The 144,179-nt window shown below is 43.1% G+C and overlaps 3 protein-coding genes and 2 pseudogenes across 3 annotated transcripts; 2 read left to right on the top strand and 3 right to left on the bottom strand.

The window, feature by feature from the left end:
- Positions 1-46,034: 46,034 nt before the first annotated feature.
- Positions 46,035-49,114, top strand: LOC147465269 (cytochrome P450 703A2-like). The gene is made up of 2 exons (XM_086519200.1): positions 46,035-46,996; positions 48,139-49,114. The coding sequence occupies exons 1-2, from the start codon at positions 46,049-46,051 to the stop codon at positions 48,781-48,783; spliced, it is 1,593 nt and encodes a 530-aa protein (XP_086375326.1). The 5' UTR covers positions 46,035-46,048; the 3' UTR covers positions 48,784-49,114.
- A 1,867-nt stretch (positions 49,115-50,981) lies between these two features.
- On the bottom strand, positions 50,982-51,854 carry U11/U12-31K (RNA recognition motif and CCHC-type zinc finger domains containing protein). Its single transcript, XM_086519204.1, has one exon. The coding sequence runs from the start codon at positions 51,728-51,730 to the stop codon at positions 51,002-51,004; it is 729 nt and encodes a 242-aa protein (XP_086375330.1). The 5' UTR covers positions 51,731-51,854; the 3' UTR covers positions 50,982-51,001.
- A 3,040-nt stretch (positions 51,855-54,894) lies between these two features.
- Positions 54,895-55,688, bottom strand: LOC147465267 (uncharacterized; annotated as a pseudogene).
- A 449-nt stretch (positions 55,689-56,137) lies between these two features.
- On the top strand, positions 56,138-57,278 carry LOC147465266 (uncharacterized; annotated as a pseudogene).
- Positions 57,279-71,969: 14,691 nt separating this feature from the next.
- Positions 71,970-126,875, bottom strand: LOC147465265 (oligomeric golgi complex subunit). Its single transcript, XM_086519194.1, has 11 exons — positions 126,559-126,875; positions 101,627-101,679; positions 99,953-100,100; positions 99,733-99,840; positions 75,091-75,158; positions 74,193-74,316; positions 73,926-74,072; positions 73,582-73,842; positions 73,164-73,448; positions 72,911-73,081; positions 71,970-72,833 (listed from the first exon to the last, which is right to left on the bottom strand). Exons 1-11 carry the CDS (start codon positions 126,772-126,774, stop codon positions 72,288-72,290), a joined length of 2,127 nt encoding a protein of 708 aa, XP_086375320.1. The 5' UTR covers positions 126,775-126,875; the 3' UTR covers positions 71,970-72,287.
- Positions 126,876-144,179: the final 17,304 nt, after the last annotated feature.

The following is a 144,179-nucleotide window of genomic DNA, read 5'->3' as shown; positions in this document are numbered from 1 at the left end:
GAACTTCTTTCCACAATTTTTTGGGTGGTAACAATGTGACTATATGGTTGGCTTGTGACTATGTTTGGAATATGTCTATGTTTGTTTGGGAGTTATACGAGACCACCCTATGAGTCTATATGCCATACTTTCCGGTTTGTCTTTAGAAAGCATAGTAGAAGTGTTTGTTTAAGTAGTAGTTAATGAATATTTAAAGGGATTTTTGTTAGTCTTTTTATTTCTTAGAATGTCCATAATCTCTTGTAGAGGTCTTTATGAGAAAGGTGAAGATGTATTTTTTAAATTTTTTATTGCTAAATGAAAGAAACTCTGGCAATTTTTTTTGGGATATAGTTTGTGTGCATGTAGGGTCTTGGACAAGTAATAGTCACAACAATGTGACTATATGGTCGGCTCGTGACTATATGTGGCATGTGTCTATGTTGGCATGGGAGTTTATAAGACTACCTTGTGTGTCTAGATGCCATACTTTCAATTCTTCTTTAAAAAGTATAGCGGAAGGCTTTTTTAGTATTCTTTTACTTTAGATAGTAGTTAACAAAGATTATTGAAAGGGATTTTTGTTAGTCTTTTTATTTCGTAGAACGTCCTTAATCTCTTGTAGAGGCCTTTGCAATAAAGGTGGAGACATATTTTTTGAAAATTTTAACTTAAAATGAAGGAAACTTTGGCAAAAAAAAAAAAAAGGTTTTTTTATACTTGAAATTTTGGTTTTGGATTCATATTTTTTACTTCTAGCCTAAAGTTTGTGCATATGTTTTGTTTTGAACAGGCTAAATTATGCCATGTTGCATTAGAAAAGAACAAAAAAATAGTACTACTTGCAAAAGCACAAAAAAAGAAGCTAGGAGAATAAAAATCCCCATCAAATTTTTATGTAGAACTTCATTTTACAAGTTGATTACAAGGGCTAAATCTATGTTTTTCAAGGTGACTCACTTTGCATGCACCATATAGGAAATTCCATCTTGGAACATTGCACCAAAATATCCTTGGAGGCATCCTGTAGGTCCAATAAGGCATGTAGGTCCAATAAGGCATCATATTGTAAAAAGTTACAGAATCACTATATTCATTTGTAGGGCCAATAATGTAGCACACTATATCATGGTTACATAATCACTATATCTATTCATAATCTCTCTCACCACCCAAGAGAAGACCACTTTTGGTACAATCGGCTCGGTGCTCTTTTGATACTTTCTGATCTCCCGTAGAGCCACCGTTCCTAGCCTCCATCTCCATTTCTTTTTTTTTTTTGTTGGTGATAGTGGAGGAGCTGACTATCAAGTCCATTGAGGAGGGTGATTTTTATACTTTGTTCTCCGCTCCTCTTGGGCCTGTTGTTCTTCAGGTATAAGCTTGGGCTCTTCTTATTGGCACATTTTTTTGGTTCTTCGACAAATCTTGGAAGGCTTAGAGCTCTCAACGGTATCTTTTTGGGTGGCTTGAGACTTTTCATCTGCCGCCTTCTTCTCTACCTTTTCCCGAGCTTGTAAATTTTCCAGGTGGTCTCTCTTGGCCACCGCTCTTTTCCACTCCTCCTACTGCCTTTTCCTTCTCTCTGCTTCCTACTTCCTAATTGCTTCTCTCTTAGACTCCTCTTTCTTTTGCCTCTCCTCGGCTCCTTTTAATCTCTTGGCTTCTCGAGCTTCGGATATGGGCTCACGTGGTATTACCTTTATCACCTTTTGTTTGAACCGTTGGACAAATTTTCATGGTGTAGTAGTTGTGGTTGCTTGAGCTGAGGTGTTGTGACGATAGGCAAGATCTCCTGCTGATTTAGTAGCAAACCCTGGTATTCTTCTTGAGTTTTTTGTGTTTCTTGGGTGACTCTTTGTAGAGATGAGAACGGTGGGGGCTTTGATAGAGGCATGCAATTGGCATGATTTAACGATGGAAGATCACCAAAATCTCTCACATGGTGGTTTGATCCTCTAGATTTGAAGGTTGGGGTGGTTGTGGGGTGTCTGGAGCGGGTTGTGGTGGTGGGTTATCCACATGCGGTTGAGGTTATTTATTGAAGTGGTGGATTTAGCATAAACTAATGGTTGCAAATTTCTAGTGGTATGAGTGGTGGTGTGCATAGTGGTTTGGTTTTGTGTGTCATCCGTGTGGTGCAATATATGAGTGCATGCTCATTTGTACTCGAGAGGCTCTCCTACAACATGCGAATGAAAAATGGACTTCAAGTTGTGAATTTTGAATAATATAGTACTTAAATTTTTTATAAATTTAAAAAAGCTTAATAAAACTAATAAAAATCCAAAAGAGACGAAACTTTGTGCCTTCAAAAAATCACTTGGCATTATTTTGCATGTTTACAATAAACGTGTTACAATGTCAAACATTTATCATTTTTCTACCCAACACTATCATTTCATTGCCTTGTCTCTAACCACTACCAGAAATGATCTTTTGCACTCAAAGCATGATACAATTGGGATCGCCTCACATTAACCACTTTTTCTATCTTGCATTTCAAATTACTTTTCACTCTAATGCTCCTCCTCTCTCCCCCCACTAAAACTCTATAGAACCAGTCAAACATCTCATGTAGGACATTGCTCCTTTTTCTTCCACCTCCATGATGTGTTTTTTTAAGTATACTATTTTTGCTACATAGTGTGAGTGCTCCATTCCTTGGCTACTCCAAATCCCCAATGAACCCCATGTGTCAAAAAAAAATACACCATGTGAAAAAAGTATGCGTTGCAAAAAAATTCCTTTTAACTCAAACACAGAAGCAATTTGACTCTAGAGACTAGGTGTTTAGCCCACCACATAATGTGTTGTATGTGTTTCTCCCCAGGCAGAAACCATTTGGGCTGTGAAATTATTGATTCTAAACTTCAAGGTGGAGATCTCATGAGAGTTTAGCTTTGCTTTTTCAAGCGAATAAAAAATATCATCAACAAATTGCCACACATAAGAGCGCTTAATTCCAAGAATTGTTTCATTACCTCTGTAGGTGGGGTGTCACACACCTTTCTTTGCAACTAAAACTCAGTGGGATATGGGAGTCAGAATGAAAATGCCTCATTTTACTACCACTCACATATATTCTATTAGAGCAACTTGTGTAGTTCTAGACTCCTTCTTGTTCTTTGATGGATCAATTGCACCACCATGGAGTCCAATGCTTCATAGAATAACCTCAAGTTATTTTAAACACTCTTCCCTTCTTTTTACAGGCTCCATACTCCAAGCAAAATTAGTATGGATCATTAGTAACTTGTGAAGATTTTGTAGACAAGAATGAAGGATGCACACATGCACATTTATCAGTGGAATTTGTAGAAAAGGATCCCAATTTGAATTGTCCATGTTTCAATTAGGGGGTACACACAAGTAAGGATACCTTGAAACCATTGTTGTAGTGCTTTACTCACTGCTTGTACAGTGGGTACATCTTTCACAAAGTTGGTTGCAACATTGTCACCCTTTCCCTTCCTACCCTTTGACTTGCTGGCCTTTGTACCCTTGCATTCAGTTCCCATTGAGACTTTACTGTGGTAGAAATAAATGCATGGAAAGAGGGTCATTGCACCTTGGTTTCACTCTAACATACATTTTTTTCAAGTCTCCTGTCAAATGCAATTCAACTTGGAATATACCCAAACCTTAAACCTACAATCATTGTCCTTCTTGTTGTTGCCAAATGATGTCAACAATTGGCGTGTGATTGAAATAGCATTTGAGGGACTCATGTGTCTCATGCAAGAGATGAAAAGTTGCAAGCCACTAAATATTCTTCTTTGATTGAATCCCAAAACACGTGTTTTCCTTCTTATTGGCATTTAGCTCAACATCGACACCCACCAATGCCCCATGTTCATTAATATACACTTACCCTTTTGAAACATTGACCTTTGACAACCTGGTACTCATCAAGATATATAAGAAGATAACCTTACCATCACACTCTTATTGTGTTACCCCATAAAACCTTATCATTGACTTTAGAGCTTCAACAAATCAGCATACACATTGTTGAACTCGTTGTAGTGGAAGGATTTGTTGCCTTTCAGGGTCATGACATCCTCCACATAATGAAATCCACCTACCAAGCTTGCAACATAATTATTGGCACATTTATTTGCTACACTTACTGTAAGGTGTTGCCAGCAATCCAAATAGCCCCTTTCCCCTCTACCCTAGCGTGATAGTTATATACAAGGATTTGTAAGCCTTGAGACTTATTTGTGCACTATCACACATACCTCCATCATCTCTTGAGGCAGCACAACTTTCATCAATTCACTAAAATACTTGTGGTGCAAAACTATAGCAATGCTAGCATTGGATAGATCATCCAATGGCTCCACCAACTCCTTTGGCTTGATGAAGTACTACAATAGAGTACATTTTGTTTCTTGAGCATCGAAATCGATTCACATCATCATTCAAGCCAACTTCTTGTAGATTGAAATAAAGTTAGAGAAGCTTACAAAAGATGTTGCAAATCAAAAGCATGCATTCTTGCCCTTACCTAGTTTGACGGTTATGTTTTTGGAGCTCCAGCACCCAAAAATAGCATAGACATTGCTTGTCTCTTACGTTTTTCAACGTGTAGGTAAGGGGAATGTGTGTGAGATGATCAATTTGATACACATAATATGTGCAGTGTGCTGTACTTGAACGTAATTATTAAATTGTTGCTCTTGCTCCTTTTTTTGTTGCTCTAATTTTTTTTTTAGCTTTACCATGTCATTGTTGAGCTACTTGGACTTCTCATCGGCTTCCTCTCTAACTTGTTGAATGTTCTTCACATACTTCTCTTGCAGCAAATAATATGCAGCAAAGAGTTTCTTTCTTACTTCCATTTCATTAAATAAAGCTAAATATAATCTCCTGCAATAGCCAAATATGCCATCTCTTCCATCACCTACAAAATGTAATAGCTTAGTGGCATTCCAAAATGGTGGTAATGCATTGGTTAGAGGAATAATTATCAACCCATAAAATGATTTCTTTGCACCCAATGAGATGTAGTTGATCTTCAACATTGTGATTGGATGTGCGAAGTCACATAGTAGTGAAACCGGGTTAGCCGCACCGTCCTCTAGCCCACCCAAAGAAACTAAAGATGGATGGCCTTTGGAGCCAAGGCCGGGGGAATGACCCCATTCGGGGAACGTAAGGTTTTTTTTTTTTTTTTAAGTTTTTTTAATTGCTGCCGCCAAACCACCTTCTCTCCCTTGCTCGCACGTGTGCAATGGGCCGCCAAGCCTCCCCTTGGCACCAGTTCCTCCCTCTCCTTGATTATCCCCTGTCTCCCCTCCATTATCGTCACCCAACCCCTCACCCATTCCCTCAACCACCCTCTTTCTCTCTCCCTCTCATCTATTATTTGGCTCCCTCCATCTCCCACTCCCACTCCCTCTCTATCTCTCACTCTCTATCTCCCTCTCTCCTTCTCTGTATAGCCCAGCCCATAGGGCACATGAAAACAAAACAAAAAAATTATCTTTCTCTCGCTCCCTCGTTTGTCACCAAGCATGAAGAGGTGCCACCATGCATGAGAAGCATCTCTCTCTCTCTCTCTCTCTCTCTCTCTCTCTCTCTCTCTCTCTCTCTCTCTCTCTCTCTCTCTCTCTCTCCTTCCACCTCAGCCTCTCCCTTACCCACTCACCTCCTCTCTCTTTCCCTCCCGTTGACCTTCTCACGCTCTCTCTCTCTAGCTCGGTGTTGGCACCAATCCGCAGGGTGCAGGGCAAAACAACTCGCTCTCTCAGCCACCACACACACACATCCTCTCTCTCTCTCTCTCTCTCTCTCTCTCTCTCTCTCTCTCTCTCTCTCTCTCACACACACACACACACACACACACACACACACACACTTCCCCTCCTTCTATCCCCTTACCCACTTACTCATACACTCTCTCCCTCTCTCGTTCTCTCCGTAGTCAGGGCACCGACAAAGATTTAAAAAAATCCCCCATTCAGAGTTGTTCTCACACACATATGGGCCAACACACACTCACCCATATACATACACACACACACACACACACACACAACCCCATACACATGCTCCCACATACACACTCCCTCGGCCTCTCACTCACCCATCTCTCGCTCCCTTTCCGAACACCCATATACTATAAACACACACCCACACACGCTTTGCGCACACACAACACCTACATGCATGCAGGCATAAGCACATATGCACAAACACGTAAGCGAAGTAAAAAGAATGCCACACCATCAACAAAAGGAGAAAAAACAACCAAAAGCATGCCAAAGCAATAACAAATCTAGGACTGTCACCGAAGGCATGCCGCGGCCGGCGGCCCCGAAGTGACGCGTAGCATCTTGACATCAGCAAAACACCAGGAATGGAAGCATTAACCTCACACCGGCCACCCGAACCATCGACAACACCCAATGTAAATGCTCCGATCACCATTCTTCTCTAATAACCTAGCCAACGGCTAGTGGATTGTTAAAAAACTCCCCAACACACTCTTACCTTCCTTCTCTCTATCTCTACCTTCTCTCCCTCTCTATCTCTCTCACTAGAGAGGCATCTAGACTCTCTACAATGACCACTGGATATTTGCAAGGACAATAGGTAAGGACCACCTCTCAGGCCTATATAAAGAGGCCTCCACTAAGCACAAAGGGAGGCGATAACACATTGGAGGCACCACGCAGGCTCCATGCACTCTACATTCCACTAAGCACATAATGCACCTCACAAGCTAGGGAACTCATGGTTTCATGCTTGTTGAAAGCATGGGCGTTCTAGCATTAGCAACATCACCACCACCACCAATCTCCACCCACACCATGGATGGTTTACTAATCGTGGCCACCCCATGCACATAAGGCACTCATTATCACCCTGCAAGGCAGCATGACCACACTAGGATTGAGTGCACCGATCCCACGCCACCCCGGGCCACTCTCTATGCTAGTGATCAATGTTGCTGGCGGATGCATCATCTTGGTGTTTCCCTCAACTAACCTCCCACTAACATGCTAACACCACTAACTCCAAAGTTTGCCATGCACCATGTGGTGCTCTCATTCCATCATGTATCCCCTATGTGAGGAGAAAGGTTGGTAACAGCCAAGACCACCGTTTGTAAGTATCATCGTCATCAATAAAAGTGCGCACCTCTATCATGATCTTTGAGTCCATTCTCTCTTCTCCTTAGCTTGTTCTCCCCATATCCGTGGGATGATTCTTCCCTTGCATATCACTCTGCTTGTGCTTCATCAAGTGCACCATCACTAGTCAATCATGCTCCATTCTGGCCCTTGCCATATACCTCTCTCGTGTACACACTCAGTGACTATTGACTAGGCATTTTCTATACTCGAGCGTTGCTATATCATCATTTTATGTTGATTACCTAGATGGAATCTCATTCCTGCCAACGTAGGTCATCTATGTCTGCATCCTAGCCGCACTTATGCTAGGTGGTGCCCCATACGATTATAGGATAACCCCCACCTTGAGATGATGCCTGGCGAGTTCAGGCTATGTGTGGTGTAGAGGCCACCCCATCTGGTATGTCATTTTTGAACATCATTTTCTTGGTGCCCCCACGGAGGATCCTTTCATGAAACCCTTCAGTTTACAAGACTAAAAACCCTAAACTTTTGTGGATGGATGAATGGTTAGCAGGGTTTGCTAACTGGACAACAGAAAAAGAAGAGCTCCGAGCACATCTGGACGAACTTCACATCTTCATCGATGCTCGAGTGCTAGGCATAACGGTAATAGATTTGTGATGGGAAAGACAACCAGCACGTCAAACTTAGTGGATATACATAGACCGTGTGCCAAGGAGAAGTAGGAGGATGTCAAGACCATGTCTGCAACCTATGATCAACGTGCAACAACAAGATGGAGGGAGCTTTGCACAATAGAGAGTCAACACTATTCTACTTTGAGAATCGGGTAACTCAAGTCATCGAGGTAATTATCACAATAAGTTTTCAAGTCTCACCTGATGTTGCAGCACTGATAATGGAAGCACATGCTCACGCTCTCACTAGAGAGACTAGGGATCTACAAAGTTTGTTTCAGGAAAGGACACCACTCTCTCCCACAAGTTCGGACAACGATTAAGTACCTCTAAGCTTCACATGAGTCAGTACAACCTACCTCAAGGCAAATTACACATTCCGATACGAGTATGTTCAATCAAGATAATACTGGATTGGAAGGCTCACTACTAGCACATCATCCACACCATGCTGGGCGGGGGGGGGTGGGGAGCGCTTTTTTGAGGTTATGGCATCAGATCAACCATTTGTCCTACCTTTGGTACAAGGCAATGTACCATTTGAGATTTTAATCTATTTTATAGTATAGAAAGGGTATACACGCCTTCTTGTAAAGAAATAAGAAATAAATAAAAATATTTTGATTGTAAGCTAAGCAAGGTATCTTTCTAGCTCTCTCTCACTCAGTAATCATGGCAAGTGTAGCATTTCCAACATTTTAAAAAAAGAAGGGGGAGGATTTGGTAACAGATTTCTTAGATGACTTTGAAGTAGCATGTGTAGTAAGCAACAAAGGCACAGATGAGTCCCGAGTTAGAATCCTTAAGCATCTCATGAAGCTAGACGCTAGGTCGTGGTACAACGCACTCCCACAAGCAACTAAGGATAACTCGAAGCTCCTAAAAACTTCTTTTAAGAGGTGCTTTGGGGGAGGTACCACTGCAAAGACTCTGTGGGACAAGTTGAGAGACTTGAAGCACCTGGAGGGTCTTTTAGAGTATGCTGCCTAGTCCAAGTTTGTGGATTTGTGGGAACGATGGGTTGAGTCAATGGCAAGAAAGGAAGCTGACCAGTTCACGCATGGCTTGTGGCCACTACTCAAGGAAAAGGTGAAGGGTAAATTCCCGGCTACATATGAGCTAGCCGTGGAGATTTCTTGCCTTAAGGACAAGAAGCTGCGGATGAAATCCAAAGAAACCGAGTCAACAGAAGCAGGAACATTGTGTCAACCGCCAACTATGACAACCACCACTCCACCACCGCTGGCTCCTGGGGTAAGAAATGACCAACAAGATATGTTGACCCACATTACTAATCAACTGCAGAATTTTCCTATCCACTTGATACAGCAAGGAAGGAATCACGAGAGATCAAGACCCGGGGAGAGCATGACAACAAAACAAGGAGCATCACTGCTACAACTACAGAGAAGATGGTCATGGTATGTATTACTGCCGCAAATCGTGACAACACTATAATACAGGAGGTAGGAGAAACCAACTGTCACTCCCTAGAGAGAGAACACCTGCACCTCGAGCACCAGCCCCACCAACACAAATTCTACATCCACCCAGGCACCACCACAAGCACCCATTCCATCTCTTCCATCGACAGCACCACATGATCGCACTATAAACATCATAATCTTAGAGGAGAAAGGAAAGGCTGTAGTAGCGGATCCACCCAGGATGAAGGAGAAAGGAAAGGGTAAGGAGAAGGTAACCTTTGTAGAACCATTTAAAAGGATGGCTGTAAAGAGAGCTAGGAGGGAGAAAATTTCACAAGCTGATGATGATGAGAGAAGCATGAAGGGAGAGACTAGAAAAAGACCATCAAGGCCACGATGGAAAATAGGCATCACCGACTTTCAATTAGGGGAGGGTTCTAGGCCCTATGATCTAACATTGGATGTGGTAGAGCAAGGACCAAAGATTACATGGCCAGAGCTGCTACATCTCGCACCAAAGGTAAGGTGTCAATGCTCTAAAATGGTAAGTACAAGGTGCTCCAAAGCAAAGGTAGCCGGAGAAATTTCGGGTTGCAACATGGATGATATCCTTCCAATCGTCGACTCAACATAAAGGGTAAGAGGGTTGGAAACACCTACATCAATGGTGGCACACAAATTTATGTGATGAGTGAAGCTATGATGCTTCGGCTAGGGCTCGAGGTTGACCGGCCTTCTCCATGCAAGGCAAAGATGGCAAACAACACAAAAGTAAAATGTGCGGGTGTGGTAAGTTCCGTGAAGGTAAAAGCCTTCAACACTGAGGTAGAAGTAGATATTTTTGTGATGCCAACTAAAGGGGAGGGCTAGTTATAAATCTTGGGAAGGCCATGGTTGATGGCCATGAAGGCAAAGCAGACTGGGGCACTGGTCTTCTACGCATGACTAGTAAGAAGGGGGAAACAATCTACTACAACATGAGAACTGGCAAGCAGAAACAGATGGACCTAGAGACATCAGCAAATGAAACCACTAGTGAGTCTTCCACTTTTGAGGAAGAGACCACTTCCATCGATGAGAGAGACAGTTCCATCGATGTCATGGGCATTATCATGAAGGATCTACAAAGGGCAAGCATGACTAGCAACCCGTCAACCACAATGTCAAAGCAACAGAGAGGAAAATAATCACTAGGCCTAGGAGAGGGTAGGTTGAAAAGTATGTTGTCTATGGAATTAACAATTGAATAGAAGGATAAATTTTTGCAAATGTTGATGGGATTCCCTGACCTTTTCATTGACAACTATGAAACAATCACAGGTATTACAGCGGTGGAGCATCACATTAAGTTGAAGGAAGGGGTAAAGCCAGTAGTGCAAAAACTACGACAGCTAGGGATCATACAAGAAAAGGCACTCCTTGCCGAGGTAAGGAAGCTACTGGAATCAGGGTTCATTTATCTTCTGGAAAACTCAGAGTGGGTATCACCGTAGTGGTGACGCCTAAGAAGAATGGCAAGTGGAGGGTCTACGTCGACTACAAAACACTAAATGCAACCACAAAGAGGGACCATTTCCCTCTCCCTTTCTTGGATGAAATTCTAAATGAAGTAGCTGGTTTTGAATGCTACACAGTGTGTGACGGGGATTCCGGCTATTTTCAAATACGCATAGCCTTTGAAGATCAACTAAAAACCACTTTCATGACACCATGGGGTTGTTTTTCTTATAGAGTTATACCATTTGGTCTCACAAATGCACGTGCCACATTCCAGAGATATGTCACATATGTCTTTCAACCGTTCTTTGTAACATCCATAAGAGTGTTCATTGATATATGTAGCCCTCGCATCTCACACTTAGAAAAGATAATTGAGGGTTTGGCAAGGCTGCAAAGCCTGGGAGGGCAGTTAAATGTAGACAAGTACCACATTGAGAGTCATTCTTTTAGGCCATGAAATTTCAGCTAAAGGTATCAATGTTGATCCAAGTAAGGGATCCGCACTCATTGCACTACCTTCAGCAATAATTGCACGTCAACTAGTCTCTTTTCTACATAAGGTGAGGTACTTGAGTAGATTCATACATCTACTATCACAACTTGTTCTACCACTGCAACAGCTGACACATCAATCGACTTTCACATGGGACGAGGCGAGCGAGCATCACTACAACAAGGTAAAAGAGGTCCTAGCCACCCTACCAACTATCTCACCGCCTAAGTGGGACAAAAATTTCTATGTCACCTCAAGCGTGGTTGATGACTCCTTGGGGGCTGTGCTACTCCAGAAGGATGCAACGACATCCTTCATGAGGCCAATCTACTTCTCCAGTCGCATGATGACAGCGATAGAGAAAGGTTTCACCCATGTGGAACACCTAGTCCTAGCTCTTAGATTTGCAACTACAAAGTTTCGGTCATATTTGTTGCCTAGGCAATTTGTAATCTTAACCATGGATGAAATGTTTCCCTATGTGGTACAACACATGGATATTTCTGCTAGGATTACTAAGTGGCTAGTTTGTCTGCAAGACTTTGACTACACAGTACAGGTGGAAATCACGACAAGGGAAAGCTCTTGGGAAGACTCATGACCTACCAGAACTTTGAGAAGAAGGTAAAGCAATCTAAAGGGGAGGCAATTCAACCACTTCCAGAGAGCCATTGTTGGTAGAAAGAGCACACTCTCTCTACTTTGATGGAGCCTACAAGCGAGCATCTGACAAAGGAGCTGCAGGCATAGTGATTTTTGATGACAAAGGTATCAAGGTATTCTCACTTGGCCATTTGTTAGAATCACATTCTAACAATGAAGCTGAGTATGCATCACTAACCAAGGGTTGCAATAGTGCATTTCACAAGGGGTAAAGCATCTTAATGTATTTGGGGATGCTCTACTTTTGGTAAGGCAAGTAAATGGACCATAGACATGTAAGAATCTTAGTTTGAGGAATCACTTAAGCTGTGTAAAAACTTTGTTGGGTAAGTTTGAAGCAGTTCAACTACACCACATCCCAAGGGCTCAAAACCATGAAGCCGACGCCTTAGCAAGCGAAAGACTACAGGAAATGGTGGTTGGGGCTATAAAGCTAAAGCTCCCTCTATTTCAAGGTAGTGACGCCTTACCCGACATAATACATTTCTTGGAAACATAGGAATGTCCCGAAAGGGAAGAAGCAATGGCTTACCAGGAAGGCCACAAAGTATCGACTTATCAATGACAATTTGTATTGTAAGGGTAAGGATCATGTACTCAAGAAGGCCCCTCTTTCTAATGAAATTATGGGGGTAATTACCAGTTGTCATGATAGTGTTTGTGGCGGTCACTTTGCCCTAGATATAACAAGTAGAAAAATCTTGCAGGCTGGTTTTGTATGGCCTAGCCTCAATCGTGATGTACACCACAGGTGTAAGACATGTAAGTTGTGTCAATGGGCCGGCACCAGGTCACTCATGCCTGAACCATAGACAACTATCCTTTATGGTCCATTTGAAAAATGGGGTATAGATGCCATAGGACCATTGCCTAGGGCCAACTCAGGGAAGTTCTATATCATCATGGGAGTCGACTATATGACTAGGTGGGTGGAAGCTACATCCACAACTAGGATCATAGTTGTGGAGGTAGCTAAGTTTATCTATGATCACATATGTTGCAGGTTTGGCACACCATTAGAAATCATCTCTGATAGAGGGCCAGGTTTCAGAGCAGACTTGGTAGGAGAGTTAATGCAAAAACTAGGCATTACAAGGAGGCACTCCTCACCATATTACCCTCAATGTAACGGCTTAGTTGAAAAAGTGAATGGAATGGTTTGTAAAATTATCATCAAGCAGGTTAAAAATCATCGTGGAGATTGGGATAAGTATCTACTCACAGCTTTGTGGGCCTACTGAACCTCATTGGGGTTCACTCCATATCATTTGGTATTTGGTAAGGAGGCAATCTTACCTATTGAGGTGCAACTAGCAAGTCTCAGAGTAATGGCAAGCCAGTTTCAACGACCCAACATGCGTTTGAAAGATCACGTCCTCAACTTGGAACAACTACAACTGGACATAGAAGAAGTAATCAACCATTATGCGACACGGGCAAAACACAGACGGCTCAGTTTCAATCAACAACTTCGGTGTGAAAATTTAAAGAAGGGCATGTTTGGTGCTCCGCTATAACAATCGCTTCGACACATGCAAGGATAAGAAGTTCCTACTCTGATGGGAAGGCCCTTTCATCATCAGGAAGAAATATGTCAATGGGAGTTCCCAGCTAATGGAAGTTGATGGTAAGCTTCATAAGACCAGAGTCAATGGCTAGCGGTTTAAACCTTATTTTCTACGATTTGATCAAACTCCACCTATTAACATTCTTGATGAGGATACACCATCAACCTCCACCTCCGATGACAATGACTAAACAAATGAGTTAGAGACATAAATGCCCTAACCTTAGGGGGACACCGGATTAGCCGCACCACTCTCTAGCCCACCTAGAGAAACTGAAAATGGACGGCCTTCGGAGCCAAGGCCACGGGAATCGACCCCATTTGGGGAACATAAAGTTAGAAAAACAACAAAAAAGTGTTTTCTTATTGCTACCACGAAACCACCTTCCCTCCCTTACTTGTGCGCGTGCAATGGCCGCCGCGCCTCCCCTTGGCACCACTTCCTCCCTCTTGTTCATTATCCCTCTCTCCCCTCATGATTGTCACCCAACCTCTCACCCACTCCCTCAGCCACCCTCTTTCTCTCTCCCTCTCATCTATTATTTGGCTCCCTCCATCTCCCACTCACACTCGCTCTCTATTTCTCACTCTCTCTCTCCCTCTCTCGTTCTCTGTATAGCTCAGCCCATAGGGTGCATGAAAACAAAACAAAAAAAATATCTTTCTCTTGCTCCCTCGTTCGTCACCCGGCATGAAGAGGGGCCGCCATGCATGAGGAGCATCTCTCTCTTTCTCCCTCTCTCCACTCACACCCACACACTCCCCCACCACCTCAGCCTCTCCCTTACCCACTATCCTCCTCTCTCTTTTTGTCCCATTGACCCACTCACGCTCTATGTCCAGCTCGGTGTCGGCACCAGTCCACATGGCGCAGGGAAAACAACTCGCTCTCTCTCTCTTAACGGCCACCACACACACACACACACTCACTCACTCACCCACTTCCCCTCCTTCTCTCCCCTTACCCGCTCAATCATATGCTCTCTCGTTCTCAGCGTAGTCAGGGCGTCGGCAAAAATTAAAGAAAAAAATCCCTCATTTACTCTCGTTCCCACACACACATGGGCCGACACACACTCACCCATATACATACACACAGACACACAACCCCATACACATGCTCCCACACACACACTCCCTCGGCCTCTCACTCACCCATGTCTCGCTCCCTTTCCGAACACCCATATACTATAAACACACACCCACACACGCTTTGCACAAACACAACACGTACATACATGCACGCATAAGCACATATGCACAAACACGTAAAGCGAAGGAAAAAGAATGCCACACCATTGACAAAAGGAGAAAATACAACCAAAAGCACACAAAAGCAATAACAAACCTAAGATTGTCACCGAAGGCATGCCCCAGCCGGCCCCGAAATGACGCGTAGCATTTTGACATCAACAAAACACCAGGAATGGCAGCATTAACCTCACATCGGCCACTCGAACCATCCACAACACCCATTGTAAATGCCCCAATAGCCATTCTTCTCTAATAACCTAACCATTGTCTAGTGGATTGTTAGAAAACTCCCCACCTTACTCTTACCTCCCTTCTCTCTATCTCTACCTTCTCTCCCTCTCTATCTCTCTCACTAGAGAGGCATCTAGACTCTCTACAATGACCACTGGATATTTGCGAGGACCATTAGGTAAGGAACACCTCGCATGCCTATATAAAGAGTCCTCCACTGAGCACAAAGGGAGGGGATAACACATTGGAGGCACCACTCAAGCTCCATGCACTCTACATTCCCTAAGCACATAATGCATCTCAAAAGCTAGGGAACTCAGCGTTTCATGCTTGTTAAAAGCATGGGCGTTCTAGCATTGGCAACATCACCACCACCATAAATCTCCACCCACACCATGGATGATTTACTAATCATGGCCGGCCCATGCACCTGAGGCACTCATTATCACCCCGCAAGGCAGCATGACCACACTAGGATTGAGTGCACTGTTACCAGGATACCCCGGGCCACTCTCTATGCTAGTGATCAATGTTGCTCGCGACTGCATCGTCTTGGTGTTTCCCTCAAGTAACCTCCCACTAACGTGCTAACACCGCTAACTCCAAAGTTTGCCATGCACCATGTGGCGTTCACATTCCATCATGTATCCCCAATGTGAGGAGAAAGGTTGGTAATAGCCAAGACCGCCATTTGTAAGTATCATCATCATCAATAAAAGTGTGCAGCTCTATCATGATCTTTGAGTCCATTCTCTCTTCTCCTTATCTTGTTCTCCCCATATCCGTGGGATGGTTCTTCCCTTGAATATCAGTCTACTTGTGCTTCATCAAGTACGCCATCACCAGTCAGTCATGCTCCATTATGGCCCTTGTCATATACCTCTCTTGTGTACACACTCCTGACTGTTGACTAGGCATTTTCTATACCCGGACGTTGCTATATTGTCATTTAATGTTGATTACCTAGATGGCACATTTTTGCCAACCTAGGACATCTGTGTCTGCATCCTAGCTGCACTTATGCTAGGTGGTTCCCTGTACAGTTATAGGATAACCCCCACCTTGAGATGATGCTTGGGGAGTTCACACTATGTGTGGTGTAGAGGCCACCCCATCTGGCATGTCATTATCGAACATCAATAGCATACTCTTGCTCCAAATTAGCATATAAACAATACCATTTTAGTATGTTAGTACTATCTTGAAAGAGAAGGGGATTGAATGAAATTTGGAGTTAGCTTGATCAAGAAAATTAGAGAGAGAAGGTGTAATGGTGATAGCTACAAATAGAGGATGTTGGTTATGGAGGGAAGAAAGAGAGAGTACTTAGAGATATGAGATTTTGATGATGTTGTGGAAATTACAAATAGAGGATGTTGGTTATGGAGGGAAGAAAGAGAGAGAGATATGAAATTTGGATGATGTTGTGATAGCTACAAATAGAGGATGTTGGTTATGGAGGGAAGAAAGAGAGAGTACTCAGAGATAAAGATTTGGATGATGTTGTGGAGGGAAGAAAGGGAGGGAATGTTGGTTAGTCTCCTTTGAATTCAAATGATTTCTCATGGGTGTTTTAGAGAGAGAAATGTTGTTGCACACAAAGAGAATGGAGTATCCCATTTCTTTAAGTTGGAGTTATAGATGGAGTAGCATGAGGAAGGGGAGAGAGAGAGAGAGAGAGAGAGAGAGAGAGAGAGAGAGAGAGAGAGTAATGATAGAGAAAGTGGGAAAGAGAGCAGATTTGCAACCTCAGAGGATCTCCACTTTTTGTCAAAAGTAGGCAACCCAAGAATGTCCCTTCGATGATTGGGAGAGAGGAAACTGACATGAGAGAAAAGGGGAGAGAGAGAGAGAGAGAGAGAGAGAGAGAGAGACAAAGTTAGCTCCTGTTTTAGAGAGAGAATGAAGTGAGAGAATGTGAAAATTTTACTTTTTTGGTAGAGAGGGAGGGCTGAAAAGTGCTTCCTTTAATGACCTCAAAGTGAGAGAGAGTGGTTTCAATGTAAGAGAGAGAGAGAGAGAGAGGAAAGGGGTGGTAAAAGACATTTTAAAATTTAGTTCTATCTACTAACATAATATGGCGGAAGGGAGAGCCCTTTACACGTGTCGCAATCTGCGACCTGAAGGCTAAAGTCCAAAATAAAAACAAGCCCCTTTGCACGCGATAAAGAGGGAGAGAGGGGGAGAGAGAGAGGCCACCGAAGGCGGCCAACCGTGCTAGTATATTATAAAATTCAATTATTCACTTCTCTTTTTGGTAAAAATTGTCTATTTTCAAAAATAAAATATAGAAATAGTATTTTTTTAAAGCCCAATATAGGACTTTTTGCCCACTCTTTTAGGCTTGGTCAAACGGTTTAAGCCTTAAGCCTTAAACGTTTCCTTAAACTACCAAATAAGAGGCCCTCCTATACCCCATTTACTTCCTAATGTAATGCCTTTTTGTTGTGCATAAGCTTTTATAACATGTGTAGCCTTGTAGCAATCAATCTCACCATCTAACTTATGTTTCAACTTGTAAACTTACTTGTACCAATGGATTTCTTATAGGGAGGCAAATCACATAGGATCTATGTTTCATTCTCTATAAAGTGCATCAAATTCTCATTGCATTGCATCCATCCAATTTTTGAATTCTATGCTTCATCAAAAGAAAGAGGTTCCTCTGTATCACACAAACTTGAAGCACCCAAAGCATAAAAATCTGATGCATATAATGCATAGCGAGAACCTAAGTGAGTAGGATTAAACATAGGTGCATCCAATTTACTATCATACAAAGTATGCACAAACCATTTTGGCATACCCCTAGCCTCTTCAATCTCAACCCTTTCCACATCAAGTACATTTGTATCAATAATAGGTTGATCTACAACATTCATGGAAACCCCGATTGGCTGTATATTTGCCTCATTAGAACTTACATTTAAGTTTCCACCGCTAAAAAGAGGCAACAAGATTTAAAAAATGTCTAATGAGCTTATATTCCTGTCTCTAGTACATAATAGCAAAGGTTGAACAAAATATTTTGCAAATACAACATCTTGTGAAACCAAAGATTTGATATGTTTTGTTTGTGGATGGTATGATATGTAACCTTTGCTTTCAAGATTGTAACTGAAGAAAAATGCATTTGACAGCCTTTATCATCCAATTTTTTGCAATGCGTTTGTGTCACCAAAGCATACTCTAGCCAAAAACGCACATGTGATCAATAGATGGCTTCTTATCATGCTATGATTCATAAGGAGTCATAGATTGCACCTCTTTGGTAGGACACATGCTAAGTACATAAGTAGCCCACATGACAACCTCAAGCCAACACAAATGTGATAAAGCTTGACTCTTGACCATACATCATGCCATTTTTGTAAGAGAACTGATTTTTCTTTGGACAATACCATTTTACTTAGGTGTATATAGCACTGTACATTGGCATTTTATCCCACGGCTAGCTAGAAATGCATTAAATTCATGAGACATATACTCCCCCTCTTGATCTGAACGAAGGGTGCCCATAGTATATTTCGAGAAATTTTCAACTATAACTAGAAATTTATTGAAACACATGAATATTTTGTACTTAGCTTTAAGCAGATACACCCACGTATACCTAAAGTACTCATCAATGAAAATCATGAAGGACGGGTTTTTACACAAGGATGGGATTTGCATATGCCAAAAAAACATCACTATGCTTAAGTTGCAACATGCATGTAGTCCCTACTCAACCATCCTTTGGAAACTTTGAACACTGCATCTTACCCAAAATACAACCTTCACAAACATGCTTAGAAGGTCCTTCAAGAGGTGGCAAACTTAACAGCAATATCATATTTTTGCAAATACGGCAAAGTCGCAAAATGCAAGGGCTACACGGCGTCAAACTTGCAAAATTTAGATGCCGAGAACGTGCATGCCCAAGTTTGGCATATGTAACAGCTTTTGAATCAACAATTGCATTTGCAAAATTATGCCCACACTTGTTATGTAAAGTGAGCTTATACAGCCCACGATACAAATTTCTAGATGCAACATTTTTCATCATCAAAACTGAGATCGTGAATCGTAAATCTATCATCCTTAAGTTTGATAGCAAGACCAAGTCTTGTAAGTGGAGATACACACAAAAGGTTCTCTTTAATCCTTGGTACATAAAGTGCGTCAACAAGTGTGAAAGAACTGCCATTTGCAACAGCTAGCACAATCTTTCTAACTCCCTTGAGTGGATAAGAGGCATTGTTGGCACAAGTGATCGTATTCTTTTGAGGAAAATCTTGAAGATAGGCAAACAAGTCATGATGCAAAATAATGTGCTTTGTAGCACCACTATCAAAGTACTAAACATGTGACTCTACAACAATTGACATACATGCAGCATGGACATAAGGATCATAAGTACACTCTATAGAAAAAAATTCCCACTCTGCATCTCCATTTCCAAAATATTCTACACACAAAATTCCAAATGCCCTGTGAGACAATAATGTGTGCCATCATGTAAGCCCACATTGGGTAGTTATTCCCATCCAATTTGTCATCAGCAACAAACATCTTGCAAACATCTATGTTGTTGTCAGCCATGGTGAGTGACTACACTTGATGTGAAAACTACTTTGAAAGAGGAAAACTAAGTAGGAGTAACACGTGCTATGTAGAAAAACTTGAAGAAGACTATAAGGGACCTATTCTGCACAAACGGACAAAATTGCTTGCATATTACTACTTGTAGTGGAAACGGTGGTCAAAATGAGCCAAAATTAATATTCTAGGCACACCAAGCTCTATGAACTTACAAGAAGTATTAACTAGCCTGCTAACACTCACCAAATGTCACCCATTTTCAAGAAAGTGAGAAAGGGGTATTGAGGATGCTAGCGACTATGCCCATGAGGATGCAACCTGCTCTTATACTTGTTGAAGTTAGGGTTGCAGGGATGCCATTAGGGAATTTCGGAGGTCATTTGGAGGGCCTTCTAAGAAAATGTATTTTTTGCACTCTCTCTCTAGAAAAAATGGCAAATAAAAGAGCTGGGTCTTTCATAGTAAAAGTTCAAAAAGTGTACTTTAAGTAGATTCCTTACTCTTCTGAACATTCGTTCGTAGTGATTGAGGGATAATCCTCTTTTCAGTTGCATTGAATGAACCTCGTCAATATGGAGGGAATGAGGCTAACATGGAGGGACGAAGGCACAGCCGCTATTCACTTTCCATTAAACCTGCACATTTGGCTAATGGCTTACTCCTCAAATGGCACAAATGTTACCCAGAAACGAGCCAAATATCACCTTCACATTGATTTGGACAATGAGTACCAACCATTGATTAAGCGCAGTAAAACAAACACACATATACCTCCCGCTTCCATAGACACGCTCAGAGCTCAGGGAGCTAAACACATAGATATCTGGACGAGAGGCTCTCTCTACCCTAAGAATCCAATGACTAATGCGTCTCCACCGTTTGTCAATCCTACAAGCTTATTGACCTTTGCTGGTGATGGAGAAAAGGGCCTTCTGGGTTATTGTAAATCTCTTACAAGAGAAGCTGAAACTTACAAGAGCATTCTCCAAGCTCAACAATGTGAGATTGTTCGCCTTTCACATTTACATTCTACAGATCAGGTTACCATTTTGCAACATAAAACAAAGGTACAAGAACTGAAAGGAAAGGTGCGAAGTTGTCAAATGAAGGACACCATCTTGGGTGGTCGTATCCGAAAGAAGAAATTGCGCAATCTTGAAACATTGCAGGTTGCATCAGGAGGTCTCAAGAAAAGAATCCGAGCATTAAGGTGATGCTTCTTGGTTGGCTACATTGTCTTAGTTAAGTAATCTTTTTGTTTTTTCTTGTTATGCATTGTTTTCATGTGCCTAAATAGTGTTAGTGAAGCAAATTTTCTGTTATTTACTTATGCATTGTCTTCATGTAGAGATTCAATCTATCCTGACAAGGAAAACATTGACCCCAAAGCCAATATAGGAAAGAGATTGAAGCCACTTATAAGTAGAAGCCTGGCAGCAGATATAGTACATGACAAGAAGTTTAAGGTCCTACAACGAAATGTAGTGGACCGCTTTATTTCAGAGAACTCAGTGCCTGCAAAAGAGATACAAGGCACACTTGATTCACTTGGTGTAAGCAAAAGAGGATATTCGGCTATCCAAAAGTCTGTCTCATCCATCTTTGTTAAGAAGGGTATAAAATCCAAACTTCTACCATCAGCCTCAAGTGTTTGGAAAGAGAGGCTTCAGCTTAACGAGGCACAGGGAGACTATCTTGGACAGCCCTTTCATATTAAAGCAACTTACAGTGGCCATGGAGCAAACATGGCATATGATGAGTTCAATAATATTTTTATGGACCTGCGGATATTACAGAAGAGAATGGTGGAGTTTTACAACATCACATTTGAAGAGTCACGAGGGGTATTACATTTTGTGTTAAAACTGGATGAGTGTGAGCTTGTTAAAGAGAAAAAGCTAGAGCGTGTTACTATTACTTTAATGAATAGAGCCCTCTCAAAGTGTCCCAGTGATGATCCTTTATATTTTAGTGTTCAATCAGAATCTAACATATGGTGGCTTGGTGCGTTTGAGGTAAGCGAGATTCTCAGGTAAGCTCAAATGTTCACATCTACTTAAGTCTCATTTATTTTGTGTTGCAGGTAAAGAAAGAAGATCATGAGATTCTATATTGGGTGTTCCATCGAACTAATATTCCGGAGGTGATTGATCGACAGACTAACCAGGGAGAGGTACTATGTCTAGATGGAAGGGGAGACTTTCAAGTTCAGTGGCATCTTGCAGGTGACCTCAAAACATTAAAGTGCATGTATAATTGTGGAATGGGTGCAATGGCAAAGTCGCCGTGTTTGTTGTGCATGGAGCCTGCAAAGGTCATGGACCCAAAGTGGTGGAGAAAAGCTCCAACACGTCACATTGAGGATCCTGCTTTTCGACCGGTTTTGAAAATACCATTTGTGAATGTCCACATTTGTACAATGCATGCCCTTTGTAGAATTGTGGAAAAATTAGTCTACTTATACATCGGGTTTGCTTGGAAGATTAAGAACTCGGCAGAACGACAAGTAGCCCTGCAGTGCTTAGAAATGGTACTGTCAGATATGGGGCTTCATGGTGGCAATGTGAAAATCCAGCGGGATGAAAAGAGATCAACTGCTGAGAAGGATGTCCCATGCAAACCATCCATCGGTGGGGTGAAGGCACGGAGGTTTTTATCTAAGCCCCAAGGTACAAGAGATCCGAAGCTAACAAAACATGGAAAAATATATAACACATCTTATGTTAGCAAGGTAGAGTATCAGAGCTGGAAAAAGCTACATATTGCAGTCAAAGACCAAGAACCAACTACTCGTAACGCGAAGGCTGAGGTTTGGCGATCAATAGACATCCTATTTTTGATGTGCGACAAAGATGACTGGTCACAAGGTGATATGAACAAGTTCAAGGAAAATCTCAACCTTCTGAAAAAATCATTCAAGACAGCATGGACAGACACCCAGATTACTCACTACATGGTATTATCGTGTATTTCATTCTCTCTTATGTGCAAATATGTGACTGTAAAACATTCTAACTAATCTGTTTTCATATCCAGCACATCATCTTCAATCATTTACCATATTTTATACAAAAGTATGGGAACCCGGCAATATGGAATACCCAAGGGATGGAAAAGTCTCATTACATAGCGAGAAATGCTTATTTCAGGCACACACGACATGGTGGCTCTCGAATCAAGGCTAACAGTTTGAGAGAACTATTTGAATGGTTCTATCGTAGAATCATTCATCGAATGCAGGCAAAAGAAGTCTTGGCAAATTCAGCAACAACACAAGCCATCAGACATTTACAACAACAAAAAGTTAAAAGATCAATGGCATACAACAACTCCGGAGCTCGTGAAAGTCAACGAAGGTGGAGAGAGACAATGGTGTATGTGAATCACAAGTGGAGAAAGATACTCTGAGTGGATGACATTGTACAAAATTTATGTAATACATGATCTTATACAATTGCTACTTGAAGTGTATCAAGATTTTGAAGGTTCAATTTTGTTTTTTGGCACGTCACCCTTGTAACGAATCATGAGATGTTTGCCATACTCTAAAAGTTCATCTGGGTTTTGTCTAACAAGAGCTAGTGCCATTGCTGTGTAGGTGTAGTAATACGCTGCCCGACCACCTGTATAGCCCGGGCAGTAACCAAAACAATCTCTAGCAAACACTTTGTCCACAAGAATGACTTTATCTGCACTTTTGGGCAGCACCGGTCCACCCAAGAAGCGTGATAGTGTCTTGAATGTGTAAGTTGCTATTGAACCCTCTTGTGACATGGAATTGTGAAAAACTACTATCGGCGACTCGCAAAGCTTTGAAAGGTACTGCGCTAGGGCCGCATCCCTTCCTCAATACTCTCGAGTCCGCCTCCGAAGGAAGTCATCCTTGTCAGCAATCCAAGACTGCACATATCATGTCAGAAGTGACACAAAGAGAGAGAGAGAGAGAGAGAGAGAGAGAGAGAGAGAGAGAGAGAGTTACCATGAAGCTCTCATCCTGCAGAAAGAGGTTTTCTTGCCATAGGTCTACAGATGTAGTTGACCCCTGACCTGAATGGTTAAACCAATCCTCCACTTCTTTGTTACTTGTTGATGGTCTTAGGCTTTGTCTTATTGCTTGGAAGGTGGCTACATCAGGTAGTGTCTCCTTGTATTTTTCAGCTTTCTCAAAGCATCTTCGAAGGCATTCCATTGGATTGCTCGATGTTTCCATTGCCTCATCATCACTACTATCCTCTGAAACAAATCCACTCCTCTCCTCTTGGACTCTGGAAATAATAGCCAGGGAGAAATCCTCCCTTAAATAAAAGACACTTTGCACATCATGTAAGAAGATATAGGTCCTGTCTCCAATCCTGAAGTCAGGCACAGCAGGCAACATCATCTGAGCATGCTTCTCAGTGAAGTTACTGACATCCAATGGAAGTTTGATTTCTGTGGTTTTCACAGAGAGCATCTTACTTCTTTGTACTTCAATTGCCTCAACCTCAAGGTCGACTGTGTCTTCAACCTCCTCGACTTCTTGTATATGAGTTGTCTCCTCGCATTCTTCATCTGTTGCTGCATCTTGCTCCTCTAACACCTCATCAGGATTCTGCATGAGGAATCCAAACAGGCTGTTCAGGTAAATCATAAAGCCAAAGGCTTCCTGAATGAGTTTGCATTCTTTTTGATGCAAAGGGCAGGCTGAATGTTGGCAAGAAGGTGGTAATTCCCTATACTTCTTCAGTCTCTGTCCCTTTCCACCACAGTCATTTAAATGCACAAGAGTCATAGTAGGCAGAACAACCCTCCCTACCTGCACCATCACTTCAAACTTATCTCTGTAGGACTGCAAGAAATTACTGTGCTGAGCTAGCAGGTCTTCAATGTCAAACTTTGGATTAAACATAGAATGAACTAGATCAAACTTGTCCCCAGCACCACAAGATGCTGAAAAATCAAACAGCCTCTCATCAGTTGCAGCTGGGTCTTCCAGAGAAGACACATCCTCTTTGTCTTTACATTTAGTTGCACAGGGACTACTTTCTAGCACATCTACATCATCTGAGAAGTCTATATTCCTCTTTCTTGTATTTTTCTTCACAAGTACTGTACAGGGCACCACAGCCTTGTAAGGTGAGGGATCCTCTTGCCCTGGTGACCTCTCTGATTGATCTTCACCAATTGACTTTTCTTCAGATATGTCCTGACAAAAGTCAACAGTTCTTTTGGCAGAAACATTAAGCAATTGAGCCTGCAAAGGTTGAAATCCTGGCACAAGCTCTGGGTCTGGTTTCAGCCTCTTCTGCCTACTGGACCTTAATCCTATTCATCAGGAAACATGACAAGTCTCACTCACTCTCTCTCTCTCTCTCTCTCTCTCTCTCTCTCTCTCTCTCTCTCACACCAAAGCACAAACAAAAACACACATAGTCTCTCTCTCTCTCTCTCTCTCTCTCTCTCTCTCTCCAAAGAACACTAAAAAAATACACATAGACTCTCTCTCTCTCTCTCTCTCTCTCTCTCTCTCTCTCTCTCTCTCTCTCTCTCTCTCTCTCTCTCTTTGTATGTGTCTATTTGTACTAAAGGCGCGCAAGGACGAAAACGTGCTTTTTGCAACTCTCTACGCGCGCCTTAAGTATAATTGAGGGAAAGGCGCGTAAGGATGTAAACGTGCTTTTTGAGAGATTCATAACTATACTATAGGCGCGCGGAGAGAGCTGCAGCCAGTGTTTGGTTGGCTCTGCGCCCCGTTAGTAACGGGGCCAGAGAGGGGAGGGAGAGAGAGAATGTGTATATCTCTGTGTGTGTGTCTGTGTGTATGTGTGTGTGTGTCTCTGTCTATGGAAGTATGTGTTGAGGTGTGTGTGTGTGTGTGTGTGTGTGTGTGTGTGTGTGTGTGTGTGTGTGTTGAACAACAGTCTGGGTTTTTCTTTGTTTAAACACACACACACACACACACACACACACACACACACACACACACACACGCACACACACACAATTTGTACCAACTGTTGGAAATACAGAGAGAAAGAGTGAGAGATCACCTTTTGTTGGTGGGGTTTGCAGAAACTCCAAGGGAGGTGTCTCCTCCATTGCTTTTTGTGTGTCAAACTGACTCTGTCTCTCTCCCTCCCTCTCTCTCTCTCTGAGAGTAAGGAGTCCCTCTCTCTATCTCTCTCTCAATCTGTGTCTCTCCCTCTCTCTATCTCTCTCACAATCTATTCTCTCTTTCTCTCTCTCTGTCTCTCTATCACTCTCTCTCTCTCTCTTTATCACTCTCTCTCTTTCTATGGCTCTCTCTCTCTCTCTCTCTCTCTCTATATATATATATATATATATATATATATATATATATATATATATATATATATGTTCTCTCTCTTTCTCTCTCTCAAAATCACACTTATAATGGATACACACGGCGGCGCCCCACGTGTTACTATAAATTAGAGTATAATTGCATGTTGTCACACGTGCGGTCATTATTGAGACCATATACTTTTGTACGTCATATATAGAGGTCAAGAGAGAGAAAAACCACACCTCGTGAAAGAGAGTGAGTGAAAGAGAGAGAGAGAGAGAGAGAGAGAGAGAGAGTGCAAGAGCCGTCGTCTACGTCTCCGACAGCAAGCCGACCCATCGACATAAGGAAGGTCTGCCTCTCCCTCTGCCTTTGCCTCTATCTCTCTCTCTCTCTGTTTCTGTCACAGTACCAAGCTCAGTCTTAACAAACAACACACACAAACAGTCACAAACACAACACACACACACACACACACACTCACAAACACACACACACACACATATAAAACATACACACACACACACACAGAGACAAATATAACATACACACACATAGACACACACACACACACATAGAGAGACACACACACACAAATCACAAACACACACACACATAGCCTCTCTCTCTCTCTCTCTCTCTCTCTCTCTCTCTCTCTCTCTCTCTCTCTCTCTCTCTCTCTCTACCAAAGGCGCGCGTAGAGAGGCATAACTGGTGTGCATGTCTCTATGCGCGCCGTTAGTACTGTGCATTGACCAGTGTATGTCTGAGTGTTATAGAGAGAGGATGTAAGGCGGGAGAGAGAGAGAGAGAGAGAGAGAGAGAGAGAGAGAGAGAGAGAGTATTTCTTTTACCTTATACTAACGGCGCGCGGAGGTGTTTGTTGAGGTCAAAACGTGCTCCGCGCGCGCCTTTAGTAATGGGCTCTCTCTCTCTCTCTCTCTCTCTCTCTCTCTCTCTCTCTCTCTCTCTCTCTCTATTTAAATATGCTAAGCTATAGAAAGGAGAGACACAGAGAGAGAGAGAGAGAGAGAGAGAGAGAGAGAGAGAGAGAAAGAGAGAGAGACTCTTCTTTTTGTGTACAGTGAAATGGCTAGAACAAAATCCACTGCAAGGAAGGCAGGCAAGGGACCAGGATTAGCATCTAAAGCAAGTACCAGATCTGCAACCCCAAAGAAAAGACCTGGAAAACCCAATAAAATTCTAAAAGGGCCAAGGGTGAAGAAGTTACAAACCTGCATGGGACTTTTCAGAGAAATCAGAAATGTGTAGATTTATGCATACCAAAGCTGCCCTTTCAGAGGATGGTGAGGTCCATATGTGAAGAAGCTACCTGGGGCACCAAAAGGTGGAAGGTGGTGGCATTAATGGCTCTACAAGAAGCAGTAGAGGACTTCCTACTGGAGTACTTCAGTGACATGACCATTGTTGCAGCCCATGCCCACAGGGTTACTATAATGGACAAAGATAGTGAGACACTGAAAAGAATAAGGTGGAGGTATGACAAACTACTGGTCCCCAATGTCTGCAAGGATAAGAAAATGAGGAAAATTTTGTTATACCCCCCGGAGCTAGTGCCACAACTCACAGTTGTAGATGTCACACATGATGTGAATACAAGGGCAAGGGCAGAGACTATTGCTCGCCAAACAGAGGACATGAGGGAAGCAGAGCTTAAGGAGAAAGCAAAAGTAGCAGTGGAGTCCCAGAGGCAAACAGAATGCAATGTGACCCTGTCCATAGAGGCAAGCAATCAAGAAACTCTACTTTCAATGAAGGATGGTTTGCTTGCAAAGATACCATTTGTAGATGGAGCCAGAAAGCTAGCTCTAGAAAAAGTGGACATTAATTTATTGCAGAATCCAGATGCTCAGATTTCAGACACAATTATCTATGCTTGTCTTAAGTAAGTGTTACTATCTTGCTAGCTTTGAAAACTCAGATAATAGGTTTGCTAACTCAGGTAGAGTCTCTGCAGCCTGATCAAAAGTCAACTCCCACTGCACACCCACACAGAGGTGTTTCTTCTTGATCCACAAATGTCAGTGATTATTAGACAAAAGAACAGTCCATCTGGGACCTTTGAGAGTTGGTTTCTCCACTGTGCTATGCTGGAAGTTATTGTCATCATCTTTGCATATGAGAACAACCATCACTGGAGTCTCATATGCCTTGATGTTGACCAACCCGCAGTGTGGGTGTTCAATTCAATAAAAGGAACCCACCCTGAAATTAGGCTGTAAGTGTTTTGTATCAGAAAGTGTTTCTTATAGATATCCATGTAAATTTGAAGCCTCATGCTAACATCTTGACATTGCTTTGTGCAGTTGTATAAAGAGGTTGTTGCTTGCCTATGGCAAGCTATGTGGAAGGTATGAACTATACAAGGCCCCAATCAAAGATGTACCTGTCCCAAATCAAACCGATGGAAATTCTTGCGGCTGGAGATGTCTTCTCCATGCAGAATATGTCCTGCAAAGCTACTTTGCATTAAAACCTTTCATGACTAAGGTACCCATTTGGCAATGCATTCAGTTAGTTTTGGTTTAGTCTATAAAAGAATTCTCACCATGTGGTCTTTCAATTTTGCAGAGTGCTTTAAAAAACTACACATATGATTATTTGCAAAGATACCGGGTAAGTTTAATACAACACCTGCTTATTATGTCTAGCCCCAGAGAGCTTGAAGATAGCGGCTTGGATGACCACACTATTGATCTAACAAAACATGACGTGCCACCACGACAAACCCCTGCATCCGATACAATGGAATCACAACGGGCCGAGGGGGTCATATCAGCAGAAGATGAAAGAGCCGAGGATGAGGAAAGGTCAAATGAGCATATGGAAGGTGCTAGTGTACAACCAGAGGAGACAATGAAAGAGCCAAGTCAGCCAGTGGAGGAGCCAAAAGAGCCTATGGCTGAAACCCAAGATGAGGAAAGCAGGCCTATAGATGAGCAAAAGGATATGGATGAGGAAAGCAGGCCTAGGGATGAGCAAACTGATATGGATCAGGCAAGGATGTATGAGGCAAGCCGGTCAACCGAGGGAGAGGAAAAGACCTTGGAGGAAACCTTGAATGAGGCAGAAAGAGCCATGGGGGAGACCCCTGATGAAGATGTGAATGATGACTATGAAGATAAAGCAGAGGAGAGCAACAACGGCATGAACACTACAGAGACCCAGTATGGACCCTTGCTACATGTAGATACGGTTGTTCCTGTAATGTCTATTCAAGTATGGAAAAATATGTTCAGCTTCTAACTACTTATATGTACTTGTCAACTTTTACAGAGGTTGATTATCTTGGACGTCAATGGATTGCTGCTGATGTGGGTGCCTCTCGGTGACACAGAACCCTTTGAGGATTTGCAAACGTTTCGGATGGGAACTTGTCGAGTCGTGGTTCGTCCAGGAACCAAGGAATTTATTCAGTTTCTTCTTCCGCGCTTCAGAGTTGCCATATGGTCTTCAATGCAAAGGCAAAACTTGTCGCCACTAGTTACAATAGTTTGCAGTGTATGCCACGCTCACACGTCAGATTTTTCCTTTTTGTATGATCAAAGAAAATGCGTTACCGTTGAGGGCCACTACCACCCTAAAAAACCACACTTACCTCTATTGTACAAACCGTTTAGCCAAATCGGTGTACCCTTTGATGCAACTAATACACTACTGATTGATGATACTCCTGAAAAGGGAGAACTAAATCCGTCGGGAACAACTATCTCACCACCTTCTTTCGAGGGGCATTCCTTCGATTTTTGCCTTGAAGACATTCCGATTCCATACTTATAGAAATTGTATCTCAGTCCATTGTTCACGGACGAGTTTGTACTTTCTAATGAATTAAGATGACTCTTCTATCATGTCTTTGTCTTGTCTAACATTGAGAGAGAGAGAGAGAGAGAGAGAGAGAGAGAGAGAGAGAGAGAGAGAGATTTGACATGGTAAAGAAATGTATTTCAAGCACACTTTTTCACAGGGCACAATTGAAAAATGAGCTCAATAAACTTCATGTATTGAAAGTCATTTGTATACACTTGGGTTCACAAGAATATCTGTTACATTGACACTACTTCAACCCGACCATCCAACTCTTTGCACAAAATATCTTTTTCCCTTCGCCGCATCACCTTACGGCCAGCTAGGAAAAAGGAAAAATCTGATAGGTCCTTGTCCATTGACTCTTCAATTATGTCATGCCGCAAATGCTGAAGACTGCATAGCTCCCTTATTGTAACCACCAACAGTAGGCCATGCTCTTTATCAATCACTTCCACATCCACAGCAGGATTATCTTCCAAACCTGCAGAAACTTGGTCCATAGGAATGTACTTACCGTTGAGCATTTGTGATCGCATATACCAAAACGAGAGTAACAGTGATTGGCTTGCAATCATGTACTTGACAACTAGAGTATCAAGCGCGACCTCGCACCGTAAACCAATCTCTTCCTTTGCATACCATCCTCTGTCAAGAAGTTTGTCACAGGATGACTGCTGAAATGACTTGCACATGAACATAGTTTTCGCAACACGGATGTTGTAGCTATGAAACAGCTCTATGAAGAGTGCAACAGGACAAAAGTTTGCAATTCTAACCAGTTTGGTCGGAATAGAGCTACGTAGAGACCTTTGTATATCCTTGTAGAGCTTACTTCGCATTGCCTCCACCATTGTTTCCTCGGGAACTGGCCAGTCCACAGTGTTTCAATCGGTTGGTAGAGGCACTTTCACCAACATGCCATTCTTATTCCCTAAGCTGAGTTGGTAGAAGTGGTCATAAAAAAATATTCCCTCATCAGCCAGTCCTTTGCTGCTCCTCCCTGAATACTGTAGAGAACCAATGTGGGCATGAACAACATGGAAGAGGCCTATTATGCACTCCACAGGCTCCCATTGCTCATAAGAAGAGGGATAAACATCTGCAATATATATAAGAAGAGTTAAACTAAGAGTATCAATAAGTACAAATGACAAATATAATGTAATTGAGCTATGAAGAATGGAGACATTGCTCATAACAAGCGGGAGAAACATTGCAAAATATATAAGAAAAGTTATAATGAGAGTATCAGTAAGTTCACATGTCAAGAGTACTTAAAATTGCAACGTGGTTGATGTATATCTGATACATTTCCACCGTTTGCTATCACCTCTGGATGGGTAAACACATGCTGAACAAGAACTTCCTTTACAGATCTTTTGCCGATTTCAACTTTGAAATCCAACACTCTGGCCTTCCATGCTGAGTGGTAAACGTTGATACCACTAGACCTCTTGGGTCTTCTTGGTTGCATGAGGACCCATGAACCTTTGTTTATCCTTTGTCCAACCCATTGGTTCTCTGCACTTATTGAAGTTGATATTGTAATTGAGGTTATGCTACTACTTGGCCTTCTAGGCAAAGTGCAGTTGTTGGTTGTTGGTGTGAGAGACAGTAAACACCTGGAGCCTCTTGGGCGAGAAGACGTGGAAGCCATAGCTCTCAGAGAAAAGCTTTAGTGGAGGGAGATTCACTTTGAAAGCATTCTAATGGAGGGAAAGTGTTTTAGAATTCCAATATCTTGTGCGGGCTTAATGGTCACCCTCCAGTACGTTAATGACCATAAGAGAATATCAGAAGTGGGACCACATGCAAGCACCTAAAAGCTCGGTAAAAGGAAGGAAATTACGATGCTACAATCCTAGATTCGTGAAAGTTTTATGCTATTTTCCTATTTTTTGAGTCTTTCCACGTACTTTTCTACGTAACGTAGCCTTCGTGCTCATTGGACACGCTCTATTATTCTCTCTCTTCATATGGCCCTCCAAATGACCTCTGAAATTTCCTAATGACACACAACTTGGAGAAGATGAAGAAGCTAAAGGCACACCACAAAGGGTATATTGCTTAGTGGGCAAATAGAAAGATAAGTTAGCCCTACAGTGATGGACATATATACAATGCAGGGGGGAGAAAACCTCCTAGTGAGGAAAAAAGTGCCCCAATGGTCCTAAGTGTGTTCACACACATCACTAGCAAATATATGAAAACACATTCACTATTGGAGATGGGACTACGGAGATGGGACTATCCAAGGCTCTCGCTTATTCAAGTTAAAAAATACACTTGACATTGCAAAGCACGCATCCTCAACCGCTTGTGAACAATCTACTAGTTGACCAATGATATGGCACGGATGGTCCAGATCAAACTAGCCATTTCAATTTGGTCTCACATCACCTTTGTTGTATGATCCATACTTATTGTTATAGAGTTTCTTCTTCTTTTGACTGTTAGAGTGCTAACAAAGTGAGCTTGGTTGGAAGTCTCAAGCTTAAGCACTCTAGCCAGGAGTCGGATCTTTTTTATTTCTTTGGCTTGAAGATTACCAAGCAACACTTTGAATTCAAGACATTTCTTGAGAGGATTTCCACTTATTTCAATTTTTTGTTTTTGAGCTCTCGATCTTTCTTCACCCTAGTCCATGGTCTTTTTATTGCTCGCTAGATGTTACACACTAGGTGGGTCAAGGCACAAGGATCCAATGCTTCCGAATCCTTGTGAAGATCCATCTTAGTAAGGGATCTGAAGAGCAGTTTCTTGAAGATATTCTCTCTTGAGACAAGATTTTTCTTCTTCCCTTCCGGTCAAAATCTCAAGGCCTCGGATGTAAAAGTCTTGGGTTGAGTATTGGAAGCAGCTCGAATGAAGAGGAGGTTACTAGTATAACTTCCAAAAAAGCTACTAGGTTGGCCTCTGAAGAAGAACACAAAAGGTGGATAGAGGTTAAAGCCAACCTGGTCGAGCAATTAGTAGAGGGCGAGGTTGTTATCCAGGGAGATCTTCCATCAGCGAGAGGCCGCTAATCAAGCACATCTTTTAGGGCCCTGAAAATCAAGAAGAGTCGTGGCTCCACTCGCTCACATATGAGAATGGGAATGCTACACAAGACTAAGATGTAATGGCTAGGTTGATGCTTGACCACCTAAGCCAAATCATTGGCCAGCCAGAGACCCCCTCTCAAGAAGTGGATGAAGCCAGAGCGATCTTGCTCGAGAGTGTCAATTGGAAAATTTCCCAACCTAGAGCCGGTCGTCCTGAGATTGTCTTTTCTGAAGATGAATGCTTGCTTGCCTTGCATGCTCTAGGCAAGGATAAGTCTCCTTGTTGGGATGGTCTGACCACTAAATTCTTCAGGGACTTTTGGGAGGACCTCAAGATCCTAGTCACGTGATTGCTAAACAGGCTTTTATCAAGGGGTCATTGGATCTCAGTGTAAAAAGAGAGCTTATCAAGTCTATCCCAAAACACGTTTGCTGCTTGCAGCTTAAGCACTAGCATCCCGTAACTTTGATTTATGTTTCATAAAAAATCATTGCCAAGGCATTCACTCTTAGGATGGACCCCCTCCTGGACAGAGTTGTCTCCCTCATCAACACGGGTTCATCAAAGGAAGGTCAATATACGACAACATCTTAACAGCAATTGTTGGCATCAAATACGCAGCTTTCACGAAGCAGGAGTGCATTTTGCTACAGCTAGACATGGACAAGGCTTATGATAGGATTATTGTTCCTTTATTGAAGGTGTCATGAAATCAATAGGCTTTGGGCCTCACCTTTGTTGGGTTATTTAAACTCTAGGTGTAGGCAACCAATCTGATCTATTATTCAATGATAGAATTGTGGGCTCCTTTGATGCCAAGAAATCAGTCAAGCAAGGATGCCCCCTGGCCCCTCTTCTCTTTGCTATTGGGTCGCATCCTCTTTTAATGATGCTCAAAGTTGTTGCTGTCGGGGGGAAATACAAGGGTTAACTTTTCCCAATAATGGGCCAAGATGTTTGCGGGATGACTCCCTCCTCTTTTTGAAAGTCTTTCCTCAGGTGCTCAGAAGGCCCTTGAGATTGTGTAGACATTTGTTGTGGCTTCAAGGTTGAAGTTTAGTATTGCGAAGTCTAGACTAATCTCCCTTACGAAAAACGATTTCTTTGACCCATCGGTCTAGTCAGGGGAGATTGTGTCTAAAGGTAGGATTTTTCGGCATCTCGGGGGGCCTTAGGAGTGGATGTTACTCACAAGAAAAGGTTCCGTGGGTCCTAGAGAGGATCCAAAGGAAAATGAGAAGGTGGGAGTATGTGTTGCTTCCCTTCCAGAGTCGGGTCAGTGTGATTGTTACCATATACATGTGGTAGTGATGTGTGTTCCCTCACTACGAGGTTTTTCCCCCCGTGCATTGTATGTACACCTATCACTCTAGAGCTATTTATCTTTCCATTGCACACTAAGTAATACACTCTCTATTGTGTGCCTTGAGCTTCCTTTGTCTTCTCCAAGCTGTGTGTATTTTCCTGAAACCCTAATTCCAACAATTGGTATCATTGCAGGTTGCGTCCTCCTGAGCTTAGTCGCCAATAGCTCCAGCACATGCCTTCTCACTTTCTCCTTATTTTGTGAGTTTTGGTGAGCGTTCGCAAGTCGACAAAAATTTTGGACGCATTTTGGCCTCCATTTCCACTACAGGCAGTATATTGTAAGCTATTTCATCATTTTGTGCAAAATTTTTATCATTGTCGTTTTTTGCATAACATGTTCCTTACAGTATTCTATAGTTTGTGCTATATATAGCACGTGTTGTCCTCGCTTTGTTTCTCCTCTTTTCGGGAAATTTACACATCAAGTGCAGGCATTCGTCATGGTCGACAACAACACAGATGTGTTCAAGATGTTTGTTGCTGCTGAGGACAGATTGGATAGGGACAATTACCCTATGTGGGCTTACATGATGCAACATATTCTTGTGTCAAAGGGTGTCTGGAATAATGTGTAGGGCATATGTACATCCTCGTTCTGAGGATGTATGCGATGTTTAGGATGTTGCAAGCCTTTCTGCAAGGACTGTTGTTGTTAAAGTTGTTTTGCCTACGATAGAACAATCTTGTTGGGATGTAAAAGATGCGCAAGGTCATGCATTGATTGTGTTGTATGTGAAGCGCACCATTACTCCTCACATCGATTCAGTGAAATCTGCAAAACAAGCTTGGGATATTCTGGTTGGTCTTTATGCAAGTCGCGATGAGGCAAAAATTGCAATGCTGCATAAAGATCTGGAGTCAAAGATTATGCATGAGAAAGATGATATGGACACTTTCCTTACTGGTGTCAAGGATATCAATGAGCAACTTATTTCTGTAGGTGAAGTCATTTCAGACAATTTCCTTGTGCAGATTGTTCTTGATGCCTTGCCAGATTCTTACCAGACTTTTGCTAGTACTTGGAGACTTATGACCCGAGGAAATCGTGAAGTTGTCAACTTTGATGCATTATGCAATTGTTGTTGCAAGAGTTGCTTTCAAAAAAAATAGGACTAGACAGCCTACAGTTGAACAGGCTTTTATTGCTGCTCAAAGAAAGGTGGTAGTGGAAAATCACCTATTCCTAATGCTTTTGCTAGCAACAATTTATCTAGAAATTCTGGTGATAAGGGCAAAAAGAAGATGCGTTGCCATTCCATTATTTTAAAGCTAATGATCACTTGATCAAGCAGTGTCCTAAGTTGAAGGTCAAAGAGGCTAAGAAGAAAGAAATGTTGGTTCCACTACAAATGCAGCTATTGTTGAGTCTTTTGTGAAAGGTGTCATAAAATCTAATATCTAGCTAACCCAAATGATTTTCTCATATTAAACTGATCACTTAATGTGGGAGAATAAACAGGAATAAGAGGTAGAATAGAGACATGTGCTTCTAGACCTATCTCAATAGGGGACCAAAAGGAGAGATGGTTGCATCTCAATAGGGGTCCAAAAGGAGACGGTCTACTAAAGAGCAATGTGCAATAAGTGCTTCTAGACTTATCTCAATAGGGGACCAAGAGGAGAGATAGTTACATCTCAATACAGATCCAAAAGGAGGTAGTCTATCAAAGAGCAACGTGCATCTAATGGAGCTTAAAAGACCTTAGGGTTAGCTTCATTAAAGACCTCCAATATTTAGTGTTAAAAGTCCTTTGACCTTAGACAAGCTAGGGCTGAGCTTGAGGTGGGAACCCGACCTGAGCTTGAGGTGCTTGTCGTGCTTGATGACTAAGGTGCGTGCTTGATGACTAAGGTGCTTGAGGTGCTTGTCATACTTGATGACTAAGGCGCTTGAGATGCTTGTCATGCTTGATGACTAAGGTTCTCGAGGTGCTTGTCATACTTAATGAGGAAGGTGCTTGAGAAGCTCCCTATGCATGGGGGGTAAGGTGCTTGAGTCAATAAGAGACCCTACAAACTTAATGAGGAAGGTGCTTGAGAAGCTTCCCATGCATGGGGGGGTAAGGTGCTTGAGTCAAAAAGAGACCCTACAAAGTTAATGAGGAAGGTTCTTGAGAAGCTTCCTATGCATGAAAGTCCCAAAGTTAGGGTAATCTTTGACTTAACCTTCCAATCACCCAAGGGAACCCCTTTTCTCAAAGGGCACATGGGACACATGTCAGACTCTCCCTATGCTTCACCACATGGTGTGCTTGAATGCTATTGGTTGGGCTAGAGGGGTCCAATGAGCTTCTAGTTCCATCCAATAAATATCTAGATTTTTAAGCTCTCTCTCTCTCTCTAAGGGGTAAGAGTTGTCCAAAGACTACCCATGTACTTGAATGCATATTGCATGTGATTGGCTAGGGGGAGAGGGGTCCAATGAGCTTGAAACATGTGTAAATGCTACAACTCGCCCCAAGCAAGCAAGGGGGGTGCTGGGGGGATATACACCACACACACACACACACACACACTCATTTTGTGGAATCATTCTCACTTGGTGAAAGTTGAGGAACTCCACCTCCTTCTCCAAGCTTGTAAGACGTGAGAGCCTACACCAACACTCTTAGCTATGGAATGCAAATCCAACCAAGGGTCATGCTTCAACGCTTAAGCTTGCTATCTTCTCCATCTTCAGTACTATGCTATTTATGTATGCTAGCAAGAAGAATGATGATAAGTGAGGAACTATTTCTTTCTCCTATGGAATGTTTCTTCTTCCTCTTCCCTATCCTCATTCCCCGCTAGCTCTCTCCACCTTCAAAGGTGTTTGAGGCCTTGGGACTGAGGCTTGGGATAGTTAATGCTTTCTACAAAGTTTATGTTATGTTTGTGATGCATGAAGCTTTCCATCTTCATTGCATCACCTAGGTCACAAATATTGTATTGTATCAAGTCTCTCTTGATGGGAGAAACTATAATACAAATGCCTATTGGAGGGGGGACCAGCTCCGTATGAATCCGGTCCTGGTCGTCAACTATTATCATGTTCTCTAAACTCTCTCTCTTGCAAAAGTATTGTTCATGCCAAGCTATCTAAGTACCATGTTTATGTTGCTACCATCAATTAAGTTCACCCGCTATGCTCACAAAGTAAACTCACAAAAGTGCTTTATTTAATTTCCTAATTCCGCTACTCTCAAAGTTCATAGGCCATTTCCATTACAAAAGGAGACTGTAATGCTGATGTTGATGCAGAATGGGCTTTTAGTGCAAAGTATAACTATAATCCTATTGTCCATGATGCATGCAGTGGTGCTACAAAGCACATTACCTCACATCGTGATTTGTTCACCTCTGTTGAGTCTATCCCTCATGGGAATTCAATTACTTATCCGGTTCAAGGAGTTGGAAAGTTTGTGCTTACTGCTACAAATGGTAGTTCTTTCACACTTATTGATGCACATTATGTACTTGGGATCAAGAAGAATGTTTTTTCTATATCTAGACTTGCTAGACTTGGTCTTGTAGTCAAATTTGTGGATGACATATGTACGATACATAATCTCAGTTTTGGTGATGAAATTGTTTCATTTGGCATTTTATGTCGTGGGCTGTATAAGCTCACTTTGTATGACAAGTGTGGGTAGCATTTTGCAAATGCAGCTCTGGATTCAAAGGCTATTTTAGATGCAAAACTTTTGCATGCACGTTTTGGTCATCTGAATTTTGCCAGTTTGTTGCGCTTGCATAAATCTGATATGGTTGCTTCTTTGCCACCTCTTGAAGCACCTATCAAACATGTCTGTGAAGGTTGTATTTTGGATAAGATGCAACATTCAAAGCTTCCAAAGGATGGTTCAGTTAGGCCCACATGCTATTTGCAGCTGGTGCATAGTGATGTTTGTGGGCCAATGCAAACTCCATCCTTGGGGTATTACCTTTACTTCGTGACTTTTATTGATGATTACTCCAGGCATGCATGGGTTTATCTACTTAAAGCAAAGTTCGAAGTATTTATGTGCTTCAAACAATTTCAGGCTATGGCTGAAAATGTCTCAAAATGTACTATGGGCACCCTCCATTCCGATCAAGGGTGGGAGTATATGTCTCATAGATTTAATGCATTTCTTGTTGTTTGTGGGATAAAACACCAATATACAGTTCCTTATACGCCTTAGCAAAATGGTGTTGCTGAGAGGAAAACCAGGTCACTTATGGAAATGGCATGATGTATGGTCAAAAGTAAAGCTTTGCCACATTTGTTTTGGCTTGAGGCCATCATTTGTGCCACTTATGTACTTAATAGGTGTCTTACAAAAGCTTTGCATTCTATTACTCCATATGAAGCATGGCATGATAGAAAGCCTTCTATTGAGCACATGCGTGTTCTTTGTTGTTTGGCATATGCTTTGATACCACAAACACAACGTAGAAAATTGGATGATAAAGCTGTCAAATGTTATTTTGTTGGTTATAGTGCTGAAAGTTGAAAGCTAAAAGCAAAGGTTACAGGTTGTATCATCCGTAAACAAAGTGTATCTTGGTCTCACAGGATGTTGTGTTCTGGAGGATTCTGTTCAGCCCTTGTTGTCATGTACTAGAGACAGTAATGTAAGCTCACAGAACATTTATGACACTTTGTTGCCTCTTTTCAATAGTGGAAGTTCGAATGTAAATTCTAATGAGGCAAATGTATAGCCTATGGGGTTTCTGAAAATGTTACAAATCAGCTTATTACTGATGCAGATGTACATCATGTACTTGATGAGGAAAGGGTTGAAAATAGCAGGCTAGAGGTTTGCCAAAATGGTTGGTGCATACATTGCGTGACAATAAATTGGATGCACCTTTGTCTAGTTGCACTCGTTCAGGCTATCGCCATGCATCTTATGCATCAGATTGTTATGCTTTGGTTGTGTTTAGATTACATGATGTTGAGAAACCTGTGTCTTTTGATGAAGCACAGAGTTCAAAAAATTGGACGGCTGCCATGAAATTAGAATATGATGCACTTATAGAAAATGACACATGGACTTTATGTGATTTGCCTCCTAGAAAAAAGGCCATTGGTGCGAAGTGGGTTTACAAGTTGAAAAAGGCAAGGAAGATTGTACAAGAAAGCAAGGATATAATATGTGTGGTAGGTAAAAGGCATAACTCAGATGATTGGCTTAGGGCAACCCTCGCCATCCGATTGAGCCTTGCTTTGTAAAGGATTGGACTTTTTCTAATAGTACGATACTAGGTACTGTTAACTAAGCTCGGATGTAGCTGTCTGTTCCTTAAGGCTCGGCATGAGCTTGAAGCTGGTTTGTATATTTCTTGGTGATATTATAAGACAATCACTCACAATTATGAGTTTTGAAAGAAAAAAGAGTATTAGGTTTTTCGAACCCCAAATTTTGGGACGAACTTAATTAACCTATGTTGTTTACATTTTTGGATTAAGACAATATGGAGAGAGAGAGAGAGAGAGAGAGAGAGAGAGAGAGAGAGAGAAAGAATTTGTTGAAAATGCCAATGGGCTACTTTTAGCACAATCCTCACCAAAGCCTCCAAAAAATTTGCATGTATTAATAACATAGGGAATATGTGTTGGTGGCAAGCGAAGAAAGGTAGTGGCCCCTGAAGTAGGTTGCAAGAGCAAAAGCTCCAACAAAATTCTTGCAAGTGCAACATTTTAGATGAATATTGAACTTCTTTGCGTATATTTTGGAAGAATTCGGAGCCCTTCAAATCTTTTTTTTTTTTTTGGTCATACAATTGAGACTAGAAATGTTGTATTAACACAAAAAAGAATGTACATAAAGCCCCAAGCACATTCATCGCCTTGAGGAGTCAACACATACTGAGCCCTTCAAATCCTAATATTGAGCACATTGTGCATAGAGATTATATATGGTGTGTTAAGCACATCATGAGCCTATGTGGAGCACCCATTGATTGTGGAGCACCCATTGACGGGCCTTGTGAAATTTTCACTTATTTAAATATACAATACTTTATTGTGACAACAAACGTTTTAAAATGCTAGTGTCACTTTCGCATAGTCTCTCTCACAGAAAAGTCTTTTAAATTCCTCTGAATAGGCCATATTTCACCTAGGTCTGTTTGCAAAGAGTCAGTTTTTTTCTCTTCCGTTTTACAGAACTCATGATTTGTGAGTGAGAATTGTATTAGTGTTGGGGTATAAAGCCCAATGTGGTCGCCCAGGTAAGTCGGCGGGCCGCCAGGTATGTACACATATTCTTTTGTTAAAACCTAATAAGAACTCACTATGCTCTACACATTACAGTAGAGCGAGTTCACCATATCGTCGTGCTCTTCTTCTTGCACTCTCTCTGGCATCGCACTTCCGCTCGTACTCCTTCAACTGGTATCAGAGCTCAGATCGAGGCTCGGGGCAGCACTGCAGGAGGCTAGAGTCACTAGCTCAGATTGGAGTGAAATTCGACAGGCGAAGACACGGCCCCAAATCCTGTGGGCAAGCCCAAGGGGCTTGGTGTTCTCAAAATTTCATTCTGAGGTCATCTCGGCCACCATTCGGCTTCGACAAAGGTCTGCGCAGGCCATTTTCGACTACGTGGTCTCAGTGGGTGCAGATCCGACTCTGCAAATTTGGGGTTTTTCGGCCTACGACTACAGGTGCTGAGGATATCAACACTCCCAGAGTGTTGATTTGTGGTTGTCTACCACATCAAAGGACGGCTAACAGTTCTTGGAGACGTGTCACATACGACACGGGCGCATCTACACACAGACTGTAGGCGGCATCCACTAGCTCATCAGGTAGCTTGTGTTTGCTGCTTGGTATTCCAAATTTCATCCTGACATTGCAGGTACTTCCACATGATATGTATTGTCAAAGATGATGTATGTCTGTTAAGGGTTTGTTGGCTGTGAGTCACGCAGCAAACAACCGCCGCAGCGGTTACAGCATACAGTGGGAAATTTGTGGATGTATGACTTTGTGGGAAGTCTATGTACTGTCAGATTTACTGCAGCCTTTGTTGAGGGTCGAGTGAGGTTTTATTGAGCTGGGGGATTCTCGATGTTGAGATCCTTTCGGTGATACAGGTCTTGGAGAGATCCCTCAAGCACCCTTAGATAGGCAGCTAGGATGTATTGACTGTGAGTTAGACAGTTGGGATTGCATCTTTGCTTTACTGCCGTTGAGGCATTGTCGCAGTCTATGCTTACAGGACAATGACAGGATAGTCAGAGACAGTACAGGTGCAGGACAGGTTTACCCACAGCTTACAGTGTCAGAGAGACAGTGTTTTTTGAGCTATTTTTTGGTCTGTTTTTTTAGTACACCAGATCCATTTTACAAAGGAGACTCTGCCGAAATTTATGCACAATCTGAAGCTTTCTTGGTTCATTTGACAGGTTGATATTGGTTCAGAGGTCAGTTTACAGGGGAAACTCTACCGTATTTTTCCCAGGAAAGTAAACCACTGTGAAGCGTAGCTATGGCTGGATCACAGGACACTGCTCTTTACAATATCAAGAAGCTGGATGGAACCAATTTCCCATTGTGGAAGAAGAAGATTTGGCACGTGTTGGTACAAAAGAAGCAGATAAAACCTATAAAGCTCAAGGGGATAAAACCAGAAGATATGGACGAAGATGAATGGAGCGAAATGGATGAATTGGCACTTTCTACCATTATGCTGACTTTGGCAGAAAGCGTTTACTTCAATGTAGCAAACGAGATGTCGGCTTATCAAGCATGGTTAAAGCTAAGTGATCTTTATGAGAAGCAGAGTGCAGCTTCACAGGTATACTGGCTTAAGAAGCTTGTTGACTTGAAGATGAAAGAAGGGACACCTATGTCCAATCATCTGAATGAATTCAACACAATCTACAGTCAGTTGTCAGCTCAAGGTGTCAAGTTTGATGAACATGTTAGAGCTATGTTCCTATTGATCACATTGCCGGAAAGTTGGGACACTTTTCGCACAGCTTTGAGTAATTCTGCACCTCCAGATGGTTTGAACATAGCAGGTGTAGAAGGAAGTCTTCTTACTGAAGAAACCAATAGAAAGACAATGGATAAAGGCAAAGGAACAGCCTTAGTTGTCAGGGGAAGGACCAAAGAAAAGTACAAAGGTGGAAAGAGGAATCAGTCTCGTAGCAAGTCCCGCAGTGCTAAAAGCAAGAGTGACAGAATGCTACCATTGTGGCAAGAAGGGTCACATGAAAAGAGACTGCAGAGAATGGAAAGCAGAAAAAGGCAAAGAGAAAGCTGAAGACCATGGTGAGAAGAACAAGTCCTCAATGAAGATTCAAGAAATAAATGTGACAAACACTGTTGCAGAGGATGGCAGTCTAGTGTCAGGAGACATCTACTTCTTGAAGAATACAATGGACTGAGCTCTTCTTACAGCATCTGATGGAAATGCACTGAGTGACTGGATTATAGACTCAGGGGCATCACTTCATGTGTCTCCAAACAAGGAGTGGTTTACCTCTTATGTGACCCCTAAAGATCATGTTCGGCTAGGCAATGGGCAGACATGTGAGATCTTAGGTGTTGGAGATGTTCAATTGAAGTTTCAGAATAGCTCTTCTTTCGCGTTGAAGAATGTGAGACATGTTCCCGCAATTACAAAGAGCTTGATCAGCACAGGTTTACTTGATGATGCTGGCTACGTCACCACTTTTGGACAGAACATGTGGAAGATATCCAAGGGTTCTATGACAGTAGCACATGGAGTAAAGTCTGGAGGACTTTACATGATTTATGTATCAAATGTCTCTAAAAATGTAATCAATGTAACCGAGCAGCCGAACGTTTCTTTGTGGTATAGCCGGTTAGGACATATGTCCAAGAAGGAAATGGAAATCTTGTCTCGTTCTGGTTATTTGCCTGGCTTTTCATTTAATGATTTTGAATTCTGTGAACATTGTCTGTATGGTAAGCAAACACAGCATCCACATAAGCATAGAAGCAGTAGAAGAGATACACAGTTGGCACTTGTTCATAGTGATTTGTGTGGACCTATGCCTAACCTATCTCTAGGGGGAGCTTCTTACTTTATGACATTTATAGATGATTACTCGAGGAAAGTATGGGTTTACTTTCTCAAGCACAAGGATGAAGCGTTTAGTGTTTTCAAAACGTTTGTGACACTTGTGGAGAATCAGAGTGGCAATAAGCTTAAATGCTTATGCACTGACAATGGTGGAGAGTATGTTTCAAAGGCCTTTCAGGACTTTTGTGAGTCAAAATTTATAAAACGTGAACTTACTGCTCCTTACAATCCTCCTCAAAATGGTGTTGCTGAGAGGATGAATAGGACCATACAAGAGAAGGTCAGAAGTATGTTGTCTAATGCACAGCTGCCAAATGGGTTTTGGGCTGAAGCTGTATCAACAGTTGTTCATCTTGTAAATAGATCTCCTAGCAAGGTTTTGCAGAAGGATTCAGTGCCAGAGATGGTATGGTCAGGCAAAATGCCCTCATACAAGCATCTCAGAGTCTTTGGCTGTGAGGCATATACTCACGTTCCAAAGGAATTTAGGAACAAACTTGAGCCAAAGAGTAGAAAGTGCATCTTTCTAGGCTATGGTAATTCTGGTGAGATGGGGTACAGACTTTGGGATCCCGAATCTAGAAAGGTTGTCCGCAGCAATGATGTTCACTTTAATGAATCCAAATATCATTCTAAACCAGAGAGGGTTGAGGAGATTAGAAGAGTTGTCTTCCAAGAAGATGGACGTGCACGTGCAAGACAAAATGTCAGGGCTCAAGAGGAGCAAGGACAGGATAGAGTGGAACCACAGGTTGTGGCTGAGCCTGAGCCACCTATTGTGCGTAGATCTGGACGTATCACGCGACCTCCTGATAGGTTTGTTCCATCTATGAACTATGTCATGTTGACTGATTGCAATGAGCCTTCATGTTACAAGGAAGCAATGCAAATGAAGGACTCCGGGAATTGGCAATTGGCCATGCAGTCAGAGATGACAGCTCTGCATAAAAACAAGACATGGAAGCTAGTTAAATTACCACAAGGCAAAAAGGCTCTACCTTGTAAATGGGTTTACAGGTATACGATCACCACTCATGATAGTCAGCCAAAGTACAAAGCAAGGCTTGTTGCCAAGGGCTTTAAGCAAGAACAAGGCATTGACTTTGATGAAGTCTTCTCTCCGGTGGTCAAGATGACTACATTGAGATGCTTTCTTGCATTGGTTGCCATATTAGATTTGGTGTTGCACCAAATGGATGTCAAGACAGCGTTCTTGCATGGTGATTTAGATGTGGAAATTTACATGCAGCAGCGAGAAGGGTTTGTTGAGAAAGGCAAGGAAGATTGGGTATGCTAGTTGTTAAAGAGTCTTTATGGCTTAAAACAATCACCGAGGGCATGGTACCATAAATTCCACAAGTTTATGCTTTCTCAAGGCTACAAACGTAGTGAGTTCGATCACTGTCTATATACAAAGAAGGCTAAGGATGGTAGTTGGTTGATCCTTATTTTGTATGTGGATGACATGTTGATTGCTGGCAAGCACTTGGAAGAAATTTCAGCTTTGAAGTCAAAGATGGCAAAATCGTTTGACATGAAAGACATGGGTGAGGCAAGTCATATACTTGGTATGCGCATTGAGAGAGACAGATCAAAGAAGTTGATTTGGTTATCTCAAACAGAGTATATTGACAAGGTTTTGCAACGTTTCAATATGGAGAAGGGAAAGGCATTGAGTGTTCCATTGCCACCATATGTGAAACTTAGCAAACAAGATTGTCCTGTGTCTGAGGTAGAACAGGCTGAAATGGATAAGATTCCATATGCGTCTGCAGTGGGTAGTTTGATGTATGCAATGATTGCTACTCGCCCAGACATTGCATTTGCAGTGGGAGTAGTAAGTCGATACATGTCAAACCCAGGCAAGAAACATTGGGAGGCAGTGAAAGGAATATTGAGATACCTGAAAGCTACAAAGAGTATGCGTATATGCTATGGGAGTCAGGAGCTAAGTGTAAAGGGTTTTACAGACTCAAATTATGCAGGATACTTAGACAACCGAAGGTCTACGTCAGGGTATGTCTTTACATTGGCTGGTGGAGCAGTATCATGGCGTTCTAGATTACAAGATTGTGTTACTCAGTCTACTACAGAGGCTGAATATGTTGCAGCATCAGAGGCATTCAAAGAATCAATTTGGCTTAATCGACTAGTAACAGATTTGGGAATCAAAGAAGAGATGCCTGTGTTATATTGTGATAGTCAAAGTGCTATACAATTGGCTCGCAATCCAGTTTATCACTCAAAGACAAAGCATGTGGATGTGAAGTATCATTTCATTAGGGAAATGCTCGAGGATAAGCAACTTCAGCTTGTCAAAGTTCACACCACAGAAAATCTTGCTGATCTACTTACAAAAGGACTTCCCTCAGAGAGCTTTGCGCATTTTCGCAAGAAGTTAGGTGTAGGATAGTACATCACTTCTCTACATCTCTTTTATATTAGCTTGTATAGTAGCTTCTCTCACACTTAAAGTACCACATTGGACTTTAAGTGGGAGGTTGTTGGGGTATAAAGCCCAATGTGGTCGCCCAGGTAAGTGGGCAGGCCGCCAAGTATGTACACATATTCTTTTGTTAAAACCTAATAAGAACTCACTATGCTCTACACATTACAGTAGAGCGAGTTCACCATATCGTCGTGCTCTTCTTCTCGCACTCTCTCTCGCGTCGCACTTCCGCTCGTACTCCTTCAATTAGGAACCACAAAATTTACAAAGCATCCTCAAGCTCATTAGCGAGCCTTGAGGTATCTACCGACGATATTTCTTATGCTTGTTGGAAAACCTCTAGTAATCTCAGTTGTATTGGTGCCCTAGTATCGTATTAATTTCTCCATTAGAAAGGAATAGTGTATTAATGAATTGATAGAAGGAAGCCTTTCCACGTAAAGGGAGTGGGAGTTGGGTGAGGACCACTTCATGCAAGGTGCATGTGCGAAAATAAAGGAACACATCAACTATATAGGGAAATGAGAGAGGGTCATTAGAAAAAAAAATCGAGAACACGATGGTCCTCTTGGTGGATACTATCCAAACCTTGTGGTCTTATGATAATGTATGGCTCACTAAAGCATGCCTTGCATGCTTAGCCTCTTTACTTATATGGTATGCCTTGCGCCTCACCCACCCCCATCGCCCTAGGTTGCCCCCCGGCCCTCCTCGATGGCCCCTTTTGGGCAACCTCCCCCACATTGGCCACCTCCCTCATCGCGACATCCATCATATGTTTCAATGCTATGGCCCCATCATTTTCCTCAAGCTTGGCTACCATGTCAATGTCGTCGCCACCGACGATCCCGTCATCATGCGAGAGATCATGGGCAAACAAGATGATGTCTTCTCCTCTCGCCCTCGGAGCATCGCCACCGACTTCTTATGCTACTACGGTCACGACCTCGCCTTCGCCCCCATGGGCCCCCATTGGAAGACCCTCCGTCGCATTTGTATGGAGCATCTTCTTACTAGCAAGAGGCTTCTTTCTTATAGAAGGCAAAGACAAGAAGAGGTCATGTTGATGGTGCAGGAGATCTTTGCCCTCTCTATGCAAGGGAAGGTCATCCTTTTGAGAAAATTCTTGGGAGCATTTTCTATGAATTGCATCACTAGAATGCTTCTTGGTAAGCGGTTTTTTGGCCCTGCTCAATCGTGCCGGCCGGAAGAGGCCGCTCGCTTTGAGAAAATCATTCATGAAAGCATGGTGCTTCTTGGGTTGTTCAACATTGGAGACTACTTGCCTATTCTTAGGCCATTTGATCTTCAAGGCTATGAAAGGCGTGCAAGGAAAGCATTTGCATCTGTGGATGCACTTCAAAGTGAGCTTCTAAATGAGCACAAACTAAAGAAACAAAGAGGTGATGAGGACGGCGGGACAACGAATTTTATCGATGTATTGTTGTCGCTGAGAGAAGCCGGAGAAGAGAAGCTTACTGACCAAACTATCAAGGCTATTGTCCAAGTAAGTGAGCCACATGATCCTCATAAGCTCTTCACAAACAGACTTTGAAATCTCTTGACTTTAGTTTGGCTTACATCTTTTTTTTTTTTTCACTTCTAAGATACTAAAAATGCATATTTAGATGCTTACATTATTTTGTTTGCTTAAGATGCTTCTATTTATAAAAGGGAAACAAAAAAGGAGAAGGAAAATAATAATAAAAGGTTCAAAAAAGCGGCTAAAAATCCTACAAATTTGGAAAATTTTATTGGAACTTGTAGCTTGCATCTTTACGAGGACAAAATTCGCTTGAAAGCACGTTCATTCTAGCTTTTCGCTTCAAGCATCTGAAATCAGCTGACATGCATATGTCATAGCCCTTAGATAGGGTGCTAAAAAGATTAATTAGGTTTAGCGGAACCCCACCAATAAATTTAACATTTACCTCTAGATTTCAACCGAAGAAGTGAGTACCAAAATTAAAGAATTGGAGGATGGTAGTGTGAAAATCCTTTTTTTTTTTTCCCAAACTCAAAATAGTGAGTGTATTTATATTTATTAGGAAAACAAAAAAGTTAAATTAAGGCCACTTTACCTTAAAATTATTCTACCTGAAGGTTTTACAAGCTTTTGGAAAAAAAGTTTGTCCGATTGTCCGAGCACAGCTACCCTCGACCAGTACTCGAAAAAAAACCCTTTTTTCTTGACCTTGTTGTTTGTGGTCAAACTATTGAGATTTATTTCCAAATCTAAGGCATTTATCGGAATAAGTTAGATTCAAAGAGGAAAATTTTTCCAAATGACCGGCATTTTTTGCAATTTAACTCCTATTTTCTTAACTTTTTCAAGTTGACTTTCTCCTTTTCCCCCTCCCTTCAACCAACCAGCTGTTTTAATTTTTCAATCGGCTTAAGGCTAAACTGTGGCACTCTTTTCTCGAACATTGATGATGCCATAACACACGCATAGTTTACCCCATGTTTGGAAGAGGTGTGAAACCTTACATAAGCTCTCTACAAAAACAATATACCTTACCAGTGGGTTCATAACCTAGTCGTTAAGGTGGATGTGTGAGTGTGTTAAGGTCCAAGTTCGATTCTCAATTGTATCTTTCAAATTTCATTTGTAGCTCAAAAGAAAAACAACATTATCATTGATTTCAGGACGTCATTGCGGCCGGGACCGACACGTCATCGGCTACAAATGAATGGGCAATGGCCCAACTTTTGAGACACCCAAATGTGTGCAAGAAAGCACAAGAAGAGCTTGATAGAGTTGTGGGAAGGGAAAGGCTAGTAGAGGAAGAAGATTTGCCCCAACTACGCTACTTAAGGTGCATTGCAATGGAGACCATGCGTCTAACCCCATCGGGACCCTTTGTTATACCGCATTACTCAACAAAGGATACACAATTGGCAGGTTATGATGTACCAAAGGGCACACAAATACTCATCAGTATTTACTCACATGCACGCAATAAAAAGGTATGGGGCAAAGATGCCGAGGTTTTCTACCCCGAAAGGCATTGGACAGATGAAACAAAAATAGAGAACAGCAATGGACTAGACATGAAGCATGTCATGTTTGGAGGAGGCAGGCGCAGATGCCCGGGAGCCGCACTTGGACTAAATTTGGTTATGCTAGCACTTGGACATCTCTTGCAATGCTTTGATTGGAGTCTTCCCCCCAACGTTGTGGAAATTGATATGTCCGAAGTAGCGGGTCTTGCAGCGGCTCCAGCAACACCTCTTCAAGCGATCGCTACTCCACGCCTTGCTATACCTCTCTATAACTTGCCTAATCCATGATAGATCAATAGTTTGCCAGGTAAAACAAGTCTTAGAGGAGAAGTGCAACAAGTCTTATTTTAGTGGTTCTTTAGTGCCAAAATGGTCCCAACAACTATTGCCTCATCTTGAGTTTTCCAGTTTTCCTCAGGAGTTAAATGGCCTTTGCTTTGCTTTAGAAGTCCCTAGTAACCCTTTGCCCTCTTTTAATAAATGTTATTATCTCCTCCTCCTCCTCCTTTTATTGCAACAACATTCACTTAATTTCTCGTTCTACATTCTCACAAAAGATACATTTAATATTTTCACACTGTAATAACAATTGCTTGAAGATTCAATCGAGCATTCAATATGTGTGCGTATCAAATTCTATCCTCAGATCATAGCTTAATTTGTAAAATATTCGTACAGTGTCTTCAACGTTGAGGGTTCAAGCACTACTAGTCTTTCTCCATTGATGCCAGTCTATCAAGGGAGTGTGATATCCATGAGTGAATCTTTTTTTTAAAAAAAACTACTATGCCTTGATTTTTCTTTTTTTTTTTGCAATTCTCACCTTAAGTGAGATAATAATAGAAAGACAGACTCCAGCAGCACCATGCTCAATACGAGCCATGGCCCAAAAAAAACAACATCAAGCCCACTGCCTTTTACAGGGAGGCATAACTGACCATTCATACAACCAGTTCTCTGCCTTTTACATGGAGGCATAACCAATATACCTCTCATTCTCTCTCTAAAAGGAACCATCATTCGTCCTAAGTAGCGCACATTCAAGCGAAGAAAGAAGTAAAGATTTGTGGAAGTGTAAAGTCTAGATTTTGTCACCATTTCAAATTCGCTGCACTTGACATCACACAAGCTTGTCGCAACAAACCCTGCCATTGCTTCCAATACTGTGTGCCATTCCTCATGAAGACCTTGCAACCTTCCACTAAACTGCTGCAATTGCGATTTGATGAGACCTGACCTGCAGTCCAATCCTCTTGAACCAGCTGTTGCTCATGAACACCTTCTGCGGCGCTAACGTTGTTGTTATTAGCTGCTTGTGAGTAGCTTTTGGAACCATGGCTCGTGCATGCAGCCAGAATCTGCTCTTATAAGCCGCCCACGCTTCTGCTTCATCCTCATCCAGCCCTTGAGCATGCCTTCATTGCCAATATAGCCACTCCAAAATTCCTTGGTGCTGCCCTGCTCTACTGTCGTATGGCAGCCACAGCCCCTTGACACACCTTGAGGCTGCTGCATAATCCTTCAACACTTGCTGCTGCCGGCGGCACTACTGCTCTCTTCGCCTTTACCATCTCTACGTTGCAGATCTACGTCACCGGATCCACAACCACCTTGCCAAATAGACTAATGGCCACCACATGTACAACCTGCTGGTGCCCTACAGCCACTCCAACGCCCACAACCAGCTCTTCCCCCAACAAAAAGAGAAAGGAAGTCACTGTGGCACTTTAATGGACCCATTCACTAACTACAGAAATGCACAAAAAAAAAAATTGTGCCCCTTTCTCCCTTCTCATGTTTTCACTTGCCAAGAAGTCATCTCAAGTAATGTCAGGATCAGAATATAATTGCAAATCAGTAGAACATAGACAGGCAGAAAACACATCAAAAGAAAAGAAAATGCCAACCAAGTACATGTAGAGCCCTTCCTCACCTGAGGAATTCATTCAATTTCAAGACATGCAGCCATGCTCTAATTCGTTCGGCCGTAAGGTTCCTGCAAGCACATAAATATTACACATCATCACCATTGGGTTGAGACTTCCTGCGCAATTTTCTGGTAATTTTCTTGTCATTTGAATCCCAAATGTTTTATGCTTGCACAACCAACAACATAAAGCATAAGCAGCAACAGCAAACACTTTGCTCATGAATCAATCGCCTGTTTTTACATTTACTTCTCGAGTACATTTCCACTTAATGTCTTCTGTGTCAGGGAAAAAATCATGAAAAAGACTACATTTACAATGAAAGCCCACCAGCAAGGCTCCTCGTAAGATGCATGTGCTTGCAACCATTTGATGGTGTTGAACTTTGGACATCAACTGCGTTGTTCTGTGCCACTTCACAAAGCCACCTACAATCTCTGTGATATGGAAACCCCCATTGCAACTTCATAAAAACAAGAAACCACAACTAGCTGAGCAACATGTACACTCACGGGGGACCAAAACTGTCAAGAAATCTCTTTGATTTGATGCCAATCATAACAATAGACGAGACCCTTTCAATCTTCGTCACCACTTTCATCACTAAAATACCCTGCCTTCGCCTTTTTCTTTGAGGCCACCTTCTGCTCCTTTTTCCCATCACTCCTGCTGGCACCAACATGATGTTGGTTAGCATGCGCATTCTCCATAGCCACAACAGATGCCCAGCCATCATCCTCAAACTGAGCTTCATCGATAGAATGCTCGTCATTAAAATGCTCCCGCGATCCACCTCCGAATCCACGCCCTCGCTTCTTCTGAATCGGCCTCTCTCTGCTTCCCAGCACGTTTTTAGGGCACTCATAAGACAAGTGATCTGCTTCACCACATTCATAGCACCTGCTTTTATCCTTGTAGACTCTCTTCTTTATGAATTCACGTGCCCGCCCATTATCGACTGCAATGGATGCACGAATCGTGCGCTTGTTGAGGACTTTGCCATCCATGACCTGCACAGCTTTGTGGGCGTCTTCCTGTGATGTGAAAAGGACGAAGGCGACCCCCTTGCTGAGCCTGGTGAGCTTGTCTTTCATGACCGTGACTTTGCCTATTTTGCCAAACTTGCTGAAGATCTGGAAGAGGTCGCAATTTGTGAGAGAGAAATCTAGGTTACTCACATACACAGTTGATTTGGAAGGGATAAGGCCTCCACTTCCGCCTGCTTTGCGCTTTCCGCTGGCTTTGCTCACTTCCTTCGACACTGACTCCTCGGCGTCGTCTTCCTCATCGCTACTGCTGCAATACATGTCCAAAGCGCACGAAAGCGAACAGAAAATTTTGGAGTTCGGAAAAAATTCACATAAAAAAGGTGAGGCATTCCCGTCTCTCTCTCTCTCTCTCTCTCTCTCTCTCTCCTTTAAAATTCTCGTCTTCTTCTTCTTCTTCTTCTCTCTCTCTCTCTCAAGTCTCTAGGTCTCTGTGTGTGTGTCTCTATGTGTGTGGAGGAAGGAAGGAGCTATATCATGTGTACAAGAGGTATCTAGGGATGCTCAATGGGCCTATCTCCCAGAGGAAGGACAAATTGGAGTAGCGTCGTATGACTGCTAGCTATACATCGCGGTGACATATAGGGATGCTCAATGGGCCTATCTCCCAAAGGAAGTACAAACGGGAGTAGTGCAGTGTGAATCCTAGCTATACATCGTGGTGACATATAGGAAGAATGCAGTGTGAACCATCAAGAAGGTCCATAATGACATGTGATGTGTCCCTCATCCATACTAAAAAAAACATGGAAGGCCACGCCCATAGCCAAAGAAAAGAGTATATACTTCGTTGCACTGCCCTGGAGGCCTGCTAATGTAACCCAATCGTTGTGAAGAGTATACAACAACTCTGACCAAACAATTGTTAAAGTGGTAGGAATCTCTCTCTCTCTCTCTCTCTCTCTCTCTCTCTCATGTTGCCCCCTCTCAATGCTAGAAACGGATGTGTGTGGATGTGATCCCCTATGTTTGTGGAACAAATACACACATCTGATTCTAGCACACACACACACACACACACACACACACACACACACACACACACACACACACACACACACACACACACAGAGAGAGAGAGAGAGAGTCTGTGAGTCTCTCTTTTAGAGAGAGAGAGAGAGAGAGAGAGAGAGAGAGAGAGAGAGCACATTTATATAAGAGATAGTGTGGGATTTGCTATCTTCTAGGCACTAGATTGATTAGAGCTTAGCAAGTAGTAAAGTCATTGAGAAGAAGAGCATGGGCTCTTTGAAGCAAAGCTCACAAAATACACACAGACACATACACAATTTTAACCCTCACAAATTTCCCATCTCTCATTTTTTCATTAGCAAAAGCTTTCCTTAGAAACACTCATTCCATGCTCAGCTGCCATCACTACAAGCTTGAGGGATTCACACTTTTATCTATAAAGGGCACCCAAAGGGTGTCTGAAAAGGGCCACTCCCATATTAAGGGATATTAATGTGAATAAAAGTACACTTATGTACACCAATATGAGGATACAAATAGAAAGGCCAAAAATTACTTCTTGTTTATTCAGCTACTTACAAGATATAAGTAGCCTCTTTCACTTATCTACCAAGAGAGGTCTCTAGTGCTTATATAGGCTTGGGCAATGCACCACCAAGCTGTGGTTAAGTCCAACTTCAATTCTCATTATGTGGAATTTTCACAAAATGCTTCAAAATCTCCACCCACTCTCCATTTCAAAGGCTACAACAAAATCACTTTCAATTTCAATTTTCATTACTCACATTTGAACCCATCGTGTCCATCATGTTGAAGGAGTAAGAGTTAAGCTAAACCACTAGGTTACAAGCCTATGATGGTTTATGTGGTGGTCTTTAACATTTTTTTGGCCTACAGAGCAGCTTAGTGAGAGTTTGGAAAGGCAATCCATACATTTTGTCTTTTCTTCCCGCTTCTCACGCTACCTATTTTGTGTGAGTTGGTTTGCTAAACTTTCTCGCTATTTTTGAACTGACAGTGTCCAGTCTTCTTTCATTGACTATTCTTGGACATGTTGGTGCATGTATGAGTCTCCTTTGCACGGCAACGTCGACACTCTCTGCACCTAGACACCTCTATTTTGAGGAAACCGAAGAAATCTACCGATTCATTCGTGTGGCGCATTCAAAGCTATGCACATGTCAGGCTCCTCGAATACATCTGCAACACAGTCCACCAATGCGAGTAAGCTATCAGTTTTCTTTCAACTCTTACATTCCTCCATTGCTGCTATTACAGTGTTAATCAGACCCTCCCTCCTTCATTGTTTACTTGCAAAGCATCAGGCTCCTCGAATACATCTGCAACACAGTCCAGCAACGCAAGTAAGCTATCAGTTCTTTTTCAGCTCCTGAATTCCTCCATTGCTGTTGTTATTGTGTTAATTAGACCCACGTTCTTTCATTGTTTACTTGCAAAGCATAAATTTTGGCATTTCTTCATGCTTCTGATCTGAATTGAGGTAATTGAGGTTCAACTTCAATTGGCTTCATTGTCTTTTACTAGAAGAGTTAATATGTGTAGTGTGCATAATGCACATTGGATCTACCTCCTTTTGAATGTCATTGTGCAGATATTGTTGCTCTTTTATGTTATCCTTATACATTTTGTGGGTGCTAGACTATGCCTGCAGAGATGATATGTGTATTGCCCTCTACTTAATTTTGTTCGAGCTCTTCTTCCTGTTGCATCTGCGAAATCAAGCTATTCTTGTTGCATCTGCAAAACGTTGAACTTTCCAAGGGGATAACGGTAAGTGCTCCTTTACTTGTCTTTGTTTTGTTTTGCTTCTGCAAGAATAGAATTTCAAGTTAATTTGTGTCATTTGGAGTGTCCCACATCTTCAATGGGATTAGTACTTTGTTTTCCATCCAATTTAGTAGCTATAATAGTGTTTCATGGAAACCATAGTTTTGGTCATTTCATTAGGAGTGGTTGTAGGGTGCCAGCTGGGATGGTGTTAGAACCTTGCCCAATGTTGAGCTCTACTGTTAGTAAAATGCACTTGTCTAAGCACAAGCCCATATCTACCTCTGATATTAGTAAGAGATGGTCTTGAACTTAGTTGAGCCAGCACTTAGTGATTGAAGACTCAAGAGCAGCTTGGACCTGGTAAGAATACTTATGCAGGTGATCAAGAATTGCATGAGCGAGCACTGATGAATTCATAGGAAATTTTTTAGACTTTACACCTTTCGAGTAGCTAGATTTATTTCGTTGATGCCAGCAATGTCGATTGAGCACCTAAAATGAGAGTATACGTCCTCGTAGGAAATATAATAAGATTACTCTGAGTCACCTGATGAGTTATTTTAAAGTGGTTTTAGTAGCTATAAATCTACGTGGTGCTTCATAACAACCTTCATATTTAGTGTTCTTTGTAGGAGGGTTTTAGCCTCCCTGTTGAATTTCCATCAGGACCATGATGCATAATGGATTGTGGCTGTCTCCTCCTCTTGGATGATAGGTGTGATGATATCCATGTGCATACCCGTTGACCCGACAACCCTATGCATTATCCGCACATTTCCTTCATGAGGGCCTGGCTCACGCCCAAAGTGCATTGCAAAGATCTTGAATATGGCCTTCCCTTCTTCCTGATAACAAAAGGTCTTCTCTTTCTCGCTGTGGTTAGTGATGGGGACGATAGCTCATACGTGAAAACCACAACCATAGCATTTCCACGAGTACCTTCTCCGTTTCAAAACACCAGGCTTCTTTAGATTTCACTCCCCCATACGATGACAACAGTAGATCTTCACCTCAGCCAGAAAGGGTTTGAATCTTATGTACTTTTGCCATCTGCAAAGCACCACCTGATGCTTGGCAACAAGCTACTGGAGGCGCTGAGAGACCTCCTTGGCTTGAGTCCGTGTACTCAAATCGACGCCTTTTGGATTATTGCTTCTGATGTGTAGACATCTCAGATGCACAACAAAGGGCAGGAAGCAACACATACCTTAATGTATGCTTCGGGGATGCCATAAAGCTTGGCTCCAACAGTCCGAACCTATTTGATGCGATCTATGGTGTCCTTCGCTCCAAGGTGCTGCACTTCTGCATCTCCATAATATCCAAAGATTATGTCTTGCCACTGATCGTTATGTGGAATAAACTGATTAGGAGAGGCTTTGAAGAAGAGCATGTCATGCCCATTAGCGTCTACTTGTGATTGCAGCTTTTCCCGTACACGCGTCCAGCAGGTTACGTAAGCAGGCTATTCTGCATGTATTAGTCTCCTCCTCTTGGACGATAGCTGTGACAATATCCATGTGCATACCCGTTGACCCGACAAGCCTATGCATTAACCGTGCATTTCCTTCATGAGGGCCTGGCTCACACCCAGAGTGCACTGCAAAGAGCTTAAATATGGCCTTCCCTTCTTGCTGATAACAAAATCTCTTCTCTTTCTCGCTGTCACGCTTCTTTAGATTTTGCCCCCACACGATGACAATAGTGATCTTTCACCTCAGCCAAAAAGGGTTTGAATCTTACAGTGCATTCGAGAACAAAATCAGTGCTATGTGCTATTTTGATTTCTTTGATATGTGCTACTTTGATTGTCATTAATAATAATGATTATGATTAAGCCACAAACTACTAATTGATTGAAACCAACATCTAATTGTCTTTTCTTCATTGTTTACAGGCTTAAACATGGATGGTAGCAAGTTCGTCTCAGGGGATGATAGAACACATGAATGTAGTGAAGATTTTAGTGCAAATGACAGCATGGATGTGCAGTCCGGTACATTCTTCTGAGTCGTCAACTTACACTTTCGCATTCAACTTCATTCATTAAAATTCGCTTTCCTCTCCTTCACAAACTCAAAATCGAGAATCTACAATAGTCTTTCCACCTGAATACTTCTTTTACAGATTCATGTCAAAATACGAAATCTCCTTCGTCCTCTCATGAACGTCAACAAGCTCCTTGCAAAACTCTTGCTATCTTACCCACAGCATCTTTCGCCCCTTTAGGAGTACCACCAAAGGTTTTCAAGCGCATACAACCAAAAAACAAGGTGAAAAAGAACCTCCTTCCAAAATTCACACAAGAAGGTATGTTGTTTATAATTCTGAAAGCGAACAATATTTGTTAACTACCTTGTATACATTTTGCAAAGTCATGTCCTTTTTCAGGCTTCTCCAACCCTCAGGCTGACAAAGGCAAACTCTCTCTTGCTGGCACACATAGCGAATCGACCCAGCCTCTGACCTTGAAGACCACAACCTCAAATTAGTGTCTCATTCACCTAGCACTATTCCTTTGTTGCATATTAGTGAGATCTGAGAATCCAGCCCTAGGTTTGCCTTGGAAGGAAAAAAATTAAATAGATATGGTACTTATAAGGTACCACCCAAACAAGAAACATATGGGTGCTTCTTAAAAGTAGATCTGGTTGATGTCCAATGCATGCATACAATCACATTACTTGTTGGCCAAGAATGCATTGAGAAGTATTCCAATAAACTATCTATTGGCGAGTTCATCAGGGTTGAAAATTTGTCAGTGAAATCAAAAAACAAGAATGATGGTGGAACTGCACCATACTCTCTTTACTTGGATGCGACTGCATTTGTGATTAAGGTTGAACCTTTCCCAGTCAGCCTTAGCTTCTGTCCCGAAACCAGAATAAGAGCTTTCTTGGATGAAGCTCCTGCACTGCGTGGAAGAGGAACGCAGCAAACTGGCAAAATTCAGATGCCCAAAACGTGCATGCCAAAGTTTTTCATCTGAAACAACCTTTGAATCTACAACAATATTTCCAAAAGTTTGCCCACACTTGTCATACAAAGTGAGCTTATATAGCCCACGGCATAAAATACCAGATACAACAATTTCATCACCAAAACTAAGATCATGTATTGTACATCCGTCATCCAAAAATTTGACTACAAGAGCAAGTCTATCAAGTGCACATACAGACAATAGATTCTTCTTGATCCTTGGTACATACAATGCATCAACAAGTGTGAAAAGAACTGCCATTTGCAGTAGGAAGCACAAGCTTTCCAACTCCTTGAACCAAATAAGAGGCATTGTTGGCATAAGTGACTGAATTCCCATGAGGGACAGACTTAAGAGAGGTAAATAAATCACGATGTGAGACAATGTACTTTGTAGCATCAGTGTCAAAATACCACACATGTGAATCTGCACATCATGGACAATAAAATCATAAGTACACTTACACTAAAAGCCCACTCTGCATCTACATCAACATCACAATCTCCTTTCACAAAAAACAGCACAATAGCTGCACTTAAATTGGACCTTGTAGTTGATCTAGCCTCTTTCTTCTTAGCCTCTTTTGCCTTCAATTTTGGACACTACTTGATCAAGTGATTATTAGCCTTACAATAATGGCAACGCATTTTCTTTTTGCCCTTTTCACTAGAATTCCCATATGAATTTTTACCAGCAGAAGAATTAGGAACATGTAATTTACCAGGCGAGAAGTGGCTACATTGCTTTTACCAGCTTTTCTTTGAGCGCATTAAAGGCATGTGTGACTGCACACTATTTAGCCCTATTTTTTCTAGAAAGTGACTCTTGCAACAACAATGTGCATAATGCATCAAAGTTGACAACTTTTGGATTTCCTTGGGTCATAAGTTTCCAAGTACTAGCAAAAGTCTGTTGAAAATCTGGCAGAACATCAAGGACAGTTTGCACAAGGGAAGTGTTAGAAAATGACTTCGCTTGTAGAAATAAGTTTCTCATTGATATCCTTGACACCAGGAAGGAAAGTGTCCATCTCATCTTCCTCATGCATAATCTTCGACTCCAGCTCTTTACGCAGCAATGCAATTTTTGCCTCATTACGATTTGCATAAAGACCAGCCAGAATATCCCAAGCCTGTTTTGCAAATTTTGATGAACAAATGTGAGGAGTAATAGTGTGCTTCACTGAAAACACAATAAATGCATGAGCCTTTGCATCTCTTACATCCCAACGAGCTTGCTCAGCCCCTAGTAGCAACAACCCTGCCACCAAAACCTGCAACATCCTCAACATTGCCTACATCCTCAGAACCAGGACGTACGTCAATGCCTCGCACAACATTCTAGACACCCTTTGACACAAGGACATGTTGCATCATATACACCCACATAGGATAGTTATCCCCATCCGATCTATCCTCAGCCACAAACATCTTGAACACCTCTGTGTTGCTGTCAGCCATGGTAAATGTTGTACCTAATGTGAAAACGGCCCGAAAAGAGGAGGATTGAAGCGAGAACAACACGTGCTATATAGCACAAACCATAGAAGACTGTAAGGGACCTGTTATGCAAAAAACGGCATAGACAAAATTCTGCACAAAATGATGCAATAGCATGTGCAGTACTGTCTGTAGTCGGAATGAAGACCAAAACGAGCCCAAATGAAAGTTCCGAGCTCTCTCAAAATATTTATCGACCTGCAGACGCTCGCCAAAGCTCGCAAAAATTGGAGAAAGTGAGCAGGCGTGTGCTTGAGCTGCTAGCGACTAAGCCCGAGAGGACGCAACCTGCTCTGATACCAATTGTTGGAGCTAGGGTTACAAGGAAACACACACAGCTTGGAGAAGACGAAGGAATCTCAAGACACACAACAGAGAGGGTATTACTTAGTGTGCAATGGAAAGATAAGATATCCTTAGAGTGATGGACGTATATACAATGCACAGGGGAGAAAACCTCCTAGTGAGGGGAAAAATGCCCCAATGGTCCTAAGTGTGCTCACACATCACTACCACATGTATATGGTAACATAAGTGGCCTAAAACACCCAAAATGCAAAGTACTAACACTTAAGCAGCTAGCCCTAAGCGATTAACCCTAAGCGATTATTGAAAAGGCTAAAGTAATACGACACTAGGCCGCCAATTTAAAAGCCGCTAATTAACCCTAAACGGGTAGCCTTAAGCTACCTAAAACAATCAAATTATGAAGAACGTTAAATCCTAAGGAGCTAACATACCCTAAGGATCTTGAAAGAGCAAAATTGCGAAGTATTAGAACCTAAGCGGTTGGCTAGCCCTAAGCGGTTGGCTAGCCCTAATCGGATTGAACATAAGAGATCGGCTAACTCCAAGCGAGCTGAAACAGCCCAACTACCTTTATAAATCCAACTATGAGTGACCGACATAGCAACGTCGCTTTACCGTAAGTGATAAATTAACTTAACACTATAGCCTAAACCTAAACCTAAGCCGCTAATACACTGTTTTAAATGAAAGTAAAAACACTAATTATAAATTGCTTTAAATCAAAATACAAAAACTAATTATAAATTGATCTAAATCAAACTCTTTTTTTAGAAAAACCAAATTTCATTATGTTTTTTTGTAAATGCTAATATTTAAGCAAAATTTATAAATAACAAATTTTATTTATTTTTTAAATTTGAAAATGTGTGTGTGTATAGTGTGTTTAATTATGTTCAAATTTTTGTGTATTTTCATTTGTTTGCTCATTTAATTATTTGCATGTGTGTGTGTATGTATGCAAGAGAAGAAAAGGATAGGGCACTCACATGCGGCCTATTTGAGCACAAAAAACTAGAAAGTATACCGCCAAATCTGCAAAAGACACACACACAAACACTACATTACACACACACACAAAGAAACAAAGAAATCTAGCATAAATCTTGAAAAGAATCTTACCTTGTTGATGCAGGAGAGTGTGTGAATGGATTTCCCAAGCCCAACAAGCGCCACACCAGTAGATATGAAGCAAGAGAGGAGGAGGAGAGCAAGAGAGATTTAGAAAAAATGGGGCCAAAAACGCAAAGAGAAGCCACGGGTTTGGTTTTGCAGGTACGTTGGTATGACCCTCGGAATAGGCGTCGATATAGAAGTTTAAACATGCATCAGTACAACTGTCGGTATAAGCGTTGGAATTCAAAAAACTCAAAGTTTTAAATTCTTGGGTCTCCCTCCAGATTTAGCCATGCATATACCCACGCCCACCATAAACGTCAATAATTTGGCGTCGATATTGAGTTGATCTCTTGTAGTGAACTTTCAATTGATTAATATAATAGAAATTGCACTATTTAATCAATCTCACTATTGACAAAGCTATTCAAGACAAGCCTAAATTGACATTGACACACCGTAGAGGGTCAGAGTTCATGAGGCCGACCTCCCTCAAAAGGAATTTTCCATAACAAATGCATGCATAAGAAATACTAAACGGTCGATATCTTTTTAATTATTGTGCACTGTGATGATTTAGAACTTCACAAAACGGATAATAAGTAGCTTTGTTTTACCATTTTTGCACATGCAAGGTGCATGGTTATGCAAATTGGGTAGCCGTGCAAAGAGGGAGAGAGACTAGAATCCAAAGATAAGTAATTAATCATGCTTAAATGACATTATTGGGAAACACCCGTCATGATAGATTACCTTGTAATAAGAACAGACGAGAGAAGAAGAAGCGGCTTGAAGAGATCTTTTGGATGAGCCTAAGCACGCTCCATGACTCCCCAGAGACTCTACCTACACACACACACACACACACACACATTGATACTTATCTCTTTGTTTATGGTTTTTAAAAAAAACTATAATACCCCCTACTGCAGTCATCCTGGCTATGTATTTCCACTTAAAGTATGGCTTTATATCTTTCCTGGCTACACTAAGTCGGTATCCACCGTGGGAAGGAACCCCTACAGGGTTATGATGGTTGGAAGTCTTTTAGCTGGCAGCTATTAACGTGGTTAAAAATCTTTTACTCTATAACTGGGCCTCACCTACCCTACCATGTTAAAGGCGTTATGGCTACTTTGCTCTATTGTGTCGGACTACATCAGAGGCGGCTACGTTTTTTGGTTTCCCCAGGAGAAACAACACCTGGCCTACTCAATGCTTGGGGTGATAAGGATCATGGACGCTACACGCCATGAGTGATCGTGATCTACCTTCTTCTATTTAAAGAGGTGAGGGCGCGTTCTACCTCTCACTTACCCTTGTGTGTGTTCTACTTGCATTAAAAGTTTGAACTGTGTGTGTGTGTTCACTTTTTTCTGCACCAATCATGGAGCTTGCAACACAACCAACACAGGTTGGCTACTGTTTCTGAGCTCGGTATTTTGGTTTTTTCTCTCCTTGTTTACATATTTAGCTTTGGATGATATATGCACCCGGGCTTATGGGTTGATTTACCCTGTCGCTTAGCCTAGTAAGGCCCACTGTGTGGGTTGGCTTTGCTTGACCGTACGTGGCATTACTGGTTGTATGGTATAACACTTATATGATATTTGGATTCCGCTACTCGGTACTTAGTAACTTTGCAAAAACAGTTCAGTGGTTTTTTTAAGTTGAACCTTAGAATTTGAGGTATGTTATATTTGTTGATTGATTGGCGTGATAAAACACTACTATGTTGATGTATTAGATGATGGGATGACATGTTGCATATGCATAATGTTCATTAAAAAAAATTAGATGGGGGGTATGCCCCGGTTGCTTACTATCGCTAGACTGTTACTAGCTGTTGTCTCTAAACATGATACAGGTCGTGCAGTATTTAGCTAGCTCTCCTAGAAGGGTGTACCATTTCGGGATGGTTTGGTAGCAACTCTGGTGCTTGATGTTGCTTGTTAGAAATCTATAAGTTGTTTTCACATTACACTTTTTTGGCATTCACTAGTTCAGATACTATTGAAAAGAAAAAAAAAGCCCCACTTGGCAACTGCTCTTTTTTTATTCAAAATTTAAACCTTCGTTCTAGCTAAATACCACGTTTATATTAGGAGTTTGGCCACTTGGTGAACTAAACAACAAGGCACAAGATTTTGTTTTGAAACCAAGAGGAAGTGTAGTTAATGTATTCTTCGCATTTGGAATACAAGCGTAGGGTGGTTGGATTCCTTGAACCCTAATAAGCATATACTATTCAAAGTCTATCCTAATAAACAGAAACAAGTTTGATATTCTTAAAAATATTAATGGAATTTTATGTTACTTTATGGCTTTATATAGCAAATGGAAGCGGAGCTTGACTAATCTGGCAAAGAAAAAGACTCAAAAGACTGATAAGCTTTTAATAGGGACGAGACACTTGGATCAAAAGGGGTAGTGGCCTTCTGATCAAAATAATATGTATGCTATTATGATAAAAATTTGAGAAATATAAACTTGGGATAATAAAACATAAAATATGGAACACATGAGTACTTTGGAAAGCGCTTTTAAGTTAAAAAAGTTGTAAGATGGACATGGATAACAACTGGTATAGTCCATTGATACCTGTAAAACACATCCAAAGCTAACTTATCTGTTGTCTTGTTTGGATGGATGCAAATAAGGACAATATCTTATCTTGGAAGTTTTTTTGGCTTAAAGCAATTGTCTACACTTACACCTACTGTTGGGGAAGTACTTCTGGTATCTGTATATTGGAATGAGGCTTCGTTCTTATAAGCATTGTACAAAGATTATTCTAAGACTGAGTTATTTTTGTACTTATCATTTCCCTTTCTTTGGAGCCAGCTGTCTTTTGAATGTAAAAGTTCAATTATGTCTTATTATTTATGTAAAAACAGCTACACACACACACACACACACACACACACACACACACAAGGGGGAGATAGATGGCACTTTATAGAGGATTTTAGTAGATGCCTTGCATAGCAATCCATGTCCCCTTGCTTTTGGCCCCCATGCAACGTGATCAGTCTCTTCATCTACTTGGCTCATGGTAGTGTCTATGAATGCACTCTCGGTTGTACAAAGAGAGCATATGAATAGATAGTGCACATGTCAAGATGCTCACACACACACAAATCCTTCTCTGCTACAAAGCAAAGTACATAATAATGCCCTCAAGCTTTGTTGGTTGTCTCTTTTTCTTGCCACATATTGGTGATTGAATGAACAACAATGGCATATTGCCTTAACAACCAACACTTTTGTTGAACATGGATTGCCTAGTTATAAAGTGAGCGGTAGATCGAGTGAGTGTATCTTCACCTACTGCTAGAAATGAAAAATTTGTATTCTTCTATTCTATACAATACCAATGGATTGAGGATATCATTGAGTGCAGAAATCTTGTGTCTTCTCTCTCTCTCTCTCTCTCTCTCTCTCTCTCTCTCTCTCTCTCTCTCTCTCTCTCTCAGGTCAAATATGAACTTTTTCAAATAACATACATTTGAGAACAATAATGCAAAACTTGATCACATATAAACACATTGTAATTATCATCTGCTCGACATCATAAAGCTTTCATGATGCATGAGTAAACTATTTTGTATAGTCTTCACCCTAGTACATAACAACCATTCAATCAAGCCTCTTCATGCAAAATCCATTTTGAATGTCTATCACATGATTGGCTTGTACCACCAAATGAATCCATGAAAGTATGGATATGTGTGTGAGGACTTATGGAAGAGTGGGCCTAAGCTGCCCATTTCAACATGTCTTCCTTCAATGCTTTATGGACACGGCGATCATAGTTTTTGGAAGCTTCAAATGCTTTCCTGATAGTTGTTTCCCTGATGGAGTCTACATCTAAGCAAACCCGATGTATTATTCATGTAGTGAATGTAGTCTTCCCTACATATCGATGAGCAATTAGCATTGCTTCATGATAGAGCACCTTGGCGTGCATCAGCCATCAGTGTTTTCATCACCCTCAAGCATCAAATGTTAAGGGTAAGCCTCTAGCTTACACTCTATATATGTTACCAAACTCTAAAGCCAAGCATACTAGCATGCACCCCTATGTGCATGAATACAACCTCCTACATAGGAATCCCTAATTCATGCTTCTCATGCTATGTACACATTCTACACATTATAGCCTCATGTTACTTGCCCTTTACCATTGTGGTGCATATCCCTCTCACGTCTATTTCCACCTTCCATCTTGAGCTTACATAAGGTCACTATGCTAAACTTGTGTTCTCTCTCTCAAATTTTTACAATCAATCAAGCAACTTATCATTTCTGTAATGTGTATTGAACTCTTTCTTTGAAATCCACGTTATTATCTATTGCTATGGTATAAGCACAACTATCAATGCTACAATGGTGTATCCACCATAGCATTTACATCAAATACACCAATGTAGTGCATATCCCTCTCTTTTATTTCCACGTTCCATCTTGAGCTTACCTAAGGGCACTGTGGTAAACTTGTATTCTCTCTCTCGCCTTTTTACAATCAATTAACTAAGTTATCATTTGTATAATGTGTATTAAGCTCTTTCTTTGAAATCCACATCATTATCTAATGCTCTGGTGCAAACACAACCATGAATGCTACAATGGTGTATCCACCATAGCATTTTCATCAGATACACCAGTGTTTTGCTGATCTACAGCTCCCGCCTCAGATCAGTCTAGTGCCTCCATTTTCAGCCATCAAGCAATCAATCCCTTAATGTTTTGGTAGCAGATAAAAAGACAATAGATTTCAACCAATAGATCAACCAACATGTTCAGATTTCATCCATACCCATCAAGTTGCAAATCCAAGCCACTCACAGTAGCATTTTCAGATTTCAGCCCTTAGACTCTCCATGACGTCGAGTCCAAGCATTCATTACCAGATCTCATCAGCATCTCACCATCTAGGATCATTGTATCAACATTTGGGCAATCTAAAGAAAATACCACTCTAGCAATAAAGTGGGGGGCCCTTGGAGGGGGTTTTGGGAGCCCCCATTTGGTGTTAGTCTTGTTTCTCTCTCTCACTCACTCAAAGAACCTTCACTCACACTATCATTCTCTCTTCTCTTCTCTCTCTCTCTCTCTCTCTCTCTCTCTCTCTCTCTCTCTCTTATCATCAAGTAAAAGGAACCTTATGTGCATACTAAGCACTCATCCTAAGCTATCACCATATATCAATGCTTTGCACTCGTGCATGCTCTTCCGTACATATTGATGCATAATTAGCAATTGGCTAATAAATTGCAACAACCATATGGATAGGGAATCAAAGAATTTGATGAAGGAGTTTCTGAAAGACAATGACTGAAAGAGTATGTGTGTTTGAATTTGCACGAAGATCTTTAAATTTATACCAGTGTGGTCGCCCCGATTAGTGTGCCATGTGGGAGTTTTGGGCTTCAACCAGGTTCTGGAATATGGTGCACTTAATAGAGCAATAAGTGTTCGAGGGGCATCTTGTCTGGAATGTCATTTCTTGTGGTGCATTGATAGCTGGGTATGGTGGTGGACTTGTGCTTGTTGCTACAATGGAGGTGGTAGTAGAGAGATAGTGTGGGTGAGTATGATGGTTACAACAAAGGAGGGCTTGGAAAATGGGTTCTAGAGAAAGAAAATCGGGTCAAAAAGGAGGGAAATTTGGAGGTTCCAAGTGGTCCTCCACTACCCCCAACCCTCTCACTAGTTAATAGGCCATTTAGTAATGCAAGACGTTATTAGTTGAGAAATTAAACCAACCTCTAGACGCTCTCTTCAAGGCCTACGAATCAAGGCTTAAAATCAACCAACCACAAGAACAAAGATGGATGACATACCCCTATGCAAAGCTAGAAAAACAAATACTGGAAATGTGTCAAAAGATGATCCAAACAACCCAAGCCTTACTAAAGCCAACAACAAGAACAAGAAAACCAAAGGAGTGGGTAGAACTTCCAGTAACAATACCAAAATACTCTCCAAAACATGAATCTGAAAAGAAAGATGCTACTTCAAAAACTGAATTGAAACCAAAGTAATCGATTGAAAGACCTAGGATAGTGATGGGCACTATAGACTCGGCACTACCGTGGTCAAGATATATGCCTAATGTAGTGATATGGCAATGTCGGTTGGAAATAATTGAGCTCCGTACTGGTTTGATGTATATAATCAAATGTGGTGCCCTTAAAAAATCACATAAAGTTAGTGATGAGCTTTCAACTCAAAAGGTCATCTCTTTGAGAACATTGGTTGTGGGAAATGCCCAACACAGGTATGGCAAGGAATTGCGAGCAGCTTGAAGCGGATGTGAATTGAGGGCCTCTCTCAAAATGCTATCACTTGTGCGTGTTGCACTTTAAATCCATCCATGGCCGCCCAAGGGGGTGTGGCCACCCAAAGCCTAAAGAGTTGGCCGCCCATCAAGTAAAATAGTGCATAAGTGTGTGAATTAAAGAAACGGAAAAAGAAAAGCGAGGAGGCATGGGCATGAAGTAGCGAGCAGCACAGGGAAGGAGGAAAGATGCACTCACAGCGGCCGCTACAGTACATGGGCGACGACAAGCATGAAGGCAAAAATTTCAAGCAGGCTAGGGCGACCAGATTTGGTGCTGTTTTTGACAATTTTGATGGAGCTCGTCATACCTTCTGCCATGTCATTGCTTGGCCACATGCCTTGTCATGGAGGCATGACAACAAAAGTGATATAGCCCTAAAGTAGGAGGGTTTTGTTTAGAAGGCAAGAATGAGGAACAAAGGGAAGGAGAAAGGGTGGAAGCAAGGTAAATCAAAGACGAAGGCGGAGAGACCTTATATTCTTTTGCATGTACTTATGAGTTATGTGATCTTGATGGCAAAGATCTTAAGGTAATTATAGCAGATGCAGCTTGAAGACCGGTTGGCACAGACCGGAGACTGTTCAGGGGGGGTGGATGTTGTGCCGCTCCGCTTTTATGATGGGAAAAGAGTAGAAGGATGTATATTGAACCTAATTGAAGTCTACATGATTATTGAGCAGTGATCAGGTCTCAATAATAAGCAAGTTCTATGCTAAATGTATGCCAGATGTGGCTTCAAAGGGCCAGTAACTGTGTTTTTTGAAGCTAAAAGTGGGTATGTTTGAAGTAAACACAAATGGGAGTTTATGGACTAGAGCTGTAGTGCTCAAAGAGCTCCACGGATTTGTCTTTGCGGCTTGTCAGTTGGAGCTACGGTGAGGAAGTTATGACAATTTGAAGTTTGAATGGTTTGCAGATCCATACGGGATTGGACAACTGTAGAATGAAAGATCAGAGATGAAGTAAATGCATGGGTCTAAAGTGCTCATTTTGTAGAGCGTGTTGGTTTTTTTAGATCGAAAATCGGAGTTCTGGTTGCCAAGATATTGCCAGTTAAAGTTTCATTGGGGATCTTGGTTTTCATGGTAAAAATTATGGCATATTTAGTCATAAATCAAGGTAAATACCATAAGTTTGGACATAAGTTCTGGTTGTCTCATCAGTTTGTCCTTGATATACAAGGTGAAGAAAGTGGTCTACTTCAAGGAGTAAAAGAGAGAGATGGTAATAATGTTTCACACAAAGAAATTTGGTGAAGTAGGAGGAGAGGAAGGTGGCCGCATAGATGAAGATGATGGTTTTGACAATGAGATCTTTTTGCTGGGGGTAAAGGTGATGTGCCTCTTATCCCGATGGGGCAAGCCAAAGGCATCCGACCGCGAATTACTTGTACATACACAACTTATTCTTCACTAGATAGAAGAATAAGAGGCTCTCTCACGCATTGCGGTGAGCTACTCCACCCACATCCTATGTTCTCTCTCTCTCTCTCTCTCTCTCTCTCTCTCTCTCTCTCTCTCCCCCGGGCACACACATCACATTCGTGCACTCTTCAATTGGTATCAAAGCCAAGTTTGGCAATGGCGGGGAGCATGGCAGTGTCAACAGATTCGAGGCGGTAGCTTGCTCTCTCTAAGCAGTGGAGAGATCAACCAATATTGGAAGCTTTGTGAGAACGCATTGTGAGCTCAGTTGAAAGTGATGTATGCTCTTGTGGAATCTGAGAAGACAATGTGGAAGATATTGTGTAGGTGAAGGTGTTGCCCTAAAAATTGTATGTACTGCAATACTACTTTCAAATTCATTTTTCTCCTTGTGGAAAGGAGATATGAAATTTTTCTCCATCATTCCCCTCCATTTTGACGTGGTCTACAACTTTGAAAGTAATTTGTTTGCAAATTCCTCACTGATTTGCTGATATTCACGTTAAATTGACTTTGTACAAAACAATTCAGGTTTTCTGTTTTCACGTAGTGTGCGAGTTTGATGCACTTTTGGAAGCACGGCAAGTGCTCTACAATAGGTGCAATCCGAAAAAATGATTAATGCGAAAACAATGCTCTCAAGACTGTGGATTGGCATTATATGAACATTGTGGAGCCATTTTGGCATTACTCCTTTCGGAGACTATAGTGGTCCAAGTTCACTCCCACTTTGCCATATCTTTTGTTGATAGATTTTGGTCAATCTATTTTTTAGTGGTCCAGAGCTTCTCCCACTTTGGCATCTTAGATACAGTTTGTGGTTTTAAAGTTTGCATTGAAATTCACTCATCTTGCACAAAAGACTGTGATTTTTCCTAGATTTCTCGCCATAGTTTTGGCTTGATTGCCATACACTCTTTTGATGCATTTGCAGCTTTGGATTGAGACTGTGATGACGAGCATATTGACGAGCATATGGCTATTTTTGGACACGGATTGATGTTCTTGTCTCCACTCTTGCAAGAGTGAGATTTGTGTATGCTCATAGTGGCTACATATAGACTTATGGTATGCACTCTTTTTAATCGACGAATATCCCGATTGTGAGTCTACCGCATACAATTTACAGGTAGTCAATGGTTCCAGGTTCCATGTACTCTTGGCAGTTAAGACTTGCATTAGTGTGATAACTGTAGAGCACATTGGGGTTACACTAATATGGGAGATTTTATGCGGTGATACGCTTGAGCACTACGAGTGTTGGTGAGCTCTTTTGAGAGTTTTTTTTCCCGGTAGGGAGCTCGTTTCATTCCAGGATTGGTACACTTCTCTTCGACTGGTTTATGTATATTTCCCTTGTACAGGCAATAGAGCCATAGCTCTTGCTTATCCCATTTTGACATTCACTTATGGTAGTTGATATGTGTGACAATTTTGAATCCATGATGATGGCTCATGTGAGACGTCGATCTCTTTCGTGTCGCCACTTGAGATGTTGGCATTGTGATCACACAGGACACATTAGAGGATGTTTCTTTAGATGCATGAGACAGCGACGCAAAAGCATTGTGGTCACACAAGGCACATTAGACGATGGCTTTGACACATGTTAGAGAGGTAGTTGCAATGGCGGTATATGCCAGTGATGGTGATGTCACACTTATCTTAAGAGTATACCTCTTACAAATATATGTATGGATAGCACACTTTCTCCACAATAGTTACTAGGTGGTGATATTGCTTTCCACGTCACACCATGTCATGAGTGGTTTAGTAGATTTTCTAGTGGTAGACATGGTTGTGTGCGACTTGCTTATGGTTCAACGTGTGACATAGAGGGTGCAATTGAAACTAGCATGATGCATCATGGAGCAGTGCAGGTCATTACAGGATGCCTACAGGGTCTACATATTGATTCTAGCAAGGACATACACCTCCACACACTGCTAGAGCCTATACGACTACATATATCGACTTCCAGAGAACCACTGGGCATAGGTTGAGACGAGGATCCTCCTATACCTCTTGTACATACTACTAGGTCTTATAGTAGTTCCAGTTATCAATACATTCGCCTTTAAGTCGAAGATTTTTGGGGTAAAGGTGGTGTGCCTCTTACCCCCATCGCATGAGCCAAAGACATTCGACCGTCCATCACTTGTACACACCTTATTCTTTACTAGTTCCACCCACATCTTGATCAACATCTGAGGCTTGCATGGATACTTTATTTAGTGTCATGTTGGTGCATCATCACCTTTGAGCCTATGTAGTGAATACTAGCTTTCCTACCTTTTTCCAATACAATTTCTATTTTAGAGCTTAGTATCATCTCATAAGTTACCTCAGGTTGTGCCGAAGGGAGAAATGTTAGGCATATGGCAATCTCTTTTGTACTAGAATCCTAAGCCTAACCTAATCAATGGAGTCACTTGATGATGTCTTTTGCATTGCGTATTGGCTTATAAGCCCTCAATTTTCTATTCTCAGAGTTCTAATTATTGCAATTCTAGCCATTGAGTTTTGTTTCAAAGTTGTCTTCTCTCTCTCTCTCTCTCTCTCTCTCTCTCTCTCCACATCTCAAAGACCTGGTGATCATCAGCTCGAAAAAGGAGCGATTGAGGAGGGCTAAGAATTTAGAAACCTTGAAAAAAAGAATAGATTTCTATTCAATAAACTAAACATGTCAACTTTTTTTTATTAAAAAAAGCCTAAATGACAAGTAAATAGCTTCATATGAAGCCATTATAGATATAAACAAAAGAATATATGCCTTCCTCCTTTCTTCCCTTACATGAGAAGGCCTTGTTCCTTACCATAGGAAACCTAAACCTTTTGATGTACCAAACACTTCGTCAAATAATTGTACATAACCTTATGCGTCTTTTTCCAATACAAAAAAACTTTTAGATGTTTTTAAAGAAGCATTAATATCCCTATGACCATCCATGAGTGCTTCATCACTAAAATTGGTACCATGTGAGAAGGCAAGATACACAACCAATTCCGAAAGGAAGGCAAACCATCACAAATTACATTATTACATGCACCTTACACGTCTAGTGCTTGCAACGTATGCTTTTCAAGTTCTCATTCCATGTGGCTATCTTTTAGACCATCAAAGCCAATCACCTTGAATAGACAGAAAAGAATGACACTCAATAGAGAGAATTTGTCATTTGTGAGGGAACGAATAGAACATTTATTTTGTGTTGCAATACATGCCTTAATGTCCATGTGAGATGGATAAGCTCTTTGTACTTGCACCCAACTATTGGCAGGCTTGTAAAATCAATCACATATGGTCAACAAAGGTGTGTCACAGAGAGCAGCACAACCAAACAAACCATCACAACAAAACATCAATGTTGCAAACTATTGCTTACCAGCACTCTATAACATCACAAAATCCTTTAATCATAAAACCAAGGCATTCAAGAGGTATGTATAAGAGAGAGAGAAGAGTAGAAGGCCATCTCAAGACTTCATTTGCAGAAAATTGTTTCTCTACATCATTATATAGTGATTATCCCATAGCAAATTCGTGCATTGAGTAGAAGATTAGTGAACAAAGCACCTTATTTAACTACAACAAACCAAATCTTTCCCACACCATAAGACTCTAGAAGGCTCTCTAGTGCTAGCATGCTTTGCAATACTGAATTGCCCTTAAGAAGGGGCACAAGCAAAGGAGCTAGCTTGGTTGGTTGAACACTCCACCGCCCGTGACCTGGGTCATGGGTTCGAGTGTGGCCAAGCGACCCTAATAGCGCTCACGGACGTTTGTATCGCCTCGCACAGGATATGTGCAATTTGCTACAAAAAGAGGGGCACAAGCAATTACATAAACTGTCTTTTCATTTTGGTAAAAGTTTTCAAAGAAAATGGCCAAAAAAAACTTTTTTGCCCCTTTAGGCGGAGGAGAAGATCAGAGGATTGCTGGGACTTTCCTTTTATCTAAAGTCTAAGAAGCATCTCTAGAAGCAACATCGTTACCTTTTTTAGATGGTTTCCAGGGTTCTTCAGAAACAGGTGTGAAGATACGGCTAAAACTAGGCGTTGCTATAGCGATCAAGGCCATATCTCCAAGTTTTAATCACAGTAAATACACCCATTTCGAACTAAAATATATCCAGGTCCTAAAGAAACACCGGCAATGTGGACCATTATGGGAGGAATAACATCCATCTCCCATAAAATCCTCCAATAAAACACAAATTTTTTTGGCATTGCCAATAAGCAGTACGAGCAAATGACTCTGAATCACTCCTGCTTAATACAGAAACCAGATATCAGAGTGGACAACAATATCGGTAATAAAGAATGGTAAAGAGATACATACGAGTATATGGGCTTACGCAGTAACAGCAGGTCATGATTGCATTAGATACCTATTATGGTCTTTATCTGTTCCGGAGTACGGCGCAACATTGATTTAGGATCAGAATAGCCATTCACAGGATCCATTAGAGCTGTGTACACTTCCTCATATGCTTGTGCCAACGATTTTGCGACACCCGTGCTTGCCTCACTCCTTACCTGTGGATTTTGAAGCTGCTGGAATTCTGGGACAACACCCTCATTCCCAATGACTAGGCTTACAAACATCCTGATTGAGTCCGCAACAGCAGCTGGCCCCATATCCTCCAGTTGCGCAAGAGGTTTCTCTTCATCTACTTCATCCTCCTTGGCAACTATCTCGGACTTCTTGTACTTTTGAAGTCTTTCTTGGATGCAAGAGACTTTCTTTTGCAGCTTGCATCTTGCTAACACTGCCACAACCCCTTCCTCCACCAGACCAGAGAGATAGCCTTTAATCTTGGTGCTAAGGGATGTAATGTATGCGTTCTCGATCCCATTCTCAGCCAGCGGTTGTTGAATGGATACTAAGCTGTTGATAAGAAAAATTTTCTGAGAAGAGCTGACTGCCTGCATCACAACTGGCTTTAAACAAATAATCTTCAACAGCCTAGTTTTGCAAAAGCAGAAAATGTAAGCAGACAAACCTGAGTAGAGGCAACCACATTGCTGCTACCAAATGGATCTGCTGATGATGTCCGTTGAGGGAGGGTGCCTGCGTTGGAGGGCCGCCGACTAGAATCCATCCCTGTCGCAGTCCGTCTCAAGGGTGGCTTTGGAGACTTTGATGCATATGTGTCCGCTGCTCTCTCGCACATCTGCAGTCAAGCAATTGCACTTCTAATAAGCATTGTTATCCAGGCATATTATAATACATCTACAGGAAAAAAACCAGGAAACCTGGATAATAGGATCCAGCATCGCAGACATCACTGGCTGAAAATCTGGCTTCTTGCCCCCAGCAGGTACCATCATCCTATTGTAAGTATCTAGTAGCTCTAACAGCGCAGACATTCCTTCAGCCACAGCTGGAGGAGGGGACAAGTCGACAGCAACAGGGGGCGGGTACCTAATTAGCTTGTCCCCTCGAGTTTTCAACAGATCAAAGAATGTCTTCTCAGCAGCACCTGCCACATCTCTCAGAGTGACCGACAATGCTGCATCCTGACCCAGGAACTCAGAGATCTGCATCATTTGAGGGGGGGGAAATTAATTCACCTTACAACAAAGCCTAGAAGCCAAACACAAAGAGCAACGAAAAAACATATTTTATGGATGACCATAATTCTGGCAATCTAATCAACTGATGTATACTCACAGTATGTCTATAGAAGTCTACTAGGTGGCTGAGCTTATATGCAAGTAACAGCCCTGGCTGTGATTGCAGCACCTGTTCAACTCGCACTTTAAAAGGGCGGCACACACCCTCAAAAACTCGATCTAGTACAAACCCAAGGTCTGTCTCAGGTTTTCCACTGCTTGTTCTTTCTAGATCTGCAGAAAATCTCCTTGACGTAGAGCCAGCACTCGTGTCTGGGCTAAAAAGCGCCATAGCAAGCTCCCTTTCAGAGGCTAGAGCCTTGACGATCATAATCAAATAAGTACCATGTTTGTCCATCTCATCATTAGCCCATTCATAGTACTGCAGATTTCATCACAAACCTGATGCAACCAGCCTAGCATGTCCCCAACATATCGTAGTGGATCATGAGCATGAACTTCAATAGGCCTTGGCATTCCCCCAGGTCCTCCACGTGTCAGGGCACTAATAAATCGTCGAAATAATGCGTTATGCCTCGTGTTTGCAACCTACAGTGTATGCAATCGATTAGCACAATTCAGAAAGTTGCCAAGCGACAGATCAATCCCTCCAATCATTTCCTTGATACTTTACTGTACGCAAAAGTAAAAAGGCCGCACTAGACAAACCTCTTCAGCACAGTATTTGAAAAGTACGGGTCGCTCTTTCAAGCATCTAGCTGCTGTCTTTAAGAGTTCGCTGACCTCCGGGGTATCATTGTCACCAAGACTTCGACATTCAGCTTGCACCCACCTTAAAACAATAAGCCACAAGGTTCTCTTAGACCTAACGTGTGTTTAGGGCACGCGACGCAAATAAGTTTCCACACAGACAATTTCTTCTAGAAGATCATTCAACTAAACAAGTTCAATTACAGCAGTTCGAAAGAAGCCCCTTGATAGTCCATTTTTCATTTATATGTAGACATTAATATTTCAATCAAAGGAGCTATCCTTGATAAATTTATCATACTAACTTTCAAAGGCCTCCAAAATTGAAGCTATATGAGGAAAAACAAGTACTGACTTTTACTCCAAGTCCCAGTACCACCCATGCGCCCCATCTAGCCAACATACTGAAGTCTGATAGCTGTTCATGTCTAAAGGAACAACCGATACTCTCATACTGTTCCTGCCTGCTGGACCTCAGAAAGAGGTTTGACAGTTACCGCACATCAAACTCTGGCGAATGGCACACGCACTATATTTGCAACTAAACTCTCACATGCACTAAACTCTGTCCACAACTGAGAGTTTAGTGCAAAGGTACATAACTCAATAAAGCTTGGAAACTGCTATTACCGACCTAATGTCACATGCATACCGCAAAATTACGCACAAAAAACACGCACTTAATTCAATGTCCTTCATAAAAAGATAATCTTTTTCATAATTTTCCACTGATAATGCAACCTTCCAAACGACTTTTCAAGACAAAAAGCACATCTCACAAGTGATGGAAACTCCAAAGATAATGCATTCCTTGAATAAAACTTTCAGGCTAGACAAGCAAGCTCAAGCACTTTACCTACATAGGCGTTCATAAGCTCCTTCTTGATACACAGCCATCATATCCATTAACTCCAAACCTGCACGCTGCAAAGCACTTTAAGCTGAGCCCTATTAAACTAAAATGTATAATCACACAACTGAAAGAGACAGAGGTGGACCCAAATGCAATACCAATGTGATACCGAAAAGCCGTGATGGTCAGCGTGAGCCTAAAGAGGTGGTCAGCTCTGTGAGAGCTCTCACTAGCTTCTAAGGAAGGGCAGAAAATTCTTTATTGGGCCTCATATCAGAATTGTGGATATCTATCCTTTGGGGAGAGGTTTCTCCAGAGCTAGAGCAGATATCAGCCAGATGAGGCACTTGCACAGAGCCCTTTAAATTCCAGTAGAGCTTTCTGCTAATTCTACAGATGGAGACAAGGGTATGGACCTCTCGGGCTTGGCTTGGGGGAGGGTCTTGCTGTCAGGGTTATATTGTCATGTTTCCTCTCTTTTTTATCAGAATTGAGGATAGAGAGAGAGAGAAATGAAATGAAATGAAATGTTATATTACCGTCTTCAGAAGGCCAGAATGACCTATGAGACCAGAAAGTTACAATGTGGTGGATCTGATACAAAGTCAGAGTAACAAAAATGACAAAATAAAATGACAGAATAAAATGCTATGGAATCTGAAACAGCTAGGTGTGATCAAGCAGATAGGTGGGATAGCTAAATCACAGATCACAAAAGATCCAGAATCGGTCGCTGGCAGATCTCATCAATCTCCTCCATGGTCAATAGCCTGACCGGGCGTCGTGCATGCTGGGCCAAAGTGATCCGAATCCTCTGATGCAACCTCCGTCGATGCTGTGTAGTCCTCCGCAGTCGTGGGCGTCTGGATTTCCCTAGCTCGATCGCTCGGTCGATTAGTGTGCCTCCAGTGTGAGGCGGCGAGCTCTCCTGTGGTAGTAGCTCCTCCGGGTGTCCAGTGCCTGCTCTAGAGAAGTCTGTGATCCGTCTCTGAGACTGGCTGACCTCTCCTCTCATCAGGCTCTCTCTGTGTCTGCGCAGCTCGAGCAAAAACAGACCCAAGCATCTCTGATCCTCGTACCGCATGACTCTGGAGAGTGGTCCGAAGCCCTCTCTGAACAAGCAGTGGAAGCGGCCGCGTATCTCGTAGAAGACGGGGCAATGGCATGTGTAGTGCAACTCTGTCTCAGGCTCCCGGTCACATAGGAGACATGTCCTGGCCTCTGTTGGTACTCTGCTAGATCTCACAGTCTCGATCCGCAGCTGGTGTGAAGATGTGCGTATCTGGCCAATAGCACATCGTATCCCATGAGACAAGTGGGTGTCCATGTATCTAGGTCTCGTCACAAAACCGTCCTCCGTAAGCTGGAGAAGATGCTCTCTATAGAAAGCCATCTTCGTGCCCAGCTCCTGTGCTGGCTGTATCCATGTCCTCCTGATGTCTAGTTGAGTCAGGTCCTGGCGGATGAGCCTGGTAATCTCGGACTGTGTGAGAGTCAGAGAGGGTGCATCCAATGAGTACTGGAAGGGTGGCAGTCTGTCTATGCTAAACCCATGCACTTGAAACCATGATGTCATCTCCCCATACTAGCATGCTGTATCTCCCTGCATGGCTAACTATCGAGAGGACTCAAGTGCAAGGCGGGCATATCTTATTCTGGGAAGTTCCCACATGCGGTGTATTAAGGAGACGGATCTGGTGAGCGCCTCAACCACAGTGGAGGGGCAGCTAGCTCTGCTCGTATCATGGCACGTGGTACTGAAGCCTTGGCTCTAATGAGCCGTGAGATCATAGAGACTAGTGGCTTCTCCATGTCCCCCCATCCATTAGTGCGACCTGTCCTCCCATGATGGTCCCAATGAAGGTCCCCAAACTCAGCTCCATAGAGCAATGCAGAAGCCACCAGGGTGTCAAAGAGCCAGAGCTTCGTCCGACGCTCCTGAAACTGAACATGTGAACACATCCTCTCCAATCTACCCAGTGCTGCATGGGCTCTAGTCAATCTAGTCTCTGCTGCTCTTCTCAATGAAAATGCTGGTCCACTAAAAACCACTCCAAGGTAGGTGTAAGCATCTGTATACTCCACCGTCTCCTGGCCGTATGTAAATGCGGGCGTTGACCTCCTGATCCACTGTGGGGTCGTATTAAATACACGAAGCTAAATTTGGAGGACCTTAAATTTAGAGTCAAGTCTCTTATTTCAAAAGTTTTTGCGTACAACCTTGAGAAGGATAGGTACAAGGCATTGCTAGTAGAAAAATCAGCCTTGAACTTTGACTTCTTATGGCTGAAAAGTAAGAATGTAGATGTAGACAAAGCAAGAAAGAGATTTACCAGGATTGTAGATGGCATTGACATCATATCTTGGTTAGATTTTCTTTTGGACAATTTATATATAACCATCGGCGACTCTCTTTTCAAGCAAACAATTGGTATCCCTATGGGCACCAATTGTGCTGTTTTTCTTGCTAATTTCTATCTTTTTACTTATGAGTTTGATTTTATGGAGCGTCTTGTCCTCGCTAACACTTGCCCGATATTTTTGCACAAGTTATGCAATGTAAGACACTTTGTAGATGATCTTTTTGTCCCCGACGTTCCTTCTTTTCAAGATTTTATGTACTTGAATTCAAGTTCTGTAGGCAGAGGAATTTATCCCAAGGAGTTTTGTGAACTTAACTGTACCACAAATAGTGATTGTTGTGTCTTTTTAGACCTTAAGATTTTTCAGACTCCCTTGGGATTAGAAGTAGATATCTATGATAAGCGCCTTGAACCAGAATATGCCAACCTAAAAATCATCTGTATGCCTCACATTTCTTCGAACATTTCTCTTTTAGCTAAGTACGGTGTCATTTGCTCTCAACTATTTAGATTTTCTCGTCTTTGTTCTAGTAAATCTGCTTTTGTTGTTCAATCTTGCCATCTTATTTCAAAAGGATACTCATTCAAAAGAATCATGAAAAACGTTCGTTCATTTTTGCATCGTAGTAAGTTTATTTTTAATGTTTCTTCCTTTGGAATGTTCAAGATAATTAGTAGTAAATTCAATAGAAGTGGGGAGCTAAAAAGCCCACTTATTGTTTGACTTAATAACACCTTATGTTGTTGTTTTGATCTTTAGCGCTTCTAGTATTTTTACTATAGCTTGACAAATTGCTAGCCTTTATCATGGCTGAGTATGCCCATCACCTCCGGAGGGTGATAGAAACTCAGCTCGGTGGTTTTGTAGAGTACGTTCAAAGCATGAATGACCTCTATATAAACCTGCACCTACTCTTGGGCACTGACGACGTGAGTAGGGATGTCATAGCTGTTGTCCAAGCTATGCATGATAAAGGTGATAATCTTATTCTTCCTGTTTGGACAAGCAACGAAGTTGAGAATCACATATTGTCAAGTTTGGTTCTTTGCTCTTCGTAGGTTTGTAGTAGTATTCATTTTTCGATTTTGTATTTAGCTTACCTGAGGACTTAAGAATGTGTTCCTTTAGAAATTGTTGTGTGAAGTTTGATTTTTAGGATTAAGTTTTTAAGATGTCTCATCCTTTTTTGCTTAAAGTTGAGTACCTATTTTAAGCCAAGTAAGTTGCGTCAACTTATTTTACACATACCTTTTCTAAAAACATTTTTAAGTTAATAATCTTTTGTTTTATCTAGTTTTGTTTCGTAGCAAACAAAGTGATTTAGTTTGTTTTGTTTGTTTGTTTTTGTTTTTCTTTTCTTTTCTTGGTTCCTTGCTTTTATAGTTTTATGAGTGCTTTATTCCCTCTTATAATTCGTGAGTTCACACTATTCTGAACTTATGAAGGTATATATATATATATAAAAGGTTGACAGACAAATCACTTTCATGGGCAAAGCTATGCAAAGCATCCAAGTGACGTTGCATCCCCTCTGGAGAGTCCGAGATCAACACAATATCATCAGCATATAGCAATAGTGGGATCCATGTTCCTGCAGGTTGTGCACCTCTATCATCATCACTCTCAATGTAGTCAGAAACCTCATCCACATACATACCAAACAGAGTAGGAGAGAGCGGGCAACCCTGCTTCACCCAATAGTGGAGTGAACCGCTGTAGATAGGCCCTCTGAGGTGCGTACATGCCCCACTACTGACCTGTACAGTGCCATGACCCCCTGAATGAGCTATGTGGGTACTCCCATCTCTTGTAATCTGCGCATCAATCTAGCTCTGCGTACGGTGTCAAATGCTTTGCGGAAGTCCACAAAGTTGCAATAGATCCGTCTCCCATGTGATCTGCCCTCCTCAATGATGACTCTGAGTGTCAAGATACGGTCAAGAGTAGAAAAACCTCTCCTGAATCCTGCCTGCCCGGCTGCGCGTATCCCTTCCCTCTCTACCCATCTACTCCGCTGCTGCTCAAGAATGGATGCGTACAACCGTGCCAATGTGTGTCCGATCATGATAGTGCAATAATTCCCAGGCTCCATAGGGTCTCCTGACTTGAAGATAGGTACAATAGTAGATAGGCTCCAAGTATAAGGCAAGCCCTCACACATGGCACGGTTAAACATAACTACTAGGAGCTCTGCTAGTATATCTCTGGCATGCATGAAGTGCATGCCACTAAGGCAAGCCCTCACACATGGCACGGTTAAACATAACTTCTAAGAGCTCTGCTAGTATATCTCTGGCATGCATAAAGTGCTCAGCCACTAAACCATCATGATCATATGCTCTCCAGTCCTCATCCTGTCAATGGCCTTCCTCACCATCTCAGCGGTGAAAAAAGCACATGTGTGGGGGCATGGATCGGGAGGGTCGGGAAGGGGCGGCTGCCCAAGAACTGTGTACAGAGATGACGCGTACTGGCCCCAAGCCTCTGTGGAGGTAATGGTAGGGGGAGGGGAGTGCTCATGAAAGAGCCGCCATGCCTCACGTGAGTCCTGACTCAAGAATAGCTGTTATAGATCCTGCTCTAGGCGAGCCAAGAATGCCCTCTTCTTCCGCCACACTAGTCGTCGGAAGTCAATCTGTGACTGTATGTGAGTGATGTCCCCCAAAAGCACCTCCCTCTAAAGTCTAGCTCTGGTCTCTCGGCATTCCTCATCATACCAACAGTTCTGGGGCATGCTCCCAGAACGACGTCTCTGCTCAGGCTGTGTGTGTGGGTATGCCTCTGCTACTGCATCATGTAATCTGCGTCAGTATAGTAGTAAGCTCCTCCAAAGGTCGCCTTGGCTCTTCTATACACAAGCGTCTGTAGATCCCATCTATGTATACAGAGTCCGTCTCCCGCGTGAAGGTGTAGCGAGTAGAAGCTGCCACCTGTGGCCTGTGTGCTACACTAAACTCGAAAGTTATGGTCAGCAACACAAGAGCATGGTCCACTGCCACACCAATAGGTCTAGGTCCAACTGTGAGGTCCTGGATACTAGAGATGAGACTCGGCTGTGCCATGACATAATCCACTGTGCTAGCTCCATGTCTGTGTGGAAAGCATGTAAAACCCCTCGCAGCGGGAAATCTCTGTAGGCCATTCAAGATGACCAATCCATGTGCAGTCCCCATGTCTATCAAGTGTCGTCCATACTCAGTATGCTCCCCATCATGCGATAGTCTGGATAGGCATGTCTCTGCAACATCCAGCTCTCTCAGCATCTCTTCTGAAGTATCATAAGAAATTGTCTGATGATGAGCAGTCCTAGCATTGAAATCCCCTAGAATGATGATGTCACCATCTCTAGATAACTCCCAGATGTCATCATCCAAAATAGAAAAGAGAGAGAGAGAGAGAGAGAGAGAGATGAAATGAAATGAACTGTTATATTAACGTCTTCAAAAGGCCAAAATCTATTACAAAATGGTGAATCTAATACCAAGTCTGGGTACAAAAGAACTTGAACAAAGATACTTCTACTAGAATCCATCCTCATCTGCACTCCGGATGTCGATAGAGTATGGCTTGAATCCTCTATTGTAGTCTCCATCGATGCTATGTAGCCCCTCCTCCCCAATTGTGGCCGTCTGGATCTCCATAGCTCCAGTGCTCAATCGATGAGAGTGCCGGTAGTGGTCGAATGAGTGCAGGCCGAGCTCTGCAGTGATGGCTGCTCCTCTGGCTGTGCATATCTAGTGAAAAGAAACCTGTAATCTGTCTCTGGGATTGTCTCTCTCTATCTCTCCCCAGTAAAGTGTCTCTATATCTGTGTAACTCAAGTAGATATAGCCCAAGACATCTCTGATCCTCATAACTCATGACCCTAGAGAAAGGACCGAAACCCTCTCTGAACAAGCAGTGGAAACGACCCCATATCTCATAGTACACTGTGCAATGACATATGTAATGTAGCTCTGTCTCTGGCTCTAACTGGCATAAGCGGCATATCCTGTTGTTTGCTGGTGTCCCTCTGACTCTACCAGTCTCAATCTCCAGTTGATGTGAGGATGTGCGTATCTGACTAATGGCACACCGCAAACCATGAGACATACGTTTGTCCATGTAGCTAGGTCGAATCACAAACCTATCTCCTGTGAGGTGGAGAAGATGCTCTCTATAGAAAGCCATCTTCGTGCCAACTCCTGTGGCGGCTCTATCCATGTCCTCCTGTATCCAGCTGGATCAGGTCCTTACGAATGAGTCTAGTAATCTCCACCCATGTAAGAGACATCGAGGGTGCCTGAAGAGAGTACTAGCAGAGGGCAGCCTGTCCATGGTGAAGCCATGTGTCTGAAACCATGTTGTCATCTGTGCATACCAGCATGAAGTGTCCCCCTGCAGAGCTAATTGTCTGGAAGACTCAAGGGCCAGTCTGGCATATATATCTCTAGTAGTATCCCACAAGCTGCGCACAAAGGAGACTGATCTGGTAAGCGCCTCAATCTCCATAGGAGGGGCAGCTAGCTCTGCTCAAATGACAGCGTGGGGTATGGAGGCCTTGGCTCTGATTAGCCAAGAATGCATAGATACCAAGGGCCTCTCCATACGTCTAAAACCATCCTGGCCTACAGAAGGTTCCCTTATCTGCACCCCATACAACATCGCTGAGGCTACTAAAGCATCAAAGAGCCATAACTTTGTCCGAGGTTCCTGGAACTGAACCTGCGAACACATCCTCTCCAAGCCTCCCAAGGCCGCAAAAGCTCTAGTCACTCTAGTCTCTGCTGCTCTCCCCAAAGAAAACCTCGGCCCAGTGAAGACAACCCCAAGGTAAGTGTATGCATTTGTATACAATCTCTTGACCATATGTGAAAGTCGGTGCTGATCTCTTGACCCACTGTGGTGTGGTGTTAAACACCATAACCTTGGTTTTACCAAGGTTTACAGACAATCCAATATCCTCTGCAAAACTGTGTAATGCATTCAACTGTTGTGCATACCCTCTGGTGAGTCAGAGATCAATACAATACCATCAGCATATAACAACAATGGAATCCACGTCCCTGCCAACTGGGCACCTCTATCACCCTCTCTGTCAATGTAATCAGACACCTCATCAACATACATACCAAATAGAGTAGGAGACAATGGGCAACCATGTTTCACCCCAATGGTGGAGTGAACTAAATCAGATATCCCTTCCGGAGTGCGTACATGTCCCATCACTGATCTGTATAGAGCCATAATCCCTCAAATCAGCACTATAGGCACCCCCATCTCCTGCAGTCTGCGTATCAATCGAGCTCTCGGTACCATGGCAAATGCTTTGCGGAAATCCACAAAGCTACAATAAATCCGTCTCCCATGTGACCTGCCCTCCTTAATGGTGGCTCTGAGTGTCAGAATATGATCAAGAGTGGAGAAACCCCTCCTAAAACTGGCCCGTCCCTTTGCTCGTACACCCTCACCCTCTGCCCAATTACTCAAATGCTGCTCAAGAATGGTTGCATACAACCGTGCCAATGTGTGTCCAACCATAATAGTGCAGTAATTCCCAGGCTCTGTAGGATCACCTGCTTTGAAGATAGGCACAATAGTAGACAACCTCCAAGTCTCAGGTAACCCCTCACACATGGCACGATTGAACAACACTGCAAGAACCTCTACCAACATATCTCTAGCATGTGTAAAGTGCTATGCTACTAGACCATGTGACCTGCCCTCCTCAATGATGGCTCTGAGTGTCAGAATATGATCAAGAGTGGAGAAACCCCTCCTGAAACTGGCCTGGCCCTTTGCTCGTACACCCTCACCCTCTGCCCAATTACTCAAATGCTGCTCAAGAATGGTTGCATACAACCGTGCAAATGTGTGTCCAACCATAATAGTGCGGTAATTCCCAGGCTCTGTAGAATCACCTGCTTTGAAGATAGGCACAATAGTAGACAACCTCCAAGTCTCAGGTAACCCCTCCACACATGGCACGATTGAACAACACTGCAAGAACCTCTACCAACATATCTCTAGCATGTGTAAAGTGCTATGCTACTAGACCATCATGATCATATGTCCTGCTGGTGAATCTGATGGGGGGGGAGAGAGAGAGAGAGAGAGAGAGTCTTAAAGACCGATCACAAACTTCTTTGGAGCGGGCATTGGGCAACCGGAGGAGACACTACCGCAACAAAGCTCACGTTCTCTTTATACCAGAGGCACGCTAATTGATCGAGCAACCGAGCTAGGGAGATCCAGACTTCACAACTGCGGAGGAGTGCACAGCATCGCCGGAGGCTGCATCAGAGGATTCGGGTCATGTTGGCTAGACATGCACGCGGCCCGTCAGACTACTGACCATGGAAGAGATTGATGAGATCCACCAGTGACCGATGATGGATCTCTTGTGATTTAGCTCTTTTGAGGATTGTACACCCTGCTCATCTTGTACCACACACATACCCATAGTGTGTTATATTAGCCCTCATCCACTACTTTCACACACCCCCCCCCCCCTCACCACACCTCATATCCTATAATTCCATTTCAGTACCTTTTGTTTTTATTTTTGGTACTCAGACATTGTATCAGATTCACCGCGTGGTAACTTTTTGGTCTCATAGGTCATTTTGGCCTTTTGAAGACGTTAATATAACATTTCATTTCATTTCTCTCTATCCAGCTAGCTGCTTAGGTTCGCATCTAGCAGTTTAGGATTCTGTAGTACTCATTACCTTTTATTTTTGGTACTAATAATTGTATCAGATTCACTGCGTTGTAACTTTTTGGTCTCATAGGTCATTTTGGACTTTTGAAGACGTAAATATAACATTCCATTTCTCTCTCTCTCTCTCTCTCTCTCTCTCTCTCTCTCTCTCTCTCTCTCTCACACACACACATGGGTCTCTCACTGTTTTTAGGGTTTCGCCACTTCTTCTTTGCTGTTCTTTTAGGGTTTCGAAATTGTCTTCATTGATGATCACAATAGAAAGACATGGGTGTATGTACTTAAAGGTAAAAGTCATGTGCTTGACTCATTTAAGAAATTTCATGCATTTGTAACCACACAAAAAGGACTTAAGTTCAAAGCTATCGGGACGGATAATGGGGGAGAGTATGTATCACGTGAGTCTTTGGTTGCGATGCATTTGTGCATGTACCTGTTGATCAGAGGACCCAACTTGACATGAAATCTATCAAGTGCATCTTCATGGGATATGGAGATGAGGGAGAGAGGGGTTACCGAGTTTGGATACCTCAGTACAGGAAGTGAATGGACAGCAAATAGGTGCACAAAATGGGATTATATGACATGACCAGCTTGCTGAAAATGAATTACAGCAGCAAGGTAATGCTAAAAATCAGCCGCCAATCCATGGTGTGCACATTCAGGATAATGTAGACCCATTGCCCGTCAATGTAGATCATTGGGTGAGGAGGTCTACACGTGTTAGAAGGCAACCAGAGAGGTTTCAACCATCTATGGATTGCATTTTGTTGACTGATGAGGGGTTAAGAGGCCCAGTCTAGAAGACAAAAGAAAGTGGGAGCTTGCTACGAAATCTGAGATGCAGTCACTATATGCAAATAATAGATGGGAGCCTGTGCCTTTGCCCAAAGGTAGGAAAGCTATTCCTAACAAATGGGTTTATAGAGTAAAATGTGTTGATGACAAACCCAAGTACAAAACATGTTTGGTTGCTAAGGGTTATGCACAGAAGGAAGACATAGATTTTCAAGAGATATTTTCGCATGTGGTGAAGATGTCTACCCTCCATGTTTTGTTTGCTTTATGTGCTATCTTGAATTTAGAGTTGGATCAAATGGGTGTGATCACTGCTTTCCTACATGGTGACTTGGATGAGGAGCTGTACATGCAGCAACCTGAGGGCTTTGTCATTCCAGGGAAAGAGCATTTGGTATGCAAACTAAAACGCACCTTGTATGGGCTGAAACAAGCCCCTAGACAGTGGAACAAGAAGTTTGATACTTTTATGTGCCATGGATTCAAATGCAGTTATGCAGATCACTACCTTTACACTAAAAAGGCTCCTGATGGTAGTCTTATTGTGCTAGTCCTATATGTGGATGATATGCTGATTGCAGGCAAGCATAAGGAAACTTTGAATGCTTTGAAAAAGGAGCTGAGTTCAACTTTCTCAATGAAAGATTTGGGTGCAGCTGAACATATTTTGGGTATGCGCATTGCAAGGGATAGAAAGAAGCGTCTTTTATTCCTTTCCCAAGACAAGTATATCACGAAAGTGCTTGAGAGATTTAATATGGTTGATGCTAAGCCTCTTGGTGTGCCTTTACCACCACACACAAAGCTTAGCAAGCATGATTGCCCAAAGAATGATGCAGTTGCCCATGCCATGAAAAGCATTCCTTTTGCATCAACCTGTGGTTCTTTGATGTATGCCATGGTTGCTACACGACCGGACATTGCTTATGCAGTGGGAGTTGTTAGCAAGTTTATGTCTAATCCTGGCAAACCACATTGGGAGGCAGTGAAAAGCATTTTCAGGTACTTGAAAGGTACACAGGACACATGCATATGTTATGGAAAGGGTACATTGTCAGTGTGGGGATTCTGTGATTCAGACGTGGGAGGAGATCTTGACACTCAGAAATCTACCAGTGGTTATGCCTATACATTGGCTAGTGGAGCTATTTCTTGATGTTCAAGATTGCAAAAGATTGTTGCACTGAGCACTACACAAAAGCTGAATATATTTCTGTCACAGAAGCTTCGAAAGAAGCCATCTTACTTGGTCTTCTTTGTGAGGACTTTTGATCTTCCAGTACATGCTCCAATGCTTGGTTGAGATAGTCAGAGTGTTGTATGACTGGCTAAGAATGCCATGTTCCATGCTCGTACCAAACACAAAGATGCTCGGTACCATTTTATACAAGAGGTATTGGATGATGGCCTTGTCACACTGACAAAGGTCTGAACACAGGATAACCCTACAGATGTTCTCACTAAGTGTCTTGCTAAGACACAACATCAGCATTGCTTACACTTAGTGGGAGTTACTTAAAGGTACTACATCGGGCCTTTATGTGGGGTAATTGTTGGGTAGAAAGGCCCTTTGGCCACCTCTCCTAATATTTGTATACCAACTTATTCTTTGGGTGTAAACCACCCCTAGGGTCACTTAAGTGACCCTTATGATACGTACCCTACAATAATAAAACATAACATTGAAAAGTGTGCCAAACAGCACACGAAAAATACCTGTGTCGATTTCTCTCTCTCTCTCTCGCTTGTCTGCAACTTCGTACCCCCATCCCCTGCACTCAGAGACCTTTTCGCTCCTTCAGTAACTTTGTGAGTGTCTTTAATAGTTGGCTCGGCCAATTTGAGTCCCCATTAATCCCTAGACTTTTGATAAAGTCAGAGGAAGTTAATTCCTCAAAAGTAAAGTTCTCAGAAGATCATGGACGAAACAAAATCAATCATGTGATGCCCTAATTTTTATCTTGAGCTATACATACCTTTGGAGGAATCTCGAGCAGTAAAAGACATAATAGACATCGGGTACTAGTCCAATAGTTGTTTTTACTTTCTTAGCACATGGTTGCTCAATTGGAGATATTATGTCCGTTCTTGACATGGGATGAAAGTGTGACTTGTGTCGAAACATCCAAAGCATTTGCCTTCTTAATGAAGAGTTTTCCTTTGCTTTCGAGTGACATTAGGAGGTTGAAGTGTCTCACGCTGCTATTCTCGAGGAGTGAATTTATTTGACTCGTTTAGTTAGTGGTAAGTCCTTTCGGCTCTTAGGCTCAAAGATAAGGTTGCCTTTCATTGACTTATAGCAAACCAATGCATGGTCCATGAGTTCTTGCATAGTGGTTACTAGCTTGGAGAGGCAATACTCCAGTGGTGAAGGTAAAGACCATCCTTGAAAGTCTTCCATTGAGGAGGGACCACCTCTTGCACGTAATACGGATAGTATCTAACGAGCGCAAATGCAAGGTGCATTAACGCAGAATTAAACCGCCTTGTAGGGGTCATGTGGGCAGTCAAAGAGCAGATCTGGTACTGATTTTAAAAATGACAAGGGCAGCATGCAAAAACGCAGATAATAAACATTTATAGACACCAGAAATGGCACCAAAGAAGGTCGATATGGTAGACGAGGGACATGTGACGGCTGTTCGCAAATTTCAGCAATGGAGGGTGGATCTCGCATACAAGAGCCTCGAATGGGCTGAAAATGTGTATTAGTGAAGCTACGGATAAAAAAAGCACATTGGTCGCAATTTCTCGCAACAAAACTCCACCAATCCCATCTCATATGAGGAGGGCTGCAAATAGAGGTGAGATCCCACAAGAATGGGAGAAGCAAATTTCACCACAAAATGCCACGGCTGATGCAGCAAACTGAAACAAGTTACTATGAAATCTCTGATACAAACCTCTCAAAGCAGGGTGCATTAATGCAGAGATAAACCACCTTGTAGGGGTCGCGTGGGCAGTCAAAGAGCAAGGTGCATTAATGTAGAGATAAACCGCCTTGTAGGGGTCGTGTGGGCAGCCAAAGAGCAGATCTGGTGCTGATTTTTAAAATCACAAGAACGGCATGCAAAAACGCAGATGATAAACATTTATAGACACCAGAAATAACACCAAAGAGGGTCAATTTGGCAGGGGAGGTACATGTGATGGCTGTCCGATCCCGCAAGACCGGGAGCAAAAATTCCGCCACAAAATGCCTAGAAATTGAGGGCTGATGCAAAAATGCAGCGAGCTGAGACAAGTTTCTGCAATGAAATCTCTCATACAAGCCTCTCGAAGCGTGCCGGAGGTTTGCAAGCAGTCCCCACCCTTCTTGCTTTGATACATTCAAGGAAGAAAGAGAGGAGCACATGAGAAAGGACAACAGCTAATGGGAGGGAGAATGAAATGAAATGTGGTGGACCTGATACAAAGTCAGAGTAACAAAATGAAATGACAAAATGACAAAATATAAATACTATGAAATCATAAGCTGGTAGGTGTGAACTAAGCAGCTAGCCGGGATAGCTAAATCACAAGTCACGAGAGATCCAGCATCGGTCGCTGGCGGATCTCATCAATCTCCTCCATGGTCAGCAGTCTGACCGGGCATCGGCATGTCGGGCCAAAGTGATCCGAATCCTCTGATGTAGCCTCCGTCGATGCTGTGTAGTCCTCCGCAGTCGTGGGCGTCTGGATCTCCCCACCTCCATCGCTTGGTCCATCAGTGTGCCTCTAGTGTGAGGCGACAAGATCTGTTGTGGTAGTAGCTCCTCCGGGTGTCCAGTGTCTACTCTAAAGAAGCCTGTGATGTGTCTCTGAGACTGGCTGGCCTCTCCTCTCAACAGGCTCTCTCTGTGTCTGTAGAAAGCCATCTTCGTGCCCGGCGCCTGTGCTGGCTGTATCCATGTCCTCCTGGTGTCTAGTTGAGTCAGGTCTTGGCGGATGAGCCTGGTGATCTCAGATTGTGTAAGAGTCAGGGAGGGTGTACTGGAAGGGGGGCAATCTGTCTATACTAAACCCATGCGTCTGGAACCATAATGTCATCTCCCCATACCAACATGCCGTATCTCCCTGCATGGCTAACTGTCGAGAGGACTCAAGTGCAAGGCGGGCGTATCTGTCTCTGGGAAGTTCCCACATGCGGTGTATGAAGGAGACAGATCTGGTGAGCGCCTCAACCACTAGTGGCGGGGCAGCTAACTCTACGGATAATGGCACATGGTACTGAAGCCTTGGCTCTAATGAGCCGCGAGATCATAGAGACCAAGGGCTTCTCCATGTCCCCCCATCCATCAGTGCAACCTGTCCTCCCGTGATGATCCAATGAAGGCCCCCATATCTTAGCTCCATAGAGCAATGCAGAAGCCACCAGAGTGTCAAAGAGCCAGAGCTTTGTTCGAGGCTCCTGAAACTGAACCTGTGAATACATCCTCTCCAATCTACCCAATGCCGAATGGGCTCTGGTCAATCTAGTCTCTGCTGCTCTCCTCAATGAAAATGTTGGTCCACTAAAAACCACTCCAAGGTAAGTGTCTTTGGGGCCTACAAGGTGTCGGTCTCGTGTGCGCAGTGACATTCTAGTCGCTGGACGCAACTGTGTTCTCTTCCCTTCTCAGTGCTTTGTGTAAAGTTAACAGGTAATTGAAATAGTACCGCCCTCTACGTTGTATAGGCCGGTTATATGGTTCCATCGCCGGGATAGTCACTTTTTCTTCAAAAAGTGCAGCGTGGATTGTTGTGGGTGAAAGCAACACAGAGCTTGTCGATATGGCAGAGAAGAGAGACCAAGTACCTGAAGAGGGATCTTCCTCACATGGCACAAAGAAAATTCCTTCAACTCTTCAAGAAGAGGACAGGTTGTTTAGAACTCAACTGCGTTGTTGCATGGACATGTTTCAGCAGTTGGCTAACAACCCAAGGATGCAGGAATTCTTACAAGCTCCGACACAGGGTTTTCAGCCTCCTACACAGGGCATGACTGAGCCGTTGCAGGAAAAGGAGATTTCCAATGCGCAGAGGACTCATGATGCTCGAGGGAAAGCCCATGTGGTTGAGCAACTAGCGGTGTCCAATGATCCAAAGCAACTTGCTTTAGCTGGACAGGAACCGTTTGTGAATGGTCAAGGGAGCAATGAACAGGCTATGCGTCAGACCCTTCCATTACCTAATACTTATCCTGGTTATTTTGGAGGTGGTTCAGTGTTTCAAGCTATGGCTGGACCTTCCACAGGTTATATGCCAGGGAATGTGTTCGGGACAACGCAAACAGGCATGGGTAACCCTATGTACGCGAACATGGATGTCCAACCAGGTTTTCAGGGTGCCTATGGCCAGTTTCGAGTGCCTGGAACACAATTTGGTATGGCTGGTTTTTCACAACCATACGTACAAAATGCAGATATACAGGGAAAACAGTTGATGCGAGTGCTGGAATGAACACTCATGGAGCACCACTGTTACAGGCACCTGTTTATGATAATGTGGCTCCTTTGAGTCAACCTAAGGATTACAAGGAAGGTGGGCAGGGAGTGAAGTTTGAAACTTTCAGAGGAACTGAGGACCAATTAAAGGCTTTGACCTTCATACAGCAGTTCGATGCAGCTTATGCTGGAGGCAACTTCACGGAATCTTCAAAGATACGCAAGGCTGCCACTTTCTTGAAAGGGAATGCGCTTCAATGGTGGACCGCATTGTTGAACCAAGGTCAAGCCCCAACAACGTGGGTCCAATTGAAACAACTTTTTGCACCTGCATGGTTGACAAACACTTTTGAAGTGGATGTGATGACTGAATGGCACGAGTTGAATGCTAAACAGTGTGCGGATCTGGAAGAGTACAATAAACGGTTTTGGGCCGCACTGTTGCCAGTCACCTCTTACAGGTTTGTGCCATTGTCAGAACAGATTGAGAAGTACTTTTGCGGATTGCCCAAGAAAATCAGGGACTATTGCACAAAGACTACTGTCATGAATATGTTTCAGCTGATAGAGAATGCAAGAGTGGCCAGCAATCTGTCGAAGGGAGATTCCGATGGATTTAATAGCCACAAGAAAGGGGCCTAGGGCAAACAGTTTTCAGCCAAGGGCAATGTTGCAACAAAGCCTTCTGAGCCTCCCACAAAGAAGCCCTCTAATGAAGAAGGTGATACGTCCAAGAAGCAGTCTAAGTCTTCTTCGGGACGAGGACAAGGACAAAAAAGGCATTTTTCTGGCAAAACTTTTCAAGAAAGGAAAGCTCTTAGGGAGGCCAAGAAATGCTATATTTGTGAACAGGAAGGACACTTTGCAAATGAGTGCCCACAGAAGAAGTCACAGGATGAGGATGACAAGTCAGACCATAAAGGGAAGAAGCCAAAGCCGAGTGCACGACTTGTTCCAGATTTGGTTGGAGATCAGCCAAACACAGATGCCACGGAACTGTGCAGAGCTTGGGGCAAAGTTAGAGACCAGACAGTGTTGGTTTTCTTTGATCCAGGAGCCCGTGCAAATTTCATATCACCAGAATTGGCATCAAAGTTGGGCATTCGTGCAGAGGAGATGGGTATGATAGGCGAAGCAGGTTTAGCATGCCCAGGACATTCAGAGCCTGTTACTCCCATTCTGGGAAAGCTTCGTCTGCACATTCAGAGCTATGTGGATGCGGAAGAATTTCATATTATGCCGCTTGAGGGCTATGATGTGTTATTGGGTATCCCATGGTGTTACAGGTTGCATGCTATGGTGGATATTTACAACAAAAAGATTACCCTTGTACATAGAGGAAAGACTCATGTCCTTGATGTAAAGCTTAAAGGCGAGTCTGTTCCAGTTGTTTCTGCTTCTGCTATTTCATCTGTAATAAAGAATCATCTTTCTGCGTACTTGATCTTTGCAAAAGAAGTACCTCAAGTTGTATCTAATTTGTCTACCTTAGATAAAGACAGGTCAACTTTTTTGAGTGGTTTCAGTGATTGTTTTTCGGACTCTTTGCCAGGGGAGTTACCTCCTGAGAGACCTGAGGATCATACTATAGATCTTGTGCCAGGTTCTAGTCCACCGAATAGACCACCATACAGGGTTAGTGCAGCCCAGCAGAAAGAGATTATGGGTCAGGTCAACGAGCTTTTAGAGAAGGAGCTGATTCAGCCCAGTTCATCCCCTTTTCGTTCGCCTGTACTCTTAGTGCAGAAGAAGGATGGTTCATGGAGCATGTGCATTGACTATCGCGCTTTGAATAAGAATACCATCAAGAACAGGTTCCCCATACCGAGGATAGATGACATTCTTGATCGGCTTGAGGGAGCGTCATTGTTTACAAGAATAGACCTAAAGAGCGGGTGTCACCAGCGTGTGACTACTATCTATCCTTTTTGTTGATTTCTTTCTAATTATCTATTTACTTTCACCTTTTGGAAACACCCCTCGGGAAATCTAACTGCCCTGCATTGCATAGCTAGTGTGGAACTGTCCAGAGGGAGTCCAGGCCTGAGGGCAAGAGAGCACTAAGGTTGGACAAGGACTATGGTTAGCCAAGTGGGGTCATTGACTAGCCAAAGTGGAATCCTTTGCTACAGAGGCTACATTTCAGTTCTGGATGTGGCCACAGTGTACAAAGAGGGTCGGATGACCTAGAAAGATACAATGGCAACATCTCCTAAAATTTAGGGAACTGCTATTTTGGGACCTGAAAATGTGTTGGCGTCATTACCTCCGGAATGACAAGGGGAACATTTTCTTACTCTGCCGTGAAGTCAACTGGGCAACCGGTTGGGATATTTTTAGACGGCAACCCCGAAACGGGAAAATGCTTATAAATGTGCCAAGTGGCACCTTCTGGTGCACTTGCCTCATGCATCAAGAAGTGGCGCTGAATTTAGGAGGGGGAGAGCCTCATTTTCAGATTTGTCACAGGTTAAGAGCTATGGAGTGCTTGCTTTCCCTCTTATGCACAGTGCGGTGCCAGGAGTGATGCCCTGCACGCTACGCACTGCCCTCTCTCTCCCCTTTGGCAGTATGTTATGCCCCTCTAGTGGGCTCTTCATTTGACCAATGTACAGTTGTGTGGGTTCATGCACGAATTGCCAAGGCAAGAGCCTCTTGCACAGGTACTGGATTAGCTAGCGGCTAATCCCCCCGCAGGTACAGGTGAATTCGGAGAGGTTTCACGCCAGAAATCTCGTCCGATTCAAAGGGCAAGTAGCCCTACAGGTGCGGGAGCTCGAGGACTTGCTACGGATACGACCGGCACGCGAAACGGAGCCCGAAACAGCAAATTACAGCCTGCTGTGTATTTTTGCAGGTTTAGGGTTTTGGCCCTAAACGGACCCTAATACCCCCAGGAGGTTCGGGGACGCAAGGGGACCGCTGTACAGGTGATCTGACGCATTTTCAGGGCTGAAAACAGAGAATTCAGCGTGCTGCAGATTCTCGCCACGTTTTGCAAAGTGCCCGTATGCGTCGGGAAAGTCAGTCAATGCGTGGGAATACTGACTGTGAAGGGTTCTAGTACAGTTATGCTGCCGAAATCGGGCTGGAACAGTGGAAATTCAGCCGAGTTTGTGCGGGGCAGCTTGTAGGGAACCACAGCGTTTATTCCCTCTTTTGAACAATAAAGAAATACCGAAAGGGGCGCCTAAGTTAGGGGCCAATCTGGTGTCGGTCTACTCATACAGGTGCAATCTAGCAGCCTGTATCCCTCTCCCCTTTGTTGTGTCTTGAAAGTACTGGTAAAATAGACGACTAAGAATGGGTGAAAGCTAAATCAAGGTTTAAAGTAAAGTCTACCGCCCTTTTTGGATTGAACAGGCCGGTTTCAGCGGGTATCATCAGATACGCATTAGACCAGAAGATGTCCATAAGACTCCGTTCAGGACAACATTTGGTCTCTATGAGTTTCTTGTCATGCCATTTGGTCTCACAAATGCTCCTGCCACATTTAATAGAATGATGGACAGAATTTTTAGACCACATAGAAACTTCGTGGGTACCTTCTTTGATGACATGATTGTCTACTCAAAGTCTGAAGAGGAGCATAGGGATCACTTGACTGCAGTTTTCAATGAGTTACGTAAGAACAGGCTACTCATTAATGCGAAGAAAAGTGAATTCTTTTTGCAAGAGATTCACTTCCTTGGGCACATTGTTTCAAAGGATGGGGTACGCATGGATCCCGCTAAAGTGGAAGCAATTAGATCATGACCAGACTTGAAGTCCGTACATGACATTCGAATCTTTCTAGGCTTATGTTCCTACTATAGGAGGTTCATCCGAAATTTTGCTGAGATTGCTTCTCCACTCCATGCACTGCAAGGAAAAGGAGTTACTTTCAAGTGGACAGCCAAGGAAATTTTAGCGTTCAAACACTTGAAAGAGAAGCTGACTTCAGATCCGGTAATTATGTCTCAGAGCACAAGGCAACTTGGGAACACCATCTCCCATTGGTTGAATATGCTTACAATACACTGTGCATACGTCAACAGGTAAGGCACCATTTGAGATAGTGGAAGGAGGAAAGAAAGTCCCGCCCATTTTGCAGACTAAGGACAAGATATTTGAGGCAGACAAGTATGTGCAAGATATGGATGAAACATACAGGAAGATAAAGATTGCTCTTGAGAAGACTCAGGCTAAGCAAAAGAAAGCTGCTGATCGTCACCGTCGTGAACTTGTATTTTCACTTGGTGATTGGGTACTTTTGCGCTTTGAAAAGGCCAGGTTAAGGAAAAGGAAAGGCAAGGAACGCTTGTTTCCTAAGCTCAGTATGCGATATTATGGTCCTTTCCAGATTTCAGAAAAGATCAGCGATGTAGCTTACAGGTTAAAGCTACTAGAAGGCTGGAAAATACATAATGCTTTTCATGTCAGCCTTCTAAGGCCCTTTGTTGGTGATGTGCCAAAGAATATGCTTGATGAGGAACAACCCGAAGTGGAAGAATTGGATGAAATCCTTGTTCCTGAACAGATATTGGCACATAAAGAAAGAAAGGTTAGAGGAAAAGTTGCAAGACGCTATTTGGTGAAGTTCAAAAACTATCCATCGTTAGATGCCAAATGGATGGAAGACTCTGAATTGGTTGATTCACCTCAGCTATTGCAATTGTATCTTGAAGCCTTTCAGATGGAACCCACAGTGACTTGATGCAGCCTTTTTGGAGCAAGGCAAGAGCATGGTTCATGATGCTCAAGAGAGTAGTTAAGCAATTGTATCTACTCTTTCCATACAGAATTTAGCTAGAGAAGTTTGTGCTCATGAATACACTAGAAGACTTCTATGCTTGATATATGTGTCGTAGCCAGGTTGGTGGGATTGTTTAATCGTCCAACGCTACATTTCCGGAAGCATGTATATCTTGGATTCCCATCATAGAATATATGTGATATCAGGAGATATCCGCATGTATTATTGGCATGCAAGCGAGGTCGCTTGCAGTATTTCAAGGGTGGGGTGTGTCACCAGGAGCTGTATTTTTCCTGTTGCCTTCTGTAAATAAGTATTAGATATATTTATTTTATTTTTACTTGTTTGTCCCGGAACCCTTGAAAAGGTGCAAGTGGACATTGCATGGCCAATGTGAAACGGTTGCAGCCAAATGGGTTTCTCACATCGGGGATCTAGGTCGGTCAGACAGGGACTGCCCGGGCCAGTTAGCACTGGATTCTGATGAGTATGGAAGCTCGTGTGCGCCAAACTGGAATTTGGGCCACTCGTCAAGTCACTGCAACTTTATAAGTTGAAAGGGGCCAGTAAATTAACCCACATTGTAGATGTTGGTCAAATGGTAGTCTTCAATGATGGTCAAGAGACCGATAGGGACGCCATGGAAGCATCTCCTAAAATTTAGGGAACTGCTACTTTTGACCGGAAAATGTGTTCGCGTCATTAGCTCTGGAATGACAAGGGGAACATTTTATTGCTCTGCTGCCAAGTCAACTGACGCACCAGCGATTCTGCCACTTTGGGAGGCAAAAACAAGCTGCATATCAACAAAGGGGGCGCCATTTTCAGCCTCAGGTGGATTGTAGCAGGTACAGAAGCTATGGAATCCTTACCTTGCCCTCTATGCACAGTATGGTGACGGGAGTGATGCCCCGCACGCTACATACTGCTCTCTTTCTTCCCTACGTACAGTATGTTATGCCCCACTAGTGGGCTTCTCATTTGACCTATGTACAGCTGTGGGGAAATATGCTTTCATGCCGAGGCAAGAGCCTCTTTGCACAGGAACCGGTGTAGCTAGCTGCTGCACCAAAGCAGGTCCACGAGAGGGTGATAACCTCTCGATTACGCAGTAAATTCAGCACTGTTTGCTTGCTGTTTTTACTCTGTTTTGAGACTGTTTTGTGCCCGGGATGCTTCCAGAATCAAGGGGCACCAAGCCCAAGGTGCAGGGAACAGTGTAGGGACCGTCGTGTGCCCAAATCAGGTCAAAAACAGGACTGAACCAGAAATTACAGCGACCTGGAATTTACTGTTTTGTGCTCCCGACTGAGGGATAACGCCAGTGGGATAGAGTCTTGAGCTTGGAAACTGATTCGGATTAATTTCGGTACCGTTATGCTGCCGAAATTCTGCCGAATCTGGAGCGTACTAGCTGGACGCAGGTGTTATCTTCCAAGGACTCTCTTTTTGTAATTCCCGCTCTCTAAATTAAAGAAATACCGAGAGGGGCGCCAGTCTTTGGGGCCTACAGGGTGTCGGTCTCGTGTGCGCAGTGACATTCTAGTCGCTGGACGCAACTGTGTTCTCTTCCCTTCTCAGTGCTCCGTGTAAAGTTAACAGGTAATTGAAATAGTACCGCCCTCTACGTTGTATAGGCCGGTTATAGTCTCCCGGCCGAATGTGAATGCAGGCGCTAACCTCCTGATCCACTGTGGGGTGGTATTGAATACCATGACCTTGGTTTTACCAAGGTTGACAGACAAACCACTTTCATGAGCAAACCTATGCAAAGCGTCCAAGTGAGGTTGCATCCCCTCCGGAGAGTCGGAGATCAACACAATATTATCAGCATATAACAATAGCGGAATGCCAGCGGTGCACCTCTATCACCATCTCTCTCAATGTAGTCAAAAACCTCATCCACATACATACCAAAAAGAGTAGGAGAGAGCGGGCAGCCCTGCTTCACCCCAATAGTGGAGTAAACCGGTGTAGATAGACCCTCTGAGGTGCGTACATGCCCTACTATTGATCTGTACAATGCCATGATCCCCCAAATGAGCTCTGTGGGTACTCCCATCTCCTGTAATCTGCGCATCAATCTAGCTTTGGGGGGGGAGAGAGAGAGAGAGAGAAATGAAATGAAGTCAAATGTTATATAGACGTCTTCAAAAGGCCAAAGTGGTGGATCTGATATAAAGTCAGCGTAACAAAAATGTCAAAATAAAATACTATGGAATCCTAAACTGCTAGGCGTGAGCTAAGCAGCTAGGTGGGATAGCTAAATCACAAAAGATCCAGCATCGATCGGTCGCTGGCGGATCTCATCAATCTCCTCCTGGTCAATAGCCTGACCGGGCGTCGTGTATGTCGGGCCAAAGTGATCCGAATCCTCAGAGAGAGAGAGAGAGAGAGAGAGAGAGAGAGAGAGAGAGAGAGAGAGAGAGAGAGAGATGAAATGAAATGTTATATTAACGTCTTCAAAAGGCCAAAATGACCTATGAGACCAAAAAGTTACGATTGGTGAATCTGATACCATGTCTGAGTACAGAAATTACAAAGTTACAAAGAACTAACACTAAAACACTAAGGAAAAAGGAAATGGGGGAGGGGGGGGGAGGGGGGGTTTGTGGGTTCATATGAAAGCTTTGAGTGAGAGAGAGAGAGAGAGAGAGAGAGAGAGAGAGAGAGAGAGAGAGAGAGAGAGAAATGAAATGAAATGAAATGTTATATTAACGTCTTCAGAAGGCCAGAATGACCTATGAGACCAGAAAGTTACAATGTGGTGGATCTGATACAAAGTCAGAGTAACAAAAATGACAAAATAAAATGACAGAATAAAATGCTATGGAATCTGAAACAGCTAGGTGTGATCTAAGCAGATAGGTGGGATAGCTAAATCACAGATCACAAAAGATCTAGCATCGGTCGCTGGCGGATCTCATCAATCTCCTCCATGGTCAATAGCCTGACTGGGCGTCGTGCATGCTGGGCCAAAGTGATCCGAATCCTCTAATGCAACCTCCGTCGATGCTGTGTGGTCCTCCGCAGTCGTGGGCGTCTGGATCTCCCTAGCTCCGTCGATCAGTGTGCCTCCAGTGTGAGGCGGCGAGCTCTCCTGTGGTAGCAGCTCCTCCGGGTGTCTAGTGTCTGCTCTAAAGAAGTTTGTGATCCGTCTCTGAGACTGGCTGATCTCTCCTCTCATCAGGCTCTCTCTATGTCTGCGTAGCTCGAGCAAAAACAAACCCAAGCATCTCTGATCCTCGTACCGCATGACTCTGGAGAGTGGTCCGAAGCCCTCTCTGAACAAGCAGTGGAAGCGGCCGCGTATCTCGTAGTAGACCAGGCAATGGCATGTGTAGTGCAACTCTGTCTCAGGCTCCAGGTCACATAGGAGACATGTCCTGGCCTCTGCTGGTACTCTGTTGTATCTCCCAGTCTCGATCTGCAGCTGGTGTGAAGATGTGCGTATCTGGCCAATAGCACATCGTATCCCATGAGACAAGTGGGTGTCCATATATCTAGGTCTCGTCACAAAACCCGTAAGCTGGAGAAGATGCTCTCTGTAGAAAGCCATCTTCGTGCCCAGCTCCTGTGCTGGCTGTATCCATGTCCTCCTGATGTCTAGCTGAGAGAGAGAGAGAGAGAGAGAGAGACATACTCAAGAGAGTGCTCATACAACTAGATAATGAGAATCAGGGCCAGAGGGCCACTTACATAACGATCAAGTGACCTAGAAGACTACAAAAAGGGGGCGCCAAGTTTAGGGCTGACTCTGCCATTATGGCCATATAACCATGAGACGCAACCTAGGATTGCATCATCTGGTGATGACAGATCTCCAACATCTCTTTTTACAAAAAAGAAAGGGTATGTTCTCTTGATAAATCATCTTGAGGGCACATAACGAAGAAAAGTATATAAAGTAGCCGATAACAAGAGCAGTAATCACAAATTAGCCAAAATGTATCAACTCAAAACAAGAACTACCTTCCAACCTCTCGATATCCTAGCATGTACAACCTATCAAAAATAAGAGGTGAAAATTCTCCTCATATTGTCATCGACACAGCAAGAGGAGTTCATCTCTATCAATACCCTCTAGAGGAGTTCTAACAGAGGCTGCATCATCAGGATCTGTAGGAGACAAAGGAGGTATTGCAATGAAATCACGGATTGACAGTTGTGGAATCTTTGCACCTACAAATCTGAGGCACCTCTGTCTATCTCCGGCGTCTGCATCTTATTGTTCGCTGCTCTTATCCTAGTTTTCGCTGCATCCACGACACAGAAGACTCCTGAGCCTGCATGTTGTTTCTGCTTCTAGGGGACTGACCGTCAAGTGCACCCAGCAGCTAAATGTCGGGGTCCTAAGAGTCTGATGAAGAACCACCGCTGCCAAAAAATCGCTTCCATGTATAGTTGGTAGAGAGACAAACGGAGGAGGATCCTTCACGAGAGAGGCATGACCTTGAGAGAGTTGCCAAATCCAAGAAACAGTAACACTCGAAATAAAAATTAATCAAAACCAACCTCTACGTAGGAATTTACGCAGACTTATCTTTTACAAAAGCTTTTGTAAGTCTGACCAGAAAAAAACACAAATCAAAAAAAGAAAATCTTTTGCAAAATGACACGGTTGATGAGCAAATTCAAACCTGGTGATGAGTTCGCAGCAAAACTTTGCAATTAGCATGGATCTCTTGCACTCGAGCAAGGGCCTTAAAAAAGGCCTCATTTAACTCCTCATCTCTGAGAGCACTGATCTACACAAGTGAAATTTCAGCACATCAGCACACTTTTGAAGTTATCTGCTAAAAATGATTTAAAACAGGACTAGCTATTCAGAAAGATGAATGGGACAAAAAAGGTGTGGACCTCTTCTGGTGAAAGCTGATAGTCACGAAGAAAGCTAGAAACTATATCCTGTCGTTGATTTGTGCTCTCTAATTCTTGTTTCAACCTTTCTGTTGCAGCTACAATGTCCCCGGTAGTGGCACTACAAGAATTCAGGGACTTTGTGATCCTGCCAATCAAAGGTTGTGGTTACAATTCCATAACATGCAAATGGTATCAGCTTACCAGATATGTTTATGCTACAAGCACCCACTGCGATCTAAATATCAGCACGGCCCATCACATCCCAAGCAATTGGCACCTAGCGAAACATTACTAAAAATCTGAAGAAACACATTGAATTATATAGATAAAAGCCTTGCCTTCTAATACCCAATACAAGTGCCTTCTAATGTGTCTCAAACGAAATTTAGATAGACTAAAGTGCCTTGCCTTCTAGTACACAATAAAAAGCTTTTGTAAATTCCTTGTAAGTTGGTAACACCATGTACAGTGCAAATCAAACTACCTGCCAAATATTACTGTTGAGAGCTATTACTGCCACCATTTTTCGCTAAAGAACTTGTAAAAACTGAAATATTTAGCTAAACCAAACACGTTCACAAAAAAATTAAAACTTCTAAATAGCGCTCCCCTATAGCAAGCAAAAAACCTCATGCTACCCTCCCTGAATCCAGGAATAAAACACTCATGCTCTGCATAGTGTCAATAAGTAGACAGTTGCAGAGATATGTCAGGGTTGATGGTGGTGAATTACGTGTCTGAGAGCATTGTGTGCAAAAGCAGGGTCTGCACACACGTGTGCTCCATGCTTGAAGCTCATTCTCCACAGCTGGAGAAGTGTATATCGCGATGAATCGATTGCTTGGGTCTTAAATAATATGTTTAACTAAGGTATGTGGCAAATGGGCTAATCATTTTCACCTGGAAAAGTAGCCCTTTTAGGTGCTACATGAAAATGCTGAGCACTTCTTTCTAGTGCTTTTGAAATCATTCGTGCTTATACTGCTGGACGCTTGTTTCCTGTACATTTTTAGCCTTTAAGTTTGGACTGTAGTTCTTAACCCTGGGTCCCATTCTCCCCCTATGAAAAAATGGTGTGGTTCTATTGATGGATTCCCAATCCTTGAGCGTTACTAACCTTCTAAAGCAATGACTTCTTAGAGATATTGTTCACTGTTTTCCCATAATTAGATAGCCTTGAAATCATGCTAGGTCAACAACAGTGTTGCCGTGCTGCTCTTAGTGCGTATGCACGTATGGGTGGTGATGTGATGCTGATGGTTTCTTCTAGAGGATGCTCCATCCTTGGTCATCCGATTGATCTATCAGCTACATGTTCTTGCAAACGAACCAAAATCATCCTTCCGCATGCAATGGTCCGTGTGAAGTATGTGGACAAGGGGGAAGATGGTTTGGAGCCAGTTTATCACCAAAGGTTTAAAGGCTGGCACTCATTCAATAAGAAAGAAACACAGCCCAAGTTTGGCTACTTAAGACATTTTTACCAGGAGTATGTCGAGACATAAACTACCATAATGGCCTTATCTGATGCAACAAACCAGAAGAAAGAAAGACTCCATGTTTAATATACCGGCAAATCAAGGACAAAAGTCTAAAAAAAAAACTGGTAAAAGTAAGTGTTTGGTAAAATTTGATGCAGAAGGTAGCAGCAGTGTTAGAAGCACAAATTACCTATCACAGCACTCTGCCAATCCTGCGACCTCCCGTTCCACAGCATCTAAAGCCTACAAAGTTAAGGACGGAGCTTAAATTGCCATGTCCTCAGAATTTACACAAAAACAGACTTCAACAAATGCTAGCAACATTTTTTCCTTAAAGCAACAGCTTTCCTTGAAGGTATCCAGATTTAAAAAGAGAGTGAGCCAATTTTATGCTCTTCCACCACTTGGTGCTGAGAAAAAATCCTCATCAAACGTAAAAATGCGAAGTCAGTTCAGATTTCCTAATTGAAAACACAACACTTCCTCATCTCCTATAGCAACCTGAATCAAGCCAAATGCTCATATATAATTAACCTTTCATCTCTTGTGGAAGGGTTTAAGGAATTTAGCTCAGATCTAGTACTTCCCACAAGCACGAGCTTACTTTACTTGCGAGAGAAATACAATGAAAGAGAGGCAGAGAGAGAGGAGAGTTGATGACACCGCATGTTGGTTCCCAACCACCCTCAAGGGCCCCCCTTGCTCTGTTTTCACAGCAGGTACTTGCTTTAGACTACTTGCACAATGCTGATACAATGGCTAAATGCTGAATGCTTCGTGTTGATACTTCATGCAAAAATGCTAGGCTAAATCTGATGCTGACGCAGAGGATCTGCAAAATGCTAGGGCTGATCTGATCGATGAAAACGTTGATGCCAACTTGCTGATGCTAAGGATATTGGTGCAAAAACACGAAGGCTGATCTGGTGTAAAAATGCCAATCTGATCTACTATTGGGGATATTGATGATGGGGAAAACGCTAGGGCGCTACTCGGTATGGTACTAGGTACTGATCTTATGATATCCCAAATGGGGACCAAGGGGTTGCTTGTATAGGTTTTTTTGTCATTTTCCCTACCTACCTTTCATAAATGTCATGTCAAACTCACTTATTAAAATATGACTTAAGTGGCTGCTCATGTGTTGATATGCTAAGCGACCGTACCATGGAAGTGAGGGTATGCAACTATGACCTACCTGATCATGCACGTCCTTCTAGAGGCTCACAGAGTCCCAAGCTAGATCCTAAGCTAACTAAGACTGATGTTGACCTATCGCAATAGCTTGTCCACGTGGCTCAAGTGCAATGTGCACGTGACATACCCACTATTAAAGGTGAGACACAACTGGCGAACTTCCTGTGGATGCTTGTACTTCTAATGCTTGTGGATGCATAGCTTATTGATATTATCAACAATGATGCAACATTGTGTATTCCTTGAATGAAATCTTTATACCTTTCTTAAAGTGATTTTCATGCTTTTGTGCTCATCCGTGAGTGAATCATGTGCATCGTGCAATATGGATGTCCTATGAGAAGGTGGCACGCAAAGGTGACAAAATAACAAGAGACCGTCACGAATGAGAGACTCGAAAATTTAAACTGACTTTTCATGCGAACCAAGGATACTTCCTGAATGGGTATTGTAAGGTGCAGCGGAATGAATGTTGAACTTTGCTCAAGATGAGTGCTCCGAACTGTGCTCAAGGGTTCCTTTTTCTTATGGAAGGGAGAGCCTTCCGTTCCTTTAGTGAGAGAGTGCAATGGACACAAACAAAGTGAATGGACACTGCGAATGAAGGTGCATGAGACTGAGAGATAGAGAGAGAAGGGAATACGACACCAGAGATTGTCAAACCCTCCTCCAAAGGCACCACTCTCTATGGCGAGAGCGGTCTACTTATGATTGCACAAATCTCTACAATGCTTGGACTTGCCGACGATGTCGACGACGAGACGGGCTGAAATCTGAAAATGCTAATGGCTGAAATCTGCAATCTTGTATCTGCTGAATTCTAACTCTATCTCGATGACGACGGTACGACGTAACGCGCTGAAAATGCAGATGCTGAAATCTGTGTTTTCCGGGCTGAAACTGCAAAATACGCTGGATCTGACCGTGCAGCGAGGAAATGTTGCGGGAAGGTGAGATCTACGAGGTTTGGGACTTCTACTGCGGAGTCTGGCTGCTGAAAACTGAAAACGCTGCTGCTTGAGGAGATTCCGTCGCGAAGATCTCTGCAAAAACACTGAAGGGCCTTGCAGATGCAAAAACGCTAGGGCTGAAAATCCTCCTACTGCTGCCGGATGTCCTGCAAATGGAAAACGCTAGGCTTCTTGTTCTGTCTTGCTGCTGCAGGGGCTGATTTGCTGTGCACAAAACGCCAGGCTGCCTATTGATGAAAACGCTAGGTCCTTGCAGATGCAAAAATGTTAGCCTTGCTGATGTGGGGGGTCTTGCTGAGAAGTTGTCTGTTGAGCAAGGTGCTCCTGCTGCCTCTTTTGCCAGAAAGTGCTAACTCTGGTTTGCTTATATACAAACTTAGCAAAATTGCCCTACCTACTTCCCAACAAAAGTCACTTAAAAATAATAAGTGAAAAATGTCAAAAATAGGAAAAATAGGTTTAGAAAATTCCCCTAATGGATTCTGATGAATTATGATGGGAATGTTGATGCTCATGATGTGTGCAACCGGAGGATATGCATCTAATCTAAGTGTCTGGACATGCACGGTCTGCGAACAGACTCAAAAAAGTGCCAGATCACTTCCTATTCTAGACTGACTTGACTGAACTGAACCCTGGTCATGATGTAGCTTGTCCACGGACACATAGGGTTGGATGTGTCACGTGACAGGTACTATTGAGACTCGAATCCAAAGCCAAGATCTATCCTGCGTGACTCATCATGTCACAACTAGATTAGCTTTACTAGGAACATAATCAATCAAACCACCAAATTGCTCTAAAATTTGGGACCATCTAGCTTGAAGGTCGCTCCTAAATGCACTAGGCAAAGATTGAAACCACTTGAGGGCTTGATGATCAATACTGAAACTAAAATCTCTACCATAAACAAAATGTTGCTCATGCGAGCGAGAGAGAGAGAGACAGACACACACACACACACAGAGAGAGAGAGAGAGAGAGAGAGAGAGAGAGAGAGAGAGAGAGAGGTTCCTTTTCATGCAATGACTAATTCTTTTTTGAGAGATCGATGACAAAAAAGGAATACTCTGCTCACAGCAAATGACCATGGGAGAGGCACCTTCAATAGAGAGAGAGAGAGAGAGAGAGAGAGAGAGAGAGAGAGAGAGAGAGAGAGCGTGTTTTCAACTTGGGACTTAAGCTCATGAAACCACTTAATGCCAAAAATTGGATCACATCCAAAGAGAGGAGACACAAAGAAAACTAACGTTTTGGACTAAGACTTGTACTTCAAAACATTCATGCATAATGGAGAAATGCATGCCATCTAGAAATAGCTATGGGGTCCACTTGATAGCTTCTAAATGTGCGCTCTTCGCAAGAGAATCACTAATCACATCATGCATACTGTCAGGATCAAACAAGATAACAATGTGCTAACCATTCACATGACCATATCACTTCATGAGAGACTCATCTAGATGATCATTAGAAACTTGCGACAATACTTGGCTACTTAATAACATTAACACAAGATGTGGGTTTTGTGGGTAATGTGAATTCTTTCTTAAGACAATCTCTTTTCATGCGACCTTTAGTGTGACACTTAAAACATCTTCCTTCTTTTCTATATTCGGTTTGTTCTTCAAAACTTAACCAACCTCCTACCATTCCTTGAGTAGATTTCTCATCTAGTGTCAACTTAGGGGTTTCTTGAGTTTTGGCTTTTTCTTCATCATCATGTTAGGTGAAGAGTTCTATGCTCTAGGTGTAGAGAAGATTGAAAAGAAGAGGTACTGTGGATCTTACCATTGTTCTTACCATTCTGCTGATTCAGAGGCTTCTATGGGGTACTTGACTTCCTCTCCTTCACCTTACCTTTATTTCTTGCTCGAGAGCGATTCTGACGCCGCGCTTGTAGTAGGACGGAAGACCTTCACATCATATTTGATGTATTCGTCTAAACCAAAGAGGAAAGCCTCTTTACGCTTCTCATCCAACTCACGCAATTGGACACCAATTTGTGAAACACGGTTAATAAAAGACATAACCGGAGTCCCATTTTGCTTAAGATCTCGCCATTCCTCTTTCAACCAATCAAGGTACTGCGGTGGCATACAGCGATCCTTGCGCTTAGCCTAGAAGTCGGCCGGCAGTAAGACAATGGGACATCATCCTCAGCACGCACAAGGTGCTCGGCCAACTCTGCCTTTTGCCACCCTACATATACATAGCACCTGTCAAAACTTTATTGTTACTATTTTCCTTTTTAATAGCAAAGTAACCGTTAAATTGATCCAACCAAGAATAAATCACAAATGCATCCATCTTACCATTATACTTACTAAAAGTCAACTTTTTAGTGACTGGATTGTTGGAGTCGTCGTCTCTACCTACTCTATGTGATCACTCGCCTCTCTCCATATCGCTCTTTGAGGAGAGCACATGAAGGACCAAGCCTTGCAGGTGTTGATCCCACAGTGCCTCAGCTCTAGCTTCTTCAACCATTATGCAGTGAGCTTCAGAGCCCGCTGAGCCTCCTTTTCCCTTTCGACTTCGGCCCGTTGAGCCTCCTACTGTAGCATCATCTCCATCATGGACTTTACAAAAGCCTCCATAGACTTTGGTGCAATCCATGGCGTAGATGGGGATGGAGGAGAATTTAATGGTCCTCCTCATGTAGGGACATCTTCTCCAACTTCAGACTGATCACCTTCACGCAAAGTATTCATAATTTCATTGTGCTCGGGTGATGACCATGCACTGAGTATTGGGGTAGGGTTCTTGAAGCACTTGGGTACTTGGGTTCTTGGGGTACTTAGGGTTCTTGGTACTTCGTACTGCTTGCAATTTGCGTTCAAGAAGGCTTCTCTTACCCAAGCTCAACTCCTTCCTACGCGTGCAACTCTTAGCGGCCTTGCGTTCACACCAGGGTTGCTTTTTCTCACCTAGGTTGCTTTTTCTCACCTCATGTTGATCGGCCAACCCCAATGTGCAAGGTCCGCTCTCAATGAGTGGAAAAGAGGAACGAGGGGAGGCTAGACAAGCCCTTCTTTTCTGGGTTATCTATCACTCTTTAAAAACACAGATTAGAGAGATCGATACGCCAAGTGGCCTTGTTCCACAGTGGCCGTGCAATGTCCACTTGCACCTTTTCAAGGGTTTTGATGAAAACAAGCAAAAATAAAATAAATAAAAATATGTAATACATATTTAAAGAAGGCAAGAGAAAAAATACACCTCCCGATGACACCTCGACTGCTCCAAGGCTCAAGGCTCAAGGCTCAAACTTCAACCCTCAGCCCTCGACTAGGTCGCCTTCTCAGAGTGCCTGATGCCAATGCTCACCTTTTGAAGCCATGTTCATCGTTCGAGTGTGTTACAGTGATCTTTGAAGGTTGAAATTCAGAATTCCTGAGAATGGAAGAACCCGCGGGTTTGTAGTGGAGTTGCAGGTGTACATATTGTCCATAACGTTTAAAGAGAGACTCATCAATGTGTGTGTCAGAAACATGTGGAGACTCAAATTGCTTCACTAAAGTGCTTGTGGTAGCTGTCGGTGTTGGGTTAAAGGCCCAAATGACCCCTTTTATGTACATTTTTTAAGGTTACTAACCTTTGGCCAAGTTCACATTGAACTTGGCCACTAACTTAAAAATAGTCCTATACTTTTAATAAAGGGAATGAGAGAGCCCAATACACACTCACTTATTCCCCTCAAGAAATCGTGCGCTCTCTCTCTCTCTCTGCTACTTCGATCCCTAGAGCCCCGCTTCTGCATCTCAGTGCCTCATCTCCAAGGCACAAGTCCTACACATCTCCTCGTGCTCTATCACTTGCACACATTGCTGCGCACTCATCAACTGGTATCGGATTAGGGTTTGCTTCCAAACCTGCAAACGCTGATTTTCAGCCAAGGAGGTCAACTTTCACGCGAAGTTTTGCAATTTTATCGCCAAAGGACTCGTCCCCAAATACTAAAGGGCTCCCTGCTAGTCAAATTGACCTAAAACAGGCTGAAATTAGGTCAAAATCAGTAAATTACAGGTTATGACAGGAAAATACAGGTTTTGCAAATCATGTATTAAGGTGAGGGAACATCTTTACTAGGTCCCCGCTATCCGAAAACAAAGAAATTGTTGAAAAACAAGTCCCAAAACAGGTGTTTTCAGCAAATTTCAGATTTACGCAGGTTCTTGCAAGTGTATTTTTGATGCATCTACATTGAGGAAAGTGCAAATTGATGCAATTTATGCACATTTGACAAGTTTTGGCTATGTATGACCATTTGTGGCTCAATTTTCTGCAATTTGATGCTACAAATTGGGGCTTTTGCTCATACATGCTTCTAAAGGCTGTGCATTAGCCTTATGTATGTCCTGTGAGGCTAAAAACTACTAAAATTGTTGTTTTTGAGCACAAATTCACTCGCTGAAATTCCTTGCGTAGAAATTTCAGAAATTGTTTTTTATGCCTAAATTGACCCATTTTGCCCCAAATTGCACTTGTGACCATTTGGAGCTGTAGTGCACACTTCTGTGAGGTTATACTCCGGTTTTGGTGCATTTTGCCCAAAAAAAATCAGCCTATTAGCCCTCTTATTCGTGAATCTATGGCCTCATCTTCTTCGGATGTGAAGAATCTCTTCGAGATTAGGAGGTTCGATGGAACAGGTTTCGACCTTTGGAAAGAGAGGATCCAGGGAATCCTAGTTCTTAAGGATTGTGAAGGGGCACTTGAACAGGTAAAGCCAGAGAATATGTCGGATGAAGCATGGGTTAGTCTGAACAGGAAGGCAGTTAAATACATCAAAATGGCCATGACCGATGAAACACTCATTGATTTGAAAGGTCTCACAAACGCTTTTGATGTGTGGGAGAAGTTAAAGGCGATGTACGAGAATACAACGCCTGTCAACCAAGTGCATTTGATGCGAAAACTTGTTGTTATGCAGCTAGATGAGTCCAAGAGCGTTGCAGAGCACTTGTCGTTGTTTACAGGTACTTTGTCGCAGTTACAGGATTCACGTTTGCCTCCTTTTGATGATAAGCTGAAAGCTATCTTCTTGCTTATGGCCTTACCTGATTCATGGGAAACATTGGTGGTTTCATTGTCGAATAACCCCAATTTGATCTTTGATGGTATTAGGGGTTCTATCTTGAATGAGGAAAGCAGGTGGAGAGGGAGGCAGCTCTGCCAACATGGTTAGAGGCAGAACAGAGAAGAAGAATGTCTATGCATAAAGGAGTAAGAGTAAGAGTAAGGAAAGGGGAAATGCCAGCAAAGGCAAGGGTGATGTGACTTGCTATCAGTGTGGCAGAAAGGTCACAAGAAACCCGATTGCAGGTACTACAAAGCCGAGTTAGAACGGAAAAAGAATGGCGGAGACAAAAAGAAAGAGAAGAGGGAAGTCAAGACAGATGCACAAGACAACTCAAAGGACAAAGAGAAGGCCAATGATGGCTTCTAGTGTTGTGATTGAGGAGCTGTCATATGTAGAGGACATCTTGTGTGCCACTTTGTTGTCAGATGATGATGCTTATGACCTTGATGCCTCTCTCAATGTTAATTCACAAGACATGCAGATCACCAAGAGTGATCTTGGTGATCTTATTGATGCTTTGTTGACCGTCAATGATGCATTATCCCAGACTTGGATAGTTGATTCCGGTGCTTCATTTCATGTGACTCCTACCAAGGAGTGTTTCTCCATTTTTGATGCAGGCAAGCATGGCCATGTATACCTTGAAGCAATCATACATGTTCCATTGAGGGTATTGACCCTGTGCATCTCTCCATAGATGGCACAAATGAGCTTGTCTTGCATGATGTCAGATATGTGTCGGGAACCAAGAAGAGTCTGCTTTCTGTTGGTCAGATGGATATGCATGGTTACAGCATCTTGTTTAAGAGAGGATCATGGAAAATGACTAAAGGCTCAAAGTTGATTGTAAAGGGCACAAAGAAAGGGACACTTTACTACATGCATGGAAAGGCCATGTTGGGCAAGTTTATTGCGTTGGCTGAAATTAACTCTCACATGGAGTTATGGCACAAGAGGCTTGGCCATATAAGCCAAAAGGATCTTTCTAAGCTTTGTACTTTGAACAAGCTTGATGCTAAGGGCACAAAACTTGACTTTTGTAATGAATGTCAATATGGCAAGCAAGTAAAGCGTTCTTATTACTCCGGTGTCTCTCCTAAATCTTGTGTGCTTGATCTTGTACATTCTAATGTATGTAGCATGCCTACTAAGTCTATGGGAGGTGCATGCTATTTTGTCTCCTTTGTTGATGATCATTCTAGGAAAATTTGGGTTTATTCGCTTAAATCTAAGGATAAAGCTTTTGCTGCGTTTAAGAAATTTCACGCATTTGTGACCACCCAAACAAGTAGAAAGCTAAAATGCTTGCGTACGGACAACGGGGGGGAGTTCACAAGTGCTGAATTAAACAAATTTTGTGAAAATTTGGACATTAAGAGGGAGCTTATTGTGCCATACAGCCCCTCTTCTAATGGTGTGGCTGAAAGATTCAATAAGACACTTTGTGAGAGGGTGAGAAGCATGTTGTCCACAGCTAATCTCTCTCATGGATTTTGGGGAGAAGCTTTGAAAACTGCAGTGCATATATGCAATCAATCCCCTCACATGTCTTTGAAAGGTGACATCCCTGAAGAGGTTTGGTCTGGCAAGCTTGCTTCATATGATCACTTACGCATTTTTGGTTGTGAAGCTTTTGTGCATATTAGACCTGAGTTGAGAAGCAAACTAGATGCCAAGCCCATTAAAGGCCTTTTCATGGGATATGGTGAAGAAGGCGAAATGGGTTACAGGATTTGGTTACCTCAGCTCAAAAGGGCTGTACGCAGCCGGGATGTTGTTTTTTATGAGGCAAGGCTGCTTCAAAAAACAATTGTGTCTCAAAGCATGACCATAAAAGGGTCAAATTTCAGCATGACCAGCCACCTGTTAGGCCTATTCTTGACCCTCAGGATGCACCACATATGGCTGGAAATGTAGATGATCCAGTGGTGTTTGAGCAAGAAGATGTTGGGCGGCAAATTGAGGCTCCTGAAGGGCATTTGCAACCACGAAACAATGTTGTGTTGAAAATGATGTACAGCAGCCCATTGTTGATGATTTTATCATGCCACCTGATGTAAACCCATTAATGTGGATCATTAGGTGAGACGGTCTGCTCGTCCAAGACGGACTGTGAATAGATATGATCCCTCTTTGCATTACATTATGTTAACAGATGAGGGAGAGCCTCTTACGTATAAAAAGACAAAGACATGTGAGCACAGCGACAAGTGGGAGCTTGCTATACAGGAAGAGATTAAAGCTTTGCATGCTAATCATACTTGGGATTTGGTGGAATTGCCCAAAGGAAGGAAGGCTATTCATAACAAATGGGTGTATAAAATCAAGACAGTTGATGCAAAACCCAAGTATAAGGCAAGGCTGGTTGCAAAGGGATATGTTCAAACCAAGGGCATAGACTTTCAGGAAGTGTTCTCTCCTGTAGTGAAGATGACCACTTTGCGTGTATTGTTTGCCATAGTGGCTGTCCTTGATTTGGAAATGGACCAAATGGATGTACATACCGCTTTCTTGCATGGTGATGTGGAGGAAGAGCTTTACATGAAGCAACCCGAGGGTTTTGTTATTCCTGGCAAGGAACATTTGGTATGTATGCTCAATAGAAGCTTGTATGGACTGAAACAATCATGTAGACAATGGTACAAGAAGTTTGACCGCTTCATGCTCAAACATGGTTCCAAAAGAAGCCATGCAGACCATTGTTTGTATACCAAACGTGATGAGGATGGCAGCCCTATCATTCTTGTGCTTTATGTGGATGATATGTTGATAGCTGCAAAGAAAAGAAGCATTGTTGATGCTCTTAAAGGGCAATTGAAATCTGCATTTTCAATGAAGACCTTGGGGCAACTGAACATATCATAGCAGCTAAAAAACGCGTTTTTTAAATAGAGTACAGAACGGGACGTTTTAAAACGTTCAGTACGCTGCTTTGTTAAAAAACGTGGGCAGTTTAGAGACTTTGATAAAAGTTGACTTGCCTTAGAGTTTAGGGTCTATAGATGTCAACTTTCCATTTAATTATGTGCAACATTTGCCTTCAATAAATTATATACCTTTGTGTGGACCCATATAAATAATACTTGTAAAAATATATATATTTGAAAAAAACCAACGTATTTTATTTTGAACCTCGAAAAATACGTCTAGTATGCGTATTAAACGAGCCGTATTAAACGACCCGTCCCGTACCTTAGCTGCTATGGAACATATACTTGGAGTGAGGGTTAGAAGGCAAAGGGACCAACGCATATTGTATTTGTCACAAGAAAAGTACATTGAAAAGGTGCTGGACAAATTTAACATGGCTGAAGCAAAGCCTCTTGGCGTGCCATTACAGCCATATGTCAAAATCTCCAAAGATGATTACCCCAAGTCAAAGGAAGAAGCCAATGACATGCAAAGTGTGCCGTACGCTTTAGCTTGTGGTTCACTTATGTATGCTATGATTGCTACTAGGCTTGACATAGCTCATGCAGTGGGAGTTGTGAGCCGGTTTATGGCCAATCCAAGCAGGTTGCATTGGGATGCAGTGAAGTCCATTATGAGGTACTTGAAAGGGACTAAAAACAAATGCCTTTGCTATGGTAAAAGACCATTGGAGTTGAAGGGATTTTGTGACTCTGACATGGCTAGCGATGTGGATACACGGAAATCCACAAGTGGTTATGTGTTTACTCTTGTTGGAGGTGTTGTTTCATAGTGTTCTAGATTGCAAAAGATCGTTGCATTGTCTACTACAGAGGCTGAATATATTTCAGCCACTGAGGCTTCCAAAGAAGCCATTTGGTTAGCACGTCTATGCAGTGATTTTGGTTTGCCTGACAAGGCACCTATGCTTGGTTGTGATAGCCAGAGTGCCATATGTCTGGCAAAGAATGCCATGTTTCATGCACGCACAAAGCATATTGATGTGCGGTATCACTTCATTCGAGAAGTGCTTGAGGATGGCCTTATTACATTGGTTAAGGTCCATACATCACAAAATCCAGCAGATGTTCTCACTAAGTACTTACCCAAAGCACAACATCAGCTATGCATACAGATGGTGGGAGTCACGTAGCTTAAAGGTGCCATTTATGCCTTTAAGTGGGAAGTTGTTGGGTTAACGGCCCAAATGACTCCTTTTATGTACATTTTTAAAGGTTACTAACCTTTGGCCAAGTTCAATGTGAACTTGGCCACTAACTTAAAAATAATCCTATACTTTGAATAAAGGGAATGAGAGAGCCCAATACACACACTTATTCCCCTCAAGAAATCGTGCGCTCTCTCTCACTCTGCTACTTCGATCCCTAGCGCCCCACTTCTGCATCTCAATGCCTCCTCTCCAAGGCACAAGTTTTGCACATCTCCTTGTGCTTTATCACTTGCACACATTGCAATTTGCTGCACACTCATCATATCGGTGCTTTGGGTTCTTTAGGTGGTGCTGTCTTAGGACATGCTTTCTTTATATAAATGACTTGTTCTTTTAGCGTTACGTATCCTCCTATAATTCCTTGTGCAGCTATTTCATATGGGGTTAGCTTAGGTTTAGCAGGTGTTTTAGCTTTACCCTTAGATTTATTTTCAGAGTTCGGATTAGAGGAAGATGGGCTAGAAGAGTTACCATTCTTACCGTTCTATGGGTTCTGAGAAGTCTGAGAGGTACTGTGAGAAGACTTGTTCTCCTTAGGCTTCCCTTTGTTGTGCTTCATCTCCTGTGCGAGAGCAAGCGCTACTGCCTCATTGAGATCCACGGAGTCGAATACTTCGACATCAAAATTGATATACTCGTCCAACCCGAAAAGGAATGCCTCTTTGCGCTCAACATTTGATTTGCGTGATTGGGTGCCGAGCTGCAAAACACGGTTAGAGAAAGACATGACTGGCATACCATTTTGCTTGAGATTGTGCCAATCTTCTTTCAACCGCGTTGAGTACTAAGGTGGCATAAACCGCGCCTTGAGCTTGTCTTGGAAGCCGGTTCAATTGAAAGAAAGGGGCGCGCCTTCTTCAACTTCCTCTAAGTGCACGGCCATTTGTGCCTCTTACCATGCGTGATACCAATTAATGGCATCACCGGCAAGATACATGGCTGCCGTCAAAACTTTACTTTACTATTTCCTGTTTTCTTAGTTGTCGCAAAGTAAGCATTAAATTGATGCAACCAAGAATGAATAACATTAGCATCCATCTTACCGTCATACTTACTGAACGTCAACTTCTCAGTGACTGGATTATTGGAGTCCGCATCTCTGCTTGTGCTACCTAAGAAACTGTCCACATCTTTGACCAGCTCGGATTTCGAGGTAAGTAACTGTAGGACCAACTCTTGCATGCGTTGGTCTCTCTATGCCTCACGCTCTATTTCCAAAGCCTCGTCTTTCTTCAATCGCTATGCATTGAGCTTCGCGTGCTTGCTCACGCTCAAGCTCCATAACTGTCTTTCTTTCTTCGGCAAGCGCGCTTACTAACGCTCACGCTCCAAGGCTACCTTTCTTTCTTCGCAGTCGCGATCCATGGCGACGTTTGCGCCTTTTGTTGTAGCATCATGTCCATCGTCGACTCAACCAAAGCCTCCATAGGATTTGGTGCAACCCGTGGCGTAGATGGCTGCTGGCAATGGGGGAAGATCGAAAAAAAATCCTCCTGGTGGGAAAAACTCTTCGTCACCAACTCCACTCTCATCACCTTCACGCAAAGTATCCATTCCAATTCGGGTGATGACCATACACTGAGATCTTGGGTACTTAAGTTCTCGACGAACTTGGGTTCTTGAGGTTCTTGGATTCTTGAGGTTCTTGAGTTCTTGAGGTTTTTGAGCTTGCAATTGGTGTTTAAGAAGGCTTTTCTCTTACCCGAGCTCGACTCTTCCCTGCGGCGCACCCCTTGGCGGCCTTGCGCTCACACCAAAGTTGCTTTTTCCCACCTCACGTCGATTGGTCGGCCGCTAAGTGCACGGTCCGCTCTCAATGAGTGAAAAGAGGAACAAGGGGAGGCTGGACAAGCCCTTCTTTCTTAGGTTATTTGTCACTCTTCAAAAACATGATTAGGAATTGACACACCCAAGTGGACTTGGGTTACATGCGACCGCAACAAGCAAAAAATTTATTGTGGTTCTTTCCTTGAGTGATACAGAACACTGTCAAAGCTTTGATCCCAATGTAAGGTGCAACGAAAATGAATGTTGATATTGCTCAAGATGAGTGCTCTGAACTGTGCTCAAGGGTTCCTTTTACTTATGGAAGGGAGAGCCTTCCGTTCCTTTATAGAGAAAGTGCAATGATCACAAAGAGCTTCTTCAAATCAAATTCGAGTAGCTTTTGGAAGCACCGGTTTGCTCTGTCTGCTCTTTTGTAGGACCGGTATGCTTCTAGAAAAGCACACGCTTGATGCTTTGATACCGCTGTTACAAAACAAGCACCACGTGTCAATAGCAAAGGACAGATTGAACAGACTTTAAGCACTTTAATAACAACTGAAACTGAAATAGAGAGCACACGCGACACGCAGTGGCGGAATTCCACCCCAAAGAGTATTGGCCCCAAACCTTGGCGCCCCTTTCGGTATTTCTTTATATTACTTGAACTCGATACAATGCCGGTACTCGCGCTCTGCACCTTCTCGCTGAAGCGTGCCAGAGAATGAGCCCTCGGCACATATTTAAAGGCCCTTGGCCTCAAAAGCAGTTACATGAAAAGCAGTAAAGCATCTTGTCCAAAAGCTGCCAGCCCACAACACGCAAAAATCCGTACAGGTGCCACGTGGCATTGCCAACGTAAAACGCGGAATTCCATACTGCCTGCCACGTCAACATGTCATCGTAAATTGTGGGATTTCATACATCTGCTGCCAAGTCATCAGTTGTGTGTGCGTTGGTCCTTTATTTATGTCACTTGGGCCCTATTGGATGGGCTCCCATAAGTTGGTGTGAACTCTTCTTTAAAAATAGGCCACTCGGCCAATCTTCGCAGGTTGGTGAAACTTCTACTGTTGCTTCTGATTCTCTTAGGGTTTAAGCCCCTCGGCCGGGATATGCAAGTTGGCTTTGTTCTTCAATGGCTTGACACGTCAGCAATTTGCGACACCAGACATCGACTCTTTTTCAAAGAGGTGAATCATTTGCTTGAAATTTTGCATGTTTTGCAAGTGAAATCGAGGATGACATGGCAAGGAATTTGCATTTGAAAGCAATCAGGAGCAATGGCAGCTCAAGAATAAATCCGTCGATTCAAATAATAATGATGAATTTTGTTTGAAATTTGAATGGATAATGATGATGCATGATACTAGTACATCAAGTTTCCCATATGAATGAGATGACTGGATACTGTGGTGAGCGCATCAAGTGTCACGTGACACATCCAACCCTATGTGTCCGTGGACAAGCTACAGCACGACGAGGATTCAATCAGTCCAATCAGTCTAGATTAGAAGTGATCTCGCACTTTTGTGAGTCTATTCATAGACCGTGCATGCCCAGTCACTTAGTATAGATGCATATCCTCTGGTTGCACACAACATGACCATAAGCATTCCCGTAAGAATCCATCGGAATCCTTCAGGGGAATTTTCCAGTGCATTTAGCCTATTTTACCTATTTTTGACATTTTTCACTTATTATTTTTAAGTGACTTTTGTTGGAAAGTAGGTAGGGCAAATTGAGTAAGTTTGTATAAATAAAAACCTAGCGCTAGCACTTTCTGGCAAAAGAGGCAACACGAGCATTCGCTCAACAGGCAACTTCTCAGCAAAACCAAAGAAGCCTAGTGTTTTCTGCATCAGCAGGACAATCCCTAGCGTTTTTCATCTACAAGACCAACCTTGGCGATTTGTGCACAGCAGATCAGCCCGGCGTCAACACGACACAGCAGATCAGCCTAGCGTTTTGCATTTGCAAAACATCCGGCGACAGTAGAAGACAATTTCAGCCCTAGCGTTTTTGGTTTGCATCACAACCTCAGCATTTTTGTATCATCGCGACAGAACATCAAGAACCACCAACGTTTTCAGTTTTCAGTCCTTACACATCGCAGAAGGACCCCCGAACCTTGCAGTTCTCGCCTTCCCGCAGCAGCTCCTCGCCGCACGGTAGATCCCGCAAGGTTTACAGTTTCAGCCCGGAAAACGCAGATTTCAACATCTGCTTTTTCAGCGCGTCATCGTCGTACCGTCGTCATCGACATCGTCCCCGACATAGAGTCAGAATTCAGCAGATACAAGATTTGCAGATTTCAGCCATTAGCGTTTCCAGATTCCAGCCCGTCTCGTCGTCGTCCTCATCATCGTCGACATCGTCAGCAAGTCCAAGCATTGTAGAGATTTGTGCAATCATAAGTAGACCGCTCTCGCCATAGAGAGTGGGGCCTTCAGAGGAGGGTTTTACACAGAGTTACCCGGAACGCGGAACGGGAACGGCGACGGGCCTCCCTGCGGAACGGGGGAACGGGAATGGGCCCGGAACGGGAACGGCGCGGAACGGCAGGCTAAAAAAACACCCAAATATTATTTTTTTTAGCGTTATGTGTTTGAATACAAGTAGTATTAGAGTCCTTTGACTCTAATACCCACAAAAAACACGATTCGAAGACCATTTAACCTTATTATGACTTGATTGGGATGTGAGGCGCCCAGAGTACATAGCCATATGAACAACATAGCCAGATGAACAACAATGAGCAAACACAATGCCCATAGTACATACACAATGCTCTCAAATAATTGCAAGAGTAGTAGTCAGAGATAACACTTTGGAATTAATTATGGCTAACATAGTAACAAGCCTCAAGGGCCGCCAGCGGCCAAGGTGCTACAAAAAAACCAAAGGGGGGCAAAGTTCAAACCAGACTTCAGTGACCACAATACCAAAAGACTGAAGGTGACAAATACCATAAAGATGCTAGTAGCTACAAATGGCAAAGAGGGCAAGCCTCAAGCAGCCATACAAAAAGGTGGATAAATGGCAAAGACTCAAGACTCAAGAGCCACTAGCCTGAGAGGCCTCCCAATCCGTAGTAGCCGGCTGTAAATCATGCACATCCTCCCATTCCTCATCATCGAGGTCTAGGTCCGGCTCGATCTCAGCCACAGATGAAGTACCTGGTGTTGGTGGATGTGCATCTCCACCCGCCTGAGAAGCCTCTTGCTCCATCTCCCACTGTGTAAAAGGATCTGTCTGTTTGTCTGTACTCTTGCAAAGCATTTTCAAATTTGCGCTGACGAAGACAAGATCATTAGCCTTCTCCACTCCAAGCCGATTCCTCTTCTTGGAAGCAATGTGGCTAAAGGTACTCCACAATTGCTCCAAGCATGAGGTACTAACTGACTGGCTGAGAATACGGATCGCCAATCTCTGAAGCTCAGGGCCATCATAGCCATAGTCCTCCCACCAAAGCACTGAACCTATTTTCCTGCGATCAATCTGAGCATCTGGACTGCCAAATGACCCTCGCATCTCTCTGTACTGTCTTAGCTGATCTCTGACAATGCGTCGCCCATCTCTGTCTAGAACCATCTTGTTTAAGATCTCTGTAAATTGGTTCATGACTTCCCTATCTGTCTCTTGCCCTGCACCTTGGAACTCTGGATCCACCATGTACGTTGCCCCGTGTAAAGGAGAGGCATATGAATTCCACCTCGAGCTGCAAAGCGCATGGATCTCCTCATATCGCTCTGCGTTCGGCTCAAGCTGTGCAAGCTGCTCAATCATGCGGTCCATTGCCTCATAAATCTTGCCGATGCAAGGATCCATGCCATCCAGAACTCGAAGCAAATGAACCACCGGTTTTACCTGTGCATCTAGACTCTTGAGCTCCTTCCAGAACTCAAGATCCTCTGCCTTATCCTTGCACAAAATCCCTGCAACTGTCTTTGCATACGGGGAGGTGGTGAACTCATCACTGATGAAGACCTGTCGGACCGCATTTTGACATTCAGACAGCCTGCGTACAAGAAGAAAGTTGAATGCGAAGCGGGTATCTGAATACTTTAGAAGCACTTTGCCGCCCGACCTCTTGAGGTACTCACTCCGAACCAAGTTGTGATTGTTGATGAAAGTAACCATCTTCACTGCATCAGCAATGACTGGAGCAATCCAGTCTAGCTTGCCGATGTCTTTCAGAAGGTTGTTCAAGCAGTGTGCCATGCAAAAGCACACTGTCACATGTGGATAGTGGCCCTCTATGATAGCTGCTGCTGCCCTGTTTGATGCCTCCCCATCTGTGACAAAGGCCACCACGTGTTGCTCACCGATGGTTTCTATGGCCGCTGTCCACTCTGCAGAGAGGACATCGGCGGACTTGCCACTCTCAGTGGCATCATGAGAGTGCACAAAGTACATCTCTCCACTGGAGTATGCGACGAGACCATGGATAGATCTCTTCCTTGTATCGCTCCACCCGTCAGCAATGAGGGAAACGCCATGTTTTGCCCAAAGACGCTGAATGTTGAGGGTTGCTTGCTCCACGATAGCCTTCTCTCGATCGAGCAAGGTGGTTCGGAGAGCCTCTGAAGATGGCGGCACATAGCCGGTGCCATACTCTCCTATCTGTTGCACCATGACTTTCCAATACTCCGACCTATTTCGATCAAACATAGAAGAGGTTAGTATCAAAAAAGTGGAAACGACGATAACGGAAGAAATGAGAGAGAAGATTGATGAATCATAAAACAATGTACATACCTCGCTGCGACAAATGGGATATGGTCGTGATAGAAGAATCGGGCCACGGCCGCATCCACCTCTTCTTTCTTCTTTGGGTCCCAAGAGGTGGTAAGGGTCTTTTGGCGACGAATTGGACCTTTTGAAGATGCACCAACACCTACACCGGGTAGAGAGGAAGAAGGGAAAATGAGGGTCTTTGGATCAATACCTTTGCGTGCCGGCTTGGCTTTATGGTTGAATTGCCGATCCTTTTCCTCGAGCTCCTTCCTCTTCTCGATGGTTACGTTGGCACAAAATTTCACCTCATGTCCCGGCACTCGAAGAAAGTGTGCCCTCACTTTGTCATGCCCCCCTTTCCGCGTGTAAGAGCATAGCTTGCATCCCCATGCACGAGAACCTCCCGCCGCCGACAAGGTGCCCTCCGAGGTCACTTCATCCCACCACGACCATTCCTTCGCCTTTTGAGTGTTGCCCGCATGAACGGAGGGGGTTGAACGAGAAGAAGAGGCCATGGATGATGGATTATCCGTGAAAGAGAGAGCTTGATCTTGAACTTTGAGAGAGAGAGAGAGGGATTGAGAGAGAGAGGCTTGCCGCTTGATTCCGTGAGAGCTTGAGCCTTGAGCCTTGAAAGTTGAGGGTTAGAACTTAGAAGTTAGCCCAAGAGAGAGAGAGGTTGAGAGCTTGAGCCTTGAGGCATGCCGCGGCGCCACACTATGGCTTGAGAGTTGAGAGCAAGCTAGGGAGAATGAGCTTGGCTTGAGAGTTGAGAGCAAGGCTCAAGCAAGGGAGAATGGGCCTTGAGGCTTGATGAGTGTGTGAAGAATGGGGGAGGAGAGGGGCATTATATACTTTTTTGACTGCTGAAAATGGCCGTTGGCTGCCTAACAGTCATTTTTTTCAATTTCAAAAACTGCCGTTTATGGCCGTTGGGGCCGTTCCGGTCCGTTCCGTCCCGTTCCAGCCCGTTCCGGTCGTCCCGTTCCGGTGACAGTTTCCAGCCGGAACGCCGTTCCGTTCCGACGCGTTCCAGAAAATCCCAGCCGGCCGGAACGCCGTTCCGGCGTTCCAAGGCCCGAAATGTCCGTTCCCTGGTAACTATGGTTTTACAACGTCTCTGGTGTCGTATTTCTCTTCTCTCTCTATCTCTCAGTCTCATACACTTTCACGCACAGTGTCCATTCACTTTGTTTGTGTCCATTGCACTCTCTCATTAAGAACGGAAGGCTCTCCCTTCCATAAGAACAAAAAGGAACCTTGAGCACAGTTCGGAGCACTCATCTTGAGCAAAGTTCAAACATTCATTCTGCTGCACCTAACATTGGTATCAGAGCTTTGGCAGTGTTCTGTATCACTCAAGGAAAGAACCACAAGAACCACATAATTTTTTTTTGCTTGTTGCAGTCACACGTAACCCAAGTCCACTTGGGCGTGTCGATTCCTAATCGTGTTTTTGAAGAGTGATAGGAAACCTAGGAAAGAAGGGCTTGTCCAACCTCCCCTTGTGCCTCTTTTCACTCATTGAGAGCGGACCGTGCACTTAGCGGCCGGCCAATCGACGTGAGGTGGGAAAAAGCAACCTTGGTGTGAGCGCAAGGCCGCCAAGGGGTGCGCCCGCGGAAAAGAGTAGAACTCGGGTGAAGAGAAGATCCTTCTTAAACACAGATTGCAAGCAAAAGAAAACCTCAAGAACCTGAAGACCCGCAAGAACCTCAAGAACTCAATAACCCCAAGAACCAAGACCGCCAAGAACCCGAGTTCCTCGTGAACTTAAGAACCCAAGACCACAAGAACCCAAGAATTCAGAATGGTCATCAGTCGAAGCGGAATGGATACTTCGCTTAGAGGTGATGAGCATGAGAGAGACGTAGAAGAATTTTCCCCACCAGGAGGTTTTTCCGACCCTCCCCCTTCCCCATCTACGTCAAGGATTGCACTCACTCCTATGGAGGAGTTGGACCAGATGTTTATTGAAAGGAAGTTAGAACGCGAAGGGCAGAAAGAATGGCAGAAATGGAACGCAGACACGCAGAGAGAAGAGCAGAAAGAAAAGCAGAAATGGAGCGCAAACACCAAGAAAGAATGGCAGCCGCCGTCAAAGACAAGAGCGACCAACACATGAAAGAGTTCTTGCGACTCTTTTCTCAAGTTCAGGCACAAATGCAAGAGATTCAGGAAAAGGAGACTCTCTCAGTCTCTTCTTCTCCAAAGCATGACACACAGGATTTGCATGATGATGATAAGCATGATGATTTAGATGACAATGACAAGCATGATAATTTGCATGATCAAGATGTGATTTCTCACAAGCATGATGATTTGCATGAACAAGATGTGATTTCTCACAAGCATGATGAGTTGCATGAAGAAGATGTGATTGTTCACAAGAAGGATGATGTGTTAGTTGATACTTTCTCCAGTGAAGCTAACCTCATTGCAAAGACGATCAATCACGAAGACCCGATCTTGGCTCTCGAGTCGAGGTCCACAGAACCCCCACAAGAAGATTCAACCAATCAGGAAGAACCGATCTTGGCTCTCAAGCCTAGGTCCAAAGAACCCTTACAGGAAGTATTATGTGTTCGCATGATTGATACGCAAGCATTGTTCGAGTGTTTCATTCGTGATCGTTTCCTGTATTTTAGTCAGCGTCTTTATGTGATCCCTTTTCCTAGGCATGACATATTGTATGTTGAGCACGTTTCACTCATGGATGAGCACGAATGTATGCGGATTGTTCATGAAAAGCTGAAAAGTATGCATTCAAGGAAGTCACATTCCATGTCTCTTCCTTGGCATGACACAGTACCCGAAAGAGCACATGAAAGTATGAGCACCAAGCATGGGCATTTCCGTTGTGAATTGCCACAGTTGATTGCTCTAGATCATAAGAGAAAGATTCGATCTCATTGTTTGCATGTGTTTGATGAACGGTTTGTCACTCCGTCTCTATGTTCATCTACATTGCATACACAGTCTTTAGAGAAGACAAGATTTTTTCCATTCACTTTACATGAAATGGGTATGTTCATGGTTTTGGGTTGGAAATGGTTTCAGGAATTTTTAGCCATGGAGATTCTTGAAGAAGAAAGAAGTATGACTCGCGACAAAGTTGAAGCATTGAAGGAGCCACAGAAGACTTTGTGTCGCTTTCGGCGCGGCCCAAGAAGCAAAGCTTTGCAGACCTTTATGAAGTTCATGTATCGCACGACCCACACATCAAAGTGGGCCGGCGAAGAGTCCCTTCCAGGATTCCGGATGCTATTGGCAATCTCCCTCGACGCCATACAGTTCGGTACCAGTACCTCACTTTGAAAAGGAGGTGATGTCACGTGACACATCCAACCCTATGTGTTCGTGGACAAGCTACAGCACGACAAGGGTTCCGTCAATCCAGTCAATCTAGATTAGAAGTGATATGGCACTTTTGTGAGTCTATTCCTAGACCGTGCATGCACAGTCACTAGTATAGATGCATATTCTCTGGTTACACACAGCATGATCATAAGCATTCCCATCAGAATCCATCACAATCCTTCAGGGGAATTTTCCTGTGCATTTAGCCTATTTTACCTATTTTTGACATTTTTCACTTATTATTTTTAAGTGACTTTTGTTGGAAGGTAGGTAGGGCAAATTGAGTAAGCGTGTATAAATAAAAACCTAGCGCTAGCACTTTTTGGCAGAAGAGGCAGCAGGAGCATTCGCTCAACAGGCAACTTCTCAGCAGAACCCAAGAAGCGTAGCGTTTTCTGCATCAGCAGGACAACCCTAGCGTTTTTCATCTACAAGACCAACCTTGGCGATTTGTGCACAGCAGATCAGCCCGGCATCAACACGACACAGCAGATCAGCCTAGCGTTTTGCATTTGCAGGACATCCGGCAACAGCAAAAGACAATTTCAGCCCTAGCGTTTTTGGTATGCATCACAACCTCAGCGTTTTGCAATCATCGCGACGGAACATCAAGAACCACCAGCGTTTTCAGTTTTCAGCCCTTAGACATCGCAGAAGGACCCCCGAACCTCGCAGATCTCGCCTTCCCGCAGTAGTTTCTCACCGCACGGTTAGATCCCGCAAGGTTTACAGTTTCAGCCCAGAAAACGCAGATTTCAGCATCTGCGTTTTCAGCGCGTCGTCGTCGTACCGTCGTCATCGACATCGTCCCCGACATAGAGTCAGAATTCAGCAGATACAAGATTTGCAGATTTCAGCCATTAGCGTTTCCAGATTCCAGCCCGTCTCGTCGTCCTCCTCATCGTCATCGACATCGTCGACAAGTCCAAGCATTGTAGAGATTTGTGCAATCATAAGTAGACCGCTCTCGCCATAGAGAGTGGGGCCTTCGGAGGAGGGTTTTACAACGTCTCTGGTGTCGTAGTTCTCTTCTCTCTCTATCTCTCAGTCCCATACACTTTCACGCACAGTGTCCATTCACTTTGTTTGTGTCCATTGCACTCTCTCATTAAGAATGGAAGGCTCTCCCTTCCATAAGAACAAAAAGGAACCTTGAGCACAGTTCGGAGCACTCATCTTGAGCAAAGTTCAAACATTCATTCCGCTACACCTAACATCAAGAGTTCTTGCGGGATGAGATGGCTACACAGGGATCTAGGTGCCTCAAGACTTCTGGAGAGATGAGATGACTAGATGATTGAAACACTGTGTTCAGCATAAACTAAGTGTGTGAATGAAGAACTTTGAAATAGGAATTTCCCAAGATGAATTTCATTTATGTATGAAATTAATGTTTTCTAAAAGAACTTGCTAGGTGTGTGCATATAACATGTGAAAATCGAGAAATGAAATGATGACGATAGCAATGACAGCTCCAGAATGAACCTAACAACGATAAGAATCATGAATTTTGAATCGTGACGAATGATTGAATGGAACTATCTTGAGCGCATCGAGCTCCTGCGGGATGAGATGGCCACACAACTAGCACTGAATAATTGAACCACTCTGTTTCGTATGAGCTCAATGTGTGATTGATGGATTGGGACCCCCGAAATGATTACTCACACACGACTGTGCTTGAGTGCAAATGGAATGATTGACGAAATGACTGCAGTATTTCGGTCTCGAGAAATCTATGGACATGATCGCAATATGGGATTAATTAATCCGACATCAAGGAGATCCGAGATGGATCTAGATGCAATTACTAAATACGTTGCCAGGAATCATGGTCCTAGATCGGAACGAAATCTATGGACATTATCGCAATATGGGATTAGCTAATCTGACATCAATGAGGTCCGGTGCAGATCTAGATGCGATTGCTAAATACGTTGTGCCAAGAACATGGACCTAGATTCTATGTGAATGTGATCTAAACGTGATGTGACTGTCGTCTTTGTACAGGTGCTGGATTTGTGTCATCTAGTGCGTCGGTAGTTAGAGTGAGTGTCTACTGAATTGGTATATGGCATATGTCTGATTTTGCAGGTGTAATCGAGGGCAATTACAGTTCTTTCAAGAGGGGGGTATGTCATAAACTGATGACGTGGCATGACCACCCAGGTAGGTTGATGATGATGTGGTAGCAGGCTATACGAACAGCAAGCCCGTAATTGGCGTTGGTAGGCCACGTGGCAACAATACGGATTTCCACAATATGCGCTAGCAGGCTGACGTGGCTACTATACGGAATTCCGCAAATTGCGTCAATTGCTTCTTTGGCAGCTTTTGGGACCAGTTGCTTTTGAGTTTAGAAGCTTTTGGGGCTCTGCTTTGGGGCCTGACTATCTGCTGAATACTGACAGAGTGTCGGCGAGGATGGCGATAACGACGACTTGATGACGATGCATTGAAAACGTAGATTCTGAAATCTGATAATAGCGGGCTAAAACTGTAAACGCTAGCTGACTCGACAGTACAACAAGGATCTGTTACGGGTAGGTGAGATCTGCGAGGCTAGGGGCTAGATCTGCAAAGCCTGAGTGCTAAAAACTGGAAACGCTAACTGTCTTGGTTGAATTGGCGCCGGAAACTGCAAAACTCTAGGCTTGAGCTGCTACCGATGGAAACGTTAGGGAGGGGGAGGATCTGCTGTAGAAACACTAAGGGAGAGAATCCAAAAACGTTGGCTGCTTCTATTGGCTAAAAACGCTAGGGCCTTCTGCCGGTCTTGCTGAGAAGGTACATTGCAAGTCGCCTGAGTTTCTTCTGCTGCCTCTTCTGCTTCTACTGAGTGACCACTGGGTTTCTTTTATATTTCCTTAGCAATTTGACCTACTTACTTTTCCAACAAAAGTCACTTATTGAAAAATGTGTATTTTGGGAAAAAGGGTTCTATGCTCTGTAAAATGCTCATGATGGGTGTTGAATGCCATGCTGATGATTATGTTGTGTGTAGTCAGAGGATTTGCAACTAATCTAAGTGCCTGGACATGCACGGCCTGCGCACAAGCTCACAAAGGTGCCAGAACACTTCTAGGCTGACCTGACCTGAGATAGCTTGTCCACATGCACATAGGGTTAGATGTGAACGTGACACTCAGCTCAAAGTCTTCCCAACATCCAAAACTTTGACGACTATTTGGATTGAGCTACTATTTGGACTAAGCTATTGCATACACTTCACAGCCAATGGGGTACTTCACTGGGCTCCTGCAGGCAGTAAAGAGGCGTACATACTCTTTTCTCAGGGCATCGACGAGATCTTCAGACCTTTTCAGACTAGATCATGGGCACATCTGGCAATGCGCACCTCCCCAATGGTTCATTTGCATTCTTCATACACGCCACGTTGATGTACCCATAGCACTCACATTGTACTCCCCGTCTTGTACATCCTTTGGGTGATAGGCCTTTGAGGCTTTGAGCATCCCAGCCGTCTCTTTGTACACAGCATGCAGCCATTTTTGTGCCCCCATTATTTTAAAAAAAGTGCTAGCCAAAGCATGATGTAAAAATAGTCAAGTCTCAAAAAGAGAACCGCGACAATGAGCATGGGAAGCAACACAAAACTCTATATCTCTGCATCAATATTGCCCAATCCACCCTGTGTCCGTGACATAATCACTAACGTCAAGCAACTCTTGCGTAGAAGACACACAATATGCATAGGATAAAAAAATCACACACATTAAGCACACCTTGACTTGTAGCACCAATTACAATCGGCTGCCAAAACTCAAGAATGCTGCGATTTGCTCTCTCTCTCTCTCTCTCTCTCTCTCTCTCTCTCTCTCTCTCTCTCTCTCTGGACGTACATTCTGAGCTTCTTCAGAGGCGCGTAAGAATTCATCATTGATGGAGAGACCACGACGCTCGATAGTAGTGCGCAAATTCTTGCGGCCCTGTGGTGTGCTTTCAGTGTAGAAGGACGAGAGCGTGCTAAGGGACAGAAGCAGATCTGGAGAGTCTGTGCGCGTGTCCAGCACCTTCTTGAGCTTCCGGGCCAGCCCCGGAGCCAAAGCTGTGCTCATCCTCGCCAGCAGCAATCTCGATCTAGTTGGTGCTCAGCGTTTTCTCATGTAATGCGAACATCGGACGTCGTAAGATCTGTCTATCCAACGAGGCTTGAACTCAAGATGTGTTGAAAGAGAGAGAGGAAGAGAAGAATTTTGGCATGCTAATACCTTCATTAAGTCCCAAAAGAGAGGGAGAGAAAAAAAAAAGAATTTTGGCATGCTTAATTTTGTGTGTGTCTTTTTGGCTTGCCCAAAGGGCAGACTCCTTAGTGCTAGCTACTCTTTTTATCTTTATCTATAAGAAAATTGTTTGTTCTCGTGTATGTCCAAACTTCGACATTCGTATTCATTGTCACTAAACAAATATAGGAAGTACATTGTAGTCATTTCCATTCTCACTAAGCTCTCGGAGGATCACTCTCGAAAGGAGGAGACATGTCGCATGCGAGCGAAGAGTCTTGGTAAATCCTCTATTTATGCTCTGTACAAAGTAATTATGCCACTTTGAGCTCAAAACCACTGTGAGGTCAAAACATTATTTGACCCCTGTCTTACATGTAAGGTTTTTTACGGTTGTAATAAGAATTATTATTATCTATGAAGGAGGATTTGTATGTTTCTTTATGGGATTCATGCTTCCAAGACAGAAGCCTTTTCATTAAATTTCTTCCTTTGCATCCCATTCAATGACATGGAGCAAAGTAATCCAAGTGTTTCATCTATTGTACATTAGAAATTAGCCTCAATCACTACCTTGTCCTCATTGGTAACAATAAAAGGACATGAATCAATTAGGTTGTAGTTCACTGCACTTTTGTAGCTTTCATATGTAGCATTCTTTGCCACTGGGACGGTTATGGAGCGAGATTTTTTCTTTTTTTCATCCCACCACCACTACCTCCCATTGCCACCACCAACTTAGCCCACCACTGGTGGTTAGTGGTGCTAACTTACTACCACCATATGTGCCACCCCTAATCCTACAACCATAGCCCATTGCCGCCCCTCCCTCCAGTGGAGTAGCCAAGAACCTCCGTGTGTGTGTGTGTGTGTGTGTGTGTGTGTGTGTGTGTGTGTGTGAGCCCCTACCCTCTCCCCCCCCCCCCCTTCTCTCTCTCTCTCTCTCTCTCTCTCTCTCTCTCTCTCTCTCTCTCTCTCTCTCTCTCTCTCTCCCCCTTCTCTCTCTATCAGCCCCTCCCCTTCCCCGCCTCTCTCTCTCTCTCTCTCTCTCTCTCTCTCTCTCTCTCTCTCTCTCTCTCTCTCTCTCTCAGTTGGCCCCTTCCCTTCTCTATATCCCCCCTCCCCCTCTCTCCCTTTCATGATCCCTCTAACCCATCCCCTCTACTGCCCCCTCCTCTCTCTCTCTCTCTCTCTCTCTCTCTCTCTCTCTCTCTCTCTCTCTCTCTCTCTCTCTCTCTCTCTCTCTCTCTGCTTGTGTGTGTGTGTGTGCACGCGCGCTAATAGAAAGAGGAAACTTGTATAACCTTTCTATAACCCAAGTGTGGTAGATTGGTTATCCCATTTCCCTCCTGAATAACAGGTCTCGAGTTTAACTGTCGTATCTTTGAAGTCTCTTGGGATAGTTTCCTACGATGTTAAAGTCCTCTTCTTCTCGGGTGTGTGTGTGGGTGTGTGTTAATAAAAAGAGGAAAACGGTATAACCTTTCTATCAGCCAAGTGTGGTAGATTGGTTATGCCATTTCCCTCTTGAATAACAAGTCTTGAGTTCAACTCCCGTCGTTGAGGTCTCTTGGGATAGTTTCCTACGATGTTTAAATCCTCTTCTTCTTCTTCTTCTACTTCTTTCCCTCCCTCCATATCTTCCCTCTCTCTCTCTCTCTCTCTCTCTCTCTCTCTCTCTCTCTCTCTCTCTCTCTCTCTCTCTCTCGCGGATAGATTACCCCCTTTCCATGTGACTGGACACACCCTCCTTGTCTCTCACACGAACCGAGATCACTCAACTCATCAGAGAGGACTTGATTCAGCTAGACACTAGGAGGACATGGGTATAGCCTATGGTTGTGCATGGCACAAAGAGGGCTTTCTACAAAGAGCATATCCTTGAGCTTACAAAGGATGTTTTGTGACCAGACTCACCTGGTTAAACATTCATCTATCCCATGGATTACGATGTGTTATTGGACAGATGCGCACATCATCACATCAATTAGATATTGAGGCTGGCAAATTTAGAGGAGTACCATCAGAGGCTAGGGTTGAGAGAGAGCGAGGTGTGTGTGTGTGAGAGAGAGAGAGAGAGAGAGAGAGAGAGAGAGAGAGATTGGGGGGGGTAGAAATTGTGAGAGGGGGGGGGGGGGGGGGGGGGGGGGGATACCTTCTTCTTCTTTTTTTTAAAAGAGGGGAAGAGTGAGGGGAAAGGGGTTGCTTTAGGAAGAAAAGAAAAAAAAAACCCAAGCCCAAGCAATAGCGATATAAGCCCAAGCAATAGGGATATCGCTATTGCTTGGGCTTGGGTTTTTTTTTCTTTTTTTCCTAAAGCTTTTTCCTAAAGCACCCCCCCCCCCCCCCCCCCCCCCCCCCCTCTCTTTCCCTCTTTTAAAGAAGAAGAAAAAACAGAAGGCATTCCCCCCCCCCCTCCCCTCTCTCCCTCTCACAATTTCTAACCCCCCCCCCCCATCTCTCTCTCTCTCTCTCTCTCTCTCTCTCTCTCTCTCTCTCTCTCTCTCTCTCTCTCTCTCTCCCCCCACACCTCGCTCTCTCTCAACCCTAGCCTCTGTTGGCACTCATATAAATCTGTCAGCCTCAATCTCTATTGATGTGATGATGCGCGCATTTGTCCAATAACACATCATAATCCATGGGATAGATGAGTGTTCATGTAGGCGCTCCCCCCCCCCCCCTCTCTCTCTCTCTGTTTCCCTCCCTCCATATATCCCCCCCTCTCTCTCTCTCTCTCTCTCTCTCTCTCTCTCTCTCTCTCTCTCTCTCTCTCTCTCTCTCTCTCTCTCTCTCTCTCTCTCTCTCTCTCTCTCTGTGTGTGTGTGTGTGTGTGCCCGCGCGCCACATCTCGATCTCTCTCAACCCTAACCTCTGATGGTACTCTCTAAATCTTCTAGCCGCAATCTCTAACTGATGTGATGATGTGCGCATCTTTTGAATAACACATCGTAATCCATGGGATAGATAAGTGTTCATGTAGGGAGGTTTGATCACAAAACCATCCTTTGTAAGCTCAACGAGATGCTCTCTGTAGAAAGCCATCTTCGTGTCAAGCACACGCATAGGCTCTATCCATGTCCTCCTAGTGTCTAACTGAATCAAGTCGTGTCTAATGAGCTGCGTGATCTCGGTTTGTGTGAGAGACAGGAGGCTGCGTCTAGTGTATAATTGGAGAGAGAGAGAGAGAGAGAGAGAGAGAGAGAGAGAGAGAGAGAGAGAGGGGGGGGGGGGGGGGAGGGGGGGGTAGGGGGAGAGAGGGGGTGGAGAGAGAGAGAGAGGGAGAGAGAGGAAGAATGGAGTGGAGGACCTTGTGGAAGGGAGGCGGGTTGCTAGAGGACAAGATGGAGGAAGGGAAGGAAGTTATAGGAGTAGATGGAGAGAGGAGGTGGAAGATGTTGGAGGAGGATCAAGGGAAGAGGAGGAAGCACATGGGCGGCCAGAGGAGGTTGAGGAGGAGGAGCAAGGGAAGAAGAGGAAGCACATGGGCGGCGAGAGGAGGAAGGGGAGGTAGGGACGGCGGTCCTAAAATAAATAAAAAAGCTCGCTTCAAAGCTCGAAGAACTAACTCTTTGCCACTACCATCCATGATATCCTCATCCATGTTACCAGTAAATAATGCAAAGTGCTTAGTTAAACAATTTAGTTGCTCTATTGCCCACCTACATTTTTCCTTCTTTTCTCCCCCTTCCCCCCTCCCTTATTTTTAAGCTCATAAGGATAATTATTGGAGGCTTACCCCTAACTTATGTACACTTATGCAACATCTCCAAAAAACTTCCTTCCCTCATGTTACATGACCTTAGCTGGTAGAGGAGAAAAAGGTCATAGAAAAAAGATGTCCACACACAAACTTGTACACAATAGCACTACAAAGAGAGATTGGCAACAAACCTCCCCTACAGAGAGATAGTGTAACAAGGTAAGTGGAGAGTGGATAGTATATCAAACCTAAAGCTTTGCAAAAAGCTTTAAACTTGGGCTAAGGTATAGCATTTGTAAGGATGTCTAGCACATTGTCTGGAGTAGGACAATATGTTGGATGGAGCTCTCTTGCCACAATTATCTCAGCACATACAAACAGTGTATCTCAAAATACTACATGCAAGCATGAAAAACTGAAGTGCATTCCATAGCAATCACCACATGTTGTCTATATAAATAATCATAGTACCATATTACAACATCAAGAGATCATGTACTAGTTTGTGTCTATTTGAAATTCATAATTGTAGTGAAATTCGCTTTGTATTGGGCTTCACATGTAGAAGTAGCCATGATGGGTTGTGTTTTGTTGAGCCCAACAATACACAAATCACTACCCAAATAAAGGAAATTCCCACTTACGGAATGTCATGTACCTTAATCACCAGTCCATGCTGAATCATGAAAAGCAATCAAATGGAAAGGTCTTGCACATCCCCTTGGAAGGAACAAGTCAAGTCCATAGTATGCTAACAATATGGCATATTCCTCTTAGGTGCTTTCCATTGTTGTATATTAGGTGGATGCATAAATTTGCTAGTGACTTAAAATGCATTGTAAATGTTTGGACACAAATATATGGCCAAAAAGGATGAGACAACTAGCAATTGTGCAATAGGTATGTATATCAAAAGCATTTGCACCATCATGAAAACTTTGCTTCATAAGCAAAACAATAAGCTCATATGTCTCCATGCCAAAATGTTGCAAAATCTTAATTACATGAGAAACTTGGAACTTTAAAAATCCATCGTCAAATTGCTTAAATTGCATACCCAAGCATAAGAGTCAGAGTGATGGAAGTTGGCCATAACATGTCAAATTTGTCAATCCAACCTATTATATGGCTATTTAATTGGTCCTTTATGCATATGGATATCTCCAATAGCCCCATATATGCCATCTCAAAATCAACACATATTGTCTCTTCAAATCAAAATGCATCCACATTATTTTTGGTCAAAAACAAAATCGCATAGATTAAAATGATACTAGTAGCATCCTTTGAAGGGCACACCCAAAAGTGTTCTCTCATGTAGAAGACTAGTCAGAACCTTTTTCAGTACGCAAGCAAGAAATCTTCCATATCATGCACAAGGAGCTTGTTTGAGACTATAACGTGACTTTTTTCGATAACAAACCATATGCTCCTTATATGACACCTCAAAACAAATGAATTGTGATACATAGATTTTATCATGTATATTGCCAATAAGGAAAGTTGTGTTTATCTACAAATGATGCATTTTTCAACCATCATGAGGAACCATAGCAGCTGTTAGGAATTAATGAGTAGCTAAATAGAGATTAGAGTGGTTTACTTAATGGAGATAGATAATTTTCACACAAGAGATATAATAGAGAGAGAGAGAGAGAGAGAGCACGATATACGTGGTTCACCCAAGTGTGGGCTACGTCCACAGGAAAGCGGTCACTCAATGGCTTTGCACTTCAAACTTGAAGTAATTACAAAGCGACTAGAAACCCTTAATGGACCTCCTACCTAATGCTCTTCTTCCCATTCTTCACTCCACCTTCACTCTCTTTTTACCACCTCATACTTATTTCATGTGTAGAAGACGCCTCCTTTTATAGGCAAAAGAGCCTCTACGACCTACCCTCTCTCATGAGAGACAGCCATCCGTGTGCCCATGTGTCATCGTCCATGGGTAAACAAGTCCTTTTAAAACTTGCCAACCGGTCATTGAATTTCGACCACCAGCCATAGAATTTTGGCTACTGGCCATTGACTACCAGCCACCCATCCGACCAACCGCTTTTCGAGCACAGTCCGAGCAAAATATTTCGCCAAAAAGGAATATTTTGGGTATGACTTTTTGGTTTCACTGAGTGTTTTTTCTCATGCACGATGGCTTTTCCTCATGACGAGGCCCTGACAAATGTGCATTTTTTAGAATAAAAATTACAATGGTAAATCAGGCTCCATACTTAACAATCTTCCACTTGGAGGCTGATCTCCACCAAAACTGTGGATTGCTTTCCATTCTAGTTTCTTATTCTTGAATGCCAATTGACAATGAGCAAAAGCTCAACTTTTCTTTGTTAACTACTTTTGTAAACATGTCTACAAAATTCTTGCTTGTGTGTACCTTTCCAAGCTTTATTTGTCTATCTTCCAAAAGAGTACATATGAAGTGATATCCCACTTCTATACACTTCGTCCTTGAGTGAAAGGCTGAATTCTTTGCAAGGTGAATGGTGCTTTGATTGTCATTGTACAAGACACAATTGTTTTGCTTGTAACCAAGCTCCTTCAAAAATCTACGAAACCACAAGATCTCGTTGCTAGCCTCTGTAAGAGCCACGTATTTGCTTCCATGGTAGAAAGTGAGACCACTTTCTGCAACTTCAAAGCCCAACGTACTGTTGTGTCTCCAATGGTGAAGACGTAGCCAATAGTGCTTCTTTGAGTATCCTTGTTGTTACCATATACATGTGGTAGTGATGTGTGTGAACATACTTAGGACCGTCGGGGCATTTGCTCCCTCACTAGGCGATTTTTTCTCTTGTGCATTGTATATACCCCCATCACTCTAGCATTATCTTATCTTCCTAGTGCACATTAAGTAATACTCTCTTTGTTGTGTGCCTTAAGCTTCCTTCGTCTTCTCCAAGATGTGTGAATTTTCCTGCAACTCTAATTCCAACAATTGGTATCAGAGCAGGTTGCATCCTCCTAGGCTTAGTCGCCAACAGCTCCAACACACGCATGCTCACTTTCTTTGATTTTTGTGAGCTTTGGCGAGCATCCGCAGGTCGACAAATAATTTTGGTAAGCTCGTAGAGCTTGGTCTGCTCAAATTTTTTATACGGGCTCATTTCGGCCTCCGTATCCACTACAGGCACCAATACTGCACATGCTATTTCGTCTTTTTGTGCAAATTTTTTGTCAAAGTTGTTTCCTGCATAACAGGTCCCTTACAGTCTTCTACGGTTTGTGCTATATAGCACGTGTTGTTCATGCTTCATTTCTCATCTTTTTGGATAGTTTTCACATCAGGTGCAGCATTTACCATGGCTTATAGCAACACATATGTGATCAAGATGTTTGCTGCTGTTGAGAATAGATTGGATGGGGAAAATTACCCTATGTGGTCTTATATGATGCAACATGTCCTTGTGTCAAACGGTGTTTGGAATATTGTGCAGGGCATTAATGTACATCCTGGTTCTGAGGTTGTAGGCGATGTTGTAGGTTTTGCTGACAGGATTGCTGCTGCCAGAGTTGTTTTGCTTGCGGCTGATCAAGCTCATTGGGATGTAAAAGATGCCCAGACTTATGTATTGATTGTGCTGTTTATGAAGCGCACTATTACTCCTCACATTTGTTCAATGAAATCGACAAAACAGGCTTGGGATATTCTGGCTGGTCTTTATGCAAGTCGCAATGAGACAAAAATTGCATTGATGCGTAAAGAGCTGGAGTGGAAGATTATGCATGAGGAAAATGATATGGACACTTTCCTTGCTGGTGTCAAGGATGTCAATGAGCAACTTATTTCTGCAGGCGAAGTCAATTTTTACAGTTCCCTTATGTAGACTGTTCTTGATGCTTTGCCAGATTCTTACCATACTTTTGCTAGTACTTGGATACATATGACCCAAGGAAATCCAAAAGTTGTCAATTTTGCATCATTATGCACATTGTTGTTGCAAGGGTCACTTTCCCAAAAAAACAGGACTAGACAGCGTGCAATTGAACAAGCCTTTATTATTGCTCAAACAAAAGGTGGTAACAACAATGTAGCCACTTCTCATGGTTTCTTCTACAAGTGGTAAATCACCTGTTCCTAATGCTTTTGCTGGCAGCAATTTGTCTGGGAATTCTAGTGAAAAGGGCAAGAAGAAGATGTGTTTCCATTATTGTAAAGCTAATGATCACTTGATCAAGCAGTGTCCTAAGTTAAAGGCTAAAGAGTCTAGTTCCACTATAAATGTTGGTTTCACTACAAATGCAGCTATTGTTGAGTCTTTTGTGAAAGGAGACAGTGATGATGATCTTGATGTAAAATGGGCTTTTAGTGCAGTGTACTTATGATCCTGTTGTCCATGATGCATGCATGTCAATTGCTATAGATTCACATGTGTGGTATTTTGACAGCGGTGCTACAAAGCACATTACCTCACATCGTGATTTGTTTACCTCTCTTGAGTTTGCCCCTCATGGGAATTCACTCACTTGTGCCAACGATGCCTCTTATCCGATTCAGGGAGTTGGAAAGATTGTGCTTATTGCTACAAATGGTAGTTCTTTCACACTTGTTGATGCATTGTATGTACCTAGGATCAAGAAGACTCTTTTGTCTGTATCTGCACTTGTTAGACTTGGTCTTGTAGTCAAATTTGTGGATGACAGGTGTATAGTACATCATCTCAGTTTTGGTGATGAAATTGTCGGATTTCATGCCATGAGCTATACAATCTCACTTTGTATGACAAGTGTGGGTAGAATTTTGCAAATGTTGTTGTAGATTCAAAGGATATTTCATATGCAAAACTTTGGCATGCATATTTTGGGCATCTGAATTTTGCATGTTTGCTGCGTTTCAAAAAATCTGATATAGTCGCTTACGTTGGGGTGTAGGCCAGGTGGCCGTGGGAAACCACCCTTGTACACTTGATTTCACCTAATCAATATAGGGAGAAAAAGAGGAAGGGTTGACTCTTCTCTTTCTTCTCCACTAACCCAACACAGGCTGTCTGTGTATCATCCCCTTCCCCATTCTCTTCTTCCCCCTCTCTTGCACACACTCCGTACACGCACACGTGCACTCATCAATTGGTATCAGAGCTGTGGCGACAAACCGCATGCACGACCGCTCTTCGACGATCGACTCGGAAGCAATAGAGCTCGCCGGCTATGGCGGAGCTCGAAGCTTGTGCTTGAGCTTGGCGGTGACAGCGGATCCGGCACGGATAAGAGAGATCGGGCAAGGTCGACGGTTCCCGGCTTCATGACGTGTGCAACGACTCCATCGGAGAGGGAGTCTTGGGATTTTTGAAGCTGTGCAGGAAATTTGGCAGACCTATGTTTGCAAAGCTTGGCTTGGAAGAGAGCTTGAAGGCCTTGAGTAGCTTGGGGGGGAGCAGAAGCACTCGACCTGAATCGAGAGCCGGTAGAGCTTGCACACACACACACACTCAGTGCCCAAAGGCAGCGCTGGTAGAGTCACTGTAGCAGGCAGTCGACAGTTTTTTCGACAGTCAGTTATTATTTTATTTCATTTTTTAATTTCAATTGACTCTCTCCTGTGTGCAAGGGCTCATTCCCACTGAGCCTGCGACCGAATCCCTCGACTCCTCTCCTCGAGCTCGTGAAAAGGAAGCTTCTCAGAAATTTGCAGCTTGTGCGATAGAGAGATAGACACACATTCTCTCATTGCGCAAAAAGCTTGTGAGATAGAGAGAGTGAGAGAGAGAGCTTGACATCGTGCTTGCGAGCGAGCACAAGCAACCGAATCCGACAAGTTAAGAGCGATCTTGACAGATCGAGCGAGATCTGCGATCGATACCGATTCGACTCGGCATAGACCGCTCGATATCGGCTTCGAGAATTGGCGTTTTACGGCTATTCGGCTAGCCACTTCTGCCCGGCGGCGGAAGGCGACATCGACATCGACATCGCTCATGCGCACCGGCTCGACACTCCTCATTGCGGCGGATTTTCGACATCCGACCCAGACACCGGGCGCTTCCCCACTCGAGCGCATTCCCGTGATCGACGACCGTGCTTGCGACATGCGCGGGTGAGGTACCTCTATCATAGAGGAGTGACACCCAGCATCGGCACCGAGCGCACCAATTGCCCTGTACTACACAGTTTACGGATACGACACCTTTGGCGGCTATTCGACTAGCATATTTCTGCGTAGCAGCAAAAATCGGCACATAGCGACACTGACACGCAGGTTACAGGCTATAGGGGGGTTTTTCAGCCCATTCACTCACTGATTCTCCAGGTTACCAGACACGGCGCTTTCACACGCGATTTGGCAGTCATTTCGACAGCAGATTCTCTGCGGACACATGCGTTGACAGATGCATTTTGTTGTGAGCTCACCTAGTGCTACTGAGCTCTTTTGAGAGCAGATATCCCTGCAGGGATCACTTTCACTGCATGCAGCAGTTCTTGGCGCCTGTTTGAGCGCGATTTTACTCATGTACGTTGAGTTGCGGACACTGCCCATTGTACTATGTGTGGAGCCATTTTTGGCTATTTTGGCAGTTTTTTCCGGCCGTTTCTGAGACTCAGACCGGAAGAGCCCTTTCTGAGACTGTGGCTAGTCCATTTGTGTCTGCATTAGCCTTTTGGAGGGTCGATAGCGTGAGGTTTTCTTTGAGCTGGGGTGTGCTCGAATGTTGAGACACTTTCGGTGATACAGGTAGCTGGAGTTCCCCTTTACGGTACCCTCGCCATAGGATATGTATCTAGACCGTTATTTATGCTTTTGACGCCGAGTTGGCACTCACATAGCAGTTGTTTTGTACAGCAGATGCCCAGTTAGTGCAGTTGGCACATTTATATGCATTTTGAGTTGAGTTTTGACTCCTCATACAAAGGAGACTCTACCGGATTTACTTCCCGCGAGTCGTGACTTCCATAGTTGGAAATTTTGAGTCTATTTCGGTTGAGATTTTACTCCCGCTACAAAAATTACTCTGCCCAAATTTCTACAGCTTCTCGCCATAGTTTGGCACCTCTCAAACCCTCTTATTAGCGATGGCTTCTTCTTTAGAAAAGGAGGAGTATTTCATTCGGAAGTTCGATGGAAGCAACTTCACCATGTGGAAAGAGCGCATGAAAGATGTTTTGATAAACAAAGGCCTCTCAGAACCGTTGAAAGAGCGCGCAGAGAATGATGATTATACACAAGATAATGGGAGCTTTTGGATGCAAAAGCCATGGCTACGATACGTCTACATCTAGCCGAGTCAGCCTTCTTCACTATCATCGGGAAGAAAACAACCAAGGATCTTTGGGATAGCTTATGTTCAGCATGGGAGAGCAAAAGTGCATCCAACAAAGTTTTTCTCATGAAAAAGCTTATGAAGCTCAACATGAAAGAAAGTAGCATAGTTTCCAGTCATTTAAATGAGTTCAACTCCTTGTTCAGTCAGCTGATATCTCAGGGCTTTAAGGAGTTTGACGATGAACTCAAGTCTATCTTCTTATTATGCTCTCTACCCAGTTCATGGGATATCTTTTGCACAGCCATTAGCAATTCGGCTCCGAATGGCAAGTTATAATTCAATGTTGTCACAGATGTGTTGCTCACTGAAGAGATTCGTCGTAAATCTCTCGATAATGCTACTCATGGAGATGCATATATGGGTGGCAGTTCAAAAAAGCCAAGAGGCCGTGACAGGAACAAATACAAAAGCAAAAGTAGAGAGCGGAATCCTCGTAGTCCTAGCAGGCACAAGAACCAAAGTAGAAACCGCAATGCCAAAAATGTCGAGTGTTACTATTGCCACAAGAAGGGTCATTACAAAAAGGATTGTCGCAGTTTCCTAAGAGCTCAGAAAAACATGCAAAAGGATAATTCTGGCAAAGGGAAAAGTACAGTAAAGATTGAGGAGCTCAATATTGTTGAGTCTCCCATGCCTACCACTGCAGTAGAGAATGCTCCTCCTCCAGTGATGCTCATTATGCCCACAGAGATTCATGCCGAGGTGACAATAGATGCCTCAGATGTTCTCATTTTCACTTCAGATCTCACTCCAAATGCTTTGGTTGCACAGGATGAGGGTTATGCACAGAATTGGATCCTTGATTCTGGTGCAAGTTTTCATGTCACGCCGCATAGAGAGTGGTTTTCCTCTTATGCATCCATGCATGGAATAGTCAAGCTTGGTGATTCCTATGAGCTTGACATTATTGGCATTGGTGATGTGAAACTTCAGATGCATACTGGCACTACTTTTGTGCTGCAGAATGTCAGACGTGTGCCCAAGCTTACGAAAAGCTTGCTTTCTATAGGGCAATTGGATGAACTTGGCTACACTACAGTTTTTGGTAATCGTTCTTGGATGATCCGCAAGTACAACCTTATCATGATGAAAGGAAATAAAAATGGATCCCTGTACTCTTTGTTTGTTTCGAGTGTCGACGAACACTCTATCTATGTTGCCGAGCTGCCGTCTCCTGAGTTGTGGCATAGCCGGCTAGGGCAAATTAGCCAAAAGGGAATGAAAACACTTCAGCGTTTTGGCTACTTACCTGTGTTAGATTACACGGACTTTCCAATGTGTGAGCATTGTCTATATGGCATACAGACTAGATTGACATCTTCGCCATTGAATAAGAAACTAGGCGAACCTCTAGACTTGGTGCACAGTGATTTGTGTGGTCCAATGCCACATAAAACTCTAGGGGGGGCAAACTACTTTCTCACGTTCATAGATTCTATCGAAAGGTGTGGGTCTATCTCCTTAAGCGTAAGGAAGAAGTCTTTTCGACATTCCAAAAATTCCTTGCCATGGTTGAGAACCAATCAAGAACAAAGCTCAAAGCTTTTCGCACGGACAATGGTGGAGAATACGTCTCCACAGAGTTCAAGGATTTTTGCAATAGAAAAGGCATTTGGCGGCAGTTTACTGCTCCATACACACCTGTACGAAATGGGATAGCCGAAAGAATGAATCGTACGATTCAAGAACGAGTTGTCTCTATGATGTCTATGGCGAAACTTACTCCAGAGTTTTGGGGGGGAGCTGTTCTGACAGCAGTGCACGTCATCAACAGGTCACCTAGTTCTCCTTTGAATTTCAAAATTCCAGAGGAATTATGGACTGGCAAAAGGCCAAGCTATGAGCATTTACATGTATTTGGATGTGAGGCATATGCACATGTGCCCAAAGAACTTCGTCGGAAGTTAGATCCCAGATCACACAAATGCATCTTTATTGGCTATGGTGAAAACGGAGAGATGGGATATCGTCTCTGGCACCTAGAATCAAATAAAGTCATTCGTAGCTCACATGTGATTTTCAATGAATCAAAAATGCACAAAAAGCCCATCAAAGATGTTGAGTACAGACGTGTTCGCTTTGAGGATGTAGCCTCCGAACCAACTCAGTTCAGTAGTGTTGCACCTACTCCTCAAGTGCCAGATACTACTATTGCTCCGGAGAGAGCAGAGTCCAACAGTCAGGCACTGAGACGCTCTGAGAGAGTATCACGTGCGCCCGAGCGGTTTGAGCCGGGTATACACCACATTTTGGTCATTGATAGTGGAGAGCCAACCTGCTACAAAGAAGCTATACAAATGGAGGATAGCGTTAAGTGGGAGCAGGCTATGCAATCAGAATAAAATTCAATTGTGGCTAATGAGACATGGGATTTGGTTGAATTACCAAAAGGCAAAAATGCTTTACCTTGCAAGTGGGTATACAAAAAGAAGTATACAACGGAAGATCCCGAGCCTAGATACAAGGCTCGTCTAGTTGCCAAGGGTTTCAAGCAGCAAAAAGCTGTGGATTTTGATGAGATTTTCTCTCCAGTAGTCAAGATGGCTACACTTCGCACCGTGCTTGGCTTGGTTGGTATACAGGACATGAAACTTGTCCAAATGGATGTGAACACAGCATTTCTTCACGGGGATCTAGATGAAGATGTCTACATGAAACAACCAAAGGGATTCATATGTGAAACCCAAAAACCAACGAGGAGAGAATTGGTTTGTAGACTTAAAAAGGCACTCTATGGCCTCAAGCAAGGTTCAAGGCAATGGTATCAAAAATTCGACAAATTCATGCAATCTCAGGGTTACATAAGAAGTCAAGAAGATCACTGCTTATACACAAAAAGATTGAACGATGGTTCTTTAATCATCTTGATCTTGTATGTAGATGATATGCTTATCGCAGGCAAATCAATTGATGAAATCAATCAATTGAAAAAGATGCTAAGCACTCAGTGTTCCATGAAAGATTTGGGAGATGCCAATCACTTTCTTGGTATGCACATCAAGAGAGACAGGCAACGTGGAATTCTTGAATTATCTCAAGAAAAGTACATTCACAAAGTCTTGCAACGTTTTAGTATGCAGGGGGGGAAGTCATTGAGTACCCCAATGCAAGCATACTCCAAACTTTAGCAAGGAAGACTCTCCCAAGACAGTGGCTGAGAAAGAGGAAATGGTGAAAGTACCATATTCTTCAGCAGTTGGCAGTTTGATGTACGCTATGGTAGCCACAAGACCAAACATTGCACATGCAGTCAGAGTGGTTAGTAGGTACATGGCAAACCCTAGCAAGAAGCATTGTGAAGCAGTAAAGAAAATCCTCAGATATTTGAAAGGTACAGCTAGCAAGTGTTTACGTTTCGGAAACAGTGATGCATCTATTGTAGATTACACGGATGCGGATTATGCAGGTTGCGTGGATCGTAGAAGATCCACATCTTGCTATGTGTTCATGTTTGCTGGAGCAGCTATCTCTTGGAGATCGTGTCTCCAAGATTGCACGTCTTCATCTACCACTGAGGCAGAATATGTTGCTGCGTCTGACGCCCGCAAGGAAGCCATATGGTTGGCTCGTCTAGTGGGAGATTTGGGCATTCACGAGGTTCCAGTACTACATTGTGATAGTCAGAGTGCCATTGCTTTGGCAAAGAATCTAGTGTTTCACTCAAAGTCGAAACACATAGAGGTCAGATACCATGTCATACGACATGCATTGGCTGGCAAGCGTATCGAGCTTGTCAAGGTTCACACTGATGACAACCCCGCAGATGCTCTCACAAAGAGCCTAGCCTCGGAGCGATTTACACATTGTATAGAACTTATGGGTGTAGGATGAAGCCTTGGCAATGCTTCATCAATTTTGTATAGACTAACTATACTAATGCCACTATTGGCCACCATGACCTTCAAGTGGGAGGTTGTTGGGGTGTAGGCCAGGTGGCCGTGGGAAACCACCCTTGTACACTTGATTTCACCTAATCAATATAGGGAGAAAAAGAGGAAGGGTTGAATCTTCTCTTTCTTCTCCACTAACCCAACACAGGCTGTCTGTGTTGCACTCATCAGCTTATTTGTCGCCTCTTGAAGCACATGTCAAACATGTTTGTGAAGGCTGCATTTTGGGTGAGATGCAGCGTTCGAAGTTTCCAAAGGATGGTTCAGTTAGGGCCACATGCACCTTGTAGCTTGTGCATAGTGATGTTTGTGGGCCCCTGTAAACTTCGTCCTTGGGCAATTACCTTTACTTCGTGATGATTACTCCAGGTATCCATGGGTGTATCCACTTGAGGCGAAGTCCGAAGTGTTTTTGTGCTTCAAGCACTTTTTGGCTATGGCTGAAAATGTCTCGAAATGTACTATGGGCACCCTCCGTTCCGATCGAGGGAGAGAGTATATGTCTCATGAATTTAATTCATTTTTGGCTAGTCCTGGGATAAAACATCAATGTACAGTTCCGTATACACCTCAGTAAAATGGTGTGCTAAGAGGAAAAACGGGTCTCTTACAGAAATGGCAAGATGTATGGTCAAAAGTCAAGCTTTACCACATTCGGGTTGAGGCTATTATGTGTGCCACTTATTTACTTGTCCTACAAAAGCTTTACAATCAATGAAAGCCTACTATTGAGAACATGCGTGTTTTGGGTTGTTTGGCATATGCTTTGGTGCCATAAATGCAACGCAAAAAATTGGATGATAAGGCTTTCAAATGTATTTTTCTTGGTCATAGTGCTGAAAGAAAAGGTTACAAGTTGTATCATTCGCAAACAAAGCGTAACTTGGCCTCACGGGATGTTGCGTTTGTGGAAGATTCTATCTAGTCCTTGCTGTCATGTACTAGAGGCAATAATGTAAGCTCACAAGACATTTATGACGCTTTGTTGCCTCTTTTTAATTGTGGAAACTTGAATATAAATTCCAATGAGGCAAATGTACAACCTATGGGGGTTTCTGGAATTGTTATAAATCAGCCTATTACTGATGTAGATATACATGATGTACTTGATGAGGAAACGGCTGAGAATGAGCAGGCTAGAGGTATGCCAAAATGGCTAGTGCAAACTTTGCGTGACAATAAATTGGATGCACCTTTGTCTAGTCGTACTCCTTCAGGTTCTTGCCATGCATCTTATGCATCAGATTGTTATGCTTTGGCTATGACTAGCTTATGTGATGTTGAGGAACCTCTGGCTTTTGATGAAGCACAAAATTCAGAAAATTGGATAGCTACATGCAATTAGAATATGATGCACTTATAGAAAATGACACATGGACTTTATGTGATTTTCCTATTGGCAAAAAGGCCATTGGTACAAAGTGGGTTTACAAGTTGAAATGCAAGCCGGATGGTGAGATTGATCGCTATAAGGCTCGACTTGTTGCAAAAGGCTATGCACAACCGAAAGGCATAGATTATGAAGATACTTTTGCTCCCACTTGTCGCACGACTATTGTGCATTTTCTATGTGCATTGGCAGCTCATTTTGGTTGGGATATACATTAGTAAGACATTATTACTGCTTTCTTGAATGATGACATATTTGAGGAAGTTTATGTAATGCAGCCTCACGGTTTTGTCATTAAAGGGCAGGAAGATAGTGCAAATATAATAAATATTTGTATGGGTTGAAGCAATCTCCTTGTGCTTGGTATGAGAAGGTTGACGCTCATTTGGTCAAATGAGGCTTTTGTAACAGTCCAACAAAAAGCACATTGTATGTAAAGCATGAGGGTGATGTACTTCTCATTGTGGTTCTCTATGTGGATGATTTGCCGATCACTGGACCAAATGAGAGACACATATTGCTGAATTTAAAGCTGATTTGAATGCTACTTTCAAGATGAAAGATATGGGGATGTTGCATCATTACTTGGGTATACAGTTTAAGCAGTGTGATGGTGGTATTGCCTTGTGTCAGACAAGTTACATAGAGACATTGCCATGTAAGTTTGGACTTGAGAATTGTAAACCTATAACCACTCCCATGGAAACAAGTTTTAAATTGAGTCTTCATGATGCTGGTGATCCTACTGATGTCACTCTTTATCAAACTACTATTGGGTGCCTTATTTATGTATGCAACACGAAGCCGGATATTCAGTTCCAAGTCTCACAAGTCAGTAGATTTATGCATAGCCCAGGGTCTAAGCATTGGCAGGCTATCAAGAGGATTTTTCGCTACTACTTGAGGGAAATTTACATCTTGGCTTGTTTAATACCAAGGGGGGATTATTGCCGCCAGACTTACATGCTTTTTTGGACTTAGATTGG

The sequence above is a fragment of the Adiantum capillus-veneris genome, chromosome 1, assembly GCF_014529385.1.
Source record: "Adiantum capillus-veneris isolate H3 chromosome 1, ASM1452938v2, whole genome shotgun sequence".
NCBI classification, from domain to species: Eukaryota; Viridiplantae; Streptophyta; class Polypodiopsida; order Polypodiales; family Pteridaceae; genus Adiantum; species Adiantum capillus-veneris.
Note: the sequence above shows the minus strand (reverse complement) of the source record. Positions and strands in the feature narration are given on the sequence as shown.

Coding starts and splice junctions, on each gene's coding strand:
- LOC147465269 (XM_086519200.1), top strand. CDS start 46,049: ATGGTCCTCTTGGTGGATACTATCCAAACCTTGTGGTCTTATGATAAT. Junction 46,997..48,138: donor CTATCAAGGCTATTGTCCAA/GTAAGTGAGCCA, acceptor CATTGATTTCAG/GACGTCATTGCGGCCGGGAC.
- U11/U12-31K (XM_086519204.1), bottom strand. CDS start 51,730: ATGTATTGCAGCAGTAGCGATGAGGAAGACGACGCCGAGGAGTCAGTG.
- LOC147465265 (XM_086519194.1), bottom strand. CDS start 126,774: ATGAGCACAGCTTTGGCTCCGGGGCTGGCCCGGAAGCTCAAGAAGGTG. Junction 100,101..101,626: donor TTGGCAGAGTGCTGTGATAG/GTAATTTGTGCT, acceptor TTTGATTGGCAG/GATCACAAAGTCCCTGAATT. Junction 74,073..74,192: donor TCAAATACTGTGCTGAAGAG/GTTTGTCTAGTG, acceptor CATACACTGTAG/GTTGCAAACACGAGGCATAA.